We start from the raw sequence: 144,179 nt of genomic DNA, 5'->3' as shown, positions 1-144,179 counted from the left end.
AATAAGAGTGCACGTGCATTGGACTAAGATGGAATCTGCGAGCATTCAATAAACAGGAGAAGACAAAGCAATATGGGCTCTTAGTTAAATCAACAATAATGCACATAAGAGCCACTTCAACAATTTAATCATGATCTTCTCCTATCGACCCCCAAAGAAAAGAAAAGAAATAAAACTATTTACACGGGAAAGCTCCCAACAAGCAAAAGAAGAACGGGAAATCTTTTTGGGTTTTCTTTTTAATTATTACTACTACAGCAAGAAAAGTAAACTAACTAAAAGCTACACTAATTTTTGTGGTTTTTCTTAAGGTTTAACAAACACACAAGAAGAAAGCAAGAAAAATAAAATAAACTAGCATGGATATTACAGTGAAAGAGTATGAGCACCGACATATAGCAATGAGTGTGTGAACATGAATGTAATGTCGGTGGGAAATACGTACTCCCCCAAGCTTAGGCTTTTGGCCTAAGTTGGTTCATTGCCACGGGTGGCCTGGCGGATATCCATAGTTGTAGCCGGGGTCGTACTGAGATGCAGCGGCTATCGCCTCCTGAGCTGCAGTGTGGCGACGAGCAGCTTCCGCCCTCCTCTCGTACTCATCTGCATCCTCTCTGGTAATAACATATCTTCCTTTTGCCTGATAATCAAAGAAGGCAGGAGCAGGGAGAGTAATACGGATAGCACGGCGTCTGTGAAAGATTAAGCGATACTGGAGAGGTGATTCATTCCTCTCAACAAACTAGTGGTGAACCATAGCATTAAAGTCTAGGTAAGCAGGAGGCAATTCAATATCATCATTACGTATGGTTACACCAAGAAAATCAGCTAAGCGGGTTGCATAAATTCCACCGAAGAAATCTCCATTAAATCTATTATTATGCAACCTACGTGCAACAATGGCTCCCAAATTATAAGATTTGTCTCCTAACACAACACTCCTAAGAATACTGAGGTCAGGAACACACATATGACATGCTTCATCTTTACCATTTATGCACCTACCTATGAAGAGAGCAAAATAGTGTATAGCAGGAAAATGGATGCTCCCTATGGTAGCTTGTACTATATCTCTAGATTCCCCCACAATTATACTAGCAAGAAAATTTCTAAATTCAGATTTGCAGGGTTCACTAGCACTACCCCATTGCGGAAGTTTGCAAGCAGTGGTAAAATCCTCTAAGTCCATCGTATAAGATTTTTCATAAAGATCAAACAGGACAGTTGGAGAATTACGTGAAGATGAAAATTCAAACCTCCTCACAAAGGAACTAGTGAGATAGTGGTACTGGCAGCATTTTTCTGCCTCAAAGCCACAAGATCAGCATTACGCAAATATGCGTTAAATTCTTCCTTGATTCCCGCTCGATCCATAAAAAAATTTGAAGGCCATTCACAGGGCCGCACTGGAGCGTCCCTTGGTGGCTCATCGTCAGCATCACGCATTGCAAGCCTGGGTCCTTGCTTCCTTGAAGAACCACCTTGGTACATTTTCCTAAGCATATTTCTTCCTCTGAAAAATTTCTGAAATTTTTAGTAACTTCAAATAAAAGTAAACCAAGCTCAACAAAATTGATAGCAACTACTCCTACAAGTGCCTAGAGACTATATCATGCATTAGAACTACTTGGAACCATATAAATTTAACATGCAAGCTCAAGAACATGGTCACCTATGCAGCACAAATTTGCAATGAATAGAGCACTAGAACAAAAACTAATTGGACCAATGGAGGAGTCACATACCAAGGAACAATCCCCCCAAGCAGTTTTGTGAGAGGTGCTTTGAGCAAGGAGATCGAAAATCGCAGCAAAATGAGCTAGAACTCGTGCTTGAGCTGGACGGTGATTTTTTGGGAGGAAGAAGAAGTGTGTGGGTGCAGGAATAAGTGGAGGGGAGCCACCATGGGCCCACGAGGCAGGGGGCGCGCCCTCCACCCTCGTGGCTAGGTGCTTGCCCCTCCTGCTGTGTTCTCAGTGCCAGATATTCTCAAATATTCTAAAAAAATCATATTCCATTTTCAGGGCATTTGGAGAACTTTTATTTTCGGGGTATTTTTATATTGCACAGATAAATCAGAAAACAGACAGAAAAATACTATTTTTACTTTATTTCAACTAAATAACAGAAAGTAGAGAGAGGGTACAGAAGGTTGTGCTTTCTAGTTTCATCCATCTCATGCTCATCAAAAGGAATCCATTAACAAGGTTGATCAAGTCTTGTTAACAACTCATTCCGAATAACATGGAACCGGAGAAATTTCGAATAACACTATGTTACCTCAATGGGGATATGCACATCCCCAATAATAAGAATATCATATTTCTTCTTGACAGTAGGAAGAGGAAATTCAAAACCTCCAAAAATAATCGATGGAATTTTTCCAATAGAATTGATACTGTGAACTTGAGGTTGTTTCCTCGGAAAGTGTACCGTATGCTCATTACCATTAACATGAAAAGTGACATTGCCTTTGTTGTAATCAATAATAGACCCTACAGTATTCAAAAAAGGTCTTCCAAGAATAATAGACATACTATCGTCCTCAGGAATATCAAGAATAACAAAGTCCGTTAAAATAGTAAAGTTTGCCACCACAACACGCACATCCTCACAAATACCGACAGGTATAGCAGTTGATTTATTAGCCATTTGCAAAGATATTTCAGTAGGTGTCAACTTATTCAAATCAAGTCTACGATATAAAGAGAGAGGCACAACACTAACACCGGCTCCAAGATCACATAAAGCAGTTTTAACATAGTTTCTTTTAATGGAGCATGGTATAGTAGGTACTCCTGAATCTCCAACTTTCTTTGGTATTCCACCCTTAAAAGTATAATTAGCAAGCATGGTGGAAATCTCAGCTTGCGGTATCTTTCTTTTATTAGTGACAATATCTTTCATATACTTAGCATAAGGATTCATTTTGAGCATATCAGTTAATCGTACACGCAAAAAGATAGGTCTAATCATTTCAGCAAAGCGCTCAAAATCCTCATCATCCTTTTTCTTGGATGGTTTGGGAGGAAAAGGCATGGGTTTCTGAACCCAATGTTCTCTTTCTTTACCGTGTTTCCTAGCAACAAAGTCTCTCTTATCATAACGTTGATTCTTTGATTGTGGGTTATCAAGATCAACAGCAGGTTCAATTTCTACATCATTATCATTACTAGGTTGAGCATCATCATTAAAATTATCGCTAGGTTCATGTTCATTACCAGATTGTGTTTCAGCATCAGAAATAGAAATATCGTTTGGATTCTCAAGTGTTTCAGCAATAGGTTCACTAGAAGCAAGCGAAGTCCTATCATTTTTCTTTTTATTCTTTTTAGAAGAGCTAGGTGCATCTATATTATTTCTCTGAGAATCTTGCTCAATTCTCTTAGGGTGGCCTTCAGGATACAAAGGTTCCTGAGTCATCTTACCAGTTCTAGTAGCCACTCTAACATCATAATCATTTTTCTTACTATTCATTTCATTGAGCAAATCATTTTGAGCTTTAAGTACTTGTTCTACTTGAGTGGTAACCATAGAAGCATGTTTACTAATGAGTTTAAGTTCACCTTTAACATTAGCCATGTAATTACTCAAGTGTTCAATCATATAAGCATTCTGTTTTAATTGTCTACCAAAATAAGCATTGAAATCTTCTTGCTTAACCATAAAGTTAACAAACTCATCCAAGCATTGGCTAGCAATTTTAATAGGAGGGATTTCAGCTTTATCATATCTATAGAGAGAATTTACCTTTACTACATGTATCGGGTTATCAAGACCATGAGTTCCTTCAATAGGTAATGGATTAAGATCATATGTTTCTTCAATAGGCGATAAATTAAGACCATGTATTTCTTCAATAGGAGGTAAATTCTTAACATCTTCAACTTTAATACCTTTTTCTTTCATAGATTTCTTTGCCTCTTGCATATCTTCAGGACTGAGAAATAAAACACCCCTCTTCTTCAGAGTTGGTTTAGGAATAGGCTCAGGAATTGGCTCAGGAGCTGGCTCAGGAAGTGTCCAATTATTTTCATTTGTCAACATATTATTCAATAGAATTTCAGCTTCATCCGGTGTTCTTTCCCTGAAAACAGAACCAGCACAACTATCCAGGTAATCTCTGGAAGCATCGGTTAGTCCATTGTAAAAGATATCAAGTATTTCATTTTTCTTAAGAGGATGATCAGGCAAAGCATTAAGTAATTGGAGAAGCCTCCCCCAAGCTTGTGGGAGACTCTCTTCTTCAATTTGCACAAAATTATATATTTCCCTTAAAGCAGCTTGTTTCTTATGAGCGGGGAAATATTTAGCAGAGAAGTAATAAATCATATCCTGGGGACTACGCACACAACCAGGATCAAGAGAATTAAACCATATCTTAGCACCACCCTTTAATGAGAACGGAAATATTTTAAGGATATATAGGTAGCGAGATTTCTCATCATTAGTGAATAGGGTGGCTATATCATTTAATTTAGTAAGATGTGCCACAACAGTTTCAGATTCATAGCCATGAAAAGGATCAGATTCAACCAAAGTAATTATATCAGGATCAGCAGAGAATTCATAATCCTTATCAGTAACATAGATAGGTGAAGTAGCAAAAGCAGGGTCAGGTTTCATTCTAGCATTAAGAGATTGCTGCTTCCATTTAGCTAATAACCTCTTGAGCTCGTATCTATCTTTGCAAGCTAAAATAGCTAAAGCAGCTTCTTTTTCAAAAACACAACCTTCAGGAACAACATGCGATTCATATTTATTAGGGGGAGAGTCTTCATCATCACTTTCATCAATGTTATCTATTTCAATAATTTCATTCTCTCTAACCCTAGCAAGTTGTTCATCAAGAAATTCACCAAGTGGCACGGTAGTATCAAGCATAGAAGTAATTTCATCATAAGTATCATGCATAGCAGAAGTGGCATCATCAATAACATGCGACATATCAGAACGAATAGCAGAAGCAGGTTTAGGTGTTGCAAGCTTACTCAAAACAGAAGGTGAATCAAGTGCAGAGCTAGATGGCAGTTCCTTACCTCCCCTCATAGTTGAGAGATAATTTTTTGTTTTCTCGTCTTTCAAGTTCTTCATAGTGTCCAGCAAATATAAATCCCAAGTGACTCAAAGAATAGAGCTATGCTCCCCGGCAACGACGCCAGAAAATAGTCTTGATAACCCACAAGTATAGGGGATCGCAACAGTTTTCGAGGGTAGAGTATTCAACCCAAATTTATTGATTCGACACAAGGGGAGCCAACGAATATTCTCAAGTATTAGCAGCTGAGTTGTCAATTCAACCACACCTGGATAACTTAGTATCTACAACAAAGTTGCTAGTAGCAAAGTAATATGGAAGTAACGGTAACGGTAGCAAAAGTAATATTTTTGGGTTTTGTAGTGATTGTGACAGTAGCAATAGAAAAGTAAATAAGCAGAAAACAGTATATGAAAAGCTCATAGGCATTGGATCAGTGATGGAGAATTATGCCGGATGCGGTTCATCATGTAACAATCATAACATAGGGTGACACAGAACTAGCTCCAATTCATCAATGTAATGTAGGCATGTATTCCGAATATAGTCATACGTGCTTATGGAAAAGAACTTGCATGACATCTTTTGTCCTACCCTCCCGTGGAAGCGGGGTCCTAATGGAAACTAAGGGATATTAAGGCCTCCTTTTAATAGAGTACTGGAACAAAGCATTAACACGTGGTGAATACATGAACTCCTCAAACTATGGTCATCACCGGGAGTGGTCCCGATTATTGTCACTTCGGGGTTGCCGGATCATAACTCATAGTAGGTGACTATAGACTTGCAAGATAGGATCAAGAACTCACATATATTCATGAAAACATAATAGGTTCAGATCTGAAATCATGGCACTCGGGCCCTAGTGACAAGCATTAAGCATAGCAAAGTCATAGCAACATCAATCTCAGAACATACTGGATACTAGGGATCAAACCCTAACAGAACTAACTCGATTACATGATAGATCTCATCCAACCCATCACCGTCCAGCAAGCCTACGATGGAATTACTCACGCACGGCGGTGAGCATCATGAAATTGGTGATGGAGGATGGTTGATGATGACGACGGCGACGAATCCCCCTCTCCGGAGCCCCGAACGTACTCCAGATCAGCCCTCCCAAGAGGTTTTAGGGCTTGGCGGCGGCTCCGTATCGTAAAACGCGATGAATCCTTCTCTGATTTTTTTCTCCCCAAAAGTGAATATATGGAGTTGGAGTTGAGGTCGGTGGAGCGTCAGGGGGCCCACGAGGTAGGGGGCCTGGGCGCACCCCCCACCCTCGTGGACAGGTTATGGGCCCCCTGGCGTGGATTTTTCTTCCAGTATTTTTAATATTTTCCAAATAGATGTTCCGTGGAGTTTCAGGTCATTCCGAGAACTTTTGTTTCTGCACATAAATAACACCATGGAAAGTCTGCTGAAAACAGCGTCAGTCCGGGTTAGTTCCATTCAAATCATGCAAGTTCGAGTCCAAAACAAGGGCAAAAGTGTTTGGAAAAGTAGATACGACGGAGACGTATCAGGCGGCAAGGCCTTGCCGCAGTCTTGCTGATATTCCTGGCAAGTGTCTTGCCGGGGCCTTGTGGGCGCCCTCGGCAAAGAGTCTTGCCGGGGCCTCGTGGGCATCCTTGGCAAGGAGCCTCGCTGTTGTCTTGTTTTCTGGTTCCTACCTAGGCCTCACAGGCCCTTTGTCTTCACAAAGATCTGCATGCCACCATGGAGGCGCCTCCCAAGCCTTGGTTCCAATGTGGTTGATGGCGTCGGAACTTTTAGACTCAAGGATGGCGGCCCCGTTGGTGTTGAGCAAGTGTAACGCCCCGAGACCGACGCTCCAGACGGCTTCCATGTTTTTCGTTATCGTCGTGTGATTTATTTTCTTTGTTGCATTTCATCATGGCATCATCCGCATTGCATCGGCACTCGTTCTCGTCATTGTTTTTAAAACTTGCTTTCGCTCGTAGTTGCCGCGTCCCCCTTGCTTTTGTTGACCGTTCCGAGACCAACCTTGTTCTTCGTTTTCCCTCTTGCCTAAACCGGAGTCTCTTTGCACAGTGCATCCACCCCTCGCGCGCGTCCGAAAATTGTCCCGAGCCCGACCCGGGTTGTTGTTACCAATGGGTCCGGATCATCCCCAAACATCTATCAAACATCTCCGTTTTTCTTTATTGGACTCCCTAGCCTATTTATTCTCGTACATCGATTTTCGATCGGAAGGTCCAAACTCTTCGTCCTTCCCTATATTTAGTCCACCCACATGCCTATTTGGACAAAACCTAGACCAACTCCCTAAAATTCTTCCTCCTCCGCCGCCACACTCAAATCCCACATCGGGATCCTCCCAGATCCCCTTTCTCCTTGTTTTCCTCCTCCAACCAATCCCGCAAGCGCAGCCACCTGCCTTCCCGATCCACCCATCAATCCACCCCCACACCGAGCTCCTCCCGTTCGCTCCTCCCTCCTCGACCCTGCTGCCTCACTGGACCCGCGTCCCTGCGACCAAGCTCGCCGGAGTGCCACCAGGCCGCTGCTCCCCTCCCTCGCTAGCCTCCCGCACCGAAGACCTCTATTTCCGCGTCGCTGCCGTCAAGCTCCGTTGAACTGGAGCAGCACCGGACCAGTAGGACTGTGCCCTTCCTCTCCATCCTCCCCTCTGTTTTCCTTTTGCTCCCCGGTAACGCTCTCTCTCAGATTCTCTCATCTCTCTCGTTTCTCTTCACAGGGACCGACGCATGGAGCCCCGCACCTCTGCTTGTGCGCTCGCCCCGACTCTGCCCACCGAAGCCACCAGGATCCCGCCGCCGGAGCAAGCAGCTGCTCCTCGCCGCCCCATGCGCTCCGGTGAGCCCTGCCGCCGCTTCCCTCTCCCTTCGCGTCGCGCTCTTTCTCCTTCTCTCACCTCTCTGTCGCTTCTGTATCTCTGTTCGAGCAGGACCACCGCCGCCGCCATGGATGGTTGTGCCCCGCGCCCGAGCTCTGTTGGCCCCCGCCGTTGCCCGGAACCGAGGCCGGACGACTCGATCCGCCCGTTCCGTACGGTTCCCGCCGACCCCGTCGCCAGGGCCCCTTGCCGTCGTCTTCTCCTTTGCCATGCTCCGGCTGCTGCTTTTGTTTCTTCAGAAACGAGAGCAGTAGTGGCTCGCTCGGTTCAGTCTGGTGTTGACCGCGTCGCCAGGCCCAACAGCCCCCCTGCCGGCCTCATCTCTCCACCGACTGGGCCGAAGCCCATGGGTGAGCGCCAAATCCAGCCCCCCTCCTCTCTGTTCAGCCCAGCAATGCATCAGTTTCGGCCCGTATATGTTTTTTCCTAGTTCTGCGAATTTAGCTAATTATCCAGTGTTGGCAGTTTTGCAGAAAGGCCCTAGTCTTCATGCATATAATAACTCATTAACCGTGCATCGGTTTGAAAAACTTCATATATGAAAAATGTTAAGAATTCTGTCTAGTTTCATAATATGCTGTTTTCATCCATGTTTGAAATCTTTAAAATGTTGTTTGTTTAATTTTGCTCAAATGCCATGCTAAAATGTTTTATTTCATAACTAAATAACCGTAGCTCGGATTTAAATAAACTTTATATGTAAATGGGGTAGAAAAATGCATAGATTAACTTGGTGCACTTTATGTTGCTGTTTAACAACATTAAAATTGTGTTTATGGCAGAACAGTACCAAATCTAAAATATGCACATGAGGATTTTCCGGAATTGTTGTTTGTTGTTTCCGGCCCCATTTAAATTGCTTAGATAGTGAAGTTTAATTATGCCTCACCTATTGCCATGTTTATCAACATTTAATATTGTTGGGTACATAAACGAGAGAGAACTAAATAATTGATGAGGTGTTTCGTCAATATGCAACTCGTTGCATATTGAGCTCCACTTAATTTGTAGTGTTGTTTGTTGCACTTTGCCATGCCATGCCTCTTTAAACCGGACATGCATCATACTTGATTGTGTATCATGCCATGTTTATGTGATGGTTGTTTATCATGTTGTTTGTTTCTTTCCGGGTTGCTTCTCTCGTTAGCTTCGGTTTCGTTCCGGAGTTGTGAGGATTCGTTCGACTACGGCTGTTTGTCTTCTTCATGGACTCGTTCTTCTTCCTTGCGGGATCTCAGGCAAGATGACCATACCCTCGAAATCACTTCTATCTTTGCTTGCTAGTTGTTCGCTCTATTGCTATGTTGTGCTACCTACCACTTGCTATATCATGCCTCCCATGTTGCCATGTCAAGCCTCTAACCATCCTTCCTAGCAAACCGTTGTTTGGCTATGTTACCGCTTTTGCTCAGCCCCTCTTATAGCGTTGCTAGTTGCAGGTGAAGTTGAAGCTGGTTCCATGTTGGAACATGGATATGTTGGGATATCACAATATCTCTTATTTAAATTAATGCATCTATATACTTGGTAAAGGGTGGAAGGCTCGGCCTTATGCTTGGTGTTTTGTTCCACTCTTGCCGCCCTAGATTCCGTCATACCGGTGTTATGTTCCTTGATTTTGCGTCCCTTACGCGGTGGGGTGATTTATGGGACCCCCTTGACAGTTCGCTTTGAATAAAACTCGTCCAGCAAGGCCCAACCTTGGTTTTACCATTTGCCTATCACCCATTTCTTTTCCCTAGGGAGTCGCTCTCCCGAGGGTCATCTTTATTTAGCCCCCCCCCCTCGGGCCAGTGCTTCTCTAAGTGTTGGTCCGAACCGAGCCGCCTGCGGGGCCACCTCGGGGAAACTCGAAGTCTGGTTTTACTCGTAGCCTGTCTCATCCGGTGTTGCCCTAAGAACGAGATATGTGCAGCTCCTCTCGGGATTGTCGGCACATTGGGCGGTCTTGCTGGTCTTGTTTTACCATTGTCGAAATGTCTTGTAAACCGGGATTCCGAGACTGATCGGGTCTTCCTGGGAGAAGGAATATCCTTCGTTGACCGTGAGAGCTTATAATGGGCTTAGTTGGGACACCCCTGCAGGGTATTATCTTTCGAAAGCCATGCCCGCGGTTATGTCGCAGATGGGAATTTGTTAATATCCGGTTGTAGAGAACTTGACACTTGACTTAATTAAAATACATCAACCACGTGTGTAGCCGTGATGGTCTCTTCTCGGCGGAGTCCGGGAAGTGAACACGATTCTTGTGTTATGTTTGATGTAAGTAGGAGTTCAGGATCACTTCTTGATCATTGCTAGCTTCACGACCGTTCCGTTGCTTCTCTTCTCGCTCTTATTTGCGTATGTTAGCCACCATATATGCTTAGTCGCTGCTGCAACCTCACCACCTTACCCTTTCCTACCCATAAGCTTAAATAGCCTTGATCTCGCGGGTGTGAGATTGCTGAGTCCTCGTGACTCACAGATGCTTCCAAAACAGTTGTAGGTGCCGACGATACCAGTGCAGGTGATGCAACCGTGCTCAAGTGGGAGTTCGACGAGGACCTTGGTCGTTACTATGTTTCGTTTCCTGTTGATCAGTAGTGGAGCCCAGTTGGGACGATCGGGGATCTAGCAGTTGGGTTATCTTCTTTTCTTTTGGCTTTGACCGTAGTCGGTCTATGTGTGTACTCTGATTGATGTATGATTTATTTATGTATTGTGTGAAGTGGCGATTGTAAGCCAACTCTATATCCCATTCTGGTTCATTACATGGGATTGTGTGAAGATGACCCTTCTTGCGACAAAACCACAATGCGGTTATGCCTCTAAGTCGTGCCTCGACACGTGGGAGATATAGCTGCATCGTGGGCGTTACAGCAAGTTGCCCTGGCAAGGCTCTTGCCGGAGCCGTGAAGGTCGCCCCGGTAAGGGCCTTGCCGGGGGAGTTTCACCTCGCCCCTCTGCTCTTCATGCTTCTGGTCTTGAGCACGGCTCTGGTAGTCTTGTGACTTTGCTTCCTCTTCTGTCCCGCCAAGTGCGGCTACGGGTGTGTGGCTGCGACTGCCCGCGCACAAGTAAAGGGGTGCAAAAAGGACCCCTACTTTTGTACATCGACAGGAGCCCCCGGGCCCGGGCCACATATAAGCGCGGGGCGTTATTGGGCCAGGTACAGAACGGTGCGCGGGCGCGCGCACGGCGGAGTTTTATTGCAGTAACTCCCCCGCCAGCTGCGCTTCCCCATGATCTGCGTTGAATGCGTGATGTGGGGGTCATGCGTGGGGCGGTTGCAGCACGACTGCGTCACATCGTGGTAAATGGTAAAGAGGCGGCCCGCGCCTTCCCCATAAAAAGGAGAGACCGCAGGCGCGCTGCTCATTTGCCCCTTGTGCCTTCTCCAATCTCGGAACCGCTGCTCCCTTCTTCCTCCTCAAGCTCTTGCCTTTGCTCGTCACCGTTGCGCCCTCACTGCCCTTAATCCTCCATCCCCTCTGAGTCGCCATGGCGCCCAAGACAGGCAAAGGCAAAGGGGTGGCCAAGGACGTCGGGGAGAAAGAGGCACCGGAGAGCGAGTTGGCGGTGTTGTGGACGCAGCACGCCTATTTCCCCTCGACGGTCGATGCGGTCCATCTCAGGGACTACTTCAAGCCCCTGTGGGGGAGGGAGACGATGGGTCACCCTGTCACATACATCGTCCCTGCCGATTTCGCCAAGGCCGTCCCAAATCGGTATCCCTTCTTTGTCAACTACTTTTCTTGCGGGCTCTGCCCCCTTTTGTCTAATTTCTTCAACGACATCATGCACACCTACAGCTTTCACCTCCTCGACTTAACGCCGAATGTCGTGGCGTGCATGGCCCTCTTTGCCCATCTCTACGAGGGCTTTGTCGGAGTGCTCCCCAACACGGCGCTCTTCCGCCACTACTTCTATCCTCGCATCCAGCCAGGGGATGCCATTTCTGGGTGCATCACCTGGATCCTGAGGACCGGAGGGTGCCCAAAAGGAGAGGTGGGACGAGTGGCAGGGCCGGTGGCTCTGGATCAGGGAGGAGGATCCGCAGGAGTTCTGCCGAGTTCGTCAGAGCCCGCCGACCCGCCGCAAGGACTGGAGCGACCTCGACGCCAACGACAAGAAGCTCACGGTCACCACTACCAGGATCCATCGCCTCACCATGGCCGGGCTCACCCTTGAGATGACTGGGGCCAATTTCATCTGTAGCTGAATCGCCCCACTGCACAACAAGGGGAGGCCGGCCTGGGACTTCAGGAATGCGGACGATGTCATGAGGCTCCACCCTGGCCTGAAGCATAACTTCACGGTGTTGGGGCATGCCCATTTTTCCTAGAGGCTCTTCCAGCTCAATGTGGACGACGACGGCTGGGCTGAGAGGACCAGCAGGGCCGCGAAGACCGGCAAGGCCGTCAAGGGGCCCCTGTTTGGGTTGCCGGTGGGAGTGGTCCCGCTGAGCAACAACTCTCGCCGGTCCGCTATCATTGCCATGATGCCGGATTTCAACGCGCACGGCCTCGACCCGGCCTGGGCTGAGCCGCCAGCAGAGAAGGTGCAGGAGTTTTTCGACAACTTGTCGGAGGGCTATGTCTGCGACGAGCCGCTGCTCATCCGCGACACCACCAAGGAGGAGCTGGACTACATCACCGCCAGGGCGGCGGAGGCAGCGCTTGCCAAGGAGACCGGTAGCACCGGCGCCGTGGAGGATGAGGCCGACGTGGCCGCGGAGGAGAAGGAGTTCGCCTAGTGGGCGGAGTCTGCCGGGGAGGCCAGCGGTGCCGGCGTCGGGGCCCCCTTATTGAAGACGCGGGTGACGAGTCACCCGAAGAGGAAGCCGAAGCGGACGACCCTCCGTCCGCGGGGAAGAAGCGCGTCCTGTGGTGGGCCAGCTCCGGTGAGCCGGTCCGGCCCGGCAGGACCGCGCAGCGGCAACCGGCTCAGGAGTAGCTCGTGCGCCAGACGAGGGCGATGAAGGCCGCGACAACGAAGAAGACGGTGAAGGCTGCGGTGGCGAAGAAGACGGCGACTGCCTCCTCCTCATCCAAGCGGTGCCGGACCCCGTCTCCTTTCCCCCCTCCCTCGGACAGCACCCTGGAGGCCGAATTCGACCTCGGATCTTTTAGCCCGAAAAGGAAGAGGAAGCTAGTGGAGGGGGAGGTGGAGGACGAGTAAGTATTTCGCCCCCCATCATCTTCTGACCTTACGCCTGTGTTATCCTCCTTTGATTTGATGTGGTCTTCACAGGGACACGGAGACGCTGGCCCAGAGGGTGGCGAAGAGGGCCAAGGCCTCGACGGGCGACAAGCCCCTGGCGGGTACTTCGCATACGCCGGTGTTGGTGGAGAGCAGTCCGGACAGCAGCCCCCGCTTCAGCCCCCAAAGTGAGCTCGTCACTCACTCCTTCACTAATGAACATTGGGGTGTGAATTCTTGGTGCTGACCTTGTTGGGTTTGCAGGAGGAGAACGGTAGCAGGAGGAGCCGCCGAGGGCCACTCCTAACACGCCACCCCCCTCGACTACATCGCCTGGAGGGGTGTCCCCAGCAAGGGCATCCACCACCGAGCCCGCGCATATGGAGGAGGAGGGGGCGAGCTTGGGTGCCGGTGGTTCTACCCCAGCAACGAATGCTGGCGGGGAGGGCGCCACTTCTTCCCAGCCCGGTGTGGGTAAGTCGTTTGCTTCCCGTCCCTGTTCTTTCTTCTTCTTTTTGAACCTTGACCTTGGCCCTGTCTCATTTCCCTTCTTGGTATCCAGACCCTTCCTCGGCGGACCGGGAGAATATTGACACCGTCATCGAGGAGGTCTCCAAGGACGCTGAGGCCGAGGTCGACAAGATTGCCGCCGAGGAGGACGCCAAGACCACCGCTGAGGAGGCCGCCAAGGGGCCTGTCGGGGAGGCCGGCAAGGCTGCTGTCGAGGAGGCCGTTAAGGGGCCTGCCGGGGAGGGGGTGGTTGACGACCAACCTTCCTCCTCCGCTACCTCTAGCTCGGGCAAGTACTTGAAGGTGGGCGACGACCTGTTCGTCCACCTCCCAGGGACGATGAGCACCAGGGCGCCAACCGAGGGGGAGGTGTTTGACGACGAGGCGCTCGCCACCGCCGGGCTTCAGGTTGTTGATGAACCGAGCGCCGGCGGTGACAGTTCCCAAGAGGAGCAGCTTCTTCGGGCCATGAGCATCAACTTCCAGAAGCTTCAGGCGCTCCACCGTGCCCACCTGGACAAGGGAAAATCCAGGATGGCGGCGGCGGACAAGGCGGGGGCGGATCTTGAGGAGCGCGTCGCCGAGACGCAGGCCTGGTTCCGCGAGGCCCACGAAGAACTGAGGGTTGCCCAGGGTTTGCTGGCTGAGCGCAAACAGGAGCTCATCCTGAAGCAAGCTGACATCAAGAAGGCCCAGGAGGCAGCGAAGGAATAGGCCGCCAAGGACGAGGCCGCTCGGCATCAGCACCAGGCTCTGCTGAACTCCCAGGAGGAGAACCTTGCTGCCCGTGAGGAGGCGCTCGCTGCCACACTCCGTGGCAAGGATGAGGAGGTCGAGAAGCTCGTCGTGCAGCGGACCCAGGAGCTGGAGCAGAGGCACAAGGAGGCACTCAATGCTCAGGCCCTAGTCCATGCCGACAAGGTGAAGGAGCTGGAGCTGGAGCGGGAGGAGCTGAAGAAGGTGGCTTCAGAACTGACAAAGGAGAGGGACATGGCCAACCATTCTTTGGCGGATGCCCAGGCCACAGTCTCCGACAAGGCCAAGCTGCTCTCCGAGGCCAACGACTCCATCAACTATCTGAAGTTGAAGCTGGACGGCTTGGAGGGGAAGCTTTCGGAGGCCGGGGCTCGTGAGGAGACATTGAACAAGGTCCTGGAGGACGAGAAGCAGCTGCGGAGGAATGATGCCGCCGAACATGAGGAGTACGCGAAGGGCGTAAACCTTTGGATCAGCCGCCTCGTCGACGTCGCCGATAGGATCACCACGAAGCTGGCCGCCATGGGGATGTCGAATGTCAGGTACTCCCAGGAGCTGAACATGAGTCCCAATGCCAGGCTGACTCTGTTCTTCGAGGGCGTTCTTGGAGCCCTGGAGCAGCTCCATTCCAACCGAGCGGCCTCTCTGGCCAATGAGGCCCGGAAGCTCTGCCGGGGCGCCCTGACCAAGGTCCTCACCAAGGTGGCGTACTGGAACCCCAACATCGACTTCGCCGCTGCGCTGGAGAGCTTGCGGGAGGATGTGGACCTCACGGCACTCGAGGAGCGTATCGAGCCCATCATCAAGCGCATCAATGGAGTCCGGAGGGTGGAGGGCCAGCGCCGAGACTAGGCGCCCCATTTCCCTTTGCCGCTGCGAGTTCATAACCAAGACGATTTCATCTTAAGTTACAACGGCAGCAACAATTGATGTAATATAACTTTGCAGTACTTTTTAAAATGATGCATGCTATTTTCCTGTTCGATCTTCCTGGTATGTATGCCCTACGCTTAGTTGGACAGGCTTGCCGGCGCGTAAACCCAAGCCGTGGCGCTTTGAGGATGGATCCTTAGCGGCCTGCCGGGTGTGCTTGCTGCCGGGCAAACCACCTTACCGCTCTCAGCGCGACCGCTTGAACTGTTGACCGGACTCGAAACAGAACAAGGGCATTGCCAATAGCGGATAGGCCACCCTGCAGATCTCAACGCGGCCGCTCGAACTGTTGAGCGGACTCGAAACAGAACAAGGGTGTTGCCAATAGTGGGAGGGTCCCATCGCGTGTAGGTTTTCCATACAAAGAGGGAGATCTTTCGAGGAAACTAACTTTATAAAAGAAAAGGGAATTACTCAAGGTTTTGCGCGACTTAGCTTTTTGCGGCCACGCAGATGATCATTGCTGCCGCGGACGGCACCAGAGTGCGGCTGATTGATGTCGCCTTCTCTTCTCGGGCCACCGCGACGAGGGAGTCGATAGGTTGTCTTCAAAACCGGATTTTCACAGCTTGCGCCCCCTACCTGGCGCGCCAAAGATGTCGGTGGAAACAACACCTATGGGATCACGGGAATCCCTTCTACGGTCGGCGGGCGCGGGGCTGTGGAAAGAGCGGGTTTAAGAGATCAACACGGGAAATTTATCCAGGTTCGTGCCGCAAGTGATGCGTAATACCCTATTCCTGCTGTCCTGTGTTTATTTGGTGTTCTTGGACTAGCTATAAAGCGTGCAGGGTCCAAAAAGTCTGAATCCTCTCTCAGTACGCCGCGGGCCTCCTTTTATAGTCAAAGGGGCTGCCACAGTGGCACACAGGAGGTGGAAAGTTGTACAGTAGTCGAGTTTATCTCTGGCATCGTAGGACAAAATGTATTAAATGCGCTACTTAGGTGTCCTCTTACTTTATCGGGGACGGCAACGAGGCCCGTCCTGTCCGTCGCCACTTCGCCTTGCTCCGACACGCGTCCAGGCCAACGAGGCATGCAGCGCCATGTAGGCTGGCAGGCTGCTGAGCTAGTGTGGTGGAAGGGTCTTCACGAAGATCTGCATGCCACCACGTAGGTGCTTGACTAGTTGGCTTAGGAGCCACGTACTGCCACGTGGGTACCTGCTTAGTTGGTGGGTCGGCTGCTGAGCTAGGGTGGCGACAGGGCGGCAAGGCCTTGCCGCGATCTTGCTGATATTCCCGGCAAGGGTCTTGCCGGGGCCTCGTGGGCATCCTCGGCAAGGAGCCTCGTTGTTGTCTTGTTTTCTGGTTCCTACCTAGGCCTCGCAGGCCCTTTGTCTTCACAAAGATCTGCATGCCACCATGGAGGCGCCTCCCGAGCCTTGGTTCCATTGTGGTTGATGGCGTCGGAACTTTTAGACTCAAGGGTGGTGGCCCCGTTGGTGTTGGGCAAGTTGCCCCGGGAAGGCTCTTGCCGGGGCCATGATGGTCGCCCCGGCAAGGGCCTTGCCGGAGGAGTTTCACCTCGCCCCTCTGTTCTTCATGCTTCTGGTCGTGAGCATGGCTCTGGTAGTCTTGTGACTTTGCTTCCTCTTCTGTCCCGCCAAGCGCAGCTGCGGGTGTGTGGCTGCGACTGCCCGCACACAAGTAAAGGGGTGCAAAAAGGACCCCTACTTTTGTACACCGACACAGACTCCTCGCATTCCACTCCTACGTCCTCTTCTGTGCTCACTCAGTCGAGCTCTCCGCCATTGTTGACAGATTCTGAGCACCAAACCACTGCAGAGGCCATAATGGCCAATATCCCCATCGACCCGCAGCCGTTTGTTCCGCATGGGTTCCAGATTCAACATATTAAAGTAAGAACAGGGGTAACCAGGGTGCTCTTGCCACCTCGACCGCGTCGCCATGAGGATTGGGCCATCGCCACCATCCAACCGCTTCCAGATGAGGTACACTTCCCCAACGTCCGTGAAGTTTTGGAAGATTTTCTGCACAATGATCCAGATGCACAAGTAGGTTTTTGAGAGATTCAACCTTGCCCATTTGGGGAGGCATATGTTCAGTTTCGGCACATCCAAGACAGAGACAGGATGGTCAGAGATAGTCCTCATGCTTTTGGTGATGTGTTTATTACTTTTTCCAAACACAATGAAGGTAGAAACTGGAGGAGGGTGCAGTTTAACAGGGTTTGCTGGCTGCTGATAGTAGGGGTTCCATTTGATCACTGTAATATTGAAGATATTGCGACTGCAATAGCTAAATTTGGTAGAATCATAAACTGGGAAAAGGAAGATGCTTTAAAGGGCAAGATTCTTGTCAAGGCCAGAGTTACAGATCTGATTGAAATCCCCAAGAGCATTAGATGGTCTGAAGGAGAGAATTTTGAGGAAGGTTCTCTTACAAGCTCAGTGGAGGTTTTGCTGGAAGAAATGCAGGGAGGTGGGCCTGCTGATGAAGATCCTTTCCCCCTCCTGGAGTGGACCCACATCCGGTGCCTCAGAATGCAAATGACTTTCCAGGTTTTCATATCATGCAGATCAACAATGCACCTGCAGACAATGCTGAATGGGAAGAGTGGGATGAACAGGGTCATTGGTCTTTTCCTCAGCCAGTAGCACAACCTATGGACATGGTTCAGCAGGAAGAAGTTTAGTTAGATGGTAATGAAGCTCTGCCTAACAACAACATTACGACAACAGTGTCTTTGTCTGAAGGTTTATCTTCACATAACAATGGTGGGCTCAACATTCATAATCAAGAAGTAAATCAAATTGCTTTGGGAAACATTGGGGCACCTCTAGGTATTGGCTTACACAATATACTGCAAGCATACCATTCTGATGATGCTGACAATGATTTTGAAGAAGGAGAGTTCATTGCACCTGTGGATCAGCAACTGGGAGCTGCTGAACAATTGGAACAACCTGCAGTTGTAGCTCTAGAGCAAAATATTGCAGAAGAGAATGTGAATGACATAGATCTGACCAATAGCAGGAGGTTCAAGAAGTTCAAGTCACTGGAACAGAGGGAAATGTTGTTGCAGTTGCATAAGTGGTTATTGCAGAAGAATTGCAGGTTGCTGCAGCACAAGTTCTGACTAAAGAGGGGTCAAAACTAAATAAGGCTCCAATGAACTCTATTCCTAGCCCTATTGGGGAAAATGCTGGTACTTCTACAGGTATAAGCACTATTAACCTGCATAATGCTAGTAAACCAAATATCAGTTCACAAGATATATTTAATTTGGCCTCCCAACATGCTTTATCTGTTATTGATGGTGCTCATCTTATGTCTGAGGAAGGTATTGAGCTTTGGGGGAAACACTTTGCACCTTCCCATACACAGGTGGAAAGCGCCTTTTCATCTGAAATTCTAGTAAGTTGGTTCAATTTCATCCTTCCCTTACTTCTGACACCAGACAAGTTTGAATGGACACTGCATTTGTTAAAATCCTCTTTATGGCAAATTTTGATTGAAAACTGTAAGGACGAAGACACCATGACATTTTGCATTCCTGGTAAATGTTCTGTCTCTCAGGCTCCTGTCTGTAAGCTTCAGTCCCCAGTTGGCTTTAATAAAGAGAATGTAGGATGTAGCCCAGCAGCACACTCTTCATCTGGAGCAGGCAGACCCCTCAAAATGGTCTCTCCTGGCAATGTTATTCTCCTACCTGCTGGTGAGGCAATCTCAAGAAAAGGAGGGGGAAGGTCCCCTAGTTGAAACTCGGGTAAGAAGAAGTGGAAGAATTAGAGAGGAAAACAAAGGTTTCAAAAGAAATTCATGCTCAGGAAATATTTGTCTTCCTTTCAATGCTGCTCCTCCAGTTTTACACAGTAAAGTAGTTAAAAACCTCACAACATCTTTTTGCAAGGTGGCTGAGGAGGAGCTGCAAGAGAAATTGGCCAAGAGGGCCAAAAGCAAGGAGTCGGATGGGGAGGCCAAGAATTCCAAGGCCAAGGACAGCAACAACTCCAGCAATAGTGCCTAATGATTAGTACTATATCTATATGTACTGGCTGGAAAGCCAGGAATCAGAGGAGGAATGTTCCTAAGTTATTATTTCAGACTGTTGGCTTTAAGCAGTGTCATATGCATTTTGTTATGTACTTGACTGGCATATATATATATATGCAGACTTTGTTGCTTCTGCTGTAATGAATTCTATATCTGGGTGATATGTAAGCAGGGGATTTGGCAACCTAGATATATACAGGTTCTGTGCTGCAATCAGTATAAATTTAGGTTCACGGTTTGGTATGCTCTGGAATGTCAAGGGATGGACTTTGACAACAAAATAATGACTAAGAGGTTACAATATGAATAGTAACAGATCTTGGAACATATTAAACTGGAACATTCGGGGCATTAATGCAGAAGCAAAGTGGCTTGCTTTAAAGCAGAAAATTGAGGAAAGTGCATCTGGGATTGTTTGTTTACAGGAGACTAAAAGAGAGATGTTTGATCTGGCTTATGTACACAATTTTTGCCCACAAAGATTTAATAAATTTGAGTACTTGCCCTTTGTAGGGGCTTCTGGTGGAATCATTATTGCCTGGGTTGGTTCTCTCTTCCAAGGAGAAGTTTTGTTCCAAAACAGATTTTCTCTCTCAGTGAAATTTATTTGCAACACCTCCAATCAGTCTTGGATTTTGACAAACATATATGGTCCTAGTAATCAGGAAGATAAAGCTGAATTTATACAATGGTTTAGTAACATTCAAATGCCTCCTGAAGTGGATTGGATAGTTATGGGTGATTTCAACTTTATCAGATCTCCAAGTGACAGAAACAAACCAGGGGGGATGTGAATCAAATGCTACTTTTTAATGAAGCTATTAGCAACCTGGGTTTGTTAGAATTGCCTTTAAAAGGGAGACAATTTAGTTGGAGTAACATGCAGGAGAATCCACTATTAGAGAAGCTAGACTGGTTTTTTACTTCTGCTTCCTGGATGACTTCATATCCAGACACTACTTCTCTGTGATGCCCCTGATTCAATCATACACTAATCTTACACGCAAATGTGTACGATCAAGATCAGGGACTCACGGGAAGATATCACAACATGACTCTAGACACAAATTAAAATAATACAAGCCTTATATTACAAGCCAGGGGCCTCAAGGGCTCGAATACACAGGAGTCAGCGGAAGCAACAATATCTGAGTGCAGACATAAGTTAAACAAGTTTGCCTTAAGTAGGCTAGCAAAAAAGCAACATCGATCGAAAAGGCAAGGCCTCCTGCCTGGGAGCCTCCTAACTACTCCTGGTTGTCGACGGTCTCCACGTAGTAGTATAGGCACCCTCGGGGTAGTAGTAGTCGTCGGTGGTGTCGTCTGGCTCTTGGTCTCCACCATCTGGTTGCGACATCCGAAAAGAATGGAAAAGGGAGAAAAGAGGGAGCAAAGCAACCATGAGTGTCCAAAGTACTCGCAATCAAGGATCTACACTACATATGCATCGGTATCAATGAAATGGGTTGTATCTGTGGACTGGACTGCAAAATGCGAGAAGAGAAGGGGAAAGCCTAGCCTATCGAAGACTAGCATCTTCAAGCAGCTCCAAGCATCTTGCAGCATTCAGAAGAGTACAAAATAGCATAAAGTAAAGTAGTAGTAGTGTTATCAACCTCGGCCAGAGATCCTTTCTCGACTCCCTGCGAGAAAGCAATCCCAGAGCCATACTACCCAGTTATCACCTCAAGTATCTAGTTCTAGTTGTATCGATCGGGATACAACTCCGAGTGTCTGTTACCGTAGGGCAGGCTATCGATAGATGTTTTCTTCCCTGCAGGGGTGCACCAACTTACCCACCACGCTCGCTTAACTCCGGTCGGACACACTTTACTGGGTCATGCCCGGCCTCGGCCAAACTATACGCCGCAACCCAACCTAGGCTTAATAGAGAGGTCAGCACGCTGGGCTAAACCTATGCCCCCAGGGGTCTTGGGCCATCGCCCCGGGAACTCCTGCACGTTGCGTGGGCGGCCGGTGAGCAGACCTAGCTACCTCCTTAAAAAGGCAGGTGCTTACCAGTCCAACCCGGCGCGCGCCGCTCAGTCGCATGACGTCTATTAAGCTTCGGCTGATGCATATGACACAGAACCGCCATACTATGCCCACGTGATGGTTAGCTCTATCAGGCCAGAGGCCTTCTTGAATCAAATATCCAAACCATTAGTGTGTTGGTAGTGTGGTCACGAGCAGAGACTCATGAAAGATGTGACCCCGTCGCCCCATCTTGAGGACTTGCGGCAAGGGCTAAGAATGCCCGGCCACGCCTCGTATTCAACTCTCGGGTACCCTTCGGGTCAACCCGTCTCCACATCACTCGCGGGTACCCCTCAGGGTCGACCCGCCCTTCCAAGTAACAGCTGTAAAGTCCAAGTATCCGTGTTTCCAAACACCAGGGGGAAACCCTGAGGAATCACCCTCGGCGGATTCCACTCGATGTAATCATCAAGGTGAACGTAGGAGGAACCACCCTCGAGGTTCACACTTGAGGGGTTGCACGACAGAGTCATATCGAAAGTGGTTAAGGAGGAATCACCCTTGATGACCACGACCAAATAGCTACACTACAGGGTTAACATCAGAAGTGCTAATGAGGTATCACCCTCGGCACTCGATAGTAACCCAGTAGTGTCGAGCAACTAAGGGGAAAGTGATGTGCGGTGCCGGGCCCGGTCTTCGATCATGTTGCTCGAGTCGTCGATGATGAAGCAGGGGCAACAAGGACAAGGTGGGGGTCATTGATGGATCACTAACCAACCTATACTAAGTAGTTTAAGATAAGCAGGTAGGTAACAATAAGCAGGTTACAAAAGCGGGCTATGCATCAGAATAGGAGCAAACAATAACAGTTGCAAAATCTAATGCAAGCATGAGAGAATGGAATGGGGCGATATCGGGATGATCAAAGGGGGGGCTTGCCTGGAAGCTCCGCTGGAAGGGAAGAAGGGTCGTCGTTGACGTAGTCAATCACAGGGGCAGCATCAGTCTCGGGGTCTACCGGAGAGAATAGGGGGAAGAAACAGTAAATACAGAGCAAACAAGGCATCACAAGGCATAACATGGCAATACGCAGTGCTAGGAGTGTTCTAACGTAGTGCTGCACAATACAAGTGAAGGGGGAATTCAACCGGGAAGGTATTCCCGGTTCCGGACCTGTGTCAGACAGATGACCGGAGGGGAATGTTCCATGTTCAGATAGTTAGAGGCATCTGACAGGTAAACGGACCGAGTATTCGGATTCGACTCGTCGTTCTGAGCAACTTTCATGTAGAAAACATTTTCATCCGAGTTACGGTTTATTTTCTATGGAACATTTTCGTCGCGGCCAGGGAGGCCCTACGGCGACGGCGGCGAGCTCAGGAACTTCGTCGGAGTTCGGCCACGATCGGGAACAGCGCTACGGGGGACGACGAGGTGGGCAAGCGGCACGGGCGGCCTCGGCGAGCCGCACTGAGCACGTTCCCGTGCTCGGGTGAGCATGGCAACGACTGTAACAATGGCGACGAGCTGCACAGCAGCGCTCGCTTTGAGAGGCGATGGCAACGACGGCTACGGTGGCGGAAATGTACGAGAGAGGGAGGGGAAACACGCGGTGGCTCACCGGGAGCCGTAGGGAGGTGGCAGTGTGCTCGGGGAGGCGCGGAGCGTCCGGAATCGACGGTGACAGACGGCGGCAATCCGAGGAAGGAGAAGAAGATAGCGGCGGCGTAGAGGCTTCCCGGCTCGTTCCATTCAGCGTAGTCGACGTAGTCGACGTCGGGAAGGCATTCAAGCACGTCGGCGAGGCGAATGGGAGGCGGTGGCCGCGGAATCGACGCGGCGACGGCGGCGAGCCTGCTCGGAGGAGCTCGGGCAGAGGGGAAGAAAGAGCGAGGGGGATCTAGTGGGAAGTGGGAGAGGCGGAGCGGGCAAGGGGAAGTGGGAGTGGCAGGGGAGGAGGGGCGAGGCGTCAGGGAGGCTTATCCACCTCGACGCCGGCGGGCGCGTGCGGTGGGGCACACTCGGCGCGTGCACCGGGTCGGTGGAACAGTTGGGAGGGGAGAGCGACCGGGGAGGGGGGCGTGGGCCGACCTAGCTGGGCCAGGTGGCTCGGGCGGGCCGAAGCCCAAGTGGGACAGGGGCTTTCTCTCTTTCCCCTTTTTTCTTTTTTTATTTCTAATGCTCTTTTCTCTTTACAGAAAAATGCTACGAAATATTTGAGTTGCCAAGGATTCTGTAAAGTGTGGGACTGGGCCACATAATTACATTGCAATAGTTGGCACTGCCACAAAAGATTGTGAGGATTTTGAAATAGTTTGCAACCTTCATAATTTAAAAGGCATTTAAACTATAGTTTTAGCCACTGTTTTAAAGTGGTTTAGGGCACTTAGACATTTGCAAAAATGTTGGTTCACTACCAATATTAGTTATGGATTATTTGGCACATGAAGAACATTTTAGTTTTCATGTATGAGAAATTTTGAATTTCACTCATAATTTGAATTTGAATTGTGATTTGGATCAAGTGAAGATTAGCAACAGTAACATGATGACATGGCACCATTAACAGGGGATTACTATAGCATGACACTTGGGGTGTTACATTCTCTTCCACTAGCAAGGTCTATTTCTGACCACTTGACCTGTTTGATTAAAGTGGGCACTTCAATACCTAAATCCAAAATGTTTAGATTTGAAAACTTTTGGCTGAAACACAACTCTTTTAAGGAGGTGGTCAAAGCAGCTTGGGACATTCCTGTGGGATACACAGATCCTGCTAAAATGATCAATACAAAATTCAAGAATCTAAGGAGGGGTTTAAAATTATGGGCTAAGAGTTTGACATGTCTTAAGAAACATATTGCTGACATCAATGAATGCATTTTCCTATTGGATTTCTTTGAGGAGTTTAGAAAGCTTGACACAATGGAGTGGAATTGTAGCGCTTTGCTCAAGGATCAATTGTTGACTATTCTGAAAAACCAGAATATATACTGGAAGTTGAGAGGAAAAGTAGAAGGAGTAAAATTTGGAGATGAGAACACAAAGTTTTTCCATACAAGAGCTTCCATTAACTACAGACATAATAAAATTGCTATGCTCCTTAATGATGACCACATTGAAATAACAGATCATGCTGGCAAGGCTCGTATACTTTGGGAAGCTTTCAAAAAGAGACTAGGAAAATCCGAGGGACACTCAATGCATTTTGACTTAGAAAATCTCCTTGGACAACAGATAAATCCAGATATTTTCAGTGACATTGAAAAAACTTTTTCAGATGAGGAGATTAACAATATTGTTAAGGAGCTCCCCAGTGACAAATCTCCTGGGCCAGATGGATTCAATAATGGGTTTTTAAAAGCATGCTGGGATATTATAGGATCTGATGTCAGAAAATTGATACATGCTTTTCATGAAGGTAATATTTCCCTTGAGAGCATCAACACTTCATATATCTCATTAATCCCCAATAATAATGCTCCTCTCACTCCAAATGATTTTAGACCAATTTCACTTCTTAATGGGGTGCTTAAGATCATCACTAAATTACTGGCAAACAAATTGCAAAAGGTTATTCTGCAAATGATACACATCAACCAATATGGTTTTCTTAAGGGGCAGGGTTATTCAGGATTGCTTGGGGTGGTCTTATGAGTATATTCATAATGCCTGAAATCTAAAGAAGGAATGCTTGGGCTAAAGCTAGATTTTGAAAAAGCATTTGATACCATTGAGCATCAAGCAATTATAGACATTCTTAGAGCTAAAGGTTTTGGCAACAAGTGGATCTCATGGATACAAATGATCTTTAACTCTGCTTCAACTGTTGTACTGCTGAATGGAGTGCCAGCTAAAAAATATTGTAGAAGGGGGGTGAGGCAAGGAGATCCTCTATCCCCATTGCTATTTGTTTTGGCTGCAGATCTTCTACAATCAGTGATCAATAAAGCAATGGGGCTGGGCCTTGTACATGCACCGTTGCAAATTAATTCATGCCCTGATTTCCCAATTGTACAATATACAGATGACACCTTATTGATAATGCAAGCTGACTCCAGACAACTTATTTGCCTTAAAGCTCTCCTAAACACTTTTGCAGCTGCCACTAGTCTCAGAATAAATTATCATAAGTCTATCATGGTACATATTAATATTCAAGGGGAGAGGGCACAAGTGTTTGCATGAACTCTTAATTGTCAGATGGGCCACTTTCCACTCACATACCTGGGGTTGCCTTTAGGGCTATACAATCCAACAGTGGAACAATGTCTCCCAATGGTTAATAGAGTTGCAAAAAGGCTAGCTGGTATTGCCACATTTATGACCTATGCAGGTAAATTGTTAATGGTCAAAGCTATTTTGGAATCACTCACAATTTTCTTCATGAGTTGTTTGGATGTTCCAGTTACTATTAAGCAGCACATTCTAAAATATTTCAGACACTACCTATGGAGAGGGCCAGACATGGAGGATCATAGACCTGCTTTCGTGAAATGGACCACTGTTTGTAGGCCAAAAAATCAGGGAGGACTAGGAGTTATGGACATTTTTACACAGAATAAGGCACTACTTATGAAAAATTTGCACAAATTCTACAACAGACATGAAATCCCCTAGGTACAATTGATTTGGAAAACTCGCTACTTTGAAAACAAGCTGCCAGGAGATGAGTTAGTGGGATCTTTCTGGTGGAAGGAAAACTTGCAATTAATTCAACAATATAAAGCTTTAGCAAGGTGCAATTTGGGAGATGGCAGAACTGCTTACTTTTGGAATGATTTATGGGCTGAGGAACTCATGCAACATAAATTCCCACATCTTTTCTCTTATGTGATTAATCACAGACTCACTGTACATCAGGTCATTAACACAGAATATTTGGAAGACCTTTTTCACCTACCACTGTCAATGGAGGCACATGAACAATTTTTTAAACTGGAAGATATATGCTACACACTGAGGCAATCACAATACCAGAACTTGACAGATACCTGGAGCTATATATGGGGCAATGAACACTTTTCTTTGGCCAAGGCTTATAATGTTATGATTGGTTACAAGCAAACCCCTCCACACTTCAATTGGATCTATAATTCTTCATGCCAACCAAAACATAAAATGTTCTTCTGGATGCTGTTACATGACAGACTCAATACAAGAAATCTACTGAGAAGGAAAACCTTTGTACTAGACGAATATAACTGTGCAGTCAGAGGATGCCAACAGGAGGAAACATTACATCACTTATTTTGGGGATGCCCTTTTGCCAAGAGATGTTGGGATTAGATTTGCCCCACTAGAACTCCAGATTTATCTGTCTTAGAAGCATTTCAGGACATTAAAGATAAACTGAGACTCCCTTTTTTCATGGAAATAATAATTCTCAACTCTTGGGCAATCTGGATTTCCAGAAACAACAAGATCTTTGAGCATGTTCAACCCACATTGCAAGGATGGAAGCAAATCTATTTGATGGAGATGAAGTTACTCAAGCATAGAATAAAACCAAAGCATGCCAATCAATTCCTTTCATGGTTGGATCTTCAAGGATAGTTTTTTGGTGGCAGCTCTACTTAACTGCCTAGGTGTTTTCTTTCTTTCTTCTTTTTAGTCTTAGTTCTTTTGTAGTTTCTTAGCTTTTCTTTTTTTAGGGGGCTTCTCTCAAGCCCTTGCTGTTCATTGTATCTTTGTTACTGTGTACCTTTTGTTCTTTGCTATTTTAAAAAATACAGTGGGGTGTTTACCCTACTGTTTATAGTCAAAAAATTAACCTAGTAAAAAATGGTAAGCTCAAGTGAAAGTGTCGTCTATAATATTCAAAATCTAGTTCTTATACCTGGAAAACAATCAGAACATCAAGCTCGTTGCTGAAGACCTTGTACAAAGCATTGGATGTGCCCGTGTAGACACCCACCACGTCCCAAGCGTATGCGACGGTCGGGTACTGATCATCTTCGTCATCTTCATCATAGTCAGTCCATTCACGCGAGCGTAGCTTCTCCGGACGCCCCATCGGGATTCGCTCCCACATCCAAATGGAGAGGCCCCATACACATCCACACATACCGGACGTATCTTCCGCCCTCTGGGTTGCGTCGTCAAGCTACAAAACAAGTATAGATGATAAGATGACATAATCTAAAGCAACACATGTCCATGATATTTGAAACAATGTGATAGTCACTTACCGAACGGTATAGATAGGCGAGGCCGGTGCCGCTTCCCCAGCTATACCCCACATCCCAGTCCTTTAGGAAGTCGAGATACATCCATAGGGCAATGTCCTAAGAGCAGTCTGGAAACACGACCTCTGTGGGAAGATACCACAGGTAGGCTCTGGCGTACTGCTCCACCACCCGGGGTTCAACACTTTCCGGGCACTTGCTCTGGTACTTCAGGAGCCAGGGTAGCGGTACGCCGGAAGTCCGGTTATTCTTAGCCGGGGGGCATTCGCTGATGAGGGCGATAACCCTATCATGCCAGTTCTTCCTCTCCACTCGTCCTGTGAGAGCACGACCCTCGAGTGGTAGGGCCGTAATCATCCCCCAATCCTCGAGGGTCACCGTCATCTCCCCACATGGAAGATGGAAACTGTGCGTCTCTGGCCGCCACCGGTCGATCAAAGCCGTGAGAGCTGAGTGCACGAGTGATACGTCTCCAACGTATCTATAATTTTTTATTGTTCCATGCTATATTATATTCTGTTTTGGATGTTTAAGGGCTTTATTATACACTTTTATATTATTTTTGGGACTAACCTATTAACCGGAGGCCCAGCCCAAATTGCTGTTTTTTTTGCCTATTTCAGAGTTTCGCAGAAAAAGAATATCAAACGGAGTCCAAACGGAATGAAACCTTCGGGAACGTGATTTTTGGAACGAACGTGATCCAGAGGACTTGGACCCTACGTCAAGAAAGCAACCAGGAGGGCACGAGGTAGGGGGCGCCCCCTCCACCCTCATGGGGCCCACGTTGCTCCATCGACGTACTTCTTCCTCCTATATATACCTACGTACCCCCAAACCGACAAGGGCATCCACGAAAACCTAATTCCACAGCCGCAACCTTCTGTACCCGTGAGATCCCATCTTGGGGCCTTTTCCGGCGTCCTGCCAGAGGGGGCATTGATCACGGAGGGCTTCTACATCAACACCATACCCCTCCGATGATGTGTGAGTAGTTTACCTCAGACCTTTGGGTCCATAGTTATTAGCTGGATGGCTTCTTCTCTCTCTTTGGATCTCAATACAAAGTTCTCCACGATTCTCGTGGAGATCTATTCGATGTAATCTTCTTTTGCGGTGTGTTTGTTGAGACCGATGAATTGTGGGTTTATGATCAAGTTTATCTATGAACAATATTTGAATCTTCTCTGAATTCTTTTATGTATGATTGGTTATCTTTGCAAGTCTCTTCGAATTATCAGTTTGGTTTGGCCTACTAGATTGATCTTTCTTGCAATGGGAGAAGTGCTTAGCTTTGGGTTCAATCTTGCGGTGTCCTTTCCCAGTGACCGCAGGGGCAACAAGGCACGTATTGTATTGTTGCCATCGAGGATAACAAGATGGGGTTTATATCATATTGCATGAGTTTATCCCTCTACATCATGTCATCTTACTTAAAGCGTTACTCTGTTCTTATGAACTTAATCCTCTAGATGCATGCTGGATAGCGGTCGATGTGTGGAGTAATAGTAGTAGATGCAGGCAGGAGTCGGTCTACTTTTCACGGACGTGATGCCTATATACATGATCATACCTAGATATTTTCATAACTATGCTCAATTCTATCAATTGCTCGACAGTAATTTGTTCACCCACCGTAATACTTATGCTCTTGAGATAAGCCAGTAGTGAAACCTATGGCCCCCGGGTCTATTTTCCATCATATTAATCTTCCAACACTTAGCTATTTTTATTGCCTTTTATTTTACTTTGCATCTTTATTATAAAAATACCAAAAATATTATCTTATCATACTTATCAGATCTCACTTTCGTAAGTGACCGTGAAGGGATTGACAACCCCTTTATTGCGTTGGTTGCGAGGTTTTTATTTGTTTGTGTAGGTGCGAGGGACTTGGGCGTGGCCTCCTACTGGATTGATACCTTGGTTCTCAAAAACTGAGGGAAATACTTACGCTACTTTGCTGCATCACTCTTTCATCTTCAAGGGAAAACCAACGCAGTGCTCAAGAGGTAGCAACGAGCGTCGGCGGCTTACGCTTGAACTGCAGGACGAAACCCAACAGTCGGGCTCTCTTGTAGAACGGTGTGTACCGCTTGTCGTACTCCGTCTTAACGGTCGTCTTGTGACCCCTCATCCGCAGTGGTGGGAGCATCTGTCAAAATGAAGAAAGCAACTTGTTTTCATCAATTCGAAAGATTTGGTTTAAGAATGGTATTTACCACTCCATTCTCAATGAAACGGGCACGATGACCCTTGTCGAACGTAGGGTCAAGCATGGTATACTTTGTGTCGATGTCGTCCGCAAGAGGTGGCCTCCTAAAAAATTGCATAAATATAAGCATAAGCATAATTGAACACGCATTTGTACAATTTTTATTCATTCATTTGTAAACATGATTCTCATATTCATTCATTCATTTTGCATAAGATTGTTTTAACATTATTCATTCATTTTGTACAATTTTTATGCATATGGTTGATCACAAAGGTTCATCACATCATGTAGTTCATTCCTTCCAATAGCATATGAGTTCATTCCTTCAACAAGCATAACAAGATTTTTTTTACATAAACTAGGGTTCATCATGAACTAGGAAACATATAGATTCATCCCAAAGGTTCATATGGGTGAGATGCATCACAAAGGTTCATCACATCCAAAAAAACCTATGAGTTCAATCATACAATAAGCATATGAAGATTTTTTTAAACATGAACATGAACTAGGGTTCATCATGTGGTTCAAAAATAAGCAAATACATATCAAGATGCAATCACCAAGGTTCAAATGGTTGAGATGCATCACCAAGGTTCATCACATCCAAAAAAATATAGCGTACACATGATTAATTCATTCATATAAATTTCTCCAACAACATCCACTATACATCATGCATCACATCATATTAACATGCATCATAGCAAAACACACATACGAGTTAACCATCCAACATGCATCATATCATATTTTTTTCAAAAACAAAAAACATGAACTAGGGATCATCTTAGGCATATTTTCCTCAAACACCATCCACTATACATCATGCATCATAGCATATCAACATGCATCATATAAAAAAATTCCTTCACAAAATATGAACAAGGTTTAATCTTCACACTACCATTCCAACTAGATTAGAGTTCAGATCCAACACAATAGAACATCTAGAATCAACCAAAAACAACCCTAGGGTACAAAAGATTTAAATCCAGTTCAAAAATAGGGGTGATTTCAATCAAATAATGCGACTAATCGGAAGCTATTTGACTAAAACTAGTTGGAGGGATAGGAGGATCTTACCTTTCTCGTTTCGGGGCCATCTCGATCCGCAAAAACGGTGAAGAAACGAAGAAGATCCGAGGAAGGGGTGGAGGAGATGAGAGAGGGGGCGAGAGAGAAGAACTCTCTGTTCTTCGGCGGCTGGGTGGGGGGAGATGGGGGTGGGGCGGCCGGCCCGCGGGCGTATAACTGTCCAGACCCTACCGCCGGGGCCCGTGGCGGTAGGATAAGACAAGCTACCGCCAGGACCAGCGACGGTAGGGTGGGACGGAGGGGGACGACGACCGTTTAGGCAGCTGACGTGGTTTAGTTTCCTACCGCCGAAGGCCCTGACGCTAGGCTACACAATCCTACCGCCGAGCCCCTGGTGGTAGGAAAAAGGGTCAAAACACGAAAAAAGCCCCGACACGTAGAGGACCAGGCCAAAGCCGCGCTACCGCTGCTGTGTGGAAAGAACATGACAGTTTAACAAGTTCCCAAGCATAGTTGCCGTTTTGCATGCATAGCATAGCAATTGGGTCTCGTTAATCGTTAATCGCATACATGCTGTCCTCAAGTGATTAACTGAATATATGATGTCTTCAAGTGATTGCTGCAAGAGCATCTTTAACGTGGATCATCTAATAGATATCACCAAATGTCAGCGACGTGGTCATGGACACACTAGTCATTCAACCGTGTTCCTTAAATTCGGATTGGGGTTATGACTGACAGTGGGTCATGCGAACCAAGAAAATAAAGAGATGCGCGAAAAACTTGGGTTGTGGGGGGAGTGATCGAACCGAGAGTGGACCAAGCGAACTTCGGAACTTTCCCAAAGCTTGCATTGTTTGAGGACTGTTTGTAAGATTTCAGATGTCCGGACTATTTTATGAACATTTGATGACTTGCGTTGAAGGTCTAAAAGTACGCGGATTGTCCGATCCAAACATTTACAGACGTTTTGATGATTTGTGATGCCCTAAGCTGGCTTTGGATGGAACGACATTTGCGTACAATGACTGGACACATCTACCCGAGCGGGGCGAAGGTCTCCACGATATAAAACTCGGTAGGCCAAAAGAAGACACCCAACACTATAGCTTCTGCTGGTATGCTATGCACAAAAAGAAAAACTAATTTGGCACTTCTTAAGGCAGTGTTCGGCAACCCACCAGCTCCTCAAAATACGAGGAGCTGCAGAGTGGATGGACTGCAGCTCCGTACTGTTTAACTGCAGCTCCACCCTGCTCCCGGAGTGGAGCGGCGGAGTGGAGGGACTCCGAACAGGGCTTTAGTTGACAGAGAATTAGCAAGTTCTCGGTCACACTTAAACCGGAGCACACCTATGTCTTGCCTATAGCGAGGGGAGCTCCTAACTGGCGTTCTCAACGCTGGCCCAACTAAACTTAGATCGATCGCAGCGAAGTTGAACGGGTCGCTCGCTCCAGCTGGTTGGCTGGATGACTAGTTGACCGGTCAACTGTTGGCTTTTGCGAAAAAGAAAGAATCACAAAAAGGTTCATGAATTCAAAAAAGTTCACAAAACTTCAAAAAAGTTCATTGATTTGAAGAAGTTCATCCAATTTGAAATTTTTATCGATTTTGAAAAACAAAGTCATCGATTTTAAAATAAGTTCATCAATTTTGATAAAAATTACATCGGATTAGAAAAAGTTCATTGAATTTGAAAAAAGGAAATGGTTCGTCAAACATTGAAAGAGTTCATTTGAAAGAAGTTCATCAATTTTGCAAAAAATAGTTCAGATAAAATTGAAAAAAAATCCATCAAATTTGTTAAAAAGTTAATCAAGTTTGCAAAAAAGTTCATAAAAATGAAAAAAGTTCACGAATTTAAATAAAGTTCACAATTTTTGAGAAATCATAACACGAATTTTAAGAAAGAAAAATAAAATGAAAAAGAAAGAGAAAGGGAAAAAGAAAAACGCTAGAAGAAAAAACCGGCCAAAAAACATATACAAAAAAAGACACAAAGAAAGCACAACATTTGTTAGCTTTATTAAAGAAGTAAATTGATGTAGAAATATCACAACATGTAATGTGTTGTGATGGTTACAATTGCATGCGCTGCTTAGAGGTCTAGAATTCGAGTCACGGCCAGGCGGTTTTTCTAAAAGATTAATGGAAAGAGAAAAGAAAGATGTAACTGGCCGCCCGGGGTGGGGGGGGGGTTGCGTAGTATGGTCACCGTGGATCTTTAGGATGTAAATCCATGTCTATTGCGAAAGAAAGATGTAACCGACAACTAACGAAGGAGTACTCCTTCGAGAGCCTCCGCAAAGGTCACTTGGGGTGAGCTAGGAAGTGGTACACTCTAAGCCACCACCATGTGTCACGCTCTGGGCGCTTCCTCGAAATTTTATTTTATTATTTTTATATACGCGCTTTTCAGCTTTTAGATGTTTTTTTTTCTTGTTTTCTCTGGCTTTTCTTATGTTTTGGACATAAAAATAAAAAAATAACGCGGAAAACGCATTTTCCCCTCATTTTCATGGGAGGCATAGATTTACTGCTCGTGGGGCACAGATTTGCTTACATGAGAGGCACGGCTGTGCCTCTCGCAAAAGGAAAAAAGACGCGTTTTCCTTTTTTTCCTATTCCACGAGAGGCACAGATTTACTTCTAGTGGAGGCACGGATTTGCTTCCGCAGACCGTCCCTCTCGAAAAAGAAAAAATACATTTTTTTTCTCCTTCCACGAGAGGCACAAATTTACTTCTTATGGAGGCACATATTTTCTTACACGAGAGGCACAACCCTTCCTCTCACAAAAAAAACATGTTTTTTCCTACCATGAGATGCACGAATTTGCTTACGCGTAGGCACAGTCGTGCCTTCACAGAAAGGAAAAAAAGGCGTTTTTCCTGCTATGAGAGAAACAAATTTGCTTCCGCGAGAGGCACGACCATGCCTCTCGGAAAAGAAAAAAATCGCATTTTTTTCCTTTCGGAATAGACATGGATTTACTTCTCGTGGAGACGTGGATTTGCTTTCACGAGTGGCACGGTCGTGCCTCTCGGAAAGGGAAAAAGGTGCTCCCTACTCGTTTTTTTTCTTCGTTATTTTGTGAAAAACAAAGTTCGTCAAAACCTATCAACGTGATTAGTGCTATATTTGGTATGATATTAGTTACACGCTAAATATGTTGTGCGCTAGTCATTGGAGCAGTTTAGTCTTTGGATTGACCTGGTTTGATGGACGAGATTAGTAGGATCTGCCACTTAAGGTATTTTTATATTGGTACAGATATAGATGCATTTTCTGAATAAAGCCCTCTGAATTGCACACGAAAAAAGGAAAAAAGAAGAAGAAGAGGACAACCGATCTGGGTCTGCTGGTCTGGTCACTGGGCTGGGCTTCAGACTACTGTTTGTAACTGGGCTTCATACTCGACCCTTTAGACCCCGCGACCACAGGTTGGCCCATTCGAAGTCCGATAGGGTTTTGCTTCTAGGTCTCGATGCTCCTATATAAATGGCCGCTTCCCCCAACCTTCCCAACCCCTCGCTCTCGCCGCCGCCGCTGCCTTGTCTACCGCGCCGCCGCAGCCATGGTTCGTTCTCTCTCTCCCTCCCTCTCACGGCCGTCTCCCCAGCGTCTATGTTCCTTGGCTTTGCTCTGACTCAGTGTGTTTCGTTTGTCGTTCATGGTTTCCAGGTGAAGTACTCAACGGATCCCGCCAATCCCACCAAGTGTAAGTTCCCTTGCTTGAGGAGACGGATGGATTTGTTTTCGCCGTGTCGTATGATGATTTCCGCAGATCTGCTGATTACTCATGTGTGCATTTCCCCTTGATTCTTGCAGCCGCCAAGGCCATGGGCCGGGACCTGCGTGTGCATTTCAAGGTGAGCTCCCGAGTCTAATTCCGATAACGCTTTTCAACGGATCTTGCAGTGAATGGCTTGCTCGTAGATTATGCTACTGTTTTGTCACTCCCCTTTTTGTCAACTTAAAGATTGGAAGCCTATCTTCAGAGGATTAGCTGTTAACCCATGTGGTGTGCATTTATCTGTTGTAGTGGTACCTTTAGCGCGTTAGTTCTTGTACATATTTTGGGCAATAAGCTTATGGGTTGTAGTTAAAGTTTAGTTTGAAGAACAATCTAACTGATTTGGCTGCAGTCACGAATTCCCATAATCCCATTGTTTGGTATGTAATGAACTAGCTAGTGATTGATAGTATCAGTTCCTCTAATGTACCACCTGATACAGTTTTTTTAAGTGACAAGTCTCTTAAGCAGGGTGTTTGTTTATGAGTTAAACAGTGTCCTCTAGACTCAGGAAAATGTAATCATCTGAAACTCGAATACAAGTGCAGTTTCTGTGGTAGTTAGCACTCTCAGTTTTTCTCGGTGGAAATCTTCTTCTGGCGTATCCAAATTTAGAAAATCTTATTTATTTGTATTGAGCTTAGTTGCATATAGTGCTGGAGCTTCTTTCATTTGCATCCTAAAGAAAAAAAGCAGGATGCTGTGCTTTCAATAAGCAGTGTCCCCGTAATCTCTAGGAATATCATTTTCATTGTTTTTGGGTGAACCAGTGGACACAGTACTTTGTGTTTTATGTCTATTGGTTCAGTAAATGATGACACATTTTATGTCAATTATATTCTCTTCACTGTTAAATGTTGGGTTTGTTGTTGAATATATGCCACAACAAATGTTCACTTTTGCTATGTTATGGATACAGTTTTGTTCTGATTGTTAGTCAGTTGTAGTTCTTGATCTTCTATTGGTATCACCCTAAAGTAAAAAAGCAGGATGCTTTGCTCTCTATAAGCAGTGTCCCCGTAAACTTTAGGAAGATCACATTGTCATTGTTATTGGGTGAACCAATGGACACAGTACTTTGTGTTTTATGTCTATTGGTTCAGTAAACGAAGACACATTGGTAATGTTATAAAATTTTGTTGTTGACTGGTAACTTTCACTGTTTTGAGCTAATGAGTGACCTGCTGTTGTTTGGAGCTGCTTCTTTTGTTGTGACCCTAAAGTAAAAAAAGCAGGATGCTTTGCTCTTTACAAGCAGTGTCCCCGTAAGCTTTAGGAACATTATGATCATTGTTCTTGGGTGAACCATTGGACACAGTACTATGTGTTTTATGTCTATTGGTTCAATAAACGATGGCGCATTGCTATTCAGACTTCTGTTTTCTGCTTCAATGTGGGATGTGATGCTTTTTGTGTTTTCAGGAGTACAATCTAGGGTAGTCTTGGTTAGTTATGTTCAGCTTTGTAGATCTTTTTCCCGAGCTCACTTTTAGAAACTTGCTGTTTGGTGTGTGATCTGATTTACGCAAGTGTTGATTTTCCAACCTGGATTTTTAAATTTGCAGAACACGAGGGAAACAGCGTTTGCCCTGAGGAAGATGTCATTGAACAAAGCCAAGAGGTACCTTGAGGATGTGTTGGCACACAAGCAAGCTATCCCCTTCCGGAGGTACTGCCGTGGTGTTGGGCGTACAGCCCAGGTTAAGAACCGCCAGCCAAATGGTCAGGGACGCTGGCCTGCCAAGTCTGCTAAGTTCGTTCTGGATCTTCTTAAGAACGCAGAGAGCAATGCTGAGGTCCATTATCTTACCGTGACTGCTGTAGTTTTCAATTCCATGTTACCTTTCCATTTTTATAACCCCAGTATCTGCTCTACAGGTGAAAGGTCTTGATGTCGATGCTCTCTACATTTCACACATCCAAGTGAACCAGGCCCAGAAGCAGCGGCGCCGGACCTACCGTGCCCATGGACGCATCAACCGTAAGTTTGTTGAAACACTCGCTTCATCTTAGTAGTAACGTTTGAAGCAATTTTTGAAGATTGCTCATAGCTCCGACTACCTTGCTGCAGCCTACATGTCCAACCCTTGCCACATCGAGCTGATCTTGTCGGAGAAGGAAGAGCCGGTGAAGAAGGAGGTCGGCATTCTTTGCATTTATCTCAGCTGCTATTTCTATGTTTGTGATGCTCTTGTTGTATATGCTGTTTTGAGCTATCCTAATAGGTGTTTTGATCTTTGTTCGTGCAGGCTGAGTCCCAGATCGCCAGGAAGGCCTAGAGAAGGAAGCTCTACATAACCTATCCCCCTATTCGTTAGAGCAGCTTGTAGCATCTGGTTTGGCTGAGTGGAAATTTTGGCCTGTTATCTGTCGTCTAAATACTGCTAGCTCATACTTTGTGAAACCTTTGATGATGTCTCATGTACTGGATTCAATCTGGTTGTGTTTTGGAATATTTTTCATCGCATGAGTTTTCCTTTGCTATTACTGTTTGATCCCTACGTTATGCTGTCCCGCATCAGTATGTAACTTAGTTGATGAAACACATAAATTCCTTGTAAAGAATCGCCCACATCCAAGATTTTAAGCGCCCGTTATACTATTTTCAACTTTGCGATGTCCTTGACGAACATAACGCATCCCTCCATAGATGGCTAGTTCCGACTGCCAGGCTGCTGGCAATGACAAGCGCACACACCATCAATATGGCCCTGAAGAACGGGGCGTCGGTGCTGCAACGCAGGACCTCAAACTAAGGCGTGGTCACAACAACAGCCATTATTGCAATCTGATCTTGAAAGGGCCGGCCTGCTCGCCGACATTGTGAGGGCGGGTAATAGGATTTGTAGGCGACATGGCAGTGTTGTGAGCTGCGAACGGGTGTTTGCGGATGGAACTGCGGGTGTTACGGGAGGGAAGGCGTAGATGGGGATCAGGACGAGCAAAGGCTGTGATGATGTGCATTTGACAGTTGTTGAGACGGATGACGGCTAGGAGCTATCATTTGCCTTCCTTTTTTTCTGTCATGGAACTTGATTAAGAGGTGCAATCAAGCCTCTTAGAGCTGAACTAAATATTGTTTTTCATCAAGCAAAAATGATGAGAGCATATTGTTAGCAAAAGGTTCACAAATTTACCACGGGAAGACAACATGCACCTTTGGCAACTACATTGTCGATGAAATTATCATTGCGGGCATAGCCAAATGTTTCTGACGCCCCCTTGGGCATGATGATAAACCCATAATAGGCATCTACCGGCTAAGCTAACTTGAGATGTCATTGGGTGGATGACTTCGCCATGCATAACATAGATGCTTCACTAGGAGCCAGTCTTAGAATAAAGAGAGATTGCAACGAAAACATGTGAGCTAAAATTGCATTTATGTCCATAGATCTCCTTGCGACGACTACAAGTGCTGGAGTGAGACGAAGGTACGCCGCCTTCATCGCCCGCCCCTCACCGGAGCCGGGCCAAACTTGTTGCGGTAGAAAATCAGAAAGTCATCGTGCGAAGGCCCTAGAGGACCAGCGCACCAGAAATAGCAACCGTCGCCGATGGAGAGAAGTATGAGTAAATAGCATAAAACTACTAGTTTTGTCGGGTGGTAGGTGCGACATATGCCAACGGGTGGCTTATCATTGTGGGAGCCAGTAAGACATCGCCGGTGCCTGGAAACGGGATGAGGCGAAGACATGCACGCCGGCGGATCTTACCCAGGTTCGGGGCTCTCTGTGGAGATAACACCCCTAGTCCTGCTCTGCGGGGTCTCTGTATGATCACTAGATCAATACAAGTAGCTACAAGTGCTCCTCGAGCTGTTTGGCTGGAGGAAGAAGAAGGGCAAGGCTAGTTCTCCTTTCCTCTCTATGTGGTGTCTGAAACTCTATGAGATCAACCCTTTGCATGGGTGTCCCGGGGGGTTTATATAGGCCTACCCCACAGGGGTACAATGGTAATCCGGCTGGATGCGGGTCCTAGTCGTCAGTGTCTGTGCTCGCCGGCTTCTCCGCCGGCCATTGGGGCCCGCCGACTGGTGGGTCCCACCGGCCTCTTGGCCAACAGGCCGGCCCCACCGCTTGGGGGCCTTGTCGGCGGCTGGTTACTGTTGCCTCGCCTCTGATGACGAGGACTTTGTCGAGGTAAGCGTGGCTACAGTGCCGCCGCCTTGCGGGCTCTCACTGTAGCCTTACCTCGTCTTGTCTCCTTAATGAGGCACATGTTTCGAGGGAGGGAGGCAGCCGGCTATTGGGAGCCGGCCACGCCCCTGGCCGACTAGGGGAGGCCGGGCCGCCTTCGAGTGTCTCTCTGGCTAAAGGGGTCCGCCGCCCGCGGGCCGTACTGGCGCCTGTCGTGGGTGATATCGAGGTCAACATGGCTACAGTGCCGCGTTGGACGGGAGATGGCTGGCCCGTACGGTGCCCTGTGGCCATGCCTGCTTCGGGATTCGGGGGTAGTGGGCTGTACTGCGGCCACACCCTGTCTTATCACCGTTATGTGGATACAGTCTTGGTGGGTGCAGTCTTGGCCGGCTTCTGGGAGTCGGCTTTCTTCATGGCCGGCTTCTGGGAGTCGGTCCTCTTGGGGCCGGCTTCCTGGAGTCGGCCATGTCGTATCTTTCTTGGGGAAGGTTTCTGAGGCCGGGTCGCCTTTTGGTAGTCGGTCCTGGGGATAGCCGGCCGGGGGAAGGCGGCCCTATGCTTTGTATGCTTGAAGGCTCGAATGGCCTGATAATTTTTCGAAGAGTCAGGGGGAGTCGGTTAGGCTACCCATGGCCATTTACTCCGACAGTAGTCCCCGAAGCTGGTTGGGCTTCGAGGCTGAGAGGAGGTCAAGAAGCTCGGTCAGCTTCTTATCTTGACGAGCCAGCAGCTAGGAGCCGGCTTCGGTTGGGCGCGCCGTCTTGGCGAAATTTCTAAAGTCGGAAGGCGGGAGTCTGTTGTCGTGTGCGCCGGGCTGCGGGCCGGCCACTCGCCGCCGCGAACCACGTGGCCTCCTCCGGCTGAAAAAAGCCTGCCAACCCACACGCGCGACAGGACGTCGCCGCAGGCCGAGGGCCCACCACTCCTACGCCTAGGCCCAGGCACGGATCCCTCTGTGGCCCAGAACTGTCCGCACGTCTTCCGGCGGCGGTTTCCGCACGCCGTTAGGGCGTAATAATCGCGGGACGTGGGGGAGTGGGCGCAGTTAATCCCACGTTCCTCCCCACGCCTCGCCTCCTCGGCTTCGCCACATGAGGCTATAAGTAGGGGGGGGGGAGGGGAAGCGGCAAACGCTCGCACGCTCCTCTCTTCTCCGCCATCTTCTTCCTCCTGCTTTCCCTCGCAGCAGCGCCTCGCCGCCGCGCCGTCCCACCAATCTTCACTCCGCCCCGCGGCTTTGCCGTCGCAGGGCTGTGCTTTCTCCGCCGTCGCACTCTTCCTCGTTAGCTTCTCGCCACCATGCAGTACGGCGGGGACTGGGACGACTCCCTCGTCCATATGGACCACATCGACTTCCTCCGCAAGACGCGGTGGTTGCCCGGCAAGGACCAGGTGCAGGTCCGTCTCGCGCCGGAGAAGGAGATCACGCCGGCGCCGGAGGAAGGCGAGCGGGTAGTCTTCCGCTCGCACTTCCTGCGCGGCCTCGGCCTGCCGGCGAGCGCTTTCTTCCGCTCCTTCCTCAACTTCTATCAACTCCAGCCGCACCACCTCACTCCGAACACGGTGGTGCTGCTGTCCGCCTTCGTCACCCTGTGCGAAGGCTTTCTTGGCGTTCTCCCTACCCTCGAGCTCTGGGGGGAGTTCTTCCAATCTAAGCTTGGCACCCGTATGCAGGGCGTGCCGGCTCAGAGCGGCGCCTTCATCGTGATGCGGAGGCTGGCGGCCGACAACCCCTTCCCCGTCATCACGCTGATCCAGTCGGTGAAGCTCTGGCAGAAGTCGTATTTCTACGCGAAGAACGTCGCCCCGCAAGGCGACTACGTCAACTTGCCTGCTTACGTAGCCGGCCCGCCGGCTGGGAGGCGGCCCCAGTGGTCCTATCGGGCCGTGACGCTGTCGCAGGCTGGAGCCGTGGCCGTCGCCCGACTCCGGGTGATGATCCAGTCGGAGGGCCTGACTAGGTCCGACTTGCTGGCCGCCTTCGTCGCGCGCCGGGTGCTTCCACTTCAAAGCCGCCCTCACCTGATCTGCCAGATGAGCGGCCAACTCGATCCGAGTCGGATGTGCACCAAGGATATGCCGCACGACGAGGTGGCTCATATGGTGAATTATCTTGCGAACTGCCAGCTCTCCACAGAGTGGCGGTTTGGCAAGGAGCCATACTCCCGTGCACGCCTATGCTCTCTTTACCCTTTCTTTTCTTAGTTTTGTCGCCGAGTTTTTCTTGGCCGACTCTGACCAGTCGGCACGTCTTGGCAGAGCCCTCTCCTTCGACCTGCGTCCGGGTTGGAGGCGGATCGCCGATTTCTCCCCGACCGGGCGGAGCATGACCTGGAGGACCACGACTTGGGGGCGGCTGCCATGGACAAAAACACCGAGGCGGGTGGCGGCGAAGCTGGCGGCTCCGGGCTTGGAGTCAGCTTCGACGACTGGCCGGATGACGACGAGGCGGAAATCGTCCCGCGCCGCCAGCCGGCGTCCGGCCATGGCACGGGTTCCTCCGCCGCGCCGCCTGCTCGGGGCGACGGGCAGAAGCGCCGGGCCGCGTCGGGCTTGTTCGGCAGTCGGCCGAAGAAACCCAAGGGCGGGGCGGCGGCGACCAGGCGGGATGAGGCGGCCGCGAAGGCGGCCCGCTTCCGCAAGGCGGTGAAGCAGCCGCAGACGGTGTCGGCGTAAGCGTATATTCTTTTGCATACTCTTTCTTCTTTTCTTGTTGATTTCTGAATCCTTGCCCTTTCTCAAAAATCAGGGCTCTGCTTTCTCTTGAGCGGGTTGCTGCCGCCTCCGTGGTTGGATCGCCGGGAGGATCCGGGAGCACCCGCCGTGTGGACCCCCGCGCCGAGCTTCAGGTGGCGACGGAGCGAAATGCGCGGGAGGCGCGGGAGGAGCGGGAGGCGGAGGAGCTGAGGGCGGCTGCCGCCAAGGCGGCACAGGAGGAGGAGGAGTCGGCGAAGGCGCGTGCCGACGCGGCGGCCAAGGCCCAAGTGGAGGCTGCGGCCGCGGCGACAGCGGAGGGGGCCTTGCTTGTCACCCCTCCGCGTGTCGTGGCGCCCGAGGTCACGGAGCCCCCGCTGGAGGAAGCCGGCGGCGATCTGCCGGGGCTGGAGAGGGAAGGGGACGACGTCGTCGTCACGAAGAGGGAGGCGGCACCGTCCTCGCCGACTGGGGCGGCCCAAGGCAGCCGGCCTAACGCGCCGCCGGCGCAACCGGCTGGGGGCGAGCCGGCTGCGAGGACGGACCTGGTGGTCCAGTCACCATCGGGCCAGCGCGCGGGGAAGGCCACTTCGGACCCGCAGAAGGCCGCGGGCTCCGGCTCGTCGGCCCGGGACGTGGAGGCGGCCAGCGCCAGCTCGGGGTGGACGCCGGGTGGAGGGACGGCCGTGATGAACGTGGCGGCGCAGGAAGTCCGGAACCGGCTTCAGTCCCAGGCTGCGGTGCTGAGGAAAGACAATGACGAGTTCCTTGCGACGCGAGCGGCCATTCGGGTTAGTCTTCCCGTTTTTGCTTTTTTGATCTTGGTTTCTTCCATGGGGGCGCGTCAGCGCACCCACTGGGTGTAGTCCCCGAGTTCTGAGTCGGCTGCTGAGCAGGCGGCTTGGAACTTCTTAGCGGGCTTTGTTTACTATCTTGTTCTCGTTCGCTTCTCTGCCTGACTTGCAGGACTACCACAACCTCCGCGCGGCTGCCTTCAACTCCCAGGCTCGGGAGCTGACCCAGAAGAATGCTGATCTATCTGAGATCCGGGGTAAGTGCTTCATCTTTTTTCTCATGTGGGGGCGCGTCAGCGCACCCACTGGGTGTAGTCCCCGAGATTCGGGCCAACTGCTGAGCAGTCGGGTCGGATCTTTCTTGACGACTTCTTCCTTATTGCTTCTTTCTTCTCTGCCATGCCTGCAGCGGCCAACGCCAAACTGAGGGAGCAGCTGGGTGCGACTCAGGCCGCCCTTCGCGCTAAGGAGGCCGAGTTTGACGCCTTGGCCCAGGAGCGTGACCGCCTGGCCAAGAGGCTGGCCGACCAGGAGGAGAGCCACAAGGCGGCCCTGAAGGCGGTGCAGGACAGCGATGCCGCCCTTCAAGCTGAATATGAGACAGAGGCGGCAAGCTGGGCCGAGGCGAGGCAGTCGTTGATCAACGGCTACGGCCAGATTGAAGACTTGGTTGACGGTAGGCCGCCCTCTTCTTCGTCCCTTGCTTGCCACTTGTCGCTTGGTTCATTTTCTGACTTGATGTTTTTTCTCTTCTTTCTTGCGCAGAGTACTCCCTTGGCTACTCTACTGCCGCCAACCAGGTCGTCGAGGCCCACCGCGAGGCGCAAAGGCAGGCTGGCGCCACGATCGCACCGAACGCTCGCTGATCGCTGGAGGAACAACTCTTGGCGATTCAAGCCCGCCTCCAGCCAGCTCACCGCATGCTCCGCCGGCTTCAGTGTGTTGGGGCGCAGGTGCTGGCCGCTCTCTGGCCCGGTGAGGTGATTCCCCGCACCCCCAGTCGGACTGCCGACTGGCTGGACGTGGCGGCCGACCGCTTCGAGGCTTGGAAGGCTTCTGCGGCTCGGTCCGGCGCTGGAGTTCGTCAAGGCATGGTATCCCGAGCTGAGTTTAGACCAGCTGGCCACCTGGCGGCAGGAGGCCGACACGAAGCTGGAGCTGGTGCGGCCGGCTATCATCCAGCGAGCCTCGGCGATCGCCGACTACACCGACACCAGCGCCTTTGCTCCTGAGGTCGACGACAACGGCGTTGCCCAGCCGGAGGAGTGGTTCGGGCTGAACCCAGCAGATGGCGAGGACTCGGCAGAGGAGATCGACTCCAGCGACGAGGGCGAGGAGGAGGAGGAGGAGGGTGAAGACGCCGCGCGAGATGGTGGAGCGGCCGGTCAGCCTCAGCTTGACCGTGCCTCCAGCAACAAGGCACGTGCGAGCGCACCGCCTGCAGCCGGCGATGATCAAGCCGAGACTCGCCAGCCGGCCACTCCTCCAGCCGGTGCCACCGTCTCCATCGACCAGCCCGGCTCCCCTGCTGCGCCCTTAGTCTAATTTGCTGCCTCTTCTTTCCTGTTTTATTACTCTTGGAACAGTATTTTGTGAAGTTTGCACAATTCCACCCACTGGGGTGTATTCGAACTATATTGACTGCCGGCCTGTTGGAGGCCTTATGTGTAAATATAATTATGCATGCGTTTGGCTTTCCCTTGTTCTTTGCTTGTCGTCCTTCGGCTGTTTCCTTTGCCGCCCTCCCTTGGTTGTCGCCTTCTCAGCCGGACAGCTGCTCTGCAGTCTGTGGCTGGAGAAGTGCTTGGCCAGTTGGGAGGGCAAGTACTCTAGCTTTGTTGGATTGTAGCGAAGTGACTGGGAGGCCGGCCAGCCGGCTGTTTTGACAGCCGGAAGGCATGGTTGGAGGCCGGCTTGTGTTATATAAGTTCGTTAGTCCTTAGCCGTTTTTCGTGTGGGCATCCTTTATGCCTTTGGCTCTTGCCAGTCGGACAGTCGGTTCTTCGAGCTGCGACTTTCAACAAGAGAGGGCTCGGGTGCTGGTCACACTACTTGTCTGACTTCAGGTAGAACTTTTAATATAACTTAAGGCGGCCAGTCCCCGGGCCGAATAGTCGAACCCGGTGCCAGATAGAAAATCAAGTGTACTAATACATTCATGAGTATGACACTCGTCATTCATAGATAAAGGAGGGCAGTCCCCGAGTGCGCCTCGGGGGGCCCGTTTGTCTCGTACTTAATACAAAAAAGGTAGCATGATACATACTGCTTTCAACTGTAAAATCTTCTCAGGAGGTTGGCATTCCATGGTCGTTCCGACTCCTTGCCGGAATCATCCCTCTTGCGCGCTCTTGGCTTCTGTGCGTCGATCAGGTAGTAGGAGTCGTTGCCTAGTGCCTTGCTGACGATGAAAGGGCCTTCCCAAGGGGCCGAGAGCTTGTGCTGGCCGGCTGTTCGCTGGATCAGCCGGAGCACAAGGTCGCCCTCTTAGAAGGATCTTGGCTTGACCTTCCGGTTGTGGTAACGGCGCAAACCCTGCTAGTAGATGGCGGACCGGCTGAGTGCTAACAGCCGGCCTTCTTCCAGCAGGTCGACGCCGTCTTCTCGTGCTTCCTTGGCCTCCGCCTCCGTGTACATGGTGACCCGAGGCGAGTCGAACTCGATGTCAGTTGGGATGACAGCCTCAGCACCATATACAAGGAAGAAAGGAGTGAAGCCGGTTGACTTGTTTGGGGTAGTACGCAGACTCCAGAGGACAGCCGGCAGCTCATCGAGCCAGCAGCCGGCCGAACGCTCCAGTGGTACGACCAGTCGGGGCTTGATGCCGGAGAGGATGAGGCCGTTTGCTCGCTCGACTTGGCCGTTTGACTGCGGGTGGGCAACGGACGCTAAGTCCAGTCGGATGCCCTGTGTCGCGCAAAAACGTGCCAGTGCTCCCTTGGCAAAATTTGTGCCGTTGTCGGTGATGATGCTGTGTGGCACACCATACCGAGTAGTGATGTCGGCGATGAATGTCACGGCAGTCGGCCCGTTCAGCTTCTTGATTGGCTTCGCTTTGATCCACTTGGTAAATTTGTCCACGGCGACAAGCAGATGTGTCATGCCGCCGCGGGCTGTCTTGAATGGGCCCACCATGTCCAGCCCCCAAACGGCAAAGGGCCAGGTGAGGGGGATGGTTTTGAGTGCAGAAGCCGGCAGGTGTTGCTTGGAACTGAAGACTTGGCATCCTTTGCAGCATTTGACTAATTCCTTGGCATCTTCCAAAGCAGTCGGCCAGAAGAAACCATGGCGGAAAGCTTTGGCCACAAGTGATCTTGAGGCTGCGTGGTGGCCGCATTCTCCTTGGTGGATATCCTTGAGGATTGCTACGCCCTTGTCTGGCTCGACGCAGCGCTGGAAGACTCCAGTGACGCTACGCTTGACAAGTTCTCTGTTTATTATTGCGTATGCTCCGGCTCGGCGTTGCACTAGTCTTGCCGAGATCTCATCAATCGGCAGCTCTCTGTTGACTAGGAAGTTGAGGATGGGCTGGGCCCATGATGGAGTTGTGACTTCTTCTACTGTCAGTACGACCACTGTGACCCGGGTGGGTGGGTTGGATGGTGGAGAGTTGGAGTCGGCCACCGCTTCTTTTGTCGCTGCAGTCCCCGGGCCGACTGCTGCAGTCCCCGGGCCGGGTTCTGAAGTCCCCGAGCTGGGTGCGACTACGGCAGTCCCCGGGCCGCTTGTGAGGTCCCTGAGCCGCCTGCTGGGTTCCTCCAGTCGGATCCGGCTGCATCAGGGGCGGGCGGTACGAAGATAGAGTCCGATTCTGGAGACGGCTTGATAGACGGTTTGAGGAGGCGCTAGAGAGAGACACCGGTTGGTATAGCCTGTCGGGTGGAGCCAATCCGTGCCAGGGCATCTGCTTGGTCGTTGTCGGCCCGTGGCACGTGAAGGAACTCACACCCTTCAAAGTATCCACTGATCTGCTGGACGAGGAATCGATAGCTCGCCATGTTTGCATCCTTGGCGTCCCAGTCGCCAGATGACTGCTGGACCACCAAGTCTGAGTCGCCATAACACAGGATCCGGCGTATGCCGAGCTCTTTGGCAAGCCGGAGCCCGTGTATGAGCGCCTCGTACTCAGCCACGTTGTTGGAGGCGGCAAAATGGATTTGCAGTGTGTATCTGAGCTTGTCGCCTTTGGGAGAGGTGAGGACGATGCCGGCTCCCAAGCCGGTGCGCATCTTGGACCCGTCGAAGTGCATCCGCCAATGGGTGGAGTCGGGAGCCGGCGGTAGGTACTGGGTCTCGGCCCAGTCGACAAGGAAGTCGGCCAATGCTTGGGACTTGATGGCGGTGCGGGGCTGGTAGAATATTGTGTAAGGAGCCAGCGCAATGGCCCACTTAGCCACCCGGCCGGATGCATCGCGGCTGCCTATGATCTCGGCAAGCGGGGCGGTGCATACGACCGTGATGGGATGCTCTTGAAAGTAGGGCTTCAGCTTCTTGGCGGCGAAGTACACTCCATAGCACATCTTCTGGTAGTGCGGGTAGTTTTGCTTTGAGGTGGACAGTACTTCGCTTAAATAATATACCGGCCTCTGGACTAACTTGGCTCGGCCTTCTTCTGGGCGCTGGACCACGATGTCTGTACTGACCACTCGGCTAGTCGCGACAATGTAGAGGAGCATGGGCTCCTTCTCAGTCGGCGCCGCCAGGACAGGTGGAGTGGTCAGCATCTTCTTCAACTCATGGAAGGCTTGGTCTGCTTGGTCGTTCCACTCGAAGTGAGTGGATTTCTTCATGAGCCGGTACAGGGGGAGAGCCTTCTCCCCTAGCCGGCTGATAAAGCGGTTTAGGGAGGCCAGGCACCCGGTGAACTTCTGAACGTCTCGCAACTTGGTGGGAATCTCCATTCTCTCAATGGCCTTGATCTTCACAGGGTTGCACTCAATGCCGCGTTCGGAGACCAAAAAGCCTAGAAGCTGGCCGGCTGGTACTCCGAACACACATTTCTCGGGGTTGAGCTTGATCTGGAATCGGCGCAAGTTGGCAAATGTTTCTTTGAGGTCTTCCAGCAGGGTACCGCGCTTCTCCGTCTTCACCACAATATCGTCTACGTAGACGTGGGCATTTCTGCCGAGTTGCTTGAGGAGGCATTTCTGCATGCAACGCTGAAAAGTGGCACCGGCATTCCTCAGGCCGAATGTCATAGTCAGGTAACAGAAAGCTCCGAAGGGTGTGATGAAGGCGGTCTTCAGGCGGTCAGCTGGGTCCAACTTGATCTGGTGGTATCCTGAGTAGGCATCCAAGAAACTCAACAGCTCGCATCCGGCTGTGGAGTCTATCACTTGATCAATCCGTGGTAGGGCAAACGGATCTTTGGGGCAGGCTTTGTTGAGGCTAGTGTAGTCTATACACATACGCCATTTGTTGTTGTTCTTCAACACCAAGACCGGGTTGGCAAGCCACTTTGGGAAAAACACTTCCATAATGAAGCCGGCGGCCAGGAGCCGGGCTATATCTTCTCCTACGATTCTTCTCTTCTCCTCCGACAGTTGGCGGAGAGGCTGCTTGACTGGCTTCGCGTCCGCTCGGACGTGTAACTTGTGCTCGGCGAAATCCTTCGGAACACCCGGCATGTCGTTTGGGGACCATGCAAAGATGTCTTGATTCTCACGGAGGAAGTCGGCGAGCTCACCTTCCTATTTACTGTCCAGGTTTGCTCCAATGACAGTAAACCTCTCCGGGTTCTCTGGGTCTAGAGGTATCTTCTTCGTCTCCTTGGCCGGCTGGAAGGAGCTCTGCGCATCATGTTCCTTGGGGTCGGGGGACAGGGCCGGCTGCTTGCCGGCCATGGCCACAACTCGCTCCAGCATCTTCTTCTCTTCTGCCACCACGAGGGACTCGGCCAGTCGGCTGCTGGCTGCAGCGCACTCGATGGACTTCTTGTAGTCGCCGGCTACAGTGATGATCCCCTTTGAGCTCGGCATCTTCATCTTGAGGTAGGCGTAGTGGGGCACAACCATGAACTTGGCCAGGGCAGGTCGGCCAAGCAAGGCGTGGTAAGGGCTCTCTAGGTCCACTACCTCAAACCAGATTGCTTCTCGGCGAAAGTGATCCTTGTCTCCGAAGAGAACATCCATCTTGATCTTGCCGATTGGGGAACAGGACAGTCCGGGTACGATGCCATGGAACACGGTCCGGCTTGGCATGAGCTGCTTCGCCTTGAGGTTCAACTTCTCCATGGTGTCGCGGTACAGTATGTTGATACTGCTTCCGCCATCAATCAGTACGCGGGAGAATCGGGCAGCTCGCCTCTCCATCGCGAGGGTGACGTTCAACACCAGCGCGTAGGAGCCAGGAGACGGCATCACCTCTGGGTGATCGTCCCGGCTCCAGCTGATAGGCCTTTCAGACCAATGCATGAACTCGGGGTTGCTGGAGGCGACCGCGTTGACCTCTTCGTGCTGTCGGCGCCGGCTGCGCTTGTCTTCAACCTGGCTCGTGAAGACGACGTAGGCGGCTTGCTCATCTGGGAATTCATCCTGAATGGCTCCGACTGCTGGTCGAGCAGCCGGCTGCCGGGGGGCGGGAGGCGGCGGGCCGGGAGGCGGAGGCGGCACCAGCCCCTCGCCCTTGGAGATCCGTGTGAGCCAGTGGCACTTCCGGGTCGTGTGGTTGGACGGCTTCGCGCCACTGTGAAACTTGCAGGGGGCATCGAGAGTCTGCTCGTAGGAGAAGGCCGGTTGCCAAGCCGCCCTGCCGCCCTTCTTCTTGAGAGCTGGCCGCTCTTCGGGCTACTCGTCTTCGACAGTGGCCACCTGCCGACTGGTGGAAGGCGGCATAGGGGCCTTGCGCTTGTGGTCGTTCTGGTAGCGGCGTCGGTTGGAGTCACCAGCCGGCGTCTTGGGAGCCGGAGCGAGCACCTTCCCAGAGGCGTCCACTCGGAGCTCGGTCTTCATCGAGGAGTCGGCCGTGGCGTACTTGTCTGCTATGACCAGCAGCTCGTCGAGGGTAGCCGGCTCGTCGCAGAGGAGTCGATGCTTAAGGAGGGTGCCCTCTCGGCACCCGGCGGTGAAGTATTCGATGGCTTGAACCTCGTGCACCCCCTCGCAGGAGTTGCGGAGCTCGGCCCACCGCGTGAGGTAGTCGCGAGTCGATTCGCTGGGCCCTTGGACGCACAAGGAGAGCTGGCGGGGCTTTGGAGGCCGCTTGTACGTGCTGGTGAAGTTGCGGACGAAGACTTCTGTGAAGTCCAGCCAGCTGTTGACGCTGTAGGGCTTGAGGCTGTTTAGCCAGGTGCGTGCTATGCCTTGCAGCATGAGAGGGACGTACTTCACGGCTACGCGCCTGTTGCCATTCGCTATGCTGACAGCGGTAGAGTAGTCGATCAGCCAATCTTCTGGCTTCACGGAGCCGTCGTACTTGGGCGTGTCTCTGGGGAGCGAGAACCCTTTGGGGAAGGGCTCGTCGCGGATGCGGGGGCCAAAGCAAGGCGGGCCGACATCGTCTTTTTCGTCTAGCGCCAGGGATCGTGCTAGGCGATCGATCCGGTGGCGGGCGTCTTTCTCGCCGACTCCTTCGCGGTGGCCTAGTCGGCCACCGAGAGTCGGATGCGTGACAGGCGGCGGGGTGGGATATCTCTCCCCACGAGGCGGGGGAGGAGGCGGATTGCCCTGGCGCTCCACCGCTCGAGGGCGGCCTTCTGCGTCGCGCTCGATGGTGATTCGAGTCCGGCTACGGCTAGCAGCCGGCTCCTTGTCTTTCCTTGCGGGCGCCGCTCGCAGTCGGCGACCGGGATGTCGCGGCGTGTTCTCGGCGTGGGGGAGGACTCTCAGCGCGGGCGCCGGCTTCATGTCGTTCTGCGGCCGCGTCGATCAGCTGCTGGATGCGCCTTGTCATGTAGGGGAGCTCATCAGCCCCCAGCCCGTTCAGCTGTTCTGCGGCCGCCTGAGCGGCTCGCAGATTCTCGAGCGGTGTGGCGTAGACTGGGCGGTCTGCCCCCAGCATGCTGGCGATGGCCGCGCCGCGCTTCTTGATGAGGCCGGCTCGGCTCGGCCCGCCATGAGGCGGCGTGCCAAAGGCGGCGCGTTCGACTTCGCGCTGGTGAGCCTCAGTGAGGCGTCTCATGGAGGCTATCTTCTGGCCCTCCGCGATGAGGGCGAGGCGGCGTGCCTCCAGAGTCTCGGCGTCGGCGTCGGCCGGGATGGGGGCGGACAAGTCATGCATCGCCGCTTGTAGGGCGTCGTGGGCGTTCTCGCCCGAGTCGGCACCGTGGCTGATGACCAGCACCTCAGTGACAACGCTGCTGCCCCTGTCGGCTCGAGGGAGAGGGTCGTCGAAGTCTACCACGTCGGAGGGGTAGGCGTCGAGCGATGCCGTGTCGGAGTCGACAAGCATTGGGTCGGTGGAGCCGACCGACTCCAGGTCCACAGCAAGCTCGCTGGAGACGTGAAGCTGGTCGAGGAGGCTGACGAGGCGGCTCTCGGGGTAGTCTGTGCCCGCGTCGGACGCGGGCTCGTCAGAGATGCGAGTCTCGCCAAGAAGGTCGGCGAGGCAGCTCGCCGCGCAGGCGTCGTCGACGCCTTGCAGCGCGTCAAGGCAAGCGCCATCGTGCGTAGCAGGCTGGCTACGCTCGCGGGGGAGAAAAAGGGTTCCCGTCCAGAACAGGTCTCCGGACGATGGTGGACCTGGCCCCACGGTGGGCGCCAAATGTCGGGTGGTAGGTGCGACATATGCCAACGGGTGGCTTATCATTGTGGGAGCCAGTAAGACATCACCGGTGCCTGGAAACGGGATGAGGCGAAGACATGCACGCCGGCGGATCTTACCCAGGTTCGGGGCTCTCCGTGGAGATAACACCCCTAGTCCTGCTCTGCGGGGTCTCCGCATGATCACTAGATCAATACAAGTAGCTACAAGTGCTCCTCGAGCTGTTTGGCTAGAGGAAGAAGAAGGGCAAGGCTAGCTCTCCTTTTCCCTCTATGTGGTGTCTGAAACTCTATGAGATCAACCCTTTGCATGGGTGTCCCGGGGGGTTTATATAGGCCTACCCCCCGGGGTACAATGGTAATCCGTCTGGACGCGGGTCCCAGTCGTCAGTGTCTGTGCTCGCCGGCTTCTCCGCCGGCCATTGGGGCCCGCCGACTGGTGGGTCCCGCCGGCTGCCGGCCTCTTGGCCGACAGGCCGGTCCCACCGCTTGGGGGCCTTGTCGGCGGCTGGTTACTGTTGCCTCGCCTCTGATGACGAGGGCTTTGTCGAGGTAAGCGTGGCTACAGTGCCGCCGCCTTGTGGGCTCTCACTGTAGCCTTACCTCGTCTTGTCTCCTTAATGAGGCACATGTTTCGAGGGAGGGAGGCAGCCTGCTATTGGGAGCCGGCCACGCCCCTGGCCGACTAGGGGAGGCCGGGCCGCCTTCGAGTGTCTCTCTGGCTAAAGGGGCCCGCCGCCCGCGGGCCGTACTGGCGCCTGTCGTGGGTGACATCAAGGTCAACATGGCTACAGTGCCGCGCCGGACGGGAGATGGCTGGCCCGTACGGCGCCCTGTGGCCATGCCTGCTTCAGGATTCGGGGGTAGTGGGCTCTACTGCGGCCACGCCCTGTCTTATCACCGTTATGTGGATACAGTCTTGGTGGGTGCAGTCTTGGCCGGCTTCTGGGAGTCGGCTTTCTTCATGGCCGACTTCTGGGAGTCGGTCCTCTTGGGGCCGGCTTCCTAGAGTCGGCCATCTCGTATCTTTCTTGGGGAAGGTTTCTGAGGCCGGGTCGCCTTCTGGTAGTCGGTCCTGGGGATAGCCGGCCGGGGGAAGGCGGCCCTCTGCTTTGTATGCTTGAAGGCTCGAATGGCCTGATAATTTTTCGAAGAGCCAGGGTGTTACGCCCACGATGCGGCTATATCTCCCACGTGTCGAGGCATGACTTAGAGGCATAACCGCATAGTGGTTTTGTCGCAAGAAGGGTCATCTTCACACAATCCCATGTAATGAACAAGAATGGGATAAAGAGTTGGCTTACAGTCGCCACTTCACACAATACATAAATATTATTCATACATCATCCAAAATACAAACATATAGACCGACTACGGTCAAAATCCAGATGAAAATAAGACAACCCCAAATGCTAGATCCCCGAACGTCCCAACTGGGCTCCACTACTGATCATCAGGAAAAGACACATAGTAACGACCATGTTCCTCGTCGAACTCCCACTTGAGATCGACCCCATCATCTGCACTGGCATCGTCGGCACCTGCAACTGTTTTGGTAGAATCTGTGAGTCACGAGGACTCAGCAATCTCACACCCGCGAGATCAAGACTATTTAAGCTTATAGGGAAGAATGGTGTAATGAGGCGGAGCTGCAGCGGCAAGGCATATATGGTGGCTAACTTGCGCAAATGAGAGTGAGAAGAGAAGCAACGGAACGGTCGTCATCTAGCAATGACCAAGAAGTGGTCCTGAACACCTACTTACGTCATTCATAACTCAGGCCGTGTTCACTTCCCGCACTCCGCCGAGAAGAGACCATCACGGCTACACACGCAGTTGATGTATTTTAATTGGGTCAAGTGACAAGTTCTCTACAACCGGACATTAACAAATTCCCATCTGCCTCATAACCGCGGGCACGGCTTTCGAAAGATATTACCCTGCAGGGGTGTCCCAACTTAGCCCATCATAAGCTCTCACGGTCAACGAAGGATAAACCTTCTCCCGGAAAGACCCGATCAGTCTCGGAATCCCGGTTTACAAGACATTTCGACAAAGGTAAAACAAGACCAGCAAAGCCACCCGAATGTGCCGACAAATCCCGATAGGAGCTGCACATATCTCGTTCTCAGGGCACACTGGATGAGACATCCTATGAGTAAAACCAGACCTCGAGTTTCCAAGAGGGGGCCCCGCAGTCTACTCAGTTTGGACCAACACTCGAAGGAGCACTGGCCCGGGGGGGTTAAAATAAGATGACCCTCGGGCTCGCGAAAACCCGGGGGAAAAGGCTTAGGTGGCAAATGGTAAAACCAAGGTTGGGACTTGCCGGAGGAGTTTTATTCAAGGCGAACTGTCAAGGGGGTCCCATAAATCACCCGACCGCGTAAGGAACGCAAACTCAAGGAACATAATCCCGGTATAACAGTAACTAGGGCGGCAAGAGTGGAACAAAACACCAGGCATAAGGACGAGCCTTCCACCCTTTACCAAATATATAGATGCATTAATTAAATAAGAGATATTGTGATATCCCAACATATCCATGTTCCAACATGGAACAAACTTCAACTTCACCTGCAACTAGCAACGCTATAAGAGGGGCTGAGCAAAAGCGGTAACTTAGCCAGTCAACGGTTTGCTAGGAGAGGATGGTTAGAGGCTGACATGGCAATATGGGAGACATGATATAGCAAGTGATAGGTAGCGTAGCATGGCAATAGAGCGAACAACTAGCAAAGCAAAGATAGAAGTGATTTCGAGGGGTGGTCATCTTGCCTGCAAGGTTCTCAGAGTTGTCGAGAGCTTGATCCTCATAAGCGTACTCAAAAGGTTCCTCGTACACGAACTCGTCTCCCTGCTCTATCCAAGACAAGAACACAAACAAACGGAACCACAATCAACCACGAGAAATGCACAAGCAACATGATGCAAAACATGTATGATATGCAAGATATGATATGCGATGCATATGCGTGCTCCGGAAGGAAAATGATGAACAAGGCAGTAACTTAGCAAACCAAGCATGCCACTTGAAAGATGATATGATTTCGGTCGAAATCGATATAAAGATCACCGGAATCGGATGCACGGTTCGCAAATGGCAAGCAAAACAAGAATGACGCGAATCTGCGATAAACAGCATGATAGCACTTAAAATGCAACAAGCAACAATGCTACAACACTCCAACATAGCAACAAAGCATATAACAGTAATTTACAGGAGATGCTTGACAAAAGATGAACACTGAGCTACGGCTAGATCACAACATATCAAACTCAAACAAGCATGGCAAAAGTGCAAAAGATAACAGGTTCACAGACGGTGAAAAACTGGACATGGCAGAAAACAGCATCAGGTAGCAATGTTCAGAGCACGAAATCAATATGCTACAGGAACTTAACATAGCAAAACAAGGCATGGAAGTGTTCTACTAAATGCATATGACAAAAGTCCCTTACTGACCATAAGCCAAAAAGGACCAGAAGATATGATGGCAAGCATGTAAACATAGCAAGTTTCGTTATCAGGTTCCAGACTTAGCAGAAAACAGAGCATGGCAGAAATAATAATATGTAGGCCTCTTTGTGAGCTTGATGCACTCACTACAGAGCAATGCATGACAAAACAAGCACACCTACAGCAAGATGGAATGTTTGTGAAGCTATCCATGGCAAGAACAATTGCATAGAATGTATGGATCAACTACAATAAGCTTGGCAAAAATGAATATCATGTTAAGAATCTGCCAGAAATATTTTATAGCAAAAGTAGAGCAAGATTGAGTCATGCTATGGCACTCCATAATTGCAAACAAGGGCAGGAATGGATCTATTACAACTATAGCTACAAAACATCCTTACTGAACATCTCCAAAATATGCATGGATCTCTCTGTAGCATCAAGTTTACATGGCAACAAAATAACAGCAGACAAAGACTTGGAGAAATCACTAAGTCCCTGAAATCAGAAATATTACGGGGCCTACTTTGCATGCTTGTGCTAGTCACCACAGAGATCAAAAAAATACATGGCATACACCCTTGGAAAGATGGCATGGCATACTTCAAAAGACATGTAGAGCTCAAGCCCATAAGATGCACAGATTAAATGATACAAAAATGACAAATCTCCAAGTTCTGCTAAGAACCAGCAGATAATAGCAACTAGCCCTCTTCCAACAGATATTTGGGCATCAAGATTACCTCTAATGAACATGGTGAAATTGAACAAAATGTAGAGCATCGCGAGACGAACAATTTTACATATTACACGCGCGAATCGGAGCTACATGCAAGGAGTTATGCACTATTGAACAGAGGCATATGCTATGAAAATTTAAGGACTTGGAGAAAATCGGGCACGGGGAAAAAGTCAACGCGCACAGTTGGATCTGGATCGGGAGCAACAGGAGCTCGGCCTCGCCGACGCCGGAGGAGGAGATGCGGCCGGCGGGACGCGACGAGGAGGAAGGAGGCGGCCGGAGGGGCGACGTCGAGCGGAGGGAGCTCCGGCGGCGAGGGGCGCCGGCGAGCCGCGGCAGGGCGGCGTGGCGCCGGCACGGAGGCGGCGGGGCGAGGCGGAGGAGGCGGCGGGGCGCTCGGGACCCGTGCGGGGCGCGACGACGGCGTGGGCCGGGAGGGCCGCGGGCGGGCCGGCGGGCCTCGGCGGCAGCGGCGTACGGCAGCGTGACACGTGGCGGCGGCGCGGGAGGTGGACGCGGCCGGCTCCGCCCGGACGTGTCCGGCGGCGGAGAGGGACGAGGGTTAGGGTTGGACTGCGTTTCGTTTTTCGGGATGCTCACATATTTATAGGTAGAGGGAGCTAGGAGGCTCCAAATGAGGTGCGGTTTTCGCCCACACGATCGTGATCGAACGACCTAGAGCATGGAAGAGAGTTTGGTGGGTTTTGGGCTGGTTTTAGAGGGGGTTTTTGCTGGACACACAAATGGACTTTGCGGATGCCCGGTTAACCGTTGGAGTACCAAACGACCTCCAAATGGAACAAAACTTGACCGGTGGTCTCCGGGTGGTGTAATAAGGCCACTTGACAAGCCTCGGTCCATTCCGAGAAAGTTTGACACCCGCACACGAAAGAAAACAAGAGGGATGCGCTGGAGGAGATAGGAGCGCCGGATTGCAAAACGGACAACAGGAAAAATGCTCGGATGCATGAGACGAACACGTATGCAAATGCAATGCACATGATGACATGATATGAAAATGCAAGACATGACAAAAAACAAAACGAAAGACAAAACCCGACCACGGAGGGAATATCATAACACATAGCCGAAAATGGCAAGAGTCGGAGTTACAAATATGGCAAATAATATCCGGGGTGTTACACAGGGGGAGTCGGCTATGTGTAATTGCCATATTTGTAACACAGGGGGAGTCGGCTATGTGTAATTGCCATATTTGTAACACAGGGGGAGTCGGACCGCGCGACGGGAGTCGGTTAGGCTACCCGTGGCCATTTACTCCGACAAGTTTACAGGCTAGGGTTCCAAAAAAGTACCAATTTTTATTTTTTCTCAGAAACCTACCAGTCGCGCGGTCCGCTGTTTCAAAAAACCCAAAACGCTCGTGACTAGCGACCGAACCATTTTTCTGACCGCCTGGACCCACATGTCAGGCCACCTGGCCACGCGCGCTCACGGCACGGCCGTTGACGACCGTTAGCCCATGCGGTCCGGTCGGAACGAAAGGAGCTGGTCAGGCCGCACTCTCTCTCAGTCTCCCCCTCGTCTCCCCCTCCTCTCCCCCGCAGTGACCTAGGTGGGCGATGGCGGCGGTGCAGCCAAATGCCGTCGGCGGCGAGCTATTGAGCCAAGGCGTCACCGGCCAGGAGGGCGGTGGATATCCAGAGGTGGCCCCAGGGTGAGGCAGCTCGAGCTTCCCGGCGCAGCGGTTGCAGCAGCCATCACCGCCCGCGGCTGAGGTCGATCCGGCGAGCTCAGATCCGGCAGTCCGCGCGGCTAGGGCAGTGGAGAAGTCCATCCACGCGGATCCAGATGGCGGCCACACTTGGGCTTCATCCTTTGGTGGAGTGAGGTAAGAAATTTCTGGGCCCTTCATACTTTTAGTTCAAATTACAAATGTCTGGGTCCTTTAGTTCAATTTAGAACTAGGGTTAGTAATTGTTTGTTCTTGGCATGGTACTTTATTTTATTGGTTAAGTCACTGCAGAAGAAAATGCATTTGGTTAGTTCATTTGGTCAGTGCATTCACTGTAATTAGAAGAAAGTTCAGTGCATTTGGTCATTGTTTTAAGTTTTAGTGAGTTAAAAATTAATTGTTTGTCAATTTAATCCTACAGCTTAGATGATGAGATTTGGGACATGAGGCTACATTTTCAAGGAGCGAATAACATGGAGAGAAAGTATTCAGTTTCTTCAGACATTAGTTATCTAACCATATTAGCATTGGCTGAGTTGGAGGGTTATGGAATGGATGCTTGTCTGACTTATGTAAAGGAAGAGGGAAAGGGCTTGGAGGGGGTGGAGGTCCTGGATAGTGAGGAGGCATTAGAGGAAATGCTTGACTTGTTTGTTGATAAGAAGATCCTGAACATGACTGTCAGAAAGCCTACTGATCCAAGCCCAACAGATGTTAACATGGATCACATCATGCTTGAGGAGCAGATCCCCATTGATCATGTTGGTGAACCTGTTGTTTATAGTGTTTCCCAACAAGGTCTCCTGTATCCACTCCATAATGCAACTTTGGCACCAGCAATCCCCGAGGAGCCCTATCTTAACACACAACATAGTTGTAATTTCAACAAGGGAAAAAATGTTGTGGAAGAAGAAGAAGATGTAGAAGTAGAACATGATGAAGATGAAGATGAAGATGAGATGGACAAATCCTCTTCAGATTTTGAGTTTTTTAGGGGTGATTACAAAGGGCAGAATATATCATACAAGGCTTGGTGTAGGAGTGAAGATGAGGCAGGCACAGGGACAAGCCATAAGACTAGGGGAGAGGAAGAACTTGCAGATCACTATTGTGGAGCAAACTCAGAACCATCTGAGTTTTGGGAGGAAGACCAAATCCTTTCTGAACATGAAGAATCCTCAGTTGTACCAGAGAAAGGAGCAAAGAAGCTTAATCCTGTCAGAAAACCAGGCCCAACTAGCAAGTCACACAGTGAGCCTGAACACACCAAGTTTGAAGATTGGGTGCCTGAACCTGATGAATACTACTTTCCATGTGATTTTGGTCTTAGTGATGAAGAAGAAGTTCCAAGGTTGCCTTCTGGTAGGAAGAGAAGGTTGAAGAAGAGGAAGGAGAGGAGGTGGTATGATCCATCAGTCCCTGATGCACATGAGCAGTTTGCATTGCATTTGTGCTTCCTAAATGTTGTGGAGTTCAGAGAAGCACTAAGAAATTTCCATGTTAGGACACTTAGGAATTTTGAGTATCACAGAAATGAACCAACTAGGATTATTGCTTGGTGCTCTGATAGAAAGCAAGGTTGTCAGTTTTATATAGTGGCCTCTAGAATAGCTAATGAGTCTACTTTCAGCATCAAGAAGATGAATTTGGATAACACTTGTGGAGCAAGTGGAGAGAGCACCAAGGTTACAATAAACTGGGTTGCCAAGGTTTGTGAGGATACCATTAGATCAAACCCTGGAGCTGGTGTTGAGACAATTATGTCATACACAAAGAAAACATTTGGTGTTCATGTGCCTAAAAGCTTGGCATATAGGGCAAGGAGGCAAGCAGTTGAAGTTGTGCAAGGAGATCACAGACTCCAATATCACAGACTAAGGGACTATCTACAGTGTGTGCTAGATACTAATCCAGGCAATAGATGCATAGTGACAACCAAAGAGGACCCAGAAAATCCAGCTCCTACCCCCAGGTTCCACTACATGTTCTACTGCCTTTTTGCATGCAAAGAGGGCTTTCTCAATGGATGCAGGCCATTTATAGGTACATGATCCTTACACATATATCTAAGATGGTTGCATTCATGTTATTTACAACTAATGTGATCATATTTTCAGGTTTAGATGGTTGCTTCATCAAGCTCAGCACTGGACAACAAATATTGGCAGCTACTGGCAGGAATGGGAACACCAACATCTTCCCCATTGCATTTGGTGTTGTTGACAAGGAAGACACAGACAGCTGGACATCGTTTCTCACACAGTTGAGAATTGTTATTGGAAGTGGGAACAAGTTTGGCAAGTACACAATTATGTCTGACAGGCAAAAGGTATGTGCTCCAGTACTCATGACCACCACACTTTAAACTTACCATCATACTTATCCATCATTCTAAGCCATCATTAATTCATAATTAACAGGGATTGTTGAATGCAATCAATGCTGTATTCCCTGACTCGCCATAGAGGTTCTATCTTAGACATATATATGCCAACTTTCAATCTGCTGGTTTTAGAGGGGAGGAACTCAAGAAACACTTAGATCAGGCTGCCCATTCCTTCACTAAGAGTGGTCATGAAAAAGGGATGGAAAATTTGAAGAAAGAAAGTTTTGAAGCTTGGCAGTGGTTGTCATAGATACCATACCATACATGGGCAAGATATAAAATGGATACTGTTTGCAAAACTGACCTGTTGTTAACAACCTCAGTGAAGTTTTCAACAGAATGATATTGGATGTTAGGAACAAGCCAATCAGGACTATGCTGGAGGGCATAAGAACAAAGTTGATGATCAAGTTCAGAAAACCAGAGAGAAAACAGAGTCATGTAGATGGGAGATCACACCAACCTACTCAAATTTTTTAGAAGAAGGCAAGAAGTGGGCTAAGTATTGTGATGCATACATGGCAGGTCCAGGCATCTGGCAGGTGACTAGTAGCTCTGAGAACACATATTGTGTTAACTTGAACAACCATACATATGACTGTAGGAGGTGGGACATGACTGCTGTGCCTTGCAGTCATTCCATTGCTGCAATGCAGAAAGTGAAGCTACATCCTGAAGACTTTGTCAATGACTTCTTCAAAAAGCCCATGTACTGTGAAACATACAAGCATATAATTTTCCCAGTTCCAGGTCCTGACCACTGGCCTCATACACCTGGACATGACATATCTCCACCAGTGTTCAAAGAAAAGAAGGGCAAAAAGCAAACTGCCAGGAGGAAAGGTGTATTTGAGGTGCCAGCAAAAAAGGATACCTCAAGAATTGGTACTGTCACATGTAGCAACTGCAAGAAGCAAGGGCATAGGTTCAACAATTGTGGTGACCCTTTGAAGCCTAAGTTTTAGATGAGGATGAACAAGCACCAGGTCATTTGAGGCCATGTCTCATTTCATTTCATTGTCTCATTTCATTGTTCATTTTCTTACAATGTTTCTTAATTGTGTAGGAAAATAGAGCAAATTACTCTCAAGCTGGTTCTTCTATGGCTACAAATGCTTAGAGGCCTCCAAGAGTACCTGCTGCTACTGCACCTGAAGCAAGACCAGCTACAGCAAGAGCTACACCTTCTGCACCTTCACCAACTCCAGTTGCTACTTCTAGGGCAAGAAAAAGGGCTGCTTCAACTATTCCAGCAGCTACAACACAAGCACCACCAGCTAAGAGGAGCAGGACTAACACTTCTTCTCCTGCTAAGAACACCATATCATCTACAACTTCTCCAGCAAAGAACACCAGATCTTCAAGTGCCCAGAGAAGAACATCCATTGCACCAAGGCAATCAACTTCAACTGTTCTCCAGGAGGGGTCAAAGAGGACCAGGAAGCCAAGTGGGAGGCTGAAAGACTACTTTTATGCAAGTGGTAACTAACATGTCAGTTGAGTTCATTTGGCATGGTTCTATTTCTGTCAGTGAATAAATATGGATGGATTTGGGTCTACTATGGTTTGTAATGACTATACTTTAATTTGTTTCACAGATATTCAGTCAGTTGAACTACCATGGTTTGTAATAACTACTATTCAGTCAGTTCAGACAGTGTTGATTCAGTCAGTTAATTCAGTCAGTGCTGATTCTGTCAGTGTTGATTCTGTCAGTGTTGATTCTGTCAGTTAATTCAGTCAGTGCCGATTCTGTCAGTGTTGATTCTGTCAGTTAATTCAGTCATGATATTACAAACCATTGATTAAGAGTAGCATACATTCATTCGGAAGGGTAGCATAAATACATAGATACATTCATACAGAGTAGCATCAAACACCAGATCTTACATAGAACACCAAGATAGTACCACAACTCTCTCTCAAATAGACTTACAGATAGAAAGATAGATAGCAAGGTAGATACATAGATTCATCAGTCATAACGCTCGAAGAAATGAACCCACTTCGCCCTAGTAGCTGGATGGGGAGCCATGACTGCCCTCACCCTTGCCCAGCTAATGATCTGCATGAATGTCCTTCCCCTGCCACCAGTGAAAACCAGCTCCAGTTCTTCATCATTGCATTTCTCCAGTACCTTCTCGGAGAATCGGCGGTTGAACTCCTCTTGCTGCTCAACCTGGGCCGCCTCTAGTGCCCTCTGCCTGCGCCTCCTCCTCCTCCTCCTCCTCTGTGCTGCTGCTGCCCTAACCTCCACAGCCTCCCCCTCCTCCTCTGTGACATCTCCCATGTCAGGATCCATCTCTAGGGTTTCTTTTGGGTGGCGGCTGGTGGAGTCACTGGGAAAGGGTGGGGGGTGGGGAGGGGTTTATATTGATAGATGGATGGGGTTGGGTTTTAGTAGGCCTAGGGTTGCATTTGGTCAGCCACTAGTGGGCCACTAAGCCCAGTTACCCACACAAATAATATATGTAGGCTAACAAATAACATATAAAAGATAGAAGATCAATTTGAGAACTTAATAGCATAGAAAATCCATTCCCAGTACTTAGTAGCATAAGATATCCATTTCCACTACTTAATAGCATAGGAGATCCATTACAACACTTAATAGCATAGGTGATCCATTACAACTTACTTAAGAACATAGGAAATAAGGTTCTTACATAAGAAACTAGAGTTCAAATGCATGGCCAAACACTAGGTTAACTTCACATTCCCCCAAAATGTACACCCATAATCACTTCAGACTGTTAGGCCACATCCTTATATACAGGCCTTGGATGTACTTACTTCACCAACATATCACAACAACTTCATGACTCAAGGATGGCCTTGATTTGCTCTAACTCTCCTTGCTGCCATACCCATCTTTCAGCAGCTCAGCAACAACAAGCTGAAGCTTTTCCTTCTCCTTCCTAAGAATATCTCTGTCAACTTCAACATCCTTCATAGCCTTCCTGGTGTTCTTGATGATATCAGCTTGGCTCTGCAAAATGCACCTATGCTCTTTTGCAAGTTTGAGATTTTCCATCTGCACCTCCAACATAGCTTTCTCCTCTAACTCCTTCTTCTTCTCAAGTTCTTCCTCCTCCACTTGTTTCTGGTACACCCTCTTGTCCACCCTACCATCCTACCAATCAAACATCTTGGATACATCATCAACAAGCTTGGTGTACTCAATGCAAAGCTTGTCATTTTCCATCTTAAGCTTTGGCAACTCCCTTTCATGTTCACTCTTAACCTTGGCCAACTCCTTCTCGAACTTTTCCTTGTCAAGTACCCTTCCACAGTTCTGGTCATGGAACATTTCCCATAGCTTGGACAAACATCTCTGAAGAACTGGAGGCCAGGGCCCATCAACCCACTCTACAACACCACAATTCACACCATTTGCCTGCATTTGTAAATGTGATAAGTTAGTGCAAGTGGAGTACTAGCTAATTTCAGTGCCATGATTAACTTGAAATTTTCTAACTATGAAGATATGATAAGTTATTACAATGCCATGATTAAGTTTGCAAAATAACAAAAACCCATTAGTGACTTTCATATCAGTAACAAACTGCTGCTTCAATTGAGGCCAGTGAACATCAATATCTAACCTGGACTGGGCAGCCATAGAAACGCCTTCCTGTTACAGTGCCTTCAAAAGCAACACGCTTAACATGCCTCATTTGGTGCAGAATGCACTTGGGTTCAGAAAGCTCAAGTTGGCCACAGAAAAGGGGCTCCACAATGGTGTCTGGTTCCTCCTGCAACCAAAAGAACAATGGTTTCAATCACCACTCAATACCACAATCAACTTGCACTGTTCATTAACCCTAAACAGTGAAAAAATCCCCAAATCAGCATGAACCCTAACACTGTACAGAGATGAACCCTAGGTTAGCTCAATCCCCACCCTCACTAATCAAGAAACATATCACAGAGAACTCCACAAAGACAACAACAACACTAAACTAAGCAAGATCCATGGCTGTAGCCTAGGCCTACTAGCATTTAACCATAACCCTAACCCTAGGTGGCAAAGGAGAACTTACCATCAGTCCCATGTCCATGCTGACGACCTCGCACTCCTCCTCCGAGCTCGTTTCCTCGTCGTTCCAGGAAGGCATGGCGGCAAGGAGGTCGACGGCGACCGACCTCAAAGACGGCGAGCGGCGGCGAGCTCGTGAGCTACTGGAGCAGGGGAGTGGGAGCAGGGGAGAGAGCGAGCAGCGAGTGGGAGCAGGGTGGGGTATTTACCCTGGTTCCGACCGGACCGCACGGGCTAACAGCCGTCAATTGCCGCGCCGTGAGCGCGCGTGGCCTGACATGTGGGTCCAGGCGGTCAGAAAAACGGTTCAATCGCTAGTCACGAGCGTTTTGGGTTTTTTGGAACAGCGGACCGCGTGACTGGTAGGTTTCTGAGAAAAATTAAAAAGTAGTAGTTTTTTGGAACCCTAGCCTGTAAACGAGTAGTTTTATGCTATTTACTCGAGAATTATAGATCAAAAGGATTCAACATGTAGACATTTGAATGAACATGAAGAAGGAGTGGATCCAAACAGATCAACTAAAGACAAACACCGGCCGAATCCTGTGAGATCCGCCAGAGACACACGTCCACAAGCCCTCTGATGGCTCTAAACACATCATCAGAATGGGGGCTAAGAAAATAGAACCTTATTAAGCTACCTCTCGCCTCGTCTTCGTAAGCAGGACAAAACCCCTAAATGAACTCACATCAACACATAAAAACGAAGCAAGATCCCTACCGCCAGCAAGGACCGGGGTTCACTCCTACTTGTGAGTTGCGTTGGGATTTCTTCAACGAGGACATGATGATGCAATACAGTAGAGATAAGTATTTCCCTCAGTTAAGAACCAAGGTTATCAATTCAGTAGGAGAACCACACAGAACCTCGTTAACAACGCCTGCACACACAAAATCAAATACTTGCACCCAACGCAAACAAGAGGATTGTCAATCCCCTTGGCGATTACTTGCAAGGATTAAATCTTATAGTGGTAGATAATAAATTGCGAAGATAAAGTAAAATAAAATAGAAAAAGTGCAGCAAAGTATTTTTTTATGTTTTATATATGATAAAAGTAGACCCAGGGGCCATAGTTTTCACTAGAGGACACATACCATATGGTGGGTAAACAAATTATTGTTTGGTAATTGATAGAAAAGCGCATAGTTATGACGATATTCAAGGCAATGATCATGCATATAGGCATCACCTTCAAGACAAGTAGACCGATTCCTGCCTGCATCTACTACTATTACTCCACCCATCGACCGCTATCCAACATGCATCTAGGGTATTAAGTTAATAAAAACGGAGTAACGTCTTAAGCAAGATGACTTGATGTAGACAAAGTAAACTCAACTAATATGAATAAACCTCAAAGTTTTATCCTTAATGGTAACAATACAAATACGTGTCTGTTCCCTTTCTGTCACTGGGATCGAGCACCGCAATATTGAACCCATCACAAAGCAGCTTCCCACTGAAGATAAATCAAACTAGTTGGCCAAACCAAATGAATATATCAGAGAGAAATACAAAGCTATAACAATCATGCATAATAAAGTTCATAAAAGACTCCATTAATATCATAAACCCATAATTCATCGGATCCCAACAAACACACCGCAAAAGAAGATTACATCGGATAGAACGCCAAGAAGATCAAGGAGAACATGGTATTGAAGATCAAAGAGAGAGAATAAGCCATCTAGGTACTACCTATGGAACCGTAGGTCTGTGGTAAACTACTCATGCGTCATCGGTAGGGCAACAAGGATGATGTAGAAGCCCTTCGTCATCGATTCCCCCTCCGACAGAGTACCGAAAAGACCTCCAGATGGGATCACAGATGTAACGACCAAACCTCGAAGGATTTGAGTCTCTGTGCTTACCGTGCTAGTCCCTGGATCGAACTCGCTAGCACACACAGTATAGATGAATACCAGAATAGCAAGTGCATCATTTATTACAACGTATGATCCAGAGTATATAAAATAAAACAATCTGCATGGCACTTGGCTAGCTTTATTCAATGAAAGAGCAGAAAGTAGCAGAAAATAATGATGAGTCCCATCATAGCCCACTGGCGATGCTGAGTGCAGACTCGCGACCCTAACGGTACCTTACTCTTCATTTGAATATCCTGCAACATGAGACGTTGCAGCCATATAGGTCAATACTTTGAATGTATTGGCAAGTTACACAGGAGTAATAATAAAGCAGACCTACATGTATATGCATAGTATATCAAAAGGAAGGCTTGAGGGTTTATTTTTGCAGAAAGCTGATTTTTTCCTCATAACTACCTAATAGTCAATTTTTTATTTAGTTCTTTTAGTACTACAATTATATACGCAAGGTTGAGTTGGCAAAAAAATCAACTCCAACCTACCCTTTATTAAGTTGCCCAACAAATTTATTAAGTGTCACATCTGTCAAGATCATCCAACAACTGTAATGGCATAGTCGCTCAAATTTACCCATAACCGGGGGCACGGCTAATCATGATTAGTTTTAATACTCTGCAGAGTTTTGCACACTTTACCCACTAGACTCAACCCGAAGATTGAGACGAAGTCTTTCAGAAGCAGTCACCTCCACCCCCGGCAGCCGGTACACCTACTCATATCTACATCTGCGAGCTTACCTGGGCGAGGATCCCACAACCTACTCAACTAAGCCAGAGCCCATTTAGCTAGTGGTTGCGCATGGAAGCTACTAGTCACTAAGCCTGTCTGATCTTTTTGAGCCTGGGCGGCCGTCCACTTACATTCAGAGGGTATAAACCATGATGTTCTTGAAACCACCCTTCAATACCAATTCCGCCCAGAGGTGAATTAAGTCCTTAATTACTACTCAATTTGTTATATTTATAATCCTCACATAAGCTCAATGAATACACGAACTACCCCCGTCTACAAAGCATAGCAAACTACAACCACCACGATTTGCAAAACACGGGAAGATAGCTCAACAGCATAGCAAAATAATATAATAATCCTATACATGCATATATTCATAGTGTGATATAACTACATGCACAGAAAACAATAGGTAAAGGATGATCAACATGTAACTTGCCTTGGTTCTGGTTCAGAAAGTCACACTCCTGACAATAGCTCGCGTCGCACTCTGGACAATCTACACGTTTCACACCATTCAACAAATCAATCATCGGAACACGAATAGAACCAAAATAAAACCAACAGCAAGAAACACATTTTTGAAACTCAACAACAGCAGCATAAGATCACCTAAAAAGCACTACGGTCACAACGCAAAAAGAATCACTTAATACCGACAAACGGTTTGAGAGTTATGGCCTCCGAAAGATTTGATTCAATTTCAAACGAATTCAAATTTGAATAGTGCAAACATGTGCAAAGTTGGTACGGTGATAATGTGGTGATTTTTGTGAGTGCACAGGAAAAAGAATTACCTAAATTGGAGCTATAGACTAAAAGATATAGCTAGTTGATTTTTGGATGAAAATCTGTGAAAAACAAAAAGAAACAGAAATCTCCTGGGCACTGTAGTGAACTCATGTGCTGTTCCTGTAGCGAACTGCCACGTGTCAGCCCATGATTGGCTGGGTGCGTGTGCTCACCAGAAGCAGAGGACGGCGGCGGTGGTCTCGGGCATCGGCGGCGGCGCTTCTCCGGCGAAGACGAAGGGACGGACGGGTGCAGCGTTGAGTGGCGGAGGTGGTGGTGGTGAGTACGGCGACGGGGCGTCCTCTACAGACGGCGGCGTCGCGAACTCCGTCGAGCTCCGGTGAAGTCGGCCGGCGTGTTCCTCTCTCTCTGCTGTGTTTTCGGCAACACAAAGACGTTAGGCGAGGGAGGCTTCGAGCGGGGAATCGAGTGGAGCAGGAGGTGTGGCTGGAGATGCTCTTACGGCGGCGAAAACGTTCGGCGAACGGCGGCGGTCGGCGGAGCTTCTCCCGAGATCCAAAACGAGCTCGGGCAAAGCGTCGGCAGCAACAGGGGTCGGGAAGGGGTTGCGTGGTCTCCCCTAGGGCTTTGCCTCGCGTGCGGTGTCTCTAGTGGACACGGGATGGACCAGGAGCGCGAGGTCGATCCGGCTCGGCCTCGGCTGGGCGTGCGAGGCGCGTGTGGTCCGACCGGAGGAAGGGGATGGGTGCAGGGCCTGCTGGTCAGCGCCTGGGGCGAGGTGGATCGGGCGCGGGCGAGCGATGCGGGTCAGGTGCGGGCGTACTGCTTCGGCAACGAGTGCGAGCGAGCAGGCTGCGGGGCTGGCAGTTGGCCGGGCCGCGGTTGCTGGGCCGCGCGGTGCGCTGCGCTACGGTTTTCTTTTTTTAATGAAGACAACAGTAGAAAACAAAATAAATAAAATAACATACACAATATAAAATCTAAATAAAAATATCTAGACACACAGTAAAAATAGCCCTATAGCTATAAACTACAGGAACACTAGTTCCAATACTAATGCAATTTTAGAAATTCATTTTGATGCAAAAGGCCACACAAACAGTAAAATAACACACAAATAAAATATTTTGGAGATTGCAAAAATTACCAGAACGTATCAAATGAACTGGAAATAATATTCTGCACATTATGAACATTTTAAAACAGGGGAGAAGTCATGTTATCTCCGTTCCAATAAATTGCCTTTAGTTGCATAATGATTCGAATATTGCAGAAAGACAAATAATGCAATAAAAATATGATATGCATATGAATGATCTAATAACATCCTAATTTAGGAAAATTGGGATGTTACAAACCTACCCCCTTAAGATGAATCTCGCCCTCGAGATTCGGGCTGGTTAGCAAATAGGTGTGGGTGATCCTGCCTGAGATCTTCCTCTCGTTCCCAGGTAGCTTCCTCCTCTGTGTGATGATTCCACTGAACCTTGCATAACTTGATTGTCTTGGTGAGAGTAACTCTCTCTGCTGTCTCCAGAATCTTAACAGGCTTCTCCTCATATGTCAAATCACTCTCCAACTGAATTGCCTCAAGTGGCACCGTGTCCCTCAATGGAACATCCATCATCTCTGCATGGCACTTCTTCAACTGAGATACATGAAACACATTATGAACTCCAGACAAGGATTCTGGCAACTCCAGCTGATAAGCTACCTCTCCTCTTCGCTCCAAGATCTTATAAGGCCCCACAAAGCGTGGTGCTAACTTACCTTTAATTCCAAACCTCTTAATTCCATGAAGTGGTGAAACTCTAAGATATGCACGGTCTCCTACCTCATATGTCACCTCCTTACGTTTTGCATCTGCATAACTCTTCTTTCTGGACTGTGCTATCTTCAGCCTGTCAAGAATCAACTTGACCTTCTCCTCAGCATCTCTGATCAAGTCTGGCCCAAAGAACTGACGCTATCATCCCACATCAATGGTGTCCTGCACTTCCTACCATACAATACCTCAAATGGTGCCATCTTCAGACTAGCCTGGTAACTGTTATTATATGAGAACTCTGCATAAGGTAAATTATCATCCCAACTGGACCCATAGTCCAAAGCACAAGCTCTCAACATATCCTCCAAAATCTGATTTACCCTCTCTGTCTGCCCATCTGTCTGTGGATGGAAAGTTGTACTGAACTCCAGCCTGGTGCCCAAGGATTCATGCAATTGACGCCAAAATTTGGATGTGAACTGAGTACCTCTATCAGACACTACCTTCCTTGGAACTCCATGCAGACAAACAATTTTAGACATATAAATTTTTGCTAGCTGAGCACTGGTATAAGTAGTCTTTACCGGGATGAAGTGAGCAACTTTAGTCAAACGATCAACGACTACCCAAATAGAATCATAACCTGACCGAGTCCTGGGTAAACCTGTAATGAAGTCCATACCAATCTCATCCCACTTCCAATCAGGTATAGGCAATGGTTGTAACAAACCTGCTGGTCGCTGATGTTCTGCTTTAACTCTCTGGCACACATCACATGTTGCAATATATCCAGCAATTTCCCTCTTCAGGCTAGGCCACCAAAATCTTTCCCTCAAATCCAAATACATCTTAGTATTACCTGGGTGAATAGAATAAGGTGAATCATGCGCCTCCTGAAGAATCAACTTCCTGATATCTGCATCTTGAGGTACACAAATACGCTTCTCAAACCATATGGCTCCATGTTCATCCTCATGGAAACCTTCTGCCTTACCTTTAGCCATATTCTCTTTTATCTCAGCAATCTCCTTATCACCCTTTTGAGCTTCTCTGATCCTGTCAAGCAAAGTAGGCTTTACCTCAAGTATTGCCAAATATCCCTTAGGAACCATCTCCAACCTGAGATTCCTGAACTGTTCACATAACTCGGGTGGCATATTATCAATATTAACTGCATTAACATGGCTCCTACGACTCAATGCATCAGCAACAACATTAGCCTTACCAGGATGATACTGCACATTCAAATCATAATCCTTAATAAGCTCCAACCATCTCCTCTGCCTGAGGTTCAAATCCTTCTGAGTAAAAATATACTTCAAGCTCTTATGATCAGTAAATATATCACAATGATTACCAATAAGATATGGCCTCCAAGTTTTCAAGGCATGCACAACTGAGGCTAACTCCAAATCATGTGTAGGATAATTATGCTCATGATTCTTAAGCTGACATGAAGCATATGAAACAACTTTACCTTCCTGCATCAAAACACTCCCAAGTCCTTGATGAGAAGCATCACAATATACCTGGAAGTCCTTATGTATATCCGGCAGAGTTAAGACTGGTGCTGTAACCAAATGCTGCTTCAACTCCTGAAAACTGGCTTCACATTCATCAGTCCAAACAAATTTCTTCTCTTTCTTCAGCAATTCAGTCATAGGCTTTGCGATCTTGGAAAAGTTCTCAATAAACCTCCTGTAATAACCTACAAGGCCCAAAAAGCTGCGAATCTCTCCAACTGTCGTGGGTGTCTCCCACTCTCTAACTGCAGCAACCTTAGATGGATCAACTGCAACTCCATTACCTGACACAACATGTCCAAGGAATGCTACCTCATCCAGCCAAAACTCACATTTGCTGAACTTGGCATATAGCTGATGTTCCCTCAGTTTCTCCATTACCAAACGCAGATGCACCTCATGCTCTTGCTTATTCTTGGAGAACACTAATATATCATCAATGAAAACAACCACAAATTTATCCAAGAACTCCATAAACACCTTGTTCATCATATTCATGAAGTATGCAGGAGCGTTAGTCAATCCAAATGACATAACATTATATTCATACAACCCATACCTCGTAGTAAAAGCAGTCTTTGGAATATCTTGCTCACGAACCTTCAATTGATGATAACCAGAACGAAGGTCAATCTTAGAAAACACAGTAGCTCCCTCCAACTGATCAAACAGATCATTTATCATAGGCAAAGGATACTTATTCTTAATGGTTACCTCATTCAGAGAACGATAATCAACACACATCCTCAAGGTCCCATCCTTCTTCTCCACAAACAAAACCGAAGCTCCCTAAAGGTGCGTTATATCGACTAGGGGGGGGGGTGAATAGGCGTTTTTTATGAATTCTTCACTAAGGAATTTGCGGGTGAGGAAATTCCTTAGCGAAGAACTACTTGCAGCGGAATAAGTACTCAAAAGTAAACATAACAGAACACAAGCATGGTCATCATGATGAAATGAAGACAAGCACAGAGTACAGAAAGCGTAATCACAGGATAACACAGGATGAAGACAAACAGACTGAAGAAATTGAACTGAGGAAATTTAGAAAGACTTCAGTCAAAGTCTTCAAACACAGATATGACAGGCACACAACACAGTAATAAGGAAATGAAAGAGTTGAGGAAATAGAACCAGTAGGCTTGGTGAAGACAATGATTTGGTAGACCAGTTCCAACTGGTGTCTCAGTTGTACATCTGGTTGGAGCGGCTAGGTATTTAAACCTGAGGACACACAGTCCTCACCGTATTCTCCTTGAGCTAAGGTCACACAAACCTCGCCCAATCACTCGTGGTAAGTCTTCAGGTGACTTCCGAACCTTCACAAACTCGGTCACTCGGCGATCCACAATTCCTCTTGGATGCTCTAGACCATGACGCCTAACCATCTGGAAGAAGCACAATCTTCAAAGGTAACAAGCATCGGATCCACGCAGGATCAATCTCTTCAGTGATGCTCAATCACTTTGGGTTTGTAGGTGTTTGGGTTTTCCTCACTTGATGATTTTCGCTCAAAGTCCTCGGAGGATGGGATGCTCTCAAATGACAAGTGTCAGTTTCTCTCAGAGCAGCCAACCAGCTAGTGGTTGTAGGGGGCGGCTATTTATAGCCTAGGGAGCAGCCCGACATGATAAGACATAAATGCCCTTCAATGATATGACCGTTAGGTGGGTAGATATTTTGGGACAGCTGGCGCATAGCACAGCAACGGTCGGAAAATTGAGTATCAAATTCCTCAGGGCTATCATGTTCCTCACTGTGTAGGCAATCCACAATGGCGAATTCCTAACTCCTCAGTCAGAACAAATTCCTCAGAGACCAGAAGAGCTTCGTCTCTGTCACTGAAGAATATGACTGAACTGTATGAGATTTCCAATGGCTTCACTCGAAGGGATTGGTAGGTGTAGGATTTTGAGTTGAGCATCACATGGAAATTTTTCCTTAGTATTTCCTTGACCCCCTTTAACAGTACGGTGTTTCATATGACTCAAGAAATAGAAAATGAAACTACGAAAACAAAAGTCTTCACGCTTCATGTTCCTCAAATGAATACCAAGTCTTCAAGGTCACACCAATTTCTTCACTTTCAAAGTCTTCAGAAAAACTTCAGAAATCCAGAGTCTTCAGTCGAAGAACTTCATTTTTAGGGGTCGACTTTCTCTGTAAATATCAAACTCCTCATAGACTTATAGACCTGTGTACACTCACAAACGCATCAGTCCCTTAACCTATAAGTCTTCAATACACGAAAATCACTAAGGGGCACTAGATGCACTTACAATCTCCCCCTTTTTGGTGATTGATGACAATATAGGTTAAGTTTTCAACGGGGATAAACATATGAAGTGTAAATACTGATATTGAGGAATTTGATTGCAAGATATAGAAGAACTCCCCCTGAAGATGTGCATAGTGAGGAATTTGCTTTTGAAGCAACGCACACTTGAAGAGTTGAATCATGGAGATCTCCTCCTATATCTTGTAATTCATACACGCATTTGACATATAATATGAAGAATTTGAAATGCATGATGAAATATGGTGACTGATGTAATTCAGCATGCGTGCAATAACATTAACGAGGAATAAGCATGCAGAAGAACACATTAAAAGTATCAGGCCACCATAGAGTTTAAGTTTACAACTCGATCCAGCAAAGTCATGAGAAGAACGAGAGTTGTAATTTAAAAAAAACGCCCATAGAAGATAGACTGTAAGTGCATCTAGTGCCCCTTAGTGATTTTGGTGTATTGAAGACTTATAGGTTAAGGGACTAATGTGTTTATGAGTGTACACAGGTCTATAAGTCTATGAGGAGTTTGATATTTACAGAGAAAGTCGACCCCTAAAAATGAAGTTCTTCAACTGAAGACTTTGGTATTTCTGAAGACTTTCTAAAGACTTTGAAAGTGAAGAAATTGGTGTGACCTTGAAGACTTGGTATTCATTTGAGGAACATGAAGCGTGAAGACTTTTGTTTTCATAGTTTAATTTTCTCTTTCTTGAGTCATAGGAAACACCGTACTATTAAAGGGGGTCGAGGAAATACTAAGGAAAAATTTCCATGTGATGCTCAACTCAAAATCCTACACCTACCAATCCCTTCGAGTGAAGCCATTGGAAATCTCATACAGTTCAGTCATATTCTTCAGTGACAGAGACGAAGCTCTTCTGGTCTCTGAGGAATTTGTTCTGACTGAGGAGTTAGGAATTCGCCAGTGCGGATTGCCTACACAGTGAGGAACATGATAGCCCTGAGGAATTTGAGCCTCATATTTCCGACCGTTGCTGTGCTACGCGCCAGCTGTCCCAAAATATCTTATCCACCTAACGGTCATATCATTGAAGGGCATTTATGTCTTATCATGTCGGGCTGCTCCCTAGGCTATAAATAGCCGCCCCCTACAACCACTAGCTGGTTGGCTGCTCCGAGAGAAACCGACACTTGTCATTTGAGAGCATCCCATCCTCCGAGGACTTTGAGCGAAAATCATCAAGTGAGGAAAAACCCAAACCCAAACACCTACAAACCCAAAGTGATTGAGCATCACTGAAGAGATTGATCCTGTGTGGATCCGACACTTGTTACCTTTGAAGACTGTGCTTCTTCTAGACGGTTAGGCGTCAAGGTCTAGAGCATCCAAGAGGAAATTGTGGATTGCCGAGTGATCGAGTTTGTGAAGGTTCAGAAGTCACCTGAAGACTTACCACGAGTGATTGGGCGAGGTCTGTGTGACCTTAGCTCAAGGGGAATACGGTGAGGACTAGGTGTCCTGGACTGTGTGTTCAAGACTGGGTGTCCGGGACTGTGTGTCCTCAGGTTTAAATACCTAGCCGCCCTAACCAGATGTACAACTGAGACAACAGTTGGAACTGGTTTACCAAATCATTGTCTTCACCGAGCTTACTAGTTCTATTTCCTCAACTCTTTCATTTCCTCATAACTGTGTTGTGCACTTGTTCATATCTGTGTTTGAAGACTTTGACTGAATACTTTCTCAATTTCCTCAGTTCAATTTCCTCAGTCTGTTTGTCTTCATCCTGTGATTACGCTTTCTGTACTCTGTGCTTGTCTTCATTTCATCATGATGACTATGCTTGTGTTCTGCTATGCATACTTTTGAGTACTTATTCCGCTGCAAGTAGTTCTTCGCTAAGGAATTTCCTCACCCACAAATTCCTCAGTGAAGAATTCATAAAAATCGCGTATTCACCCCCCTCTAGTTGATATAACGCACTTTCAATTGGTATCAGAGCAAGGTATTCCCTTGTTCTGTGTGATTTTGGTTTAACCGCCTGGAGTTTTAGTTATGTCGACCGCAGGAATGATCAAGGTCTCTGCTGGGTGTCCTACCTTCGATGGGACGGACTACCCCTACTGGAAGAATAAGATGCGAATGCATCTTGAGGCAAGTGATAATGATCTCTGGTATGTTGTGGAAAATGGTGTTCCCTCTGTCTCACCCTCACTGAACGCTACCGATGTGTAGAGATTCAAGGAACTCGATTCTCAGCGAAGAATATCATATGTGGCCATCTGAGCAAAGGACAGTATGGAAGAGTGAGTGCTTTGGAAACTGCTAAGCTCATCTGGGATAGGCTGTCCAAAGTGAATGAAGGAGTCTCAACTCAGCGTGACTCTCGAGTTGATGTTCTTCGCAATCTCTTCAACCGCTTCAAAAGACTCGACAATGAAAATGTTCAACAAACCTTCGATCGCCTCACTGACATCTCAAATGAGCTTCAAGCACTTGGTGCCACTGACATCACCGACCATGAGGTGGTGAAGAAATTATTGAGATCGCTTGATTCCTCATTTGATACTCAGGCTTTGATGATACAAGAACGTGCTGATTACAAGTCACTTGATCCCGCTGATATCCTCGAGAGGCTAAATACTCATGAATTCCAGCTTGCTGAAAAGAGAGATCTCTATGGTTCGAGCTATGGCAGATCACGTGCACTGAAGGCCAAGGCAGCTTCTGAGTCTGAAGATGAAGACTCTGACAGCAGCCTTGGTGATCCTGAAGAACTGAGCCATGATCTAGCACTGCTAGTGAAGAAATTCCAGAAGTTCTCAAGACGTGGTCGCTTTGGAAGACCCTCAAGGAGCAATGATTCCTCATCCAGTGACTACAAGAAGAGGCTTTGTCACAAATGCAAGAAACCAGGACACTACATTCAAGATTGTCCTCAGTGGAAAAAGGAATAAAAGAAGAAGAAATACAAGGATTACAGTTCTGATGATGCGAAGAAAAAGAAGAAATCCTCAAAATCTTCATCATCAAAATCCTCAAAGTCTTCATCTCACAAGAAGAGCAGCTCCAAGAAGGCTCGGGCATTCATTGGCAAGGAAATGGACTCTGAGGCGGAATCTGAAGAAAATGAGGAAGAGGAGGCATCTGAGGATTCCGAATCCGGTGTGGCGAGCCTAGCCCTCGCTACTGCATTCGTCAGCAAGTCTATCTTCAACACTGAAGAAAATGACCTCACCAACAAGGCTGATGAAGGCAATGATGACTACGCTCCCACCTACTGCTTCATGGCAAAGGGTGCCAAGGTACCCAAATATTCCTCATCTGAATCAAGTGAAAATGAATCTGATGAAAACCTTAAGCCCAGCTATTCTAAACTTGCTAATATTGCTGTGAAACAACAAAGGGCCCTTGAAAAGGTTCAAAACATGCTAGACAAAAGTGATGATATGTTGGGTGAAGAAATGGATCGCACTAAAACCTTGACTGAAAATCTTCAGAGACTTCAGACTAGGTTTGACAACCTTCAAGGTCATCATAACACTCTCTTATCTGATCATGAGAAGCTTTCTTATGAATTTCTTCAAAGAAAGCAAGATCTTGAGAAGCTAAAAGTGAGTTATGAAGATCTTCAGAAGGAGCGCGATTCATTACTTGCTCAACAAATCAGCGGTGCTCAGGAAGAATTTGTTCCTCCATGTTTGAAATGCATTAAGCGTGAATCTGCTAATTCTTCACCTGAATGTTCAAATGCTTCTGATGCTACAAATTCCTCAACTGTCTTTGCTATCATTAATTCCTCATCTGAGGACATTGCTAGTATCACTAACGATGCAGGGCTGAAGGAATTGTACATGACAGGCATGTACAAAAGCCTCAATGGGCATCAGACTCTTTGTGATGTGCTTAAAAAGCAAATCCTCAACAGGAACCCTAGGAAAGAGGGTATTGCCTTTGAGAGGAAACTCAATGCTGATGGTACATATTAGAAGCCTGAGCAGTATCCCAAAACCTCATGGGTTGCTGTAAAGGGACCTCTAGTTGATCCATCTAATTTATCTGGCTTTACATGTGAATCTTCTCATTCCTCTGATGAGTCATTTGACTCCATCTACAAACTGTTTAAAAATCAGAATGGTGAAGTATTTGCTAGATATGTTGGCACTGACTGCAGGAACAGTTCCCCTATGAAGAAAATCTGGGTCCCCAAAAGGTGCCTTGAAAGTCTTCAGGTGAATGTCCTCATGACACCACCTGTGAAGAATAGGAACCCCAGATCAAATTCTTCATATGGATCCAAGTCCTCATACGGACCAAATTCCTCACATGGATCATATTCCTCAAGAGGATCAAAGTCCTCATATGAACATCATCATGCTAACAACTCTGTTTCGCAGGGAAGAGCCAAGGGCTATGAATATGAGCATTATTCTTCTAATCATTATGTTCATAAGTCCTCGAAGAATTTCTCTGCTTATTCATATGCTTACCCTAACCTCTCTTATGTGAAACGAAATGGATTGGCTTCTATGCCACCTTTTTTGTATGGAGCTCGCAGAGTGATGAACTCTTTGCCACCCCTTCAGATGTGGGTGGTGAAGAAAAAGAACTAATATCTTCTGCAGGGTCAGGTCTCCAGACGTGCTCAAACGTCTGAAGAATTTGCTGGAGACCTGAAGAGTGCCTGAAAGGACGCAGGCTAATCATGAAGAAATGAACTTTCATTTCTCACGTCCTCATACTGTTTTTAACTGTTGCATTGCTTGATGAAATTGGTCTGATGAATTGTGATGTCATATTCTTCATTGATGAAGTATATGAAGTTCGTAAGCTGCACTAATTCATCTGCAGGATGATCAACCCAAAGCCACTGAGTGGGTCCTCGATAGTGGATGTACAAATCACATGACTGGTGACAAGAATCTATTGATTGATGCTCCCTTATCACCATCGCATCTGAAGCATATCATCTTCGCTGACAAAGGCAAAAGTCATGTATTGGGTCTAGGTAAGGTTGCGATCACAAAGGATCGACACATGGACAAAGTCATGCTTGTCGAGTCCTTAGGATACAACCTCATGTCTGTCTCAATGCTTTGTGATCTTGATATGGTAGTTGTCTTTGGCAAGTATCGTTGTGTTGTGGTTATGGAAGCTGACAATTCTAGAGTCTTCGAAGGCTTTAGGAGAGGAGACTTGTATATTGTTGATTTCTCTACAGGACCGCAACCGGCTGTGTGCCTACTCGCAAAAGCTTCAGAAGGTTGGCTATGGCATCGACGACTTGGTCATGCAGGCATGAGGAATTTGCACACGCTTGCAAAGAAGAAGCATGTCATTGGCATTGAGAATGTCAAATTCCTCAAGGATCACTTGTGTGGAGCTTGTGAAGCTGGAAAGATGACCAAGGCTAAGCATCCAACGAAGACTATCATGACCACTACTCGACCATTCGAATTGCTTCACATGGACCTCTTTGGTCCTAACCATTACTCAGCTGTCACGAATGACGCATCTCTCTATGGGCTTGTTATTGTTGATGATTACTCTCGTTACACATGGGTACACATTGTTACTTACAAACATGAAGTGCAGGAAGTCTTCAAACGATTTTCCTCGAGGGCTTCAACCAACTTTGGTGTGAAGATCAAGCACATCAGAAGTGACAATGGAACTGAGTTCAAGAATTCTGGTCTTGATGACTATCTTGATGAACTTGGTATTACTCATGAGTTATCTGCTCCTTATACTCCTCAGCAGAATGGCGTCATGGAGCGCAAGACCAGAACTCTTGTTGAGATGGCTCGCACTATGCTTGATGAGTACAAGACGCCTCGTCACTTCTGGATTGAGGCAATTTATACTGCGTGCCACATCATCAACAGGGTATATCTTCACAAATTCTTCAAGAAGACTGCCTATGAACTCCTCACTGACAAGAAACCCAATGTGAGTTATTTCAAAGTCTTTGGTGCTAAATGTTGGATTAGAGATCCTCATCACAATGCTAAATTTGCACCGAAAGCACATGAAGGTTTTATGCTTGGTTACGGAAAGGACTCGCACACCTACAGAGTCTTCAACACCGTTCTTCACAAGGCTGTTGAAACTGTAGATGTGCGGTTCGATGAAACTAATGGCTCGCAAAGAGAGCACCTACCCTCTGTGATAGATGAACCAGCACCTGAGGAAACTATCAAGTTCAAGGCTACTGAGGATGTCATTCCTACTGAAGAATCTGCTGAAGAATTCATTCCAGAACGTGAAGAACGTCGAGCTAATGCACCTGAATAAATTGCTGAAGAAAATGATGCTGAAGAAAATGCTGATCAAATTCCTCGACGACAACCTACTCATCCTCGCGTTGCAAAATAAGTGCTAGTTGAGAAGATCATCGATGACATTGAAGCACCAGGTCCTCTCACACGCTCAAAAGCTTCACATTTATCTAACTTTTGTGGGCACTATGCTTTTGTCTCTATCACAGAGCCCACTAGGGTAGATGAAACATTTCTGGAGCCCGAGTGGATTCAGGCCATGCAAGAAGAATTACATCAGTTCGAGCTCAACAACGTTTGGGAACTGGTCAATTGTCCAGATCCTCGCAAACACAATATCATTGGCACAAAGTGGATCTACCGCAACAAGCAAGATGAAAATGGCCTTGTGGTGATGTATAAGGCACGGCTAGTAGCTCAAGGCTACACACAGGTTGAAGGAATTGATTTCAATGAAACTTTTGCACCTGTTGCTAGACTTGAGGCTATTCGCATATTACTTGCTTATGCTAACCATCATGATATCACTTTATATCAAATGGATGTGAAAAGTGCATTCCTCAATGGTAAGCTTGAGGAAGAAGTATATGTTGCTCAACCCCCAGGTTTTGAAGATCCTAAGCATCCTGACAAAGTCTTCAGACTAAATAAGGCCCTCTATGGCCTCAAGCAGGCCCCTCGGGTGTGGTATGATACTTTGAAGGAATTCCTCATGAAGAAAGGCTTCAAACCCGGTTCACTCGACCCTACTCTTTTCACTAAATCATATGATGATGAATTGTTTGTATGCCAAATATATGTTGATGATATCATCTTTGGCTGTACTGACCAACGTTATAGTGATGAATTTGCCTATATGATGAGTGAAGAATATCAAATGTCTATGATGGGAGAGTTGAAATTCTTCTTAGATCTTCAAATTCGTCAACAGCACAATGACATATTCATATCTCAAGAGAAATATCTCAAGGATGTACTGAGGAAATTCGGCATGCAAGATTGCAAAGGCGTCAAAATTCCGATGCCCACAAATGGCCATCTGTGCACTGATGAAAATGGTATTGACTTCGATCAAAAGGTATACCGCTCCATGATTGGTTCTTTATTGTACTTATGTGCATCTAGGCCAGATATTATGCTTAGTGTTTGCATGTGTGCCTGATTTCAAGCTACACCGAAGGAATCACACCATAAGGGTGTGAAACATATTCTTTGATATCTAGCTCACACACCAACACTAGGGTTATGGTACCCCAAGGGCTCGGCTTTTGATCTTGTTGGATATTCTGACTCTGATTATGCTGGTGATCATGTGGATCGCAAGTCAACATTTGGTACATGTCATTTCCTCGGACGATCTTTGGTCTGTTGGTCCTCGAAGAAGCAGAACTGCGTATCACTGTCTACTGCTGAAGCTGAGTACATTGCTACGGGTTCTTGCTGTGCTCAATTGCTGTGGATGAAGCAAACTCTCAAGGACTACGGAGTCAATGTGAAGAATGTGCCTCTCTTCTGTGACAATGAGAGTGCCATCAAGATTGCTCACAACCCAGTTTAGCACTCGAAGACAAAGCACATTCAGATTCATCATCATTTTCTTTGTGATCATGTGTTGAAGGGCGACATTTCTATTGAGCATGTGAAGACTGAAGAACAGCTAGCCAATATCTTCACAAAGCCCTTGGATGAGAAGATTTAGCAAGTTGCGGTGTGAGCTAAATATCTTAGAATCTTCGAATGTTCTTTGAAGAGGACACTCATCCTAACACTTATGCAAAATTGATGACATAGATGTGCAACACATGAAGAAACGTTTTTCTTCAATCAATGAAGAATAACACTCTAAGTGTGAAGAAATTAATGAAGATTTTGATTCTCAGAACCCTACGACAATTGTACGCGGTGTCTGAAACCATCATTCTTATACGGTGGTTCACGCCACCACAAAAGTTTAAAATCTTCAATTTGAGTTTTTCCTCAGTTTTGAAATTCCTCAGTTGTTCATATTCTTCAACTTTGCAAAATCTTCACTATTTCCGTCGTTTTTCTTCATTGGCTTTATATATATGAGTTTATGTCCTCTACATCATTCACTTATGGCTAATTCTTCAAGTTGGTTTTTCTGCTAAGTGAATGTGATCGGACCCTTCCCCCTCTATGCTATACTCAACCCAATCTATTCACAAATTCTTCATGTGCGTTCTATTTGAAACTCGTTCAAAATCTTCACTGTGTCCTTGTCAACTGAAGAATTTGCGAACGGAACTTTTAACTTATCTTATCCAAATTTTCGGCTTTGCCGCTCAAACTGTTCCGCTTCCCACGATATACCTATCCATTCACCCGCGATCTAACACGATCTCCACTTCTCAGTACGTGGGTGACACATGCCAAGCGAATGAGAAGGGTCAGGGGCACGTTCGTCCAATTTCTTCGGGCGAACCATTTTTCACCGTGGCTATAAATACCCCCTCTCCCCTTCCTCACTTCTTTTACTTCGCTCGACCTCTCTCCAGCTCGAGCTTCTCAAACCCTAGCGCCGCCGCTATGTCATCGTCGCCGGTGAGGAAGAGCTTCACTGCCTCGACCTCGTCGCCGCCGTACTCGCGCCGGCCGCGGAAATCTTCACTTTGCCGCCGCCGTAGCCATCTTCCTCCGCCAAGTTAGGGCGTGGAAGATCTGCACAGACGAGCTTCACTTCTCCACATCCCAGTTCGTCGTGTTCTTCGTTCAGGGTAATTAAAAGTTACTTTTACTGCCCTTTTTGATTCAAATGTTTACTACAAAATCTTCAAAGGTGTTTTTCTTCAAATCCTCACACACTAAACACCTCACTTGTCATCTGTTCTTGATTCGTTTCTCTAAGCATCATTTTTCTTCAAGATTCCTCAATTGTGTGGATCTTCGATCTATACAACTCTGGAACCTAAGACAAAGAACGCTTAGTGAAATTCTTCAAGACTCATCTGGTCAAATTCCTCAAACTTGTTCTTTTTGAAAAACCTTCTGAGAACGCATATGACCTCTCCAAATTCCTCGCAACTATACTCTGTTCACAGGTACTCATGTCCGCTGCTGAATCACTAGGTTCTCATCAACTTAACTCATTTGCAGCGTTCCTCGAAGAAAAGTTGCATACTTCTTCAGAGAGTTCAATTGTTCAAATTCCTCAAGTGAAGAAAATGGCTGATGGAAAGAAGCCACAAAAGGAGGAAAGAGGCCTGAGGTCAATACTGCCTTTGAAATCCCTGAGGACATTTATGCTGGGTACTGCACACCCCCTGAGGAAGATAAAAATCAGCGCAAGGTGCGCATTCAGAGGATAGAAAGGAGATGGGCAAAAGAGTGGAGGGAGTACAGGTATGTGACTCCAAAATACATGAAGAAATTCGCTGTTACTCCTCCATGCTCAAGACCACCATTGGCCCCTGGCAAGGAGGCAGATCCCACTAGCATCAAGCACGGTGAGGATTTTCCTGAAGAATGGGCCAAGCGCCAGGCCAAGTTGGCCAAACAGGCTAAGGAAGTAGTGAAGAAATTCAACGAAGATTCCACTGCTGCTGCTGCTGAGGCCTCTGTAAGGCCGAAGAAATCCATGGCAAAGAAGCCTATGCACAAGCCAAGTGCTTCTTCTTCAATGCCATCACGGCCAATTTCCTCAGCTAAGCCCTCACGACCAATTCCTCAAGCCGCTCCTGCTCCTCCAAAGTCCTCAGCTGCTCTGACAAAATCCTCAGCACCTGTGCATCTTGCCACGTGCCAAAGGACTACAGGCATCTCCATTTCCTCAGGAGCTTCAGCTAGTTCCTCAGCTGCACCTAATTCTTCAACAGGACCCTCTCTGTTGAAGACAAACACCACTGCTGGACGAGGCTCTCGCCCAAGTCCTCACAAGAAGCAGGTCGCCTTCCAAGTGCCGTCTGAAGAAGACAAAGCTGATGATGAAGAACTTGCTGAAATCATCAGAGACAGGCAAGTCAGGGCCGCTAGAGCCAAGGGCACAGATGTGTCACTGCTTTTGGATCCAAGGTTGATCCTCGACTATATTGATCTCTGGCACAAGGACCCAAACACTCCTATGCCTGATTTCAAGTTGACACCTGGCCAAAGTCACATGCTGACCCATTTCATCCAAGAAGAAAAATGGAAATATGAGAAGGCCAGGCAAATCAAGAAAGCGCAATATAAGAAGAGAAATTTCTGAAGAACAACGTTGTCACTATGACAACTGATGAACATGTAAAGATTCAGTCTGAAATCAAAGTCCTCAGCGATGATTTCAATGCTTACTATGCTGATTGGCAAGGAGCCAAGGTCAGGTTTGTTAAACTGACTGAGAAGTTCACCACCAATGTTGCAGCCCCATCGCAACAAGAAATTCCTCAGGCTGAAGAAATTGCTCAGCCAACTGAAGACCATGCCAGCACAGCTGATGACTTTCAGACTGCTGATGAAAATGTGAGTTCCAGGGCTGATGACTGCATTCCAGCCACTGAAGAAATTGCCAGGGCATCCACTAGCCGGTGCGCCTGAAGAAAATGAAGAGGTCAGGGCAACTGCATCAGTTGTGCCTGAAGAAAATCAACCACATTCCTCTGCTCCTCCTGCGCCTACCCCAACTCCAATTCTTCCATCTGCATCAGATGTGAAGAAGACCAAGGCTGCAGAGCATGCAGCAGTGAAGAAAAGGAAAGCATCAGCTTCATCAGATTCTTCAGCTCCGAAGAAGATGAAGAAATTGACCAGCTCAGTTGCAAACCCCATTGATGCTGTTCCGATCTCAACCATGGCATCAAAGGACCTTGTTCCTTTTGATGAAGAATATGTGATCCCTAGCGGATCTGATGAAGAAAATCCTTCTGCTGCTTCGTCAGAGCAGATGGATGAAGAAATTGAAGTGGATGAAATCCCTTCAACTCCAGCTGTTTCCTCGCCTATGCCTCAGTTTACTGCTGAAGAGGCCGGCGTTGAAGAAATATAAGAGGAAGACGTGGACATTGGCTGTACCACACCAGTGATGAATGATGACTTTTGGGAAAGTCAGCACCCCAACTCTCCACTCTTCACACCTTTACAGCAAATTCATCAGTCCCCTGTTGCTACTGAAGTACAAATGGGATCTGAAGAACCTCGTGCAACCCCATCTGTCCATGAAGAAATTCCAGCCACTAGTGCTGAAGAAAATGTACATGAAGAATTGAAGACCCAGGCTGTCACTGGAGTAGAAGCTGAAATTCCTCAGCCTGAAGAACCTGAGATTGCGATTCCTGAGGTGATAATGCGATTGACTGACACTCCTCAGCCCAAGCCAAAGGATCCATTCTCAAAGAAGCAGAAATTCAAGGCTGATGATTTCTTTGGCGAGCATGTGTTCTTCACTGACTACAATCCCTATGATTCTGCTCGTCTTAGAAGGAAGCGCTTTTGGACCGCCAGCCAGGTCAACTTCTATTCTTCACTACTTTTCAATAAGGAAAAAGTCTTCGATCACGAGCATATTCCTCATGTGGACATGGAATCACTGCCATGCTTCACTCCTGTCCTCAGTGTGCTTCATGACACAGGCCTCCTCAACTTTTGCACAGACATAGTTGATTGGAATGAAGAACTCATTCTTCAATTCTACGCAACTTTGCACATCACATGAGATCCTGACGATGTGAACTCCTGGGTTTTGGACTAGATGACTGAAAATACTCACTATAAGGCACCGGCCACTGAATTACTTCACGCCCTGCCCATCAGTCCTCCACCTGAAGGAGCTTGTTGCATGTACCAAGAGCCTGAGCTTACTTATCACTATATGCAAGTGCTGATGAAGCCATTGAAACCAGGTCAAGCCTCAAGGACAAAATTCCTCGTGAAGGAATTGCAGTATGTACAAAGGACAGTCTATCGCATTCTAACGAAGACTATGAGTCCAATCAAAGGCCCGACTCATCTGATGAGGAAATTGTTGGCATCATGAAGAATCTGGTTTTCAACATCATTCATGGCATTCCTGTCAATTATCACGATTTCTTCATGAGGACTCTGGCAAATGTTGCACTTTCACCGTTTGAGCTGAAGCCTTATGCACCGTGGATTATGAGATTCATCAGAACATGGTCTTCACTCAACTACAAAGCTGATACACAGAACCATTGCAGCTACTTGCCCCCGATTGAAGTCCTCAAACGGAAATTTTCCTCAGCTGATGACAAGGGCAAGGCTTCTGCTGTTATAGATGAAGGCATTTGTCCATTGGATGGTCAATTTCGCAAGGCTGCATCTTATTCCACCAATGATGACTCTGCCACTCATGATTCTGCTGCCCATGCCTCCAAGCCAAATCCTCAAGCTACTGCTCCTCGTGTGATGACTGACCGTGAACTTCTGCTAAGTCTTCACCAGAAGGCGGATCGAAACCATAAATGGGTTAAGCGTCAGTTTGGTTCAATTCTTCACAACATGACTGCTACACATAATGCAGTGAAGAAAAACCATTACTACCTCCATGAAGTCTTCGGTCGCACCTGGGCTGTTCTGTCTCACATTTACAGCGAAGAAGATCTGAAGAACATGGGTCTCAAGGAGGACTTTGACTGGTCTGCACCTCCACCGAAGAAATACAAGAAGGTCAAGGTTCCTTCCTTGGTGGCCAGCTCCTATTCTTCATCACGCGAAACTGATGAGCATGAAGACTTGGACGACACTGCGGCAGGCCCTACATCAACAAACGACCCCAACAACGCTGGCGCTCCTTCATCAACTTGATATTCTTCAGGGCGCGTTAGTCCTCATTTTCGAACCTTTTGGTCATTCGATGACAAAGGGGGAGAAATTTGAGTTAGTCTTCAAGCGGGTCTATCTTATATGGGCGTTTTTTCTAAGTTACAACTCTCGTTCTTCTGATGACTTTGTTGGATCGAGTTGTAAACTTAAAACTCTATGGTGACCTGATACTGTTGCTGTGTTCTTCTGCATGCTTATTCCTCGTTAATGTTATTGCACGCATGTTGAAGTACATCAGTCACCATATTTCATCATGCATTTCAAATTCTTCATATTATATTGTCAAATGCGTGTATGAATTACAAGATATAGGGGGAGATCTCCATGATTCAACTCTTCAAGTGTGCATTGCTTCAAAAGCAAATTCCTCACTATGCACATCTTCAGGGGGAGTTCTTCTATATCTTGCAATCAAATTCCTCAATATCAGTATTTACACTTCATATGTTTATCCCCGTTGAAAACTTAACCTATATTGTCATCAATCACCAAAAAGGGGGAGATTGTAAGTGCATCTAGTGCCCCTTAGTGATTTTGGTGTATTGAAGACTTATAGGTTAAGGGACTAATGTGTTTATGAGTGTACACAGGTCTATAAGTCTATGAGGAGTTTGATATTTACAGAGAAAGTCGACCCCTAAAAATGAAGTTCTTCGACTGAAGACTTTGGTATTTCTGAAGACTTTCTGAAGACTTTGAAAGTGAAGAAATTGGTGTGACCTTGAAGACTTGGTATTCATTTGAGGAACATGAAGCGTGAAGACTTTTGTTTTCGTAGTTTAATTTTCTCTTTCTTGAGTCATAGGAAACACCTACTGTTAAAGGGGGTCGAGGAAATACTAAGGAAAAATTTCCATGTGATGCTCAACTCAAAATCCTACACCTACCAATCCCTTCGAGTGAAGCCATTGGAAATCTCATACAGTTCAGTCATATTCTTCAGTGACAGAGACGAAGCTCTTGTGGTCTCTGAGGAATTTGTTCTGACTGAGGAGTTAGGAATTCGCTAGTGCGGATTGCCTACACAGTGAGGAACATGATAGCCCTGAGGAATTTGAGCCTCATATTTCCGACCGTTGCTGTGCTACGCGCCAGCTGCCCCAAAATATCTTATCCACCTAACGGTCATATCATTGAAGGGCATTTATGTCTTATCATGTCGGACTGCTCCCTAGGCTATAAATAGCCGCCCCTACAACCACTAGCTGGTTGGCTGCCCCGAGAGAAACTGACACTTGTCATTTGAGAGCATCCCATCCTCCGAGGACTTTGAGCGAAAATCATCAAGTGAGGAAAAACCCAAACCCAAACACCTACAAACCCAAAGTGATTGAGCATCACTGAAGAGATTGATCCTGCATGGATCCGACACTTGTTACCTTTGAAGGCTGTGTTTCTTCTAGACGGTTAGGCGTCAAGGTCTAGAGCATCCAAGAGGAAATTGTGGATTGCCGAGTGACCGAGTTTGTGAAGGTTCGGAAGTCACCTGAAGACTTACCACGAGTGATTGGGCGAGGTCTATGTGACCTTAGCTCAAGGGGAATACGGTGAGGACTAGGTGTCCTGGACTGTGTGTTCAGGACTGGGTGTCCGGGACTGTGTGTCCTCAGGTTTAAATACCTAGCCGCCCTAACCAGATGTATAACTGAGACAGCAGTTGAACTGGTCTACCAAATCATTGTCTTCACCGAGCTTACTGGTTCTATTTCCTCAACTCTTTCATTTCCTCATAACTGTGTTGTGCACTTGTTCATATCTGTGTTTGAAGACTTTGACTGAAGACTTTCTCAATTTCCTTAGTCTGTTTGTCTTCATCCTGTGTTATCCTGTGTTTACGCTTTCTGTACTCTGTGCTTGTCTTCATTTCATCATGATGACTATGCTTGTGTTCTGCTATGCATACTTTTGAGTACTTATTCCGCTGCAAGTAGTTCTTCGCTAAGGAATTTCCTCACCCACAAATTCCTCACTGAAGAATTCATAAAAATCGCCTATTCACCCCCTCTAGTCGATATAACGCACTTTCATAGACCCGCTTGAAGACTAACTCAAATTTCTCCCCCTTTGTCATCGAATGACCAAAAGGATCGAAAATGAGGACTAACGCCCCTGAAGAATATCAAGTTGATGAAGGAGCGCCAGCGTTGTTGGGGTCGTTTGTCATAGTAGGGCCTGCTGCAGTGTCGTCCAAGTATTCATGCTCATCGGTGTTGCGCAATGAAGAATAGGAGCTGGCCACCAAGGAGGGAACCTTGACCTTCTTGTATTTCTTTGGTGGAGGTGCATACCAGTCAAAGTCTTCCTTGAGACCCATTTTCTTCAGATCTTCTTCACCATATACATGTGACAGAATAGCCCAGGTGCGATCGAAGACCTCGTGGAGGTAGTAATGGTTTTTCTTCACTGCATTATGTGTAGCAGTCATGTTGTGAAGAATTGAACCAAACTGACGCTTAACCCATTTATGGTTTTGATCCACCTTCTGGTGAAGACTTAGCAGAAGCTCACGGTCAGTCATCACACGAGGAGCAGTGGCTTGAGTATTTGGCTCGGAGGCATGGGCAGCAGAATCATGAGTGGCAGAGTCATCATTGGTGGAATAAGATGCAACTTGTGAAACTGACCATCCAATGGACGAATGCCTTCATCTATAACAGCTGGTGCCTTGCCCTTTTCGTCAGCTGAGGAATAGGTCCGCTTGAGGACTTCTATCGGGGGCAAGTAGCTGAGGTGATTCTGAAAATCAGCTTTGTAGTTGCGTGAAGACCTTGTCCTGAGGAATCTCATAATTGAAGGTGCATAAGGCTTCAGCTCAAACGGAGAAAGTGCAACATTTGCCAGAGTCCTCATGAAGAAATCGTGATAATTGACGGGAATGCCATGAATGATGTGGAAAACCAGATTCTTCATGATGCCAACAATTTCCTCATCAGATGAGTCGTGGCCTTTGATTGTACTCATAGTCTTCGTCAGAATGCGATAGACTGTCCTTGGTACATACTGTAATTCCTTCACGAGGAATTTTGTCCTTGAGGCTTGACCGGGCTTCAATGGCTTCATCAGCACTTGCATATAGTGATCTGTAAGCTCAGGCTCTTGGTACATGCAACGAGCTCCTTCAGGTGGAGGACTGATGGGCAGGGTGTGAAATAATTCAGTGGCCGGTGCCTTATAGTGAGTATTTTCGGTCATCCAGTCCAAAACCCAGGAGTTCACATCGTCAGCATCTCCTGTGATGTGTAAAGTTACGTAGAATTGAAGAATGAGTTCTTCATTCCAATCAACTATGTCTGTGCAAAAGTTGAGGAGGCCTGTGTCATGAAGCACACTGAGGACAGGAGTGAAGCATGGCAGTGATTGCATGTCCACATGAGGAATATGCTCGTGGTCGAAGACTTTTTCCTTGTTGAAAAGTAGTGAAGAATAGAAGTTGGCCTGGCTGGCGGTCCAGAAGCGCTTCCTTCTAAGACGAGCAGAATCATAAGGATTGTAGTCAATGAAGAACACATGCTTGCCGAAGAAATCATCAGCCTTGTATTTCTGCTTCTTTGAGAATGGATCCTTTGGTTTGGGCTGAGGAGTGTCAGTCAGTTGCATTATCACCTCAGGAATCGCAATCTCAGGTTCTTCATGCTGAAGAATTTCAGCTTCTACTCCAGTGACAGCCTGGGTCTTCAATTCTTCATTTTCATTTTCTTCAGCATTAGTGGCTGGAATTTATTCATGGACAGATGGGGTTGCACGAGGTTCTTCAGATCCCATTTGTACTTCAGTCGCAACAGGGGACTGAGGAATTTGTTGCAATGGTGTGAAGAGTGGAGAGTTGGGGTGCTGACTTTCCCAAAAGTCATCATTCATCACTGGTGTGGTGCAGCCAATGTCCACATCTTCATCTTCCATTTCTTCAACACCGGCCTCTTCAGCAGTAAACTGAGGCATAGGCGAGGAAACTGTGGGGGTTGAAGGGATTTTATCCACTTCAATTTCTTCATCCATCTGCTCTGACGAAGTAGCAGAAGGATTTTCTTCATCAGATCCGCTAGGGATCACATATTCTTCATCAAAAGGAACTAGCGCCTTTGATGGTAAGGTAGTGAGAGGAACGACATCAATTGGGTTTGCAAAAGAGCTGGTCATAGACTTCATCTTCTTCGGAGCTGATGAATCTGAAGAAGCTGGTGCCTTCCTTTTCTTCACAGATGCACGCTCTGCAGCCTTAGTCTTCTTCACATCTGAAGCAGATGGAAGGATTGGAGTTGGGGTAGGTGCAGGAGGAGCAGAGGAATGTGGTTGATTTTCTTCAGGCACAACTGAGGCAGTTGCCCTGGCCTCTTCATTTTCTTCAGGCGCACCACTAGTGGATGCCCTGGCAATTTCATCAGCGGCTGGAATGCAGTCCTCAGCCCTGGAACTCACATTTTCTTCAGCAGCCTGAATGTCATCAGCGGTGCTGGCATGTTCTTCAGTCGGCTGAGCAGATGCTTCAGCCTGAGGAATGTCTTGTTGCGATGGGGCTGCAACATTGGAGGTGAACTTCTCAGTCAGTTTAACAAACCTGACCTTGGCTCCTTGCCAATCAGCATAGTAAGCATTGAAATCATCGCTGAGAACTTTGATTTCAGACTGGATCTTCACAAGATCATCAGTTGTCATAGAGACAACGTTGTTCTTCAGAAATTTTTCTTTCCTATACTGTGCTTTCTTGATCTGCCTGGCCTTCTCATATTTCCATTTCTCTTCTTGGATGAAGGCAGTCAGCATATGATTTTGGCCAGGAGTTAACTTGAAATTAGGCATAGGAGTGTTTGGGTCCTTGTGCCAGAGATCAATATAGTCGAGGATCAACTTTGGATCCAAAAGCAGAGGCACATTTGTGCCCTTGGCTCTAGCGGCCCTGACTTGCCTATCTCTGATGATCTCTGCAAGTTCATCATCATCAGCTTCGTCTTCTTCAGACGGCACTTGGAAGGCGACCTGCTTCTTGTGAGGACTTGGGCGAGAACCTCATCTAGGAGTGGCCTTTGTCTTCAGCAGAGAGGGTCCCGTTGAAGAATTTGGTGCAGCCGAGGAACTAGCAGAAGCTCCTGAGGCAATGGAGATGCCTGTAGTCCTTTGGCACGTGGCAAGATGCACATGTGCTGAGGACTTTGTCGGAGCAGGAGGACTTTGGAGGAGCAGGAGCAGCATGAGGAATTGGCCGTGAGGGCTTTGAGGATTATGGCCGTGAGGGCATAGCTGAGGAACTTGGCCTTGAGGGCATTGAAGGTGAAGCACTTGGCTTGTGCGCAGGCTTCTTTGCCATGGATTTCTTCGACTTGACAGAGACCTCAACGGCAGCAGCAGCAGCAGAGTCTTCATTGAATTTCCTCACTTCTTCTCTGGCTTGTTTAGCCAGCTTGGCCTGGCGCTTGGCCCATTCATCAGGATAGTCCTCACCGCGCTTGAGGCTGGTGGGATCCGCTTCTTGGCCAGGTGCCAACGGAGGTCTTGGGCATGGAGGATTGAGTGCGAATTTCTTCATATACTTGGGAGTAACATATCTGTACTCCCTCCATTCCCTTGCCCATCTCCTCTCTGTCTTCTGAATGCGCACCTTGCACTGATTTTTATCTTCCTCGGGGGGTGTGCAGTACCCAGCATAGATGTCCTCAGGGATTTCAAATGCAGTGTTGACCTCAGGCCTCTTTCCTCCTTTCTGTGGCTTCTTTCCATCAACCATTTTCTTCAGTTGAGGAATTTGAACAATTGAATTCTCTGAAGAAGTATGCAACTTTTCTTCGAGGAACGCTGCAAATGAGTTAAGTTGATGAGAACCTAGTGATTCAGCAGCGGACATGAGTACCTGTGAACAGAGTATAGTTGCGAGGAATTTGGAGAGGTCATATGCGTTCACAGAAGATTTTTCAAAAAGAACAAGTTTGAGGAATTTGACCAGATGAGTCTTGAAGAATTTCACTAAGCGTTCTTTGTCTTAGGTTCCAGAGTTGTATAGATCGAAGATCCACATAATTGAGGAATCTTGAAGAAAAAATTAAAGCTTAGAGAAATGACTCAAGAACAGATGACATGTGAGGTGTTCAGTGTGTGAAGAATTTGAAGAACAAACATCTTTGAAGATTTTGTAGTAATCATTTGAATTAAAGAGGGCAATAAAAGTAACTTTTAATTACCCTGGATAAGAACACGACGAACTGTGAGGTGGAGAAGTGAAGTTCGTCTGTGCAGATCTTCCACGCCCTAACTCGGCGGAGGAAGACGGCTACGGCGGCGGCGAAGTAAAGATTTCCGCGGCCGGCGCGAGTACGACGGCGACGAGGTCGAGGCAGTGAAGCTCTTCCTCACCGGCAACGATGAAGTAGCGGCGGAGCTAGGGTTTGAGAAGCTTGAGCGGGAGAGAGGTCGAGCGGAGGGGAGGGGGTATTTATAGCCACGGTGAAAAACTGTTCGTCCGAAGAATTTGGACGAACGTGCCCCTGACCCTTCTCATTCGCTTGACATGTGTCACCCACGTACTGAGAAGTGGAGATCGTGTGCGATCGTGAATGAATAGATAAGTATATCGTGGGATGCGGAACGGTTTGAGCGGCAAAGCCGAAAATTTGGATAAGATAAGTTAAAAGTTCCGTTCGCAAATTCTTCAGCTGACAAGGACACAGTGAAGATTTTGAACGAGTTTCAAATAGAACGCACATGAAGAATTTGTGAATAGATTGGGTTGAGTATAGCATAGAGGGGGGAGGGTCCGATCACATTCACTTAGCAGAAATAGCAACTTGAAGAATTAGCAATAAGTGAATGCTATAGAGGACATAAACTCATATATATATATAGCCAATGAAGAAAACGACGGAAACAATGAAGACAATGCAAAGTTGAAGAACATGAACAACTGAGGAATTTCAGAACTGAGGAAAAACCCAAATTGAAGATTTTCAACTTTGGTGGTGGCGTGACCCACCGTATAAGAATGATGATTTCAGACACCGCGTACAATTGTCGTAGGGTTCTGAGAATCAAATTCTTCGTTAATTTCTTCACACTTAGAGTGTTATTCTTCATTGATTGAAGAAAAATGTTTCTTCATGTGTTGCACATCTAAGTCATCAATTTTGCATAAGTGTTAGGATGAGTGTTCTTTTCAAAAAACATTCGAAGATTCTAAGATATTTAGCTCACACCGCAACTTGCTAAATCTCTTCTCATCCAAGGGCTTTGTGAAGATATCGGCTAGCTGTTCTTCAGTCTTCACATGCTCAATAGAAATGTCGCCCTTCAACACATGATCGCGAAGAAAATGGTGACGAATCTGAATGTGCTTTGTCTTTGAGTGCTGAACTGGGTTGTGAGCAATCTTGATGGCACTCTCATTGTCACAGAAGAGAGGCACATTCTTCACGTTGACGCCGTAGTCCTTGAGAGTTTGCTTCATCCACAGCAATTGAGCACAGCAAGAACCAGCAGCAATGTACTCAGCTTCAGCAGTAGACAGTGATACGCAGTTCTGTTTCTTCGAGGACCAACAGACCAAAGATCGTCCGAGGAAATGACATGTACCAGATGTTGACTTGCGGTCCACACGATCACCAGCATAGTCAGAATATCCAATGAGATCAAAAGCCGAGCCCTTGGGGTACCATAATCCGAGTGTTGGTGTGTGAGCTAGATATCGAAGAATATGCTTCACAGCCTTATGGTGTGATTCCTTTGGTGTAGCTTGAAATCGGGCACACATGCAAACACTAAGCATTATATCTGGCCTAGATGCACATAAGTACAATAAAGAACCAATCATGGAGCGGTATACCTTATGATCGAAGTCAATACCATTTTCATCAGTGCACAGATGGCCATTTGTGGGCATAGGAATTTTGACGCCTTTGCAATCTTGCATGCCGAATTTCCTCAGTACATCCTTGAGGTATTTCTCCTAAGATATGAATATGCCATTGCGGTGTTGACGAATTTGAAGACCTAAGAAGAATTTCAGTTCTCCCATCATAGACATTTGATATTCTTCACTCATCATATAGGCAAATTCATCACTATAACGTTGGTCAGTACAGCCAAAGATAATATCATCAACATATATTTGGCACACAAACAATTCATCATCATAAGATTTAGTGAAAAGAGTAGGGTCGAGTGAACCGGGTTTGAAGCCTTTCTTCATGAGGAATTCCTTCAAAGTATCATACCACGCCCGAGGGGCCTGCTTGAGGCCATAGAGGGCCTTGTTGAGTCTGAAGAGTTTGTCAGGATTCTTTGGATCTTCAAAACCTGGGGGTTGAGCAACATATACTTCTTCCTCAAGCTTACCATTCAGGAATGCACTTTTCACATCCATTTGATATAAAGTGATATCATGATGGTTAGCATAAGTAAGTAATATGCGAATAGCCTCAAGTCTAGCAACAGGTGCAGAAGTTTCATCGAAATCAATTCCTTCAACCTGTGTGTAGCCTTGAGCTACTAGCCGTGCCTTATTCCTCACCACAAGGCCATTTTCATCTTGCTTGTTGCGGTAGATCCACTTTGTGCCAATGATATTGTGCTTGCGAGGATCTGGACGTTTGACCAGTTCCCAGACGTTGTTGAGCTCGAACTGATGTAATTCTTCTTGCATGGCCTGAATCCACTCAGGCTCCAGAAATGCTTCATCTACCTTAGTGGGCTCTGTGATAGAGACAAAGCATAGTTCCCACAAAAGTTAGATAAATGTGAAGCTTTTGAGCGTATGAGAGGACCTGGTGCTTCAATGTCATCGATGATCTTTTCAACTTGCACTTCTTTTGCAACGCGAGGATGAGCTGGTTGATCAACATTTTCTTCAGCACCATTTTCTTTAGCATTTTCTTCAGGTGCATTAGCTCGACGTTCTTCATGCTCTGGAAAGAATTCTTCAGCAGATTCTTCGGTAGGAATGACATCCTCAGTAGCCTTGAACTTTATAGATTCCTCAGGTGCTGGTTCATCTATCACAGAAGGTAGGTGCTCTCTTTGCGAGCCATTAGTTTCATCAAACCGCACATCTACAGTTTCAACAACCTTGTGAAGAACGTTGTTGAAGACTCTGTAGGTGTGCGAGTCCTTTCCGTAGCCAAGCATAAAACCTTCATGTGCTTTCAGTGCAAATTTAGCATTGTGATGAGGATCTCTAATCCAGCATTTAGCACCGAAGACTTTGAAATAACTCACATTGGGTTTCTTGTCAGTGAGGAGTTCATAGGCAGTCTTCTTGAAGAATTTGTGAAGATATACTCTATTGATGATGTGGCACGCAGTATAAATTGCCTCAATCCAGAAGTGACGAGGCGTCTTGTACTCATCAAGCATAGTGCGAGCCATCTCGACAAGAGTTCTGTTCTTGCGCTCCATGACGCCATTCTGCTGAGGAGTATAAGGAGCAGATAACTCATGAGTAATACCAAGTTCATCAAGATAGTCATCAAGACCAGAATTCTTGAACTCAGTTCCATTGTCACTTCTGATGTGCTTGATCTTCACACCAAAGTTGGTTGAAGCCCTGGAGGAAAATCGTTTGAAGACTTCCTGCACTTCATGTTTGTAAGTAACAATGTGTACCCATGTGTATCGAGAGTAATCATCAACAATAAGAAAGCCATAGAGAGATGCATCATTTGTGACTGCTGAATAATGATTAGGACCCAAGAGATCCATATGAAGCAATTCAAATGGTCGAGTAGTGGTCATGATAGTCTTCGCTGGATGCTTAGCCTTGGTCATCTTTCCAGCTTCACAAGCTCCGCATAAGTGATCCTTGAGGAATTTGACATTGTCAATGCCAATGACATGCTTCTTCTTCGCAAGCGTGTGCAAATTCCTCATGCCTGCATGACCAAGTCGTCGATGCCATAGCTAGCCTTCTGAAGCTTTTGCAAGTAGGCACACGGCTGGTTGCGGTCCTGTAGAGAAATGAACAATATACAAGTCTCCTCTCCTAAAGCCTTCGAAGACTTTGGAATTGTCAGCTTCCATAACCACATCACAACGATACTTGCCAAGGACAACAACCATATCAAGATCGCAAAGCATTGAGATAGACATGAGGTTGTATCCTAAGGACTCGATAAGCATGACTTTGTCCATGTGTCGATCCTTTGTGATCGCAACCTTACCTAGACCCAATACCTGACTTTTGCCTTTGTCAGCGAAGATGATATGCTTCAGATGCGATGGTGATAAGGGAGCATCCATCAATAGATTCTTGTCACCAGTCATGTGATTTGTACATCCACTATCGAGGACCCACTCAGTGGCTTTGGGTTGATCATCCTGCAGATGAATTAGTGCAACTTACGAACTTCATATACTTCATCAGTGAAGAATATGACATCAATTCATCAGATCAATTTCAACAAGCAATAGAACAGATAAAGTAGTATGAGGACGTGATAAATGAGGATTCATTTCTTCAGGATTAGCCTGCGTCCTTTCAGGCACTTTTCAGGTCTCCAGCAAATTCTTCAAACGTTTACGCACGTCTGGAGACCTGACCCTGCAGAAGAGATTAGTTCTTTTTCTTCACCACCCACATCTGAAGGGGTGGCAAAGAGTTTATCACTCTGCGAGATCCATACGAGAAAGGTGGCATAGAAGCCAATCCATTTCGTTTCACATAAGAGGAGTTAGGGTAAGCATATGAATAAGCAGAGAAATTCTTCGAGGACTTATGAACATAATGATTAGAAGAATAATGCTCATATTCATAGCCCTTAGCTCTTCCCTGCAAAACAGAGTTGTTAGCACGATGATGTTCATATGAGGACTTTGATCCTTTTGAGGAATTTGATCCACGTGAGGAATTTGGTCCGTATGAGGACTTGGATCCATATGAAAAATTTGATCTGGGGTTCCTATTCTTCACAGGTGGTGTCATGAGGACATTCACCTGAAGACTTTCAAGGCACCTTTTGGGAACCCAGATTTTCTTCATAGGGGAACCGTTCCTGCAGTTAGTACCAACATATCTAGCAAATACTTCACCATTCTGATTTTTGAACAGTTTATAGTTGGAGTCAAATGACTCATCCGAAGAATGAGAAGATTCACATGTAAAGCCAGATAGATTAGATGGATCAACTAGAGGTCCCTTTGCAGCAACCCATGAGGTTTTGGGGTACTGCTCAGGCTTCCAATATGTACCATCAGCATTGAGTTTCCTCTCAAAGGCAATACCCTCTTTCCTAGGGTTCCTGTTGAGGATCTTCTTTTTAAGCACATCACAAAGAGTCTGATGCCCTTTGAGGCTTTTGTACATGCCTGTCATGTACAATTCCTTCAACCCTGCATCGTCAGTGATACTAGCAAAGTCCTCAGATGAGGAATTAGTGATAGCAAAGGTATGTGAAGAATTTGTAACATTAGAAGCATTTGAACATTCAGGTGAAGAATTAGCAGATTCACGTTCAATGCATTTCAAACATGGAGGAACAAATTCTTCCTGAGCAGCGCTGATTTGTTGAGCAAGTAATGAATCGCGCTCCTTCTGAAGATCTTCATAACTCACTCTTAGCTTCTCAAGATCTTGCTTTCTTTGAAGAAATTCATAAGAAAGCTTCTCATGATCAGATAAGAGAGTGTTATGATGACCTTGAAGGTTGTCAAACCTAGTCTGAAGTCTCTGAAGATTTTCAGTTAAGGTTTTAGTGCGATCCATTTCTTCACCCAACATATCATCACTTTTGTCTAGCATGTTTTGAACCTTTTCAAAAGCCCTTTGTTGTTTCACAGCAATCTTAGCAAGTTTAGAGTAGCTGGGCTTGAGGTTTTCATCAGATTCATTCTCACTTGATTCAGAGGAGGTATATTTGAGTACCTTGGCACCCTTTGCCATGAAGCAATAGGTGGGCGCGTAGTCATCATTGCCTTCATCAGCCCTGTTGGTGAAGCCATTTTCTTCAGAGTTGAAGATAGACTTGCTGACGAATGCAGTAGCGAGAACTAGACTCGCGACACCAGACTCGGACTCCTCAGATGCCTCCTCTTCCTCATTTTCTTCAGATTCAGCCTCAGAGTCCATTTCCTTGCCAATGAATGCCCGAGCCTTCTTGGAGCTGCTCTTCTTGTGAGATGAAGACTTTGAGGATTTTGATGATGAAGATTTTGAGGATTTCTTCTTTTTCTTCGCATCATCAGAACTATAATCCTTGTATTTCTTCTTCTTTGATTCCTTTTCCCACCGAGGACAATCTTGAATGTAGTGTCCAGGTTTCTTGCATTTGTGACAAAGCCTTTTCTTGTAGTCACTGGACGAGGAATCATTGCTCCTTGAGGGTCTTCCAAAGTGACCACGTCTTGAGAACTTCTGGAATTTCTTCACGAGCAGTGCTAGTTCATGGCTCAGTTCTTCAGGATCACCAAGGCTGCTGCCAGAGTCTTCATCTTCAGACTCAGAAACTGCCTTGGCCTTCAGTGCACGTGATCTGCCATAGCTCGAACCATAGAGATCTCTCTTTTCAGCAAGCTGGAACTCATGAGTATTCAGCCTCTCGAGGATATCAGCGGGATCAAGTGACTTGTAATCAGCACGTTCTTGTATCATCAATGCCAAAGTATCAAATGAGGAATCAAGCAATCTCAACAATTTCTTCACCACCTCATGGTCGGTGATGTCAGTGGCACTAAGCGCTTCAAGCTCATTTGAGATGTCAGTGAGGCGATCGAAGGTTTGTTGAACATTTTCATTGTCGAGTCTTTTGAAGCGGTTGAAGAGATTGCGAAGAACATCAACTCGAGAGTCACGCTGAGTTGAGACTCCTTCATTCACTTTGGACTCCCAGATAAGCTTAGCAGTTTCCAAAGCACTCACTCTTCCATACTGTCCTTTGCTCAGATGGCCACATATTATATTCTTCGCTTGAGAATCGAGTTGCTTGAATCTCTTCACATCAGCAGCATGCAGAGAAGGTGTGACAGAGGGAACACCATTTTCCACAACGTACCAGAGATCGTTATCAATTGCCTCAAGATGCATTCGCATCTTATTCTTCCAGTAGGGGTAGTCCGTCCCATCGAAGGTAGGACACCCAGCAGAGACCCTGATCATACCTGCAGTCGACATAACTAAAACTCCAGGCGGTTAAACCAAAATCACACAGAACAAGGGAGTACCTTGCTCTGATACCAATTGAAGGTGCGTTATATCGACTAGAGGGGGGGTGAATAGGCGATTTTATGAATTCTTCACTGAGGAATTTGCGGGTGAGGAAATTCCTTAGCGAAGAACTACTTGCAGCGGAATAAGTACTCAAAAGTAAACATAACAGAACACAAGCATGGTCATCATGATGAAATGAAGACAAGCACAGAGTACAGAAAGCGTAATCACAGGATAACACAGGATGAAGACAAACAGACTAAAGAAATTGAACTAAGGAAATTTAGAAAGTCTTCAGTCAAAGTCTTCAAACACAGATATGACAAGCGCACAACACAGTAATGAGGAAATGAAAGAGTTGAGGAAATAGAACCAGTAGGCTTGGTGAAGACAATGATTTGGTAGACCAGTTCCAACTGGTGTCTCAGTTGTACATCTGGTTGGAGCGGCTAGGTATTTAAACCTGAGGACACACAGTCCTCACCGTATTCTCCTTGAGCTAAGGTCACATAGACCTCACCCAATCACTCGTGGTAAGTCTTCAGGTGACTTCCGAACCTTCACAAACTCGGTCACTAGGCGATCCACAATTCCTCTTGGATGCTCTAGACCATGACGCCTAACCGTCTGGAAGAAGCACAGTCTTCAAAGGTAACAAGCGTCGGATCCATGCAGAATCAATCTCTTCAGTGATGCTCAATCACTTTGGGTTTGTAGGTGTTTGGGTTTGGGTTTTCCTCACTTGATGATTTTCGCTCAAAGTCCTCGGAGGATGGGATGCTCTCAAATGACAAGTGTCAGTTTCTCTCAGAGCAGCCAACCAACTAGTGGTTGTAGGGGGCGGCTATTTATAGCCTAGGGAGCAGCCCGACATGATAAGACATAAATGCCCTTCAATGATATGACCGTTAGGTGGGTAGATATTTTGGGACAGCTGGCGCATAGCACAGCAACGGTCGGAAATTTGAGTATCAAATTCCTCAGGGCTATCATGTTCCGCACTGTGTAGGCAATGCGCACTGGCGAATTCCTAACTCCTCAGTCAGAACAAATTCCTCAGAGACCAGAAGAACTTCGTCTCTGTCACTGAAGAATATGACTGAACTGTATGAGATTTCCAATGGCTTCACTCGAAGGGATTGGTAGGTGTAGGATTTTGAGTTGAGCATCACATGGAAATTTTTTCTTAGTATTTCCCCGACCCCCTTTAACAGTACGATGTTTCCTATGACTCAAGAAATAGAAAATGAAACTACGAAAAGAAAAGTCTTCACGCTTCATGTTCCTCAAATGAATACCAAGTCTTCAAGGTCACACCAATTTCTTCACTTTCAAAGTCTTCAGAAAGTCTTCAGAAATCCAAAGTCTTCAGTCGAAGAACTTCGTTTTTAGGGGTCGACTTTCTCTGTAAATATCAAACTCCTCATAGACTTATAGACCTGTGTACACTGACAAACGCATCAGTCCCTTAACCTATAAGTCTTCAATACACCAAAATCACTAAGGGGCACTAGATGCACTTACACTCCCCAAGGTGATGAACTTGGGCGAATAAATCCTTGTGCCTACAATTCTCTTATCTGGTTCTTAAATTCCTCCAACTCTTGAGGAAGCATTCTATACGGTCTCTTTGCAATAGGTCCAGTGCTCGGTATTAAATCAATAAGAAACTCAATATCTCTATATGGTGGCATACCTGGCAACTCCTCTGGAAACACATCTGGATAATCCCTCACGACTGGCACCTCTTCCAGGCTACCCCCCTTAAGATAGTTCACCTGTACCTGATCACGCTTATACTTACATACATATTTGATCCTCTTCCCTCCTGGTGCACTGAGAGTAACAAATCGACTGGCACAATCAATAATACCTTGATATTTGATCATCCAGTCCATACCCAAAATAATATCCAAACCTTGTGACTTCAATATAATCAAATCTGTAGGAAAAACATGCTTCCCAATAGACAAAGGCATCTGAAAACAACCCAAACTTGCTGCCATCTCAGCCCCCGGAGAACTTACTAGAATAGGTGACTTAAGTACTATGGTAGGCAGCTTATGTTTATCCACAAATACCCGTGATATAAATGAATGTGATGCACCAGAATAAAAAAGAACAAGCGCATGTATTGACTTGATCGAAAACTTACCAATCACTGCATCAGGTTCATTGTAGAACTCCTCCACATTAACATGGTTGACATGACCCCTTTGGATGGGGTTTGGCTTGCTCACTCCTGCATTCCCATTACCGTTCTTGCTCTCTGGACAAGCATAGGAGTAGTGGCCCATCTGCCTACACTTGTAGCACTGAACCTGACTAATATCCCTATGCACAGGCATACTCTGGTGGCTCTGGTTATTATTCCCTCCATTACCATTACCATTACCTCTACCATTGCCATTTTTACTCTTGTGCCCATTGTGATGATGGTGGCCATTATGGTTGTGGCCATTCCCTCCATGGTGATTATGATGCCCATTACCTCCATGATGATTATGTCCATTACCATGATATGAAGTGCGTGGCTTCTGCCGTGGTCCTGAATTATACCTGTTATTGTTGTTGTACTTCCTCTTGTGATTCTCTATGGCATGTTGCTTTCCCTCCAGCACAATAGCCTTATCAATCAGGTCCTGACAATTCCTAAAAGTGGCCACTGTCAACTGAAGGCTCAACTCATCATTAAGGCCCTCCAAGAATTTCTCCTGCCTAGCTGCATCAGTGTTAACATCATTAGGAGCATAACGTGCAAGATTATTAAATCCCTCCACATACGCATTAACTGTGCGACCTCCCTGGCGCAAACTGCGAAACTACTTCTTTTTCAGACTCATAGCACTAGCAGACACATGTGCAGCACGAAAAGCATCCTGAAACTGAGGCCATGTGATAGTAGCAATGGGATAAGTGACCAAGTAGTTGTCCCACCAAGCTGCAACAGGACCCTCCAACAAATGTGAGGCAAACCTCACCCTCTCTGCATCTATGCATCCAACCGTCTCCAGGTTCCTATTGACTGCACGGAGCCAGTCATCAGCCACAATAGGTTCAGGGGAACTGGATAACCTCTGAGGATTCAACCTCAAGAACCTGGTAAGCATATCCACTAGTGGATTGTTGTTGTTCTGGACAAGCAACTGGATCAACTGAGCTTGTCCCTGAAGCAACTGCTGCATGTATGGCGGTACATCATTGCCATTGTTGTCTCCTCCTGCAACATTACGCCTATTATCACGCCTCGGCGGCATCTGGTGGGCAAGCATAGAAGAGTTCTAGATATAATAGGGCCAAATGCTATGTATATATAAATATATTCTACCCATATGCATAATATGATCAAGCCAACAAAACACAACAACGAATAACACCAACAAACAAACAAACAAACAAACAACAAACAATATGATAATATTATATATATAGTCGAATAATTTCGACACTAAGCAATTTAACAAACAAATACCAATCAAGCAAACAATCTAGTATCTTCATACCACAAAAGTGGACATAATCAGATACGCTAACACGATAACATGGCAATATAAAACAAACATGAATGATGGTCTCAGCACTAATTCCTACTTAACTGGTCAACATACTTGAGGGGGTTAACTAATAAACAGTAAGAAGTATAGCTAGTTCTATAAAATAATTTTCACTCCTATGGCTTTTCTAATCCATTTTCTAGGGTCACATCCTACAGCCAACACACTGCTCTGATGCCATCTGTAACGACCAAACCTCGAAGGATTTGAGTCTCTGTGCTTACCGTGCTAGTCCCTGGATCGAACTCGCTAGCACACACAGTATAGATGAATACCAGAATAGCAAGTGCATCCTTTATTACAACGTATGATCCAGAGTATATAAAATAAAACATTCTGCATAGCACTTGGCTAGCTTTATTCAATCAAACAGCGGAAAGTAGCAGAAAATAATGATGAGTCCCATCGTAGCCCACTAGCGATGCTGAGTGCAGACTTGCCACCCTAACGGTACCTTACTCTTCGTCTGAATATCCTGCAACATGAGACGTTGCAGCCATATAGGTCAATACTTTGAATGTATTGGCAAGTTACACAGGAGTAATAATAAAGCAGACCTACATGTATATGCATAGTATATCAAAAGGAAGGCTTGAGAGTTTATTTTTGCAGAAAGCTGATTTTTTCCTCATAACTACCTAATAGTCAATTTTTTATTTAGTTCTTTTAGTACTGCAATTATATGCGCAAGGTTGAGTTGGCAAAAAAATCAACTCCAACCTACCCTTTATTAAGTTGCCCTACAAATTTATTAAGTGTCACATCTGTCAAGATCATCCAACAACTGTAATGGCATAGTCGCTCAAATTTACCCATAACCGGGGGCACGGCTAATCATGATTAGTTTTAATACTCTGCAGAGTTTTGCACACTTTACCCACTAGACTCAACCCAAAGATTGAGACGAAGTCTTTCAGAAGCAGTCACCTCCACCCCCGGCAGCCGGTACACCTACTCATATCTACATCTGCGAGCTTACCTGGGCGAGGATCCCACAACCTACTCAACTAAGCCAGAGCCCATTTAGCTAGTGGTTGCGCATGGAAGCTACTAGTCACTAAGTCTGTCTGATCTTTTTGAGCCTGGGCGGCCATCCACTTACATTCAGAGGGTATAAACCATGATGTTCTTGAAACCACCCTTCAATACCAATTCCGCCCAGAGGTGAATTAAGTCCTTAATTACTACTCAATTTGTTATATTTATAATCCTCACATAAGCTCAATGAATACACGAACCACCCCCGTCTACAAAGCATAGCAAACTACAATCACCATGATTTGCAAAACACGGGAAGATAGCTCAACAGCATAGCAAAATAATATAATAATCATATACATGCATATATTCATAGTGTGATATAACTACATGCACAGAAAACAATAGGTAAAGGATGATCAACATGTAACTTGCCTTGGTTCTGGTTCAGAAAGTCACACTCCTGACAATAGCTCGCGTCGCACTCTGGACAATCTACACGTTTCACACCATTCAACAAATCAATCATCGGAACACGAATAGAACCAAAATAAAACCAACAGCAAGAAAACCAATTTTGAAATTCAACAATAGCAGCATAAGAGCACCTAAAAAGCACTACGGTCACAACGCAAAAAGAATCACTTCAAACCGACAAACGGTTTGAGAGTTATGGCCTCTGGAAGATTTGATTCAAATTCAAACGAATTCAAATTTGAATAGTGCAAACATGTGCAAAGTTGGTACGGTGATAATGTGCTGATTTTTGTGAGTGCACAGGAAAAAGAATTACCTAAATTGGAGCTATAGACTAAAAGATATAGCTAGTTGAATTTTGGATGAAAATCTGTGAAAAACAAAAAGAAACAGAAATCTCCTGGGCACTGTAGCGAACTCATGTGCTGTTCCTGTAGCGAACTGCCACGTGTCAGCCCGTGATTGGCTGGGCGCGTGTGCTCACCAGAAGCAGAGGACGGCGGCGGCGGTCTCGGGCGTCGGCGGCGGCGCTTCTCCGGCGGTGCTCCGGCGAAGACGAAGGGACGGACGGGTGCAGCGTTGAGTGGCGGAGGTGGTGGTGGTGAGTACGGCGATGGGGGCGTCCTCTATAGACGGCGGTGTCGCGAACTCTGGCGAGATCCCGTGAAGTCGGCCGGCGTGTTCCTCTCCCTCTGCTGCGTTTTCAGCAACACAAAGACGTCAGACGAGGGAGGCTTCGAGCGGGGAATCGAGTGGAGCAGGCGGTGTGGCTGGAGATGCTCTTACGGCGGCGCAAACGTTCGGCGAACGGCGGCGGTCGGCGGAGCTTCTCCCGAGATCCAAAACGAGCTCGGGCAAAGCGTCGGCAGCAACAGGGGTCGGGAAGGGGTTGCGGGGTCTCCCCTAGGGCTTTGCCTCACGTGCGGTGTCTCTGGTGGACACGGGATGGACCAGGAGCGCGAGGTCGATCCGGCTCGGCCTCGGCTGGGCGTGCGGGGCGCGTGCGGTCCGACCGGAGGAAGGGGATGGGTGCGGGGCCCGCTGGTCAGCGGCTGGGGCGAGGTGGATCGGGCGCGGGTGAGCGATGCGGGTCAGGTGCGGGCATACCGCTTCGGCAACGACTGCGAGCGAGCGGGCTGCGGGGCTGGCAGTTGGCTGGGCCGCGGTTGCTGGGCCGCGCGGTGCGCTGCGCTGTGGTTATCTATTTTTTAAATAAAGACAGCAGTAGAAAACAAAATAAACAAAATAACATACACAATATAAAATCTAAATAAAAATACCTAGACACACAGTAAAAATAGCCCTATAGCTATAAACTACAGGAACACTAGTTCCAATATTATCCAATTTTAGAAATTCATTTTGATGCAAAAGGCCACACAAACAGTAAAATAACACACAAAAATTACCAGAACGTATCAAACGAACTGGAAATAATATTCTGCACATTATGAACATTTTAAAACAGGGGAGAAGTCATGTTATCTCCATTCCAACAAATTGCCTTTAGTTGCATAATGATTCGAATATTGCAGAAAGACAAATAATGCAATAAAAATATGATATGGATATGAATGATCTAATAACATCCTAATTTAGGAAAATTGGGATGTTACAACAGAAGAACAGAAGCTTGCACCGGCGAAAGAAGTGTTTCAGGTGGCTCTCTGGTATATTGGGAATATTTGGGAATTTATCTAGGTGAAATTAGGTCAAGAGGTGCCATGAGGGGCCCACAAGCTTGGGGGCACCCCCAGGGGCGCACCTAGCGAGCTTGTCACTCCCTCGTGGCCCTTCTGGTCTTCTCCCCAACCTCCGTGGGTCCCTTCTGGTCCAAAAAAATTAATCCAAAGATTTTTCTCCGTTTGGACTCCGTTTGATATTGATTTTCTGAAAAGCCAAAAACAAGCAAAAAAACAACAACTGGCACTGGACACTAGTTTAATAGGTTAGTCAAAGAAAATGATATAAAATTACATATAAACATCCAAGATTGATACTATAATAGCATGGAACATTCAAAAATTATAGATACATTGGAGACGTATCAAGCATCCCCAAGCTCAATTCCTGCTCGTGTTCGAGTTGGTAAATGATAAAACAATTTTTTTGATGTGAATGCTACCTAACATGTTCATCATGTAATCTTTCTTTTATTGTATGAATATTAAGATCCGAATGATTCAAAGCAATAGTCAAAACAGTTTGATATAAAGACATTAATACTCAGGCATACTAACAAACAATCATGTCTTTCAAAATAAAAATGCTAAAGAACGTTATCCCTAAAAAAATCATATAGTCTTGTCATGCTCCATCTTCTTAACACAAAGTATTTATCATGCACAACCCCGATGACAAGACGAGCAATTGGTTCATACTTTTTAACGCGCTTCAGCTTTTTCAACCCCCACGCAATACATGAGCGCAAGCCATGGACATAGCACTATGTGTGGAATAGAATGTGGTGACAGAGATTAATAAGGGGAAGTCAAAAAAGGAAGATAGTCTCACATTGACGCGGCTAATCAACGGCTATGGAGATGCCCATCAATTGATGCCAATGCGAGGAGTAGGTATTGCCATGCAATTGATGCACCAAGAGCTATAAGTGTATGAAAGCTCAAACTGAAAACTAAGTGGGTGCGCATCCAACTTGCTTGCTCATGAAGATCTCGGGCATTTGAGGAAGCCCATCATCAGAATATACAGGCCAAGTTCTATAATGAAAAATTCCCACTAGTATATGAAAGTGACAACATAGGAGACTCTATATGAAAAACATGGTGCTACTTTGAAGCACAAGTGTGGTAAAGGATAGTAACTTTGCCCCTTCTCTCTTTTTCTCTCTTTTCTTTTGTTGGGCTCCTTTTGGCCTCTTTTTTATTTCTCGCTGGGACAATGCTCTAGTAATGATAATCATCACACTTCTATTTACTTACAACTAGATATTAACTCGATAGAACTGAAATATATGACTCTATATGAATGCCTCTGGCAGTGTATCAGGATGTGCAATGATGCTAGCGTAACATGTATAAAAAATGATGAATGGTGGGTGAGCCACAAATACTATGTTAGCTATACGATCATGCAAAGCAATATGAAAATGAAGGTGTGTGTCATATAATAGGATCGGTGGAAGTTGCATGGCAATATATCTAGGAATGGCCATGAAAATGCCATAATAGGTAGGTTGGTGGTTGTTTTGAGGAAGATATAAGGAGGCTTATGTGTGATAGAGCATATCATATCATGGGATTTGGTGCACCGGTGAAGTTTGCACCGACTTTGAAGGTGAGAAAGGGTAATGCACGGTATTGAAGAGGATAGCACATTGCGGAAAGGTGACAGTGTGTATAATCCATGGACTCACATTAGTCATAGAGAACTCACATACTTATTGCGAAAGTTTATTAGCCCTCGAAGCAAAGTACTGCTACGCATGCCCCTAGGGGGATAGATTGGTAGTAAAATACCATCTCTCGTCCCCGACCACCACTCATAAGGAAGACAATCAATAATAAATCATGCTCCAACTTCTTAGCATAATTAGAGACTGTACATGCATGCTTCGGGAATCATAAACCTTAACACCAATATTCTTACTAGACCACAATCATTCACTAGTACCTCCCACATATTACCATCTTAATATCGCAAAAATATTGCAAGTAATCAAACTTCTCATATTCAGTGATCTACATGAAAGTTTTTATTATATCCCTCTTGAATACCTATCATATTAGGACCAATTTCATAACCCGTGCATATTGCCTTCACTATTTATTAGACTCTCAAAAAGATATAAGTGAAGCATGAGAGTGCAACTATTTCTTTAAAATATAACCACCGCCATGCTCTAAAAGATATAAGTGAAGCACTAGAGCAACTGCCTAGCTCAAAAGATATAAGTGAAGCACATAGAGTATTCTAACAAATCACGAATAAATGCGTGTCCCTCTCAAAAGGTGTGTCCATCAAAAGATGATTGTGTCAAACTAAAAAGAAAACAAAGCAAAGACCACTATAATACACGACGCTCCAAGCAAAACTCATATCATGTGATGAATAAAAATATAGCTCCAAGTAATTTATCGATGGTTTGTGGACGAAAGAGGGGATGCCATCCGGGGCATACCCAAGCTTAGATGCTTGGCTCTTCCTTGAATATTACCTTGGGGTGCCTTGGGCATCCCCGATCTTAGGGTCCTTCCGCTCCTTATTCCTTCATCCATTGTGGTCTCACTCATATCTTGAAAACTTCAGCACACAAAACTCAACAGAAACCGCGTGAGATCCGTTAGTATAACAAGCAAATCATAAACTTTAGGTACTGTTATGAATAGATACATATTTTATTATTGCATAATACCTACTGTATTCTAACTTCTCCATGACTTATACCCCTGATATAATCCATAGATTCATCAAAACAAGCAAACTATGCAACGAAAACAGAATCTGTCAAAAACAGAACCATGTGTAATGATGTGAACAATGACCATACACTAGTGCAAAGACGTCCTATACAAACGGTTTTTACCCCCTTTTCACGACGGAGTTTTAAACCGTCGCCTATTCTCTGTGTGTGATAGGGGGGGGGTCCTTCCCAAACGACCCAGAAACCATCGGGGATAGGCCCTCCGGTCACACACACGGGGCAAAATGAGCTCGTGTGCGACCGAACGAGGCATCCGAGAAAATTATACAGGCCCAATCATTTCTGTTCGTATGTACATCCTACACAGTGAATCCCAGAAAAATGTTTCCGTTCGTATGTATATCACACACAATTTTTTATGTGGAAACGTTTGTGCAAGGTGGCCTAACACAAACAGTTCTCTCGCGGAAGCCGTGTGTGATTGTTAATTGATCCAACACGCCTACTTTCTAGAAACCGTGTAGGTTGTTTGAGTTCATCACCCACGGTGTTGTCAGACAAACCGTCTGCAATAGAAAACCCCAATAAGCAGGGTAATTGGCCTATTATTGATAATCCATGTAGTAATAAAATTGACATTTCTTATAAAACACACCATATATTTCATATCCGTATAATTGCAACCAAGATTTCATAATCGAATTACAACAGATAGCTTCAGCACTCAATTACACCATATAGGGATATAGCTAGCTACGCCATTACACATCATCACCAAGTTTCACATGCAACATCGAAAACCTTTCGAAAGTAGCATCATACACGGTAAATAGACATATGAATATCATCTGGGAAACTGCAGAAGCGGAAGGAGAATATTGAGCCTTCAGTGATGTTGAATGTCCTTGCAACTTTAGGCCAGTGGCTATGGATAATTTCCCGCCCAACCATCGTCCTCTTGAGGAAGACTTCAATATTGTACCGTCGGTGTTGAATGATGTAGGATCGAAAGTATGATTAGAGGGGGGGGGGGGTGATTAGACTACTTGACCAATTAAAAATCTATCCTTTTCCCAACTTTAGTTGTGGGCAAATTTTAGCAATTATGACAAGGCAAGCAATCACCCTACACATGCAATTCTAAGATTATAGCAGCGGAATGTAAAACATTGCATACGAAGGTAAAGGGAAGGGTTTGGAGAAGGCAAACGCAATGGAGACACGGAGATTTTTTGGCGTGGTTCTGATAGGTGGTGCCATCGTACGTCCATGTTGATGGAGACTTCAACCCACGAAGGGTAACAGCTGCGCGAGTCCATGGAGGGCTCCACCCATGAAGGGCCCACGAAGAAGCAACCTTGTCTATCCCACCATGGCGATCGCGCATGAAGGACTTGCCTCACTCGGGTAGATCTTCACAAAGTAGGCAATATCCTTGCCCTTAAAAACTTCTTGGTTCAACTCCACATCACGACGGAGGCTCCCAAGCCGACAATCTCATTTGTGATGAGAGCAATCCTAGAGTACATTTCGGCAACTCCTTCACCATCCTTCATCTTGAACTTGTCAAGTTGACTTTGAAGCACATCCAACTTGGATTCCTTGACGGACTCGGTACCTTTGTGCATATCAACCAAAGTATCCCAAATTTCCTTTGCATTCTCAAGGCGGCTGATTTTGCTGAATTCTTCGGGGCTAATCCATTGAAGATAATATCACAAGCTTGAGCATTGTATTGCAACATCTTCAATTCTTCCACGGTCGCTTCACGATCCGGTTCTCTACCATCTTCAAAGAATTCACCTTGCAAGCCAACACACACAATAGCCCAAACGGCGAGGTTATGACCAAAAATATGCATTTTCATCTTATGCTTCCAACTAGCAAAGTTTGTACCATCAAAATAAGGACCTCTATGATGATAGTTACCCTCGCTAGATGCCATACTCTCCTAGTTTGTGAAACCAAGGCTATGATCACCAAAGCTATGGAAATCAAGGCTAATGGAGACCAAAGCTCTGATACCACTTATAGGATCGAAAGTATGTCTAGATGGGGGCACTACAAAAATATACACTTTCGTGATAATACGTGTTTGTCACAGTAGGTCACGTTTTCTGTCATGCATGTACATCCATGATGATTTTATGACAGAATCAAGATAGTCATACCTGTGCTGTCGTAGAAGTGTTCCATGACATTACCAAAATTACCATCACGGAAGTGTCCACTTCCATGACAATAAATCGCGCGTCACAGAAGTGCTCTCGTCAAGGGTGACCGACATGTGGCATCCGCCGTAACGGGTCGCTGTTAAGCTATCGGGTCCGGTTTTGGATCCGATAACCCGCTAACAGCCACGATCAATGCCGATTTTCCACATGTAAAATTCTGATTGGCTGACGGAACCACGTGTCAGCTCCGCGTTGGCACAGGTGTCACTCATCCAATGGGCGAGATGCGCCTATGATATGTTCACACATGGACCGGCCCAAAAGTGACCCATAAAGATTAAATGGGCCGGCCCAACTAAAGGCCCACAAGATTTAGTGGACTATAATCGGCTGGCCTAGCTAAAGGCCCACAAGATTTTGCAGACCATAATGGGCCGGCCCAGCTAAAGGCCAAACATTCTCAGTTAAGGCCCGTACGGCTAGTGTCAAATCGGCCCGTCAACGGCCCGTCCTAAACTTGTCATCATCGCGGCCCATGGTCACTTATGGCCCGTTAACAGTCCGCTAAGTATTTGGGCCAAATTATGGCCCGGTGTGTTTCCGGCCTGTTAAAGGTCCTGCTTCATTTGGGCCCATTTATAGGCCATTGAAACTTTCGTCCCATAAACGACCGTGAAGGATTTGGGTCATATTCGGCCATGTCTGACATTCGGCCCGTTAGAGGCCCACTATAGATTTGGGCCACTTTCAGCCTGTTGTGACTTTCGGCCTGTTAACGTCGGACGAAATCCATGGGCCATATGTGGCCCAAGGTCACATCGGGCCTACTAATGGCCCATATAAAAACGACATTAATCAAGCCCGACCGAACTTCCGGCCTGTTAAAGGCCCGTGTAGTCGGTCGGCGCATTACGGCCCGTCTGAATTTCGGTCTATGGACGATCCGCGTTGTAAATGGGCCACCATTTTGGCCTGCTAAGACCAGTGGGTTATTTGGCACAATCAGGGCCCAATCTCACTTTCGGCCTACTAAAGGCCCATGTTTTTATGGGCTCGAGATATTTACACCTGTAAACGGCCTATTATTATTGAGGGCCCAAATTATCTTTAGGCCTGTTAAAGGCCCACTATGGGTACATGCCTACCAGAAAAATATGAAAGCTTATGATGATTTAGGCCCAGATATTTTTAGTGGGCTACATGCAAATTTCGGCCCATAATCATTTTTAGCCCAATTGGAATGGGCCCGACGAATGTTGGCATGTTGGGCTCCTACGAAGCTTTCGGCCGAATACATTACTAAGATAAACCTACACTATACAAAAATAGCGTCGTAATTACTGCAACCTTTGGCAGCATCATAAATGCTGTATCACAACAAAATAAATTCCAACCATACAACAAAAGGCCTGTTGGCATAAAGTTTACAGTCCTTGCAGATAAAAGCACCATCAGATGTATAGAAGCACATATCATTTGACCTTTCAGGATGTAGAATCTGATGGAGCATCACGATCTTCCCCTTTTTTCTGCCATTGCTCTTGAACAACGAAGCAAATGTCTGATAGTCTGGTTTCAAAACCATTCATATCTTCACGACATTTGTCAACCACTATTCTTGTTTCCGAAACAACGTCCATTAGGGATTGGACTTGTGTCTGGAGCACAGATATACTGTCTAGCCGGAAGATTTTGTTCAGTAGGCGATTTGGACGAGGTTACCTTGACAACCAACCCAGAATTATGCAGGAAGGTGCTTTTTGCATTGTTAGTGGAGAGATACTGACGCACTGCAGCAAGAGGTGGCGTTGTGCCTGTGGTAGCCTCGTCACCTTGAGGTGGTTGTGGCTGTTCAATCATTTGTTCCATAGCTTGCTGAAAGTTTGAACTTGTAGATTAGATTACCAGATAAGTTACTAATGAGACAAAAACAAACAAAGTAGGTTTCATGTTTATATATAACTTATTTTGGTGAACTACTGTAATACATGAGCATGTATTGTAGTGCCAACTACATAATAAAATCACTTTCGGAACATATGTCCATGTAGCATGCCTATTGTATTGTCTATTTCCTCACATTGGTTGACATCTAAGGATAAAGAGACATGGTTTAAAGTAGGATGAACATAGTATGACATCATTCATATCATGGGCAAACAGATATAAAACAAACAAGCTATTGTATCATTGTGTGCGCACGTGAACATCACAACTAGATTACAGATCAAGACCAAAAGAATATCCTTTATCTCTTTTAAACCATGTAAGGTGAAATGATACGTTAAGACATCTGTGTATAAAAGTGAACAGAGTAACTGACATTGGCTGCAAACCAAGCAGTTAAATGAACACATCACGGTACCAATCATTTCAAAGGCAGGAGGAGTAAGGACTTACAATAGCGGCTTGAACCGGTGTGCTCATGCCCTTCATCTTGCTGGTGCGGCAATCCTTGAAGATTTGCACTGCATTTGGTTCAGGTTCTTTTTGGTCCGTACGGGTTTTCCTCTGTATTTGGAACAAGTCAATATAGATACGATAATATGGCACAGAAAAAAGAAGGAACTAGTAGCTATTTACAAGAGCCTCGCAGTGTGCAATATAGCTACGAGATCCTGTTGTCTGTTGGAATTTCACTTTAGAATGGTTGGTATTGTTCTTCAAACAGTTAGCCTAGAAGAAGATACACTTGTAAGGCACATACATAAATACAAGTTCAATATGTGGTCTGATCAAATACATATACCCTACCTGATACTTTCGATCAGACCAGTGTTTAACAAGGGATGTCCAGTCTTCATCTGTAATATATTCCACTGGAGATCTTTGGGCGATTTCATTGTTAGCCTTGCCTTCAAAGTGAGATTTTCTAAGGTGGTACTGATACTGTCGCAGAGCAGACTGAAAAACATGAGTGCATGCTTGTTTAGTTGCATCATCTTTCGGATCCAACTTTAACCTCATCTGTTGAAAAAAGAATGCGAGTCTTATTAGGAGGAAGCTAGAAAGTATGGCACAGAGCAAGACAATATTACAAATTGCGATGAATAACATTACTTACGGATAAATGGTCAAGGAAGGTGCTAAACTGGGTATTGTATTTCTCAATCCTGTACTGGATCCACGTTGGGAGGATACATGCATGACACCTAACGGCAACGGCTGCCTCTGATACTAACTTGGCTGACTTTGTAGCATCACGTGGCCTTTTTAAACCTGCCTCAAAATGGATCTCCATTCCTCCTCCTTTAGATTTTGTTAATCTGTCAAGCATTATCCCTGATGTCTGTTTCCGCTTGCGCCGTGGTGCTAGTTCAACAACGAATATGGAAAGTGTTAGTGCACATCAAGCTATGTGAGTACATATAAAGGAGCATGCAACTGCAACTTGACTCGGTCAGGTACCGTCTTGGTGTTGATGCTCATGAGGTATCTGATCTTGCCAACTCCTGTTGTGTCAGCAGTGCTTTGGAAGTAGTGTTAGGTGTGAAGGCAGCTTGGGAACTGGCCAGTTCCGGAGCAAACGAACGAGTAACTCGTTGAGATGCTGGTACAGTTGAAGCGGATCCTGCAGCTGGTGGAGTAGGTGATACTGTGTTTGTAGATTTAGCCGGTGGACTTGGACCTTCTACTGCACTATAAGTACCAGCAGAATCTTGAGGGCAGATCCTTTTCCGTTTCACCCGACGAGTAACACCATTCCCTACTATATTCTTTTCCTTGCTCTTTTTTGACTTTGCCATGTCAAGCCATACCCACAACACAAAAGAATAAAATCACTCTTCAGAACTCAGTGATGCATGATACAGACAAGCAATACTTTGATGTAAGACAACCGTATGAGGATGGAATATGTAAGAAAAATAGGACGGCGTGACATATTCACAGCTATGATGTGTAAACTAAGAAGAAGGATTTTCAAGAAAATAAAAGCAATGCAAGCTAGACACCATATGAAAGATGCAACAAATATCACTCTGCCAAGTTAAAAGTGTCTTGTCATAAGTGGCATTTCAAAAAATTAGAAGCAGTACAACATAGAAATCAATGCAAGATGCAACCACTATCAAACTTCCATGTTAAAAGCGTCCAATCATGAGTGACTGATGCGGGATACACAACATCAGTACTTTGATGTAAGAACATGGTATGATTGATAGATGCAGTGTATTCTAGACACAGAAAGGCATGTCATATGCACATGTATAACGTATAAACTCAGCAGGTGCAATTTAATCAAAATAGAAGAAATACAGGCTAGACAACATATGCAACATGAAACCAATTATCACACTGTCAACTTAGAGCAAGCACCTGCGATGGTGGAGTACGGGAGATGAACTCATCATGTAGACTTGGGACTTCAACTTCATTAGCAGTAGCAGTGGCAAATCTAGAGAGTCTCTGTTTGCGTCGGTCCAGAGGACCACCAACATCCCCTAACTTACTCTTTTCCTTCCTATTTTCTGATATTGCCTTATGAAGTCAAAACCAAAAGAAGATGAATAAAATTAGCTCTGCATAACTGGTTGATGCATGATACAGACGAACACTACTTTGATGTAAGGCAAGCGCGGGATAGGAGGATGGAATATATACAAAAAAATATAGCATTGCATATTCAGACGTACGATAGGAGGATGGAATATGTATGAAAAACAGTAAGCAGAAGGCATTTCAACAAAATTAGAAGAAATGAAAGCTAGGCACCATATGAACATGCAACCAATATCACTCTATCAGTTAAAAAGTGTCTCATCGTAAGTGCCATTTCAAGAAATTAGAATCAGTACAAGCTAGAAGACAATGCAAGATGCAACCTACATCACACTCCCAAGTTAAATGTGTCTTATGGGTAAGTGATCGTTGCAGGTATAAGTTGTAAGCTACGCAGATGCAATTCAACAAAATCAGAAGCAATACAAACTAGACATCATACGGAACACGCAACCACATATAACAGTTACAAGTTAGAGCAAGCACCTGTGATGGCAGAGTAGGGGAGATGTGCTCATCATCTACACGTATGTTCTAGAAACAGGAACATGTGTCATATTCACATGCATTATGTGTAAAGTAAGCAGATGCAATTCAACAAAGTTAGAAGCAATAGAAGCTAGACATCATACGCAACATGCAACCACATATAATAGTGCCAAGTTAGAGCAAGCACCTGTGATGGTGGAGTAGGGGAGATGTGCTCATCATCTACACAGCTACGTTGACTGTCCAGCCTTGTGTTGTCTTGCGAATCTTGTTGGGAGGATGGCGGAGTAGAATCTGTAGAGACCCTCTGTTTGAGTTGCTCCGAAGGACCACCATCATCCACTGCCGGACTAATTTCCTTCAGTTGTATTGATTTTGCATTGTGAAGTCAAACCGATAAGAAAAAGGAATAAAATTCGCTCTTCAGAACTCATTCATGCATGATACTGACGAACACTACTCGGATGAAAGGCGAACACATGATACGAGGATGGAATATGTACGAAAAACAGGACAACGTGACATATTCACACCTATGATGTGGTAACTAAGCAGAAGGCACTTCAACAAATTAGAAGCACTGCAAGCTAGACACCATATGGAAGGTGCAATCAATATCACTCTGCCAAGTTAAAACTGTCTCGTCATAGGTGGCGTTCATCAAACTAGAAGCACTACATGCTAGAAATCATATTCAAGACGCAAACCAATATCACACTGCCAACTTAAAGGTGTCCCATCATAAGTGACTGATGCAGGATACACAAGAAGAGTAGTTTCATCTAAGAACATGGTGTGATAGACAGATATAGTATGTACCAAAAACAGGAAAGCGTGTCATATTCACACGTATCATGTGTAAGCTAAGCAGATGCAGTTTACACTAATTAGGAGCAATACAAGCTAGACACCATATGCAACATGCAACCAGATATCACACTGCCAAGTAAGAGCAAGCACCTTGGATGGTGGAGTAGGGGAGCGGAGACTTGGAACTTGTAATGTACTAGCAACACAAGGAGAATCCGTACAGATGCTCCGTTTACGTTGTTGCAGAGGACCACTATCATCGCCTTCCTTACTCTTTTCCTTCCTCTTTTTTGATTTTGCCTTGTCAAGTCAAACCCACAAGAAAAAGGAATAAAATTTGCTCTTCAGAACTCATTGATGCATGATACTGACGAACACTACTTTCATGTAAGGCAGCCGCATGATAGGAGGATTATGAAAAATAGGACGGCACGACATATTGACATGTATGATATATAAAGTGTAAACTAAGCACAAGGTGTTTGAACTAGTTAGAAGCAATGCAAGCTAGAAACCATATGAAAGATGAAACCAATATCACTCTGCCAAATTAAAAGGGTGGCCTAACAAATGTATTTGACCAAATTAGAAGCAATACATAGCAACGGGCTAGAAATAATATGCAATATGCAATGAATAAAGGTGTCTCATTGTAAGTGATTGATGCATGATACAGAAGAGAGGTAGTTTCATGTAAGAACATGGTTAACACATAGATGTAGTGTGTACCAAAAATAGGAAGGCATGTCATATTCACAGGTATAATGTGTAAACTAAGCAGATGCAATTTACCCTAATTAGAAGCATTACAAGCTAGACACCATATGCAACATGCAACCACATATCACACCGCGAAGTTAGAGCAAGCACCTGCGATGGTGGTGTAGGGGAAGTGCGGTCTTCAAGTACAGAGCTACGTTCAATATCTTCATTTAGGCTTGCTGTTTCTTGAGGATCATGTGGAGAGGATGAAACTGCACTCTTTATAAGAGTAGCGCGTCTCATACTAACCCACGGGCATGTCTGTCTCATCATAAGCGATAGATGCAGGATACACAAGAACAATAGTTTGATATAAGAACATGGTGTGATAGGCAGATGTAGTATGTACCAAAAACAGGAAGGCATGTCATATTCACATGTATAATGTGTAAGCTAAGGAGATGCAATTTAACAAATTAGGAGCAATACAAGCTAGGCACCATATGCAACATGCAACCAGATATCACACTGCCATGTTGGAGCAAGCACCTGGGGTTGTGGAGTAGGGGAGATGAGATTTGGAACTTGCACCGCAGTAGGAGTAGCAGGAGAATCTGAGAGATCATCTATTTCGGTTGCTCCAGAGGGCCACCATCATTCCGTGCCTTCGTCCTTTTAGATTTTTCCTTGTCAAGTAAACACACAAGAAAAAGGAATGAAATTCGCACTTCCAAATTTATTGATGCATGATACTGACGAACACAACTTTTATGTATGGCAACCACATTGTAGGAGGATGGAATATGTACGAAAAATGCTAAGCAGAAGGCATTTCAACAAATTGGAAGCAATGCAATCTAGACACCATATGAAAGATCCAACCAAAATCACTCTACCAAGTTAGATGTGTCTCATTATAAGTGGCACTTCAACAAATTAGAGGCAATACATGTTTGAAATGATATGCAATATGCAACCAATATTACACTGTCAACTTGAAGGTGTCTCGTCAGAAGTGATTGATGAGGGATACACAAGAAAAGTAGTTTGATGTAAGAACATGGTTAATAGAAAGACGTAGTATGTACCGAAAACAAGAAGGCATGTCATATTCACAGGTATAATGTGTTAACTAAGCAGATGCAATTTACCCTAATTAGAAGCTTTACAAGGTAGACACCATATGCAACATGGAACCACATATCACACTGCCAAGTAAGAGCAAGCACCTGCGATGGTGGTGTGGGGGAATTGCGGTCATCAACTAGAGAGCTACGTTGACTATCTTCATTTAGCCTTGCTGTTTCTTGAGAATCATGTGGGGAGGATGACACTGCACTCTTTAAACGAGTAGTGCGTCTCACAGTAACCCACTGGGGTGACTGTCTCATCATAAGTGATTGATGAGGGATACAAAAGAGCATTAGTTTGATGTATATAGACATATATAGTATGTATCAAAAACATGAAGGCATGTCATTATCAAAGGTATAATGTGTAAAGTAAGCAGATGCAATTTAACCAAATTGGAAGCAATACAAGCTAGACACCATATGCAACATGCAACCACATTTGACAGCGCAAAGTTAAAGCAAGCACCTGGGATGGTTGTGTGTGGCAATTGAGATCATCAACTGCAGAGCTACGTTTACTGTCTCCATCTGCTGGCACTGCACCCTTTAGAGCGCTAAAATGCTTAGTGCTTATCTTCGAATTACACTGGAGCAACTTCTGTCTTTTCTTTTTTGTATTCATCAACACTGCATCAGAGTCTGAAATACCCATGCATAAAAAAATAGTGTGAGTATGGGTGGAGTGTGTGCACAAGTAGTACACTATAAAGGTAGCAGATAGCAGGTCGGTGAGAAATAAATGACGGGAGACATATGATAGCTCTACAACATGCATGGCACACGAAATTACTAGATTCTAGGATTTTGAAATATGAGCACATGGATGGCTGGGAAATGTAGATGATCCTCCAGCACACCACAAGGTGTGGTCCTATGAAAATAACAGTCGACTGAAAACAAATAGGTCAGTCCATTTTTTCTGCACCGTGCGATGTACAAAGAACGGGTAGATCGCCTTCATCTACCTCCAGCCAGTCAATGTTACGATCTTCCTCGAAATGCTAGTGACCACCGGCCCAGTCCCTTGCCTCCGCCCTCCCCTCGACCTCACCGCACCGCCGTGCTTGGCACCGCCCCCCAGCCATCCCTTCAAGCCCCACCGACCTCTAGATCGGGCGCAAGAAGCTCCTGCGCCCCACACCCCTATGATAGACACCGATGCGCCGCTTCCCCGGCGAACAGGCGGACTAGGTGCTCCGCGCGCCTAAGCGGGTGCTGCTTCTTTTAGTTGCGATTCGACTGACCCTAAATTGAAATCCAGGCGGGCTACTAACCTCTAGCAAAGGTGAAATAGTAAATGGGAGGAAACCTTGTGCATTTAGTATCACGAAGAAGATGCAGTAAGAAGCGCTCAACTAGTTTCGTTCGTGGGATGAATACGGTGTGAGCAGAGACGTAAGATTTGCATGAATAAGGGAAGAGGAGTACCTCTTTCTGCTGGCAGTGCTGTGTCCTCCTTCTGTTTTTCCAATGATCTTCTTGTGGTTAGCTGGAAACGAGAAGTTGTGGAGGACGTGGAGCCTTGTACAAACCCATGGCAAAGTTGTTGAGTGTGGTGCGGTGGCCGTCTGTCAGCGGAGGGGAACCAGATCCGAGGCGGCGAATGACGGCGTAGTGGGAACAGCTCCGGTGCGGTGAACGGTTGCGACAGTGGAGCGGCAGCGGTGAGGCGCATGACGGCGTGGTCGAAGTGGTTCTAGTATGGCGCACGTCGGCGTCGGCGTCATCATCGTGGAGGCAGCTCTGCCTCGGCTTCAGTTGCTAAGTCCTTGAGGGCGTTGCAGTTGCGTTGGACGATGACGTCGGGGTACCGGCTCCGGCGTGATGGAGGAGGGCGGCGGTGGATTGGGCGCGATGGGGTGGAGGACGGAGGAGGCTGGGGTTTCGCGGCTGGTGGAGAGGGCATTTTGGCGCCCACGGAGTATGAATGGAGAAACGGAAGGAGGGGGGAACTAAGGGGGAACAATGTTTCGGTTTGGGACACGCTTGTTTGAAATTTAGGGGAAGTTACAAACTTTTCCCCCATCTAAAATTTCGGACATATTGCGGGTTGGGGGTACGATAGTAATCTCAGGTGTCCCAAATGGTGGACGGGATAAATTTCGTCCGAGCGCATGGGTGTTTAGGTGCCCACAACGTATGAATGCTTCTCGGAGGCGGTTGAGACCGGCGTCTTGGTGAAGTTACAAACCTACCCCGATTTAGACCTTTGGACATCGGGCCGATAGGCTACATGGGCCAGAGTCAGGACAATAATTTCCTACCACCAAACACTAGTCTCGCGCGGTTTCGGGTGACCAGAGGCTTATTTGGTGCTTCGTTCAATATTTGGGAGCAGAAGCATTAACATTTTCGGTTCTCTTGAATTGAACTTTCAGGATTTGTCAAACTTCACAAATCTTTACTCTTGAAAATCCTAAAACTACGATTATTTTGGAATGGAGGGGGTACATTTGAATATACATTGTACACGAGTATATATTAAAAAAATATGCAACTTACCTTAGTTCATGCATGGTTCCAGATATAATCTCCTTGGTTGAAAAAGAAGTTAGACACGCGTATGAATATATAGCATGTTCAAACGCATAACAAAGATTGATGCCCCCTTTTAGAACTAATTTACAAATGCCATTATCTCGGGTTCAAATAGATGAATGCACTTCCTATGAATTCGAATCTTCGAAACCCCCTTTATGTTGAATTCAACATGTATTCTATTTTGTAGCTAGCAATTTGGAATGTATCCATGTAAGTGACAAATGTATAAAGTGCTTCACACTAACAACATGGAGTGCACTAATTAATGTTTATATATGAATTGCAAAAGCAATGCATTGCCTGTATTTCAAACCGCTCTCACTCTATGGATCGATAATATGAAATAAACACATGCACATGCTAGAATTCAATAGAGTTTGGGTGTCTGATAGACCGATTTTCGTTCATACGCAAATTGCAAAATTCATGATCTCATCCAAAAATAATAATGCCATTTATATTTTAATTTAATGCGTAGAACCGCCTTTTACACGTAGGTGCACTATGCCTCGGCCCGTTCTCACAAACGCGCTATATATCTCTCTGTCTAATGCATAAGTGCACACACTTTATATACATCGGCATTTCTCTTTCACTCATGCTCACAATCTCTCCTGGGGTGTCTCACGCACACACTCTCTGTCTATCTATCTCTCTCTCTTTCTGACTACTATGTACCACTCTTTTCACTAATCTCAGTTGGAAAACACTATTTCTCTCACATGCATATATACACACGCACAGTCTCTACTAGCCCTCTATACGCACATATATGTGCCTACGTGTCTCCCGCACGCACATTATCTTTAGGCCTCTCTCGCACACATTGCCCCCCCACAGACACACCTCTCTATTAGTAGTTGGCAGATATGAGTCCATCAGATCATTCGGTAGGATATCCCTTACTGTTAGGCTGGATGGTAATACGAGGCAAAGTTTTACCCAAGTTCGGACCCTTGCAGTCGTGGAAAAAGCCTACTCCTGGTACTGTATATTAGTGATAGGGGTGTGTACAAAGTACACGTAAATACCAGGCATTGTGCGTGTGTGTATACTATCGACGAACTAGCCCCCAGGCTTCTATAACATACTCAGGGCCTAGGGTTACAAATCATATATAGTCGGCTTATCACCAGTGGGGATACAGTCCTCCACGACTCTGGTAGCTTCGTGTTGTACGCCGAGTCCTCCACATGGGTCTTCGTATAATGCGTCTCGGTCCAACCTATGTGGCGCAGGATGGAACCAACCCATGAGTCATCATGTTGACCCACCACAACTAGAAATGATGTGCCCACCACACCACACACGCAATCGGCCACTAAGAAAATAAGCATATACAATAGTACAATGTTATACGTGAAAGTTAATTGCATGGTGCATCCAAAAAAATTTGTTCTGCATTGTGAATGTTTATATTTTCTCCTAAAATATTAGTCACGGGAAAGAGAAACGAAGGGCATATCTCTCCTTGTCTCCACCGGACACCCCCTCTTTCTACACCACTTTCACGTACGCACACAAACTATCTCTCGGCCCTCTAAAAGTATGCATGCCCATGACACATTCATGCGTGACGGTCACTGTATTTCAAGCGAAAGCACTATACGGTCACTGGACTTCAGAATATGCTCATTACGGTCACCGTATTTCAAGCGAAAGCACTATACGGTCACTGGACTTCAGAATATGCTCATTACGGTCACCGTATACATTCTCGTGGTGATCATACGGTATCTAGCTCACGATACGTCTCCGTATTTTGTTGATGACACTGACGGACATTGTATTTGATGCATGCTCCGTATTTTGTTGACGACACTTACAGTCATTGTATTTGAAGTGAAAGTATGATATGGTCACTGGACTTCAGAACAAGCTCATCACGGTCACCACATACATTTTGTGGTGCTGACCAACCTGTGGTTGGATGGTTAGGAGGACAGTGGTTTCCCGAGCCCACCAGGGTTAAAGTCTTGGTGCTTGCATTTATCCTGGGTTAATTTCAGTATTTTCCGGCGATGTGCGTTCAGTGGGAGGAGACGTTCCACTCGACTACGAGGCACCTATGGTGACTTCGTAAAATCTCAAGATCATATGCTAGCTCACTCTCTCGAAGGTGCTCATAGGGGTAGGGTCTACGTGTGTGCGCTTATAGTGGTGAGTGCTCGCGCGTATATATGAGCGCTTGCGTATGTACCGTGTTAAAAAAATACATGTCGTGATTATACGATCACTAGCTCACCCGTACAACTCCATATTTTGTTGATGACACAATCAATTGACCAGTCAAACATTCCTCGTGGCACAACTAGTGTTGCACCATCAGGGCGCGTAACCGTGGGGCCCACCTGTCAGCGCGTATATGAAAGAAAGAAATGGTAGTTTGAGTATGTACTGTGTTAATAAAATACATTTCAGGGTGATCATATGGTCACTGGCTCACCATACAGCTCCGACACGATCAATTGACCAGTCAAACGGTCCACATTCAGCAGCGCACATTACCATAGGGCCCACCCGTCAGCGCGTATATGAAGGACAGAAATGGTAATAAATTAGTGGTCGGTGGGGATTCGAAGTTGTGAGATCTCTGGTTGGCAGTCGCCGGCGGTGGGGGGGGGGGTGATTGGGCGGTGGCGTGGGGATCGCCAGAGAAAAAGCTCGGCACGGGGGGGGGGGGGGGGCTAGAGGGATGGCCGGGGCAGCGGCGGACCGGCGGTGGGGAGTGGTTTCGGGCGGGCGGGGCGGCGTGGTGGCGCGGGCCGGCGGTGGCTGGCGGCTCAGGGGGGTGGAGGTTGAAGATAAACTGTAGGCCCTTGATTTCATATCCAACGGTTGGAAAACCTACTGACCAGAGAGAAAAAGTCAGTCGACTAACATGTAGCCTCACCCCGCACGTACACATGCACGCACGCAACAATCGCACGAACACACGCACGCATGCAGGCGTGCAACATTGACACGTACACATAACGAACACACGCACGCATGCAGGCATGCAACACTGACATGTACACATGCACTCACGAACACACGCACGTACGCACACATGCATGCAGCACTAAAACGTACACATGCACGCAGGCAACACTCACATGCCTGCATGCACACATCACACGACGCAAGACACACGCTCAACCTATACGTGCATGCACCCTTTGTTAAGGACATGGATTGTTACGGGTGAGGGATTCCTGGACTAAGGGGTCCTCGGGCGCCCGGCCCGTTATCCGTGGGCCGGACTGATGGCTGTGAAGACATGAAGACCGAAGATTGTACCCGTGTCCGGATTGGACTCTACTTGGCGTGGAAGGTAAGCTTGGCAACCGACTATGTAGATTCCTTCTTATGTAACTGACTCCATGTAACCCTAGATCTCTCCGGTGTCTATATAAACCGGAGAGAGTAGTCCGGATAGAGACACATTACCATAGTCATACAGGCTAGACTTCTAGGGTTTAGCCATTACGATCTCGTGGTAGATCAACTCTTGTAACACTCATATTCATCAAGATCAATCAAGAAGGAAGTAGGGTGTTACCTCCATAGACAGGGCCCAAACCTGGGTAAACATCATGTCCCCCGTCTCCTGTTACCATCGATCCTAGACGCACAGTTCGGGACCCCCTACCCGAGATCCGCCGGTTTTGACACCGACATTGGTGCTTTCATTGAGAGTTCCACTGTGCCGTCGCCAAGAGGGTTGATGGCTCGCCTTGTTGTCAAGGATAATATCATCTCCGGAGGAGCCCTGGCCCCAGGCCAAACTCTCCGGCTGGGCGGCTTCGTCATGTCCGCCAGTTCGGCCCTTAAGCCGACGATGACCTCTCAAGTCGTCAAAAATCGCCTCCGCGTTGATCCCGAATACTCCGCTCGGATGGATCTGACGGAGTTATCGTCGTTGAACGAACTCCTGGATCGCATGACCGCCTTGGGGGTCGCTATAGACTACGATCGGGTTGGGCTTAAACCCGACCTGAGAGAAATTAAAACTCCGCCGATCACCCACCAGATAGCGGTAGTCGAGGAGCGGAACAACTCTTCTGCTATATTGAAGACAAACTATGTTTGGATCTCTGATCTTGAAGGGTCAGATATTCTCCGGTAGAAAGGCATGTCTCGTCCTCCGAACATAGAGTCGGATGATGAGCCTAAAAAATCAGCCAATATCCCGGAGCCCGAACTGTCAGGTCCGGTTGATCTTCAAACTCTGGATCCAAAATCGGGTCAGGGTTCGGATTTAATTCCACCCACCCACCCGGACATAGACGCTCTCATGAGCATCAAACAACAGTCTCAGGAAACGGTCCACCACTTCTGGGCCAGATTCCTCCTTGTCAAAGATAAGGTAAAGGATTGCTGCGACGAAGACGCGATAGCAGCATTTTGCAACAACTGCGCGGACGAAGGTATCCTCAACGCCATCAATCGCCGCCGCATACTAAAGTTTGCTGACTTAGCAACTATTGTACACAAGTACAGCACGATGGAAAGCGCCTGGAAAACTCAGGCAGCTTGCTGGGAACCATCGATCCCAACTCAACTCCTCATAAAAGCTAAGAGGACACACCCCCGTGGCACGCCCCGCCCAACAGTCAAAAAACATAAACCCATTACGCCGCACGACACCGTTTTGGACGGATGGCTCAATGGCCCATGCAAAATACATACAATGCCAGACACCATGGCAACCCACAGCCTTAGAGCATGTTGGATACTTCGGCAGGTAGCCAAGAGCGGCGAGGACATCCTTATCAAGGACACCCCAGAACAGCACCCTCCAGAAAATGATGACACAAGGGTATTGACGGTCTTCGAGACATTCGCTTCAAACAATAAGCAGAAAAGGGCACTGCGCGATCTCGCCGAAGTTTGCCAGGTCGCCACAATTAACCCCTGGAATGACACGGCTATAACCTTTAACACCAATGACGAACCTACATACAGAACAGTCCGAGCGCCAGCCGCATTAGTCCTCAGTCCCATCGTGGACAGTTTTCGACTTACAAAAGTCCTTATGGACGGCGGCAGCGGACTAAACCTTATTTACGAGGACACGCTCCATAAGATGAAAATAGACAGGAGCCGCATCGAGAAAAGCAGCACAACCTTCCGAGGTATCATTCCCAGTCGGGAAGCGCGGTGTGCGGGAAAAATTACACTTGATGTGGTGTTCGGCACGCCGGAGAATTATCGGTCGGAAGAAATAACTTTCCAGGTGGCCCCTTTCAACAGTGGATATCATGCCCTGTTAGGGCGAGAGGCCTTCATGCGCTTTCAAGCTGTACCTCATTATGGGTATATGAAGCTAAAAATGCCCGGGCCTAATGGAATAATCACCCTCGTCAGCGATCCGGATATAGCACTCCGCGCCGAGAACAAAACCGCATCCCCGGCCCTCGAGGCATTATTAGAGGCCCTTGCGGCCGAAGAATTAACCACACTACGCTCCACTGTGGATAGGGACGATGTGATCCTGGACAAACGACCCAAATCCACTTCCTTCAAGCCAGCAGAAGAAATAGTCAAATTTCAGGTCCATCCAACAGACCCGAAGAAGACAACATCTATCGGAGCGCAACTCAGCCCCACAGTCGACGCCTCACTACGAGAATTCTTGCGCGAAAACTGGGATATATTCGCCTGGCACCCCTCAGATATGCCAGGAATCCCGCGCGAGTTGGCCAAACACAACCTCAACATACTGAAGGGATACAAGCCGGTCAAACAAACACCGCGGCGCTTTTCCGAACCCGAACGACAAGCTATGGGGGAAGAGCTGGCCAAACTCATCGAGGCCGGATTCATTAGAGATATTAAACATCCGGACTGGCTGGCAAACCTGGTAATGGTACCAAAGAAGGATAAATCCTGGCGCCTGTGCGTCGATTTCAAAGACCTTAACAAGGCTTGCGCTAAGGATCCCTTCCCCCTCCCTGGCATTGATCAAATCATTAACGCTACCGCAGGACACGACTCGCTGTGCTTCCTTGATGCATATTCCGGATACTATCAAATCAAAATGAAGGAGTCCGATCAAGCCACAACAGCATTCATTACGCCATATGAGCCGTTTTGCTTCAATACCATGCCTTTTGGGCTCAAGAACGCCGGTGCCACCTACCAGCGCATGATCCAAACATGCCTCGAAAAACAGATCGGCAAGACAGTGGAGGCTTACGTGGACGACGTTGTCATCAAAACTAGACACGTCGAAACACTAATAGACAATTTGCGTCTCACATTCGACAACCTCCGCACATACGACATCAAGCTTAACCCGAAAAAATGCATCTTCGGTGTCCCTGCCGGAAAACTGCTGGGCTTCATCGTTTCCAACAGAGGGATTGAAGCAAATCCAGCCAAAATCTGAGCTCTGTCACAATTGGCTACGCCAACCGAACTTAAACAGGTCCAAAAACTTGCTGGGTGCATGGCAACTTTAAGCCGCTTTATCTCCAGGTTGGGGGAAAAGGCGCTGCCACTTTATCGCCTTCTACGGCACACCGATAACTTCAAGTGGACAGACGCGGCGATGGCCGGACTGGAAGAAATAAAAGCCCTTCTGGCAAGCAACCCAATCCTGGCGGCGCCAAATGTCGGCGAACCAATGCTCCTATATATATCGGCAACACACCAGGTGGTGAGCGCCGTAGTCGTCGTCGAGCGAGAATAGGACATACACAAATTTCCGCTCCAAAAGCCGGTATACTACGTATCGACCGTCCTCACACCATGCAAATCCCGGTACCCTCACTATCAAAAGATAGCATATGCAGTCTTCATGGCATCTCGAAAGCTACGACACTACTTTCAGGAGTGTTCGATCACGGTGTCTTCTGAAGTGCCCCTCAATGATATAATAAACAAACAGGATGCAACGGGCCGGATTGCCAAATGGGCCATTGAGCTCCTTCCATTCGACATCATGTACAAACCACAACGAGCCATCAAATCCCAAGTTCTGGCTGACTTCGTCGCCGAGTGGACAGAGGCCGAACTCCCTAAAGAGTACCGCGCGTATTCCAACTGGGTTATGCAATTTGATGGCTCCAAAATGTTGGCGGGGCTAGGAGCGGGCGTCGTATTAATGTCCCCCATGGGAGATATCGTCCAGTACGTACTCCAAATATTATTCACAGACTCCAACAACGCAGCCGAATACGAGGCCTTGCTACATGGCCTTCGAATGGCCGTATCAATGGGCATACAACGCCTGGAGGTGCACGGGGACTCAAACCTCGCAATATCCCAAATTAATGGAGACTTTGATGGCAAAGATCCAAAGATGGCAGCTTATCGCAACGCCGTCTTAAAGATGTCGGCTTGGTTCGAGGGGCTCGAATTTCATCACGTCGCCCGCGAAAGTAATCAGGCGGCAGACGTCCTTGCTCGCATCGGCACTAAGCGCGACCCCGTCCCACCTAACATCTTCCTTGAAAGGCTCTTTAAGCCATCCGTGGTGTGGCAAGGGGGAGACAGCAACGACAGTCCCGTTCCGAACACAACCATAGATAGCGAACACGCCGATATTATCGGAGGCTTAGCCACCGAAATAACACCATCTGCCCACCTCATTATGGCAGTCATTGCCCCATGGACCGAACCATTCTTGGCCTACCTTAATAGGAAGGAGCTCCCAGAAGATCAAAACAAGGCTCACCGCATTGTCCGGCGTTCGATGGCTTATAAAGTCCACGAAGGAGAGCTCTACAAGAAAATCACTACCGGAGTCCTGCAAAGGTGTATCTCCGAGGAGGAAGGGCGACAACTCTTGGCAGAAATTCACGCCGGTCTCGGTGGGCACCACGCCGCAGCCAGGGCACTTGTCAGCAAGGCCTTCCGGACAGGATTTTATTGGCCTACGGCCCGAGCAGACGCGCAGGACCTCGTCCAGTGCTGCGTGGGATGCCAACTCTTCGCCAACCAAAGCCATATGCCCCCAACCGCCCTGCGAACAATCCCCATTACATGGCCCTTTGTGGTTTGGGGCTTGGACATGGTTGGACCCCTTAAAGGGAGAAGCCATAAGAAAAAAATATCTGCGGGTCATGGTGGATAAATTCACCAAGTGGATAGAGCTAGACCAGTTAAAACGGCCGAGTCCGTACCGGTGATTGCATTTATATCCGACGTGGTGCACCGTTATGGTGTCCCGCGCAGCATCATCACCAACAACGGTTCCAATTTCACAGCCGATGAGGTAAAAACCTGGTGCGCTAATCTGGGCATTAAGCTCGATTACGCCTCCGTCTACCACCCGCAAACAAACGGTCAAGTCGAACGAGCCAATGGTCTTATTATGAGCGGCATCAAACCCAGGCTAGTGCGGTCTCTGAAAGAATCAGACAAGCACTGGGTTGAGGAGCTCGACTCCGTACTCTGGGGGCTGCGGACCACACCCAACCGTGCTACCGGATACACACCTTTCTTCATGGTGTATGGGCAGAGGCTGTATTGCCCAGCGATATTATACATGACTCACCTTGAGTGCGTATGTATGAAGAGAAAGAGGCCGAGTTGGATCGGCAGGACAGCCTAGATGCCCTGGAGGAGGAGCGCGACGTCGCCAAAGCCCGTTCAGCATTTTATCAACAGCAGGCTCGAAGATATCAAAGCAGAGAAGTACAGGCCAAGACTTACAATGTTGGCGAACTCGTTCTACGCTTGCCGGAGAAGAAAAAGGACAATCTCAAGCCCAAATGGGAGGGTTCCTTCATAATTGACGAAGTTCTTACCGGAGGAGCGTACCGTCTTTGTGATGCATTAGACAACCGCCTAGAGCCGAACCCCTGGAACGCGGCCAGACTCCGAAGGTTCTACGCCTAGCGCCGAATTCTTTGTTAGTGTGCTTCTCCCCTTGTTTCCATTATTTTTTTCTCTCTTTTACACCTTTTTTCGCTTTAAAGCTCTCATACGGCTTGACCGAACACTGCCGACGTACACATCTTTACATGTGTACGCCCATTATGCCCGGGGGCTTCTTGGACAGAAGTTTTTCATTAATTCACTAAGCATCAAGCTCTTCACATATGTAAGTCTTTCCATATGTACCTTCTCTTCGCCACTATATGCATCGATATGACTTAAGTTTTGGCCAAGCTGGGTTGCTTGGCTCCTGTGCTTATGCCCTACATTCCCGTTAGTTCGGCTAGGGCATAAAGGGAGCACCTCTGCGATTGTTACTGCCGGGTCATCCGGATGTGTACCTTAGACTGGGTGAAGCCGAAAGCTAGCGTTCTTAAGGGAATATTCGGTCGGCGAATTAAAGATGTTTTCTGTACTCACTCGATTACGAACCCCCAGAAGCTGTACAAGCTGTGATCTTCACATCACGATTCAGACATGTATCCTAATGCATGCACACCCAGGGAAAGGAACCCTTAACGAAACTATTCTCTCTAGAAGATGTTTCTTACTATTTCAATGTAATATAACATAACTAGCAGAATACAACTTGTCTGTTCAAGCAACTATGACCCCTACTCCTAGTTTTCCAAGCATACCCCGGTCTATTCGGCCGCGAGGGTATTCGGAAACACTCCGCACCATCGAGTCCGGAGGTTGAAGCGAAAAGGTCTGCCATGACAAATGCTATACAATTCGGCTAGAATTACATAGGGTAAGGAAACTACATAGTCACTTGGACTCAAACACTCCCTTGTCTATACCGTCCAACATGCGGTCTAACATACAATCCTGTTGGGAATATTTGGCGGCCACCTCTACTTGGTCATACACTAAACTAACGGGAATTTCTTCCCCATTCGACCCTAGCGGTCCAATCCGAGCCATGTGATTAGGATCAAGCTTGGTATACCGAGTTTTCACCATGGCCCAAGCCTCTCGCGCACCCTCTCGACAGGCCGATATCTTCCAAAGTCGGATACTCTGCTGCACTCCTTTGAACAGCTCTACAAGCTCCTCCATACTTCCTGGAGGGGAGGCGGATGGACATAGGGCCTTGGAAACACTCCGCATCGCCAGCCACGCCTGTTCGTGCACTTGCGACAGCCTTTGCAGCAGATCACTCGATGATCTGGACACCTCCTCTTCAGGACGGCCCGTCAATATACCTGTCGGATGTGGGGTTCCGGCAAACCCTTAAGGTTCGAACACTGGGGTGCGCGCGAAGTCTTTCCCTCCTACCGATCTACGCCCTAGCTCGCTAGATCTCGCGGACGAACTCGACGAACTCGCAGCACAGAAAGACACGAGGTTTATACTGGTTCGGGCCACCGTTGTGGTGTAATACCCTACTCCAGTGTGGTGGTGGTGGATTGCCTCTTGGGCTGGTGATGAACAGTACAAGAGAAGAACAACCTCCTGAGGTTGAGATGTTCTTGTGAGTAGGCTCTCGATCGGGTTGGATCAAGCTAAGATGAGATGCCTCTACTATGGTGGCTAGCTCTACTTATATAGGCCCAGGTCCTCTTCCCAAATATCGAGCGGGAAGGGAGCCAACAACGGCGGGCAAATTTGAAGGGGACAGCTAGTACAAGCTATCCTGACAAAAGCGGTCTTTGCCTGCGAAAAGCTCTGGGGTGACGCCGTCTTGGGCTCCACGATGACCTCCGCCTTGCCGTCCTCCTGGTCTTGGTCTCGTTGCACCAATATGGCAACCTTTGCCTGATGCCTCGGTACTCTTCGCCTGCGCTGGCCTCCTTAGCACTAAAGAGGAAACTAGGACGCTGCGTGCGCTGGCGCCCGCCTGGTGCCGTGTGTCATGGCTCACGTCACGAGGGCCACGTGAGGTTATGCCCCGCCTTGATATCTCCGCTCCTCATGAGCCTGCCTGGCTCGGCCACTCCAGAGGAGGTCTTGCGTCGTCCGCCTCGCGAGGGTCTTGGATGCCTTGTTGATGAAGATGGGCCGTACGGCCTGCTAGCTTGGCCGCGCTGTGGGCCGCAGGCAGGCAAGTCTTGGGACCCCCGTTCCCAGAACGCCGATAGTAGCCCCCGGGCCCAAGGTGCGCTTGGGCTTGGCTTCGCGGCGAAGCCAAGGGTCAAGTTTGGAGCACCGCGGGCCCCAAAAGCCTGCGGCCTTGGTCGACGCGTGGCGGTTGATTGTACGTGGGCGCCTCCGCTTCCCCATGCTGCCTCGGCAAGTTCTTGCCCTGACAAAAGGCTGGCGCAGGCAGGACTTGCCTTCATTGCTTCTTCCTTGCCTTGCTCCAGACCCCCTTCTCGCTCTTCGTCGCTGCTATCTCCAGATCTGCTCCATCCCTGCTCTGCATCTGCCACCCATGGCACCGCGCAAGGTCAAGACTTCCTCAGCACCGGCTTGGTACGAGCCCGCTCTTGAAGCGCCCACCGTCACGGAGAAGAGCCTCGCCTCCGTACGCCTGCTGACGGCGGGAGAGGGCAACGAGTGGGGGAAGACGGAGCTCCGGCTCGCGTCCGACGAGCCGGAGCCTGAGGGGAGCACCTCCTTCCCCTTCTTCTCGAGCAGCGTCACCGTCGTGTTGGTTCCTCCCTTCTCTGATTTCTTTTATGAAGTCCTCGACCACTATAGGCTGCAGGCGTTGCATCTCCATCCCAACTCTGTCCTCCTCCTGTCCATCTTTGCCTACTACTGTGAGGCGTACCTGGGCATTATGCCGTCCGTGGCGCTCCTGCGCCATTTCTTCTTCCTCCGCATCAGCGGCGAGCACACCTCCGGGTGCGCTAATTTCGTCGCATGCGGCAAGGCCAACTCGATCTCGAGCACCGGGAAGAGGGCCGACAACATCCGATCCAAATGGGTCATGATGGATGCCCAGCGCGCCGACCCGCGTCTGGCGTTGCCAACAGCGGCGCCCCTCCCAACGGGGGGTGGCCCAAGGCGGAGCTCGTCGACGAGCGGGCATCGTTGGTGTTGGGGCAGATGATGACCGACTTGAAGCCGGGTAACGTGAGGGCGGCCAAGGTAACGGGGGCGATGCTCCTGAGGGAGTTCTTGACGCTGCGGGTTGCTCCACTCTAGGCACGCGCGCGCCCCCGCTGGGAGCTTGAAGAAGGGGAGAACAAGACCCGCCTGAGGCCAGGGGACCTGCCTGGCGATGAATTGGACGCCGTCCTGCGCCTCATAGTCGGGGACAACCAGGAGTACCCGCCTAGCGCCTTCTGTCCCCTGTTCCAACGCAGGGACCGGGAGGAATTCGTCGCCTCCAGGCCGACTTTCGATGCACGCGGGCTGGTGCCGCCGGCGCTTCCGGGAGCTCCCACGGCGCAGAAACCAGTGGAGGTGTCTTCTGGCGAGTCCCGCGGAGAGGGGGAAGAGGAGGTGGACTCGGAGAAGACCCTGGAAGAGGTGGGGGGAGACTTCCCCTCCGAGCAAGGCCAAGATTCTCCGCGCCCTTCCTGATGATGCCGAGGCCGACGCCTTCCAAGGGGAGAGGGAGCAACCCCTCATCCCGACGAAGGGTAGGTCGTCGCTGGTGGCCCGTGGTGCCGCCTCCGCCCTGGCACTTCCTGGGGCTGGCTCCGGCTCTGCCTCCGCTCCGCCTGGCGCCGCTGGAGCCCGAACGCCTGCTCCTCAGGTCCCGAAGCTGTCAGGCTTCAAGCTTCCCAAGCGGTCAGTGGAATATATCGGAGTGGATCGGTAAGTGTCTTAAGCTTCGCCTGGTCCTTGTTTGTACTCGTCGTTTCCTGATACTCGCCCTTGGTTGATAGGCCGACATCTTCGGCGAAGAGGAGGAAGGAAGACGCAGCGGCCGTGCCTCCCGCGGAGAAAGGAGGCAATAGCGCCTGCATCTCCCCGCCCCGATCGTCCTCGCGAGGCCAAGAGGAGCATCGCCGCGTGGAATCAGCCCCCATGGCCCCGCTGGCTCGGGAGGTGCCGGTACTTGGCGCAGCTGACGAGGTCCCAGCTGCTCCGGAACCCGCGGTCTCCCAAGCCCTGGTGATGATGTCGCTTCCTCCCACTGCTGCACCTCCACTCCCTGGTTCTTCTGCTCCTGCTGCCGTCTTGGAGCGTGCCCTTTCGGAGATGACCCAGCTGCAGGCGGATCTCCTGAGCGCGGACCCGCGCCTGGTGGCCGGGCGTCTGGAGTTGGCCTCTGGCTGGCTTCACTCCGACCTGGCAGTTGGCGCGGCGCTGTGCTAGGCTGCTACGGCTTCCGAGAAGGAGAAGCAAGGGGCCGCCAGCGCTGTAGCCGATTGTGAGGCGGTGCTAAAAGACGCCAAGGCCGCCCGTGACCACTGCCAAGTGTTGGAGGGCGAGTTGCAGAGCCTGCGCGACAAGCACGCCGAAGAGGTGCGCTGCCGCCAAGCGAAGGAGGAGGAGATGAAGGCCCGGGAGGAAGCTGTCAAGAACCGTGATGCTGAGCTGGCGGAGCTGGGGAAGAAGCAGGCCACCGAGCGCAACCGGTTGGAAGAGTTGGAGCGGAAGATGGGGACGAGGGAGGCCGATCTTGATGCCAATGCACGAGTCTTGGCTGAAGACCGCGTGGCCTTCGCCGATCTCGAGAAGAGATCTCGCAAGGCGCTGAAAACGCTCTACGAGCACGGCCTGGAGAAGCCTCTGGACACCGACGAGGACGGCCCCGCCCAGCTGCTTCCTCTCGTGGTGAAGGCGCTTGAGGAGGTCGTTGATGGTCTTGGTCCCATGGCGGAGGCAGAAGCTCGCGTCCTGTCTTCAGCCGCGCTGACTCGCGTCTTTAGCCACCTGCACCTTCGCGACCCTAACGCTTGCCTTGACGAGCTGCTGGAGCCTGTAGCTGAAGATCAATGCGAGGCGGCTGCCGTGGCCGTGCATGATCAGGTGGGGGCCTTGCTGAGGAGGTTCTACAGCTTTGTCTCCGCTCCTCTGTCCGGCGTCGTTGACCTTGCAGCTGGTGGTGAAGGTGAAGACAAAATTGCTCACGGGGAAGCGCCTTCCGCAGGCGACGGCGACGTCTAGAGGTGACCTGCGGCCATTCTTCCCATTCCGTTCCTGCGACATGTATCAGGCCTCATGGAGGCATTTAGACTTTTCATTTGGTATTGTGAGGACAATATGCTTGTAATATTTGCTTCAAGATTTTGCGATTTCCTTCCTATTTACTTTGCGTTCTACGTCGGCAGAGCCCGGCCCCGCGCATACCTCAACCGCCATTGGGCCGACCGGAGACCAGGACGGACCAAGGAGTGAGGGGCTACGTGACCAGTTAGGCTCCTGAGTCGCGATGCTCAGGAGTCCCCCTTGACGCGCAAACAGCATATAGGGAGAGCTCATGGGATAGATTAATGTTCTACGTCGGCAGAGCCCAGCCCCGCGAATACCTCAACCGCCATTGGGTCGACCGGAGACCAGGACGGACCAAGGAGTGAGGGGCTACGTGACCAGTTAGGCTCCTGAGTCGTGATGCTCAGGAGTCCCCCTTGACGTGCAAACAATTTCCGTACCTGCCCTCGCCTAGGCCTCAGGAGGGGCGCGCGATGCCCAGGTCCGGGGGACCTGGTTGGGTGGCGTGTGCTTGGGCGTGATCCGAGCGCAGCCCCCGTGCCCAGCCCCCATGCGCGGCTCTCCCGAGGGGAGGCGTTGCGGTAAGGATGGGCGCTGAGCTCTGGGCTCCCTGAGGTTGGCACGACCGTGGGGTCGCCCTCAGTTGTTTATCACCAGCGCGGAGCATAGTGCTTCCGCTTATGCACGGGCATAGCCGCTCCTCGGCAGTGTCGACAGCCAGTGCAGAGCATGGTGCTTCCACTTGGGCGTGGGATGGGGGCCCCCTCCGGGAGGAGCCCCCGGGGCGTGTACAGCCCCGCCCTGACACGTGGCTGGCACGATAGGGCTGCGAGGTGTATCTGGGCACTCGTGAGCCAGCGCGGGACTCACGAGGCCCTACCTCAAGGCGGGTTGCGCCTGGTCTTGAGTCTTGGTCACTGTATGTTCCTGCAAGGCAGTTAGATGCAAGCACTCTACGTCCTCAGGTCCCGGCCCTCGAGCGAGCTCAGCCGCCGCTGGTATGCCAGGTCGCGATGCCGTGGTCAAGGCCAGGGGGTGAGGGCTGGAGAGCCAGTAAGAGCTCCTGAGTCGCGATGCTCAGGAGCCCCCCTTTGAACGTGCACGCGAATTGCATAGGATGAACAGACCCAGGGCGGGCGGCAATCGAGCAGGCGATAGCCGTTGGCAGGTTAAGCATGAAGAGCAGATCAACTAGGACAAATGCAGGAAGATACATGCCACTGGGTCCGGCCCGAGCGGCTTGGGGATGATGCAGCCCGAGGGGCGCCTCCAGCAAGGTAAGCTAAAGACATAAGAAAAAGGGACACATGCCACAGGGACGGACCCATGTGGCCTAGGAATAATGCAGCCCAAGGGGCGCTCCCAGCTTAAACGAGCTTGGAAGATGTCACCTGGTTCTGTAGACGAAGTAGAGTTCGTGTAGCTGAAGGCGTGCATTGAAGAAATGACTCCTCATAAGCCACCGGAGCCCTAAGCCTCGGGAGGCTCTGGGGGCTCGGGAGGTTCCCTGAAGACCGTCTCCATCTCCTCCAGGACGGCGTGGTACCTGGCCTCCTGAGCCGCCAGGATACGCCACAGGTCGCGTTGATGGGCCGACGCCACGCTCAGCAAGCCGAAGGGCATGCGAACGTAGCTAGGTGGTGGGCCCTCGCAACAGCCCACACGCGATGGCCAGAAGCGCTCCTGAGATGCGGCCCTGTTGAGCCCGGGGACATCGATGCAGACACGCAGCCCAACATCCTCGCAAGGATGCGGAGCTGCGCCTCGCGAGCGGCTGTCGCCGCGCATGGCTCTTGCTTCTTGCAGTTCCTGGGTGGTCTTGGTGATGAACTCCTGAGTGGTGGGCACTCCTTGCCCTGTGCTCTCCTGAGGAACATGTGCCGCAAAGCACGCTTCCAAGTGGTGCCCAAGTGCCTCCCTCATGAGGTTGGCAAGGTCTGAGGCCCTCCAGAAGAGAGCCCCCGAGCCCTGCCTGAGGAGGGCGCCGGGCGCGCCTTCCTATGCGATGGAGGGAGGCACCGCCGGAGCGGGCGCTGATCCTGACAAGGCTCCTGCTGCGACGCCATCCTCCTGAGGTCCTACACGGCGCGACTGCTTCTTCTTGGGGATGGCCTCCAGAAGGCCTTCACTTCTGCTGTCGGGGTCGCCGATCGCTGCGGCTTGAAAGGCGCGCTCAAGGGAGCACACCGCATCCCTCTCTTCACACGGGACCGTGATGATTCCTTCGCTTCTTGGCATCTTGAAAACATTGTAGCCGTGATGAATGACTGCCATGAACTTGGCCAGGGCTGGATACCCGAGGATAGCATTGTATGGCGAGCGGATGTGCGCGATGTCGAAGTCGATGAGCTCGGTGCGGTAGTTCTTGCGCTCCCCGAAGGTGACAGGCAGGCGGACCTGCCCTATCGGTGTGGTGGAACCGTTGGTCACTCCTGAGAAAGGCTTGGTTGGCTGGAGCTGTTCATATGGCACTTGGAGGTTGTCGAATGTGTCGACGGACAGGACGTTGAGCCCTGCGCCACCGTCAATGAGGGTCTTGGTGACCTGCACATTGCTGATGACTAGAGAGCACAACATAGGGAGGGCGCCAGCAGTGGCTGCGCACTTGAGCTGATCCGCCGAGTTGAAAGTGATGGCGCATTGGGACCATCTGAGCGGGCGCGTGGCCTCGATCTTGGGGAGCACCGCGTTCACCTCGCGAGCGAACTGTTTGAAGATGCGCTGAGAGGCTGGGGCCTGGGCACCGCCCAAGATGCAGGCGATTGCACGCGTCTCCTGGAAGCCCCCAGCCCCCTCGTCCTGGTGGTGATCCTCGTTCCTTCTTGGCGGCGGCAGCAGGGGAAGACCGGTGTTGCCCTGGGGGCGATCCTCACGAGGCGGATCCCTCCAGGCACCCTCGGGAGGTTGGTCCTGCCAGCGGTCCTCACGAGGCCGGTCGCGCCACTCCTGGCGCGGGCCACGGTCGTCCCAGCGTCCGCCTCCACGTCCTCCGCCGCGGCCATAGCCCCGGTTGTTGCACTCGGGGCGTCGACTGTAGCATCCTTCCTGGATGGCTATGAGCTCTTGACAGTCGCTGGTGTTGTGGGTGTTCAGGTTGTGGAAGGCGCAGAACGGTCGGCCGTTCTTGGATGACTTGGGCTGATCTCTGCCCCGCTTGGTGTCGGGCTCCGCTGCGAGCACAGCTGCCTCCTTGCACTTCACGTCCTTGGCCTTGGCCTTCTTCTCCTCTGCGCCTGCGGCTGGCAGCTCGAGGAGAGAAAGGCGTCCCTCCTCAGCTCTTGCGCACTTGGTCGCCAGGTTGAACAGCTCCTGTGAGGTGCAGAGCTCCTCGTGGATGGCAAGCTCTTCGTTCATCTTGACATCACAGACGCCATCTGAGAACGCGGAGATGATGGCTTCGTCTGTGACCTTGGGGATCTTGAGGCGCGTGTTGTTGAAGCGCTGGATGTACTTCTGGAGGGTCTCTCCTGGTTGTTGCTTGATGCGGTGCAGGTCACCCGCGGCCGGCGGGCGGTCGCGTGTGCCCTGGAAGTTGGCGACCAAGCGGTCACGCATCTCGTCCCAGGAGGAGATCGAGCCGTGCTGCAGGTTCAGGAGCCAGGAACGGGCTCCATCCTTGAGAGCCATGGGAAACCAGTTTGCCATGACTTTTTCATCACCGTTGGCCGCTTCGATGCTCAGCTCATAGAGCTGCAGGAACTCCGCGGGGCGGCGGTGCCGTGGTAGTGAGGAGGCAGATCTGGCTTGAACTTGCCTGGCCAGGCGATGCTACGCAGCTCGGGGGTGAAGGCGCGGCAGCCGGCCGTGGTTGCCGGGGCTCGCTCCGGAGGTGGAGCTTGGTCTTGACGAGGTTCGCGCTGCGCCGCTGCGGGCGGTGCGCGGTCTTGACGAGGTGGTGCAGGGAGCGCGGGTGCAGCTTCTCGCGGCCGCGGGATTTCTTGACAGCTTCTCTCTTCGCGCGCGGGCATCGGGCGCGGCGGATCACGCCGCAGAGCCGCACGCCTTGGTGCCAAGGCACCGTCTTGGGGCTGAGGTGGTAGAGGCACGCCATGAGCCCCGTCGCCCGCGGCGGGTTGAGGAGGAGGCAGAGAGTGGGACGGCGCCGGAGAGCCCCCTGCGGCGTGGACGAGCTCGGCGACGCAGTCGAGCCACTCCTCATAGAGGTCGTCGACGGGGAGGTAGCAAAGGAGCTCGTTCGCCGCGAGGAGCGCGGCCCGTGCCTCCATGGGAGCGCGGTGCGCGTGAGACGAAGAACCGGCAGGGGTCAGCGATGGAGTAGCGGTGCGGCCGTCCTGCCGCACCGAAGGATGGAGCAAGGACGCCTGCTGCTCGTTAACTCCGGGCCGGTGGTAGCGTTGGCGGCGGGAGATGGAGAACGACGAGGTGGCCTGCCAACGGGAGCAGTCTGAGCGACGCGGGCGGTGAGAACAGCCCGACGCTCAGCTCGAGCACGGCGAGCGTCCGCCATGGAAACGACGGAGCGATGGAGCGACGAACTGATGGAAGGGAAGCTACGACGCACCCCTACCTGGCGCGCCAAATGTCGGATGTGGGGTTCCGGCAAACCCTTAAGGTTTGAACACTGGGGTGCGCGCGAAGTCTTTCCCTCCTACCGATCTACGCCCTAGCTCGCTAAGATCTCGTGGACGAACTCGACGAACTCACAACACAGAAAGACACGAGGTTTATACTGGTTCGGGCCATCGTTGTGGTGTGATACCCTACTCCAGTGTGGTGGTGGTGGATTGCCGCTTGGCCTGGTGATGAACAGTACAAGAGAAGAACAGCCTCCTGAGGTTGAGATGTTCTTGTGAGTAGGCTCTCGATCGGGTTGGATCAAGCTAAGATGAGATGCCTCTACTATGGTGGCTAGCTCTACTTATATAGGCCCTGGTCCTCTTCCCAAATATCAAGCGGGAAGGGAGCCAACAACGGCGGGCAGATTTGAAGGGGGACAACTAGTACAAGCTATCCTGACAAAAGCGGTCTTCGCATGCGAAAAGCTCTGGGGTGACGCCGTCTTGGGCTCCATGATGACCTCCGCCTTGCCGTCCTCCTGGTCTTGGTCTCGTTGCACCAATATGGCAACCTTTGCCTGATGCCTCGGTACTCTTCGCCTGCACTGGCCTCCTTAGCACCAAAGAGGAAACTAGGACGCTGCACGCGCTGGCGCCCGCTTGGTGCCGTGCGTCATGGCTCACGTCACGAGGGCCTCATGAGGTTTTGCCCCGCCTTGATATCTCCGCTCCTCGTGAGCCTGCCTGGCTCGGCCACTCCAGAGGAGGTCTTGCGTCGTCTGCCTCGCGAGGCTTGGACCCTCGCGAGGGTCTTGGATGCCTTGTTGATGAAGATGGGCCATACGGCCTGCTAGCTTGGCTGCGCTGTGGGCCGCAGGCAGGCATGTCTGGGGACCCCCGTTCCAAGAACGCCGACAATACCTGCAATCATAATTATATCAGTTCCATCTATCTCCGAACTACTTTAACAATAGTTCGGACACATACTGAATATGCCGCCCCGCAGCTTCTTGTTCTCCTTCACGGAATCGGCTAGCTGGGCCCGCACATCCTTTAGCTCTTCGCCTAGCTGGGTTTTGCAATCCTGGAGCTGGTTTTTCTCAACAATGGCCTGCTTTAGCACACGTTCGCCCGTAGCTTGTAGCCTCTTGGCTTCTTGTTCATTCGCTTGCGCGACTTCCAGCGCCTTTTTGAGTTCCTCTGACAATCATGTCATGATATAGGCATGACTGTTAGCATTAATGGCATATGATTATATTTTCTCGATGGAGAGAAATATTACCAGGCGACGCCTTTTTAGACTTTTCCAGTTCGGTGGTAGCAGCATTTAGCTGCGCCCGACATTGTTCCAGCTCTTGGGTTAGCAGGTTGTTCTTCTCTGTAAGAACCTAGTCATACAACTGTCGGTGTACGAAAGAGGGGGCGCACCTTTGTACCCCTTTACCTGTGCACGGACAGTCGGAGCCGCGCCCGCGGCCACGCCAAGCAGAACAGGGGAGGTGAACCAAGGTAAAACCAAAGCCCAAGACAGCCAGAGCAACGCCAAGACCGAGACCACAAAGAAGCAGAGAGGCGAAGCAGGTTCCCCCGGCAAGATCCTTGCCGGGGGCAGCCTCAGCGGCCCCGGCAAGGCCCTTGCCGGGGTGGCTCGCCCACGCCGGCGGAGTGAGCCACCCTCGAGCCCACGGGTTCCAACTCAACCAACCACGTTGGAACTAGGGCTCGGGAGGCACCTCCATGGTGGCATGCAGATCTTTGTGAAGACAAGGAATGTTCAAGATCAGATGAGGATTAAAAGACAACGGTCCTCAGCAAGATCCTTGCCGAGGAGAGCCACAAGACCCCTGGCAAGATCCTTGCCGGGGACGACAGCGCGCCACGGCAAGACCCTTGCCGGGCCAGCCGGCAAGGCTCTCACCGAGGACGCCAACAGGGTCACTGCCAGGCCCGCACCAACCAAACCTCCACCGCCGTTCGCATGCAGCTGCCAGCCCAACTAGCTGGGCAGGCACCTGCGTGGCAACATGCAGCTTCCAGGCCAACTCAGCAGGTGCCTGGGTGGCGGCATGCAGATCTTCATGAAGGCTCCACCACCGCGCCACCTCAGCTGCCTGCCTGCCTACATGGCGCCGCACGCCTCGCTGGCCAGGGCGCGTGTCAAAGCGAGGAGGAGCGGCGACGGACGGGACGGGCCTCGCCCATCCCCAATAAAGCTAGGGGACACCTCAGCGGCATTAAATGCATCTTGTCCTGTAATACGAGCGGTAAGCTCACAATACTGTACGCCTTTCCACCTCCTGCATGCCACTGTGGCAGCCCCTTTCGACTATAAAAGGAGGCCCATGGCATACTGGAGAAGGATTAGGCTCTTTGGAACCACACACCCACCATAGCTAGTTTGAGAGCTCAAGAACTCTCTGAAATACACCCACCAAAGTAGGACTAGGGTTTTACGCATCTTCGTTGCCCGAACCTGGGTAAACGATCCTTGTGCTGATTACTAATCCTGCTCTTCTCGCAACCCTGCGCCCCGGCAACCGTAGTAAGGATTCTTGTGATCCCATAGGTGTCGTTCCACACCGACATCTTTGGCTCGCCAGGTAGGGGGCGCAATTGTGAGAATCTGGTCTAGTAGTTAGCCTAGCGTTTCTTCATCGCCATAGCTCCCAAGAAGAAGACGGCCACGACGATCGGCTCGTCGGGGGCCGAACAGCCCATGCCAGCACGGGCGAGCAGCGGCTCGGTCGCGGACAGAACCCGAGCCGCGGTCCGCGAGCACCAACATCGCCCTGGCAGTCAGAGCCTGGTGAGCGCCGCCGTTCGTGCGCCAGGCGACGGGCCGCACACCACCAAGTCTAAAGATGGGGCTAGGCCCCCCGCAGGCAGCGCGGGGCCCTCCAGGAGTGTCGTTGTGCCACCCGCGGGCGGCGTAGCAACCTCCAAGACGCCGACGCCAGCGACCACTGCGCGCTCTTCCCATGGTGTGCGCGACGAGCAGCGTCATCACGCCGGTGACCCTGGATACTGCCGTGGGAAGAGCCCTGTGCGTCGTTCGCGGGATGAAGAAGTTCAACATGCCCGACGAAGTGCTGGCGAAAATGGCGCGCAGCCGCTGGGTCGTGACGGAGCTCCTACTAACGTGGTTAGAAGTCGAAGCACACCACGGTCCACGCAGCTGTCACCGCCACCCACGCCAGCAGAAGCTTTGGCGCGCGCGCAGCTGCTCCTCGACTTCCCTCCTGCCGCGAAGAAGCTCGACGAGTGGAGGGCCACCATCCGGAGCCTCGTTGCCGTCGCCAACAAAGACGATCCGCGACCAGCGAGGCCCTCGGGTCGGCACTCCACCGAGCCACCACGTGCTGTCGCTGGGAGGACCGGGGGAGCTGCGGCCACGGTGCACTCTCCTCCCCCTCGCCAGCCGCCGCCAGCGTCTGCCTGTCGTGACGACGCTTGTGATAACATCTCTATAGCGTCATCCGACCCGCGGACCCACTGCGACCAGCGCCAAGTTCTTTGAGAACGAGCTCACAAAGATGCACCAACCACTATTGAGCGCCGGCGTGATACACGCCACCAGTCGGACAAGCGGGCGGGACCCGCTATGGACCACCCAGCACCGGGGGGCTCCGGCGGCCTACCTTACGAGGTGGGCTGCCCGGCCTTTACCCGTGAGCTACGGCAGTTCTAGTGGCCGTCCCACCGCATGTTCAAGCCCGACGTCGGCGAGAAGTACACTGGCAAGACCCATCCGTCCGAGTTCCTCAGCATCTACACCATCGCGATGCACGCTGCCGGAGCTCGTGACGACAAGGTGCTTGCCAATTATTCCTCACTGGCACTGAAGCCCAATGTTATGTCTTGGTTGATGCACTTGCCGGCGGATTCCATTTCTTCTTGGTCGGATCTATGGCATGAGTTCGTTGGCGCCTTCACAGGAGGCCACCAAGCTCATGGCCAGGCCAGTGATCTGCATATCATTCCCCAGAAGGAAGGGGAAACCCTGCGCAAGTACATCCAGAGATTCAGCCGGGTGCAGTACAACATCCCCGACGTTCATCCCGCCGCTGTGATCAGCGCGTTCCATTAGAACGTGCGCTACCGCAAGATGTGCGAAGAGCTGGCGATGACCAAGGTTAAGGATGTGGCCGAACTCTACGTTCTGTCCGATAGATGCGCCCGGGCTGAAGAGGGAAGGAAGTACCCCGGCGAAGACGCCGGTGCGGAAACCGACTCTACCGACGAAGACGCCGCCACCCCAACGAAGAAGGGCCGGCGTCGCAATAGGAAACGCAAGGACAAGGCCATGCTTGCCGTTGAAGGATCGGACGACACCGACGCTGCCAAGAAGGTCAAGGTAGACGGCCCCGGCAAGGAGATTGCCGGGTGCGCCGCCTGCCGGGCCTTAGCAGCTGCCGACAAGCCAGGGGGCTCCGGCAAGCAGTACTGCAAGATCCACCGCACCAAGGGCCACGACCTCCAGAACTGCCGGCAAGTCGAGCTGCTTGCTGAAAAGCAAAAGGCCGTGTATGAAAGGCAGGACAAGGAGAAAGGTCAGGACGGTGCCAAGGGATCCGACAAGAAACGTGGCGGCCAAGGAAGCCGCCCCGGCAAGGACACCCAGCAAGAGAGGCCCGCCCAGGGCCGTGACAAGAAACCAGAAGACGATGATCACGACGAGGACGACGAGTCCGTGAGCAAGAGTTCCAGAAGGCTACGGAGGCCATGTGCGTCGATGGTGGCGCCTTGCTGCATAGTTCTCACCGCCAGCTCAAGCAGTGGGTGTGTGAGATTACAGCAGCGGAGCCGTCGTTCGACACTCAGAAGCCGCTGAAGTGGTCCAGAACACCCCTCATCTTTGACGCCGAGGACCACCCTGACCGCACAACCGCGGTCGGGTGTCTGCCATTGTTGGTCTCACCAACGATACGCAACCTCAAGGTGAACAAGATGTTGGTTGACGGCGGGGCCGGCCTGAACTTGATCTCACCTGTCGTGATCAAGAGGCTACAAATTCCTGATGGAGACCTCAAGGAAACGGGCACGTTTCCAGGGGTCAACCTGGGGAGGAGCCAGCCGAAGGTGAAGGTCACACTGCCCGTGACGTTTGGAGGAGAGTTGAACTACAGGACGGAGAGGATCGTCTTCGACGTGGCCGAGATCCCCTTGCCCTACAACGGGATCCTCGGCCGCCCGGCACTAGCCAAGTTCATGGCGGCATCACACTACGCCTACAACATGCTAAAGATGCCCGAGCCGTTGACCATCATCTCCGTCCCCTCCGACAAGAAGGACGCGCTGATATGTGCCGACCAACTCTACCAGGAAGCAGTTGCAGCAGCTGCCGTCAAGGCACTTGCTCCTGCCGCTGAAGCCCCGGGAGGGAAGGAGAAGCCCGACAAGACCTCTCGCACCCACTCCGGCAAGCGCACCTCCTCGGAGTGTTGTGCTACCGTCGAGGGTGTGCCAGAGAGCTCTACCGGCAAGAGCAAGAAATCCAGAGCTGAGCCACCGCAGACCAAGAAGGTGCCCGTCAGGGAGGATGGCACGGGAGGGGCTTTCACCATAGGCTCTACCCTTGACAGCAAATAGGAAGGCGCGCTCGTCACCTTCCTGCGGGCGAATGTCGGCGTGTTTGCGTGGCAAGCATCCGACATCCCCGGTGTTCCCAGGGAGGTGATTGAGCACCACCTAGCTGTCTGTCCT

At 48.3% G+C, this 144,179-nt stretch overlaps 2 protein-coding genes, 1 long non-coding RNA gene and 3 other non-coding genes across 6 annotated transcripts; 4 read left to right on the top strand and 2 right to left on the bottom strand.

The window, feature by feature from the left end:
* Positions 1 to 34,184: 34,184 nt before the first annotated feature.
* LOC109749948 (large ribosomal subunit protein uL22z) lies at positions 34,185 to 37,024 on the top strand. Its single transcript, XM_020308882.4, has 7 exons — positions 34,185 to 34,324; positions 34,429 to 34,465; positions 34,576 to 34,616; positions 36,106 to 36,336; positions 36,419 to 36,521; positions 36,612 to 36,679; positions 36,790 to 37,024. Exons 1-7 carry the CDS (start codon positions 34,232 to 34,234, stop codon positions 36,817 to 36,819), a joined length of 603 nt encoding a protein of 200 aa, XP_020164471.1. The 5' UTR covers positions 34,185 to 34,231; the 3' UTR covers positions 36,820 to 37,024.
* Positions 35,227 to 35,365, top strand: LOC120965750 (small nucleolar RNA snoR74). Its single transcript, XR_005758774.1, has one exon. It is a non-coding gene; the product is annotated as a small nucleolar RNA snoR74 (small nucleolar RNA).
* Positions 35,520 to 35,660, top strand: LOC120965749 (small nucleolar RNA snoR74). The gene has a single exon (XR_005758773.1). It is a non-coding gene; the product is annotated as a small nucleolar RNA snoR74 (small nucleolar RNA).
* On the top strand, positions 35,766 to 35,904 carry LOC120965751 (small nucleolar RNA snoR74). The gene has a single exon (XR_005758775.1). It is a non-coding gene; the product is annotated as a small nucleolar RNA snoR74 (small nucleolar RNA).
* Positions 37,025 to 67,716: 30,692 nt separating the features above from the next.
* On the bottom strand, positions 67,717 to 101,545 carry LOC141022777 (uncharacterized). The gene is made up of 10 exons (XM_073499034.1): positions 101,128 to 101,545; positions 100,444 to 101,010; positions 99,985 to 100,230; positions 70,149 to 70,289; positions 69,871 to 70,049; positions 69,378 to 69,576; positions 69,201 to 69,257; positions 68,408 to 68,520; positions 68,060 to 68,221; positions 67,717 to 67,752 (listed from the first exon to the last, which is right to left on the bottom strand). The coding sequence occupies exons 1-10, from the start codon at positions 101,543 to 101,545 to the stop codon at positions 67,717 to 67,719; spliced, it is 2,118 nt and encodes a 705-aa protein (XP_073355135.1).
* Positions 101,546 to 103,214: 1,669 nt separating this feature from the next.
* LOC120963939 (uncharacterized) lies at positions 103,215 to 104,275 on the bottom strand. Its single transcript, XR_005755625.3, has 3 exons — positions 104,084 to 104,275; positions 103,782 to 103,992; positions 103,215 to 103,315 (listed from the first exon to the last, which is right to left on the bottom strand). It is a non-coding gene; the product is annotated as an uncharacterized lncRNA (long non-coding RNA).
* Positions 104,276 to 144,179: the final 39,904 nt, after the last annotated feature.

Source organism: Aegilops tauschii, chromosome 5 (assembly GCF_002575655.3).
Source record: "Aegilops tauschii subsp. strangulata cultivar AL8/78 chromosome 5, Aet v6.0, whole genome shotgun sequence".
NCBI lineage: Eukaryota > Viridiplantae > Streptophyta > Magnoliopsida > Poales > Poaceae > Aegilops > Aegilops tauschii.
The sequence above is the reverse complement of the archived record's forward strand: the minus strand, read 5'-3'. Positions and strand labels throughout refer to the sequence as shown.

Excerpts from the sequence above, each read along its gene's own strand:
- LOC109749948 (XM_020308882.4), top strand. The coding sequence starts at position 34,232 with ATGCTCCTATATAAATGGCCGCTTCCCCCAACCTTCCCAACCCCTCGC. Across the intron at positions 34,325-34,428 it reads ACCGCGCCGCCGCAGCCATG|GTGAAGTACTCAACGGATCC; the intron begins GTTCGTTCTCTC and ends CATGGTTTCCAG. Across the intron at positions 36,337-36,418 it reads ACGCAGAGAGCAATGCTGAG|GTGAAAGGTCTTGATGTCGA; the intron begins GTCCATTATCTT and ends TCTGCTCTACAG.
- LOC141022777 (XM_073499034.1), bottom strand. The coding sequence starts at position 101,545 with ATGCCGCCGAGGCGTGATAATAGGCGTAATGTTGCAGGAGGAGACAAC. Across the intron at positions 100,231-100,443 it reads TGAACCTGATGCAGTGATTG|ATTTGATTATATTGAAGTCA; the intron begins GTAAGTTTTCGA and ends TTTTTCCTACAG. Across the intron at positions 70,290-99,984 it reads GTTTCCAGAGGAGTTGCCAG|TGTTCTCCAAGAATAAGCAA; the intron begins GTATGCCACCAT and ends ATGATATATTAG.